At 40.2% G+C, this 141142-nt stretch overlaps 1 long non-coding RNA gene across 1 annotated transcript; it reads right to left on the bottom strand.

The window, feature by feature from the left end:
- Nucleotides 1-28279: 28279 nt before the first annotated feature.
- On the bottom strand, nucleotides 28280-133294 carry LOC134612492 (uncharacterized). Its single transcript, XR_010090931.1, has 3 exons — nucleotides 132903-133294; nucleotides 81032-81097; nucleotides 28280-28354 (listed from the first exon to the last, which is right to left on the bottom strand). It is a non-coding gene; the product is annotated as an uncharacterized LOC134612492 (long non-coding RNA).
- Nucleotides 133295-141142: the final 7848 nt, after the last annotated feature.

Genomic DNA, 141142 nt, shown 5'->3' with positions numbered 1-141142 from the left:
CAGTTTTGATTGAATAGAAAAATAATTATAGAGAACTCAATATACAAGACATTTAAATGTTGGAAGCTAATCATCTGAAAAACACTCATGCTAAGTTCTGATTGGCTTCTGAGATCATATGGTTTTAGCAGACTTGTTGAAAAAAATCTTAAATGATTTTAATCTGACAAAATATGAATTTAAAAGGATTTACGTAAATAAAATAACCCTCCTTAATGTGTTGTCCCTGAGCTATTCTTACTCAAAATTAGTTTGAGACTAATATAGGGCAGTGACTCTTTGCTGATCTATGGAGCCCCTCTGCTAAGCTATCAGCATATTCAGTCAAGTGAAAGGAGAATTTAAGGTGGATTTCCAATTTAAGACCAAAGTAGCTAAACTGGAAGCAAAGCTGACTTAGAGAATGCTTCCGATTCCACTATTTTGACCTTAAATTGAAATATTCACTTTAAATTCTCACTTTAGTGAATTACCCTGTATAGATTGGGGGACATAACCTAGATGCTTTTAAATGCAACCTTGATAGAGGTGATTGTTTTTGCTGCTATGACGCTGAAATATTGCAATATAATGGATCCTCAAAACGTCTGCAAATAATCAAAAACAACATTTGTTTTCTCTTTTTTTTCAATTCTTTTTTAGTTTTTAAATATTGAATACAAGAAAAAATGGCTTTAAAAATAGCCCAATACATACAAAATCCAATAGATACATTCTATGACAAAGTTGACCTTAGATATTGATCCTACCCATTCCACTAGAGTTTAGTAAATATCTTTACATTTACATGAAATTCATGTGACATCCTCAATTACACAAGATCAACATATAGCTATATCTTCATCGGAAAACAATCAGTCAACAACACATTCGTTCTACCTCGGTTTCGGTTAAATTCTATCATCAATTTATGTTAAACAGTAAACAATGGGCAGGATGAAAAACCAAAAAAAGAAAAAAAGACAAAAGAAGAGTAATAAAGCTCACAATACCCTTGCATTAAATTCATATGTTGAAAGGGCCAAACAGTATATCTTAGACTTAGACCATACTTCTATTTTAGCTTGCTTTTGGAACACCTCCTTAGCCATAAGCTAAAATGGGCCCCTTATCACATGTAACCCTTCCACCTAAGTTCTGTCCAATATCATTTACATATAGATCTAGATCTCTCAAAACACTTTAATCTCTTGGATCAGGCTCTGATAAGCGAGAAATTTACGGGAGGCATCAGGGTTATTAAATATCACTCCTTATTCCATCTCAAGTTGTTTTATCAATTGAGTTTTAAGTTGGTTCTTTGTTGGAATGCTGGTTTGTTTCCAGCTCTTTGCAATTAAGATCTTAGAAGTCATAAGGCTGTGAATTATCAGGATCTTGGCTTTTGTACTATACTTATTCCCAAAAAGATGAAATAACGCTATTTCGGGTTTTTGTTCCAATGACAAATCTCCCAGATTATTTATTAATTCAAAGGTTACAACCCATAATGGGTTGATTCTGGGGCAATTCCAACATATGTGAAACATCAAGCCTTCATTATGGAAACATCTCCAGCAATTTGAGGGGTTACTTTGTGAAATCTGACAGCATGCAGCAGTGGGGCGGCACAGCTGTTGTGGAGAATAATGATCTCCTAAATCGTCCAGACCATTCTCCTGCACTGGGGCAAAACCGTCGAGGATATCTTCTTAGCAGGAGTAAAGGCCCTACTAGATCTCCCTCACCAACCCTGCTACTTGTATTGCAGGGGGTGCTGACAGCAACATTTCCTACCAAATTACCAGGGATCAGGATTTCTCCCTACATGGCGCAAAGTAAGCCTCAGGGAGAAATTTCAGTTTGGTTTTTGTTTTCTTTAAATTAAAAATATTTCCCTCCCCCCAATACAGACGTTTAGACAGTATCCACGCCCACTACAGCCACTACCCCCACTATCATTACTATAACCCCACTATCACACATATACCCTACAATAGCCATAATCCCCCCACTATTGCCCCAATCCAGCCACTAAAGCCACTATCAATAATAATCAATAATCAAATGCATGTACTGGTACCCAGAGACAAATTAATTTACTAATTTGGTGCCAGGAGTGTAAGGTCAAGATTTTATGTAATAAGGTTCAGTGAAAATACTGAATAGCATCAATAACTTATATTATCAGTTTTTACAGAAGGAAGACATTCAAGACCTTAAATGGTTCACTTTATTGCCATTTATCGAGAATCTTGAAGGATCTTCCTTAGATTCTTGTTTTTGGACTCTTGTACATGTGTGAGAGGAGAATAATGGCACAGTTCCCGATAGCTGCCAGGATCTACATATAGGATCAACTGGGAGATGGTGCCACTGACAGGATAATTTCCTAAAGTGAGAAATTCAGGTGAACTCAGAGTGAATTTCAAATTTAACGTCAAAATAGCTGAGCCAGAAAAATTCTCTAACTCGGGCAATGTTTCCAATGCTGCAAGTCTAAATTTGAATTAGATCTGGAATTCACTTTGAATTCTCACTTTAATGAATAACCTTGTAAACAATAGGTATAGGAGAGCCTTTATCAAAAAAAGCAAAGACCCCACTAGCGCTGCTTCAAGTTGTTGGAATGCTTTGAACAAAATAATTAAAGAGCATTACTCATCATTAGACTCCTTTTTTAAATTTATTATACATTTTTCCTTTTTTCTCCCCTGGAATTGTACACAAATATGAGCCCATGATTCAATATTAAGAGTTCAGTTGAGATCCAGGAATGAGTGTTTAGAAATGAAAGGGTCGTATAAACAGTGATTCTAAAGGGGGCTATCACCTTTAGAAACCAGTGTTGAATACTCAGCTTTTAGAAGACCATCCCAGAATTCCAAACCCACCTTTATTCACAAAAAAAGCAAATGCATCTGAATTATAAAAACGTTCATCTTCTTACTATGTATGTTGTGCTCAATAATGAATAATATACATTTATATGTGCTTTTGTGATGCAGGACAAAATAAATGTTTCTGCTATCCTGTGAAATAATTAAATCTTATTGATCAATAGTAATATATAAGCATAAACCCTATATTTTACTGTGAATTAAAGTCTTCCATAAAGTTGAATTTATGTGCTAAAATGTAATCAAGGGGCCATTAATCCTACCTCTCTGTTATCTGATTACCACTATACTCACCGTGGAAGGTGTTTATTTACTTATATGGCATATTAATCCTGTTATTTAAAAAGTGAAATACTACCACCATAAAATGATTGTGGCAGAAAAAGGAGCACATTTAATCTCAGCTGCCAACAGAAGGGACATTCACTAGAGATTAAAATGAGCTATTATTCTACACCAGGGACTGTATTTGCTATGTTACATGGTAAATGTTTCATTTTTTGACAGTGTAATTTCTGTGGGACATAAGATTTACCGTTGATAAATTTGTTTCTTGCGAATGAAGAACTATCGAAAAAATAATGAAAAAATAAGAAACAAAGTTATGGCATATAAAGGCATGCAGGTTATATTGCAGAAAATGATGGTACAGTAAGCACAGTAGTTGCACAGTAAATACACAGTTGATTTTTTTAACACTATTAGTACTATGCACCCTAAAATTTCAAATAAGCAAAGAGGGACCCCATAAAGACAGAGGCAATTGTCCAAATTGTGAGCACAAACAAAACCTAGAATTTGCACTGACAAAACCCAGCACCAATGACAACCAGTTTGGGGACTGTTCAGACCCTGGGGGGAGGGGACTCCCTTCCGCAGGCTGGAGCTCTGGAATCACCTTGGCTCTTTAAATGCCTATTTATTATTATTATTATTATTATTATTATTATTATTATGTTATTATTTATATAGCTGACCAAAGTATCCAATGATCTACTTGCTGCAAAATCTTGTGGTCACTACTCTATCCTAATTCTCCTTCACCGTTCTGCGGTTTTTGACACTGTTGATCATCAACAGCTTCTTCTCATCCTCCGCAATATCGGTCTACAAGATATTGCTCTCTCCTGGTGCTCCTCCTACCTCTCCCTGCGCTCTTTCAGTGTTTCTTTTTCTTGCTCTGCTTCTTCTCCCCAACTCCTCTCTGTTGGTGTCCACCAAGGTTCAGTTCTTGGTCCCTTACTGTTCTCCACCTATACCTTGGTAAACTCATTAGCGCCTTTGGCTTCCTATATCATTTCTATGCGGATGACACGCAACTCTATCTGTCCTCTCATGATCTCTCCCCGTCCCTCTTGACTAGTGTCTCTGACTGCCTCTTTGCTATTTCTAACTGGATGGCTGCCCACTTCCTTAACCCCTTAAGGACACATGACGTGTGTGACATGTCATGATTCCCTTTTATTCCAGAAGTTTGGTCCTTAAGGGGTTAAACTCAATTTGACCAAAACTGAAATTCTGGTCTTTCCTCCCTCAAGTGTTGCTACTCCTTTATCTGTCTCCCTCCAAGTCAACCGTGCTACCATCAGCTCCACCACGCAGGCTCGCTGCCTAGGTGCTCTCTTTGACTCCGACCTCTGCTTCAAGTCTCATGTTCATTCTATCGCCAAATCCTGCTGCTTCCATCTCAAAAACATTGCGCGCAACCGATCCTACTTAATGCCAGATACTACTTAATGCCAGATGCGACCAGGTGCTGGCCCATTCCACTGTCCTTTCTCGCTTTGACTACTGTAATCTACCGCTTCTTAGTGGTCCTACGTGCTCTCAACTTGCGCCGTTACAGTCTGTTATGAATCTGGAGGCGAGGCTCATCTTCCTATCTGCCAGCACCGCCCACGCCTCACCCTTCTGTCAGTCCCTACATTGGTTTACTGTAAGATATAGGGCTCAATTTAAAATTCTGGTTCTTGCTTTCAAATATCTACATAATGCTGCTCCCACCTGTCTATCCTCCCTAATACACAAGTATGTCCCGTCTATGCCCTTACGCTCTGCTGAAGATCAGAGAAATACAGACTGGCTTTAGGTAAACAAGTAATTTTGTCCTCCTACTCAAGGAGCTATACATGCTGAGGGTCTGTGGCTTAGCCAGATATTCAGTTTGACAAATATAGAAGTAAATTGCTGTCCTAAAGTGATATAATGATACAATGATTCATGCTGTTTCTTAGCTGCATTTTATATACTCAAACATTTACTCTTCTAATTCGAAATAATGGATTGATGACCCTTTTACATACAATCTGTTCAATAATGACAGCAATAATGTGCAAACCTGTTTTGCAATTAATGCTCTGTCCGCAGTTGGCAAGAGAAAGTATTATTAGAATAACGGTTTTCCTTGTTTTTCTGCTAGTACTGCAGGCGATTTAAGGCAAATGTTCTAGTTAGCACAATTTGGACATCTGCTTACTTATGAAAACACAGGTCAAGGTAACAAACTGCTCTTAATCATCATTCTGAGACAACAAAAATCGAGAAATAAAATGTTCTGATTTAAATGCTGGATATAAAAGGTAAACAAATTAATAAAAAAAAAAACAGCATGAAAACAGCTTAATAAAAACCTAGTAGAATAAAATTGTTTATGTGACACCAATTTCTTCACAACGGAGTATTTTGTGCAGAGTTTAACTGTGCAATGAAGGACATCAAAATTACATATTAAAATGACTGTGTTCTATTTCTCAGTTTGCTAATGTTATGACTTATTTTTCGTTTCATATTTCTAAACTGGATATAGAACACAAGGGTAAAGGGGGAGTGAAATCTCAAATTTGTTGACAAGCAATCATTACAGGCCGGCAAACCTATTTGGTGGTGGCCACCAGGATTACAAATGTCACAATTACAGGCGGTAAAGTTGGTCTGCCTTAAAAAACAGTTGAGATGAACAATGCAAAAGAATGGATGCATAAATTAACCAAACCATTTAGATTCAATTGTTTGTGAAAAGTAAGTCATGAAGAAAAAAAAAAGTGTACATTCGCTTCTATGCCTTATTGTCACTAGTCATTCACCATTCTACATAAAAGAACAGTAACGTAAAAGCCTAACACAGATGAGGGCAAGTATCCGGACAGGTTTAATAATAACCAATGAGTACTGTGATCAGTTTCTCTTATTTAGACATAGTCAAAAATTAAATAAATAAATAAATGCTTTCAGTTACTTTCTGAGTTCATTTATTTTTTAAGCATCATATTTTTAATGTGACAAATATCATATATGTGTTTCAAAGCATCTGTGGAAATGATAAAACAATGTTTTCTCATTTTACAGAAGCAAAAGCTATTTTCTAACACTTCCAAAGTGGCAAGCACATGCAATGCATTGTACTATTTTCAAGTATATTTATTTCAGACAGGGTAGGCATGAACTGTCCATTTAAGATACATACCTACCACTTTCTATGCCTAAAACGTGTATGTTTCAGTCACATACAACACTGCTATTTTAGTCTAGATTTTGCAAGTTCCTCATAACACAGCTCACTGATTATATGATAAACCTTCATGGACCCACAATAACAGAGATTTGTTTTCAATGTTATTGATAGAAAGGGTACTCACTACTAATTCTCTCTCATTGCAATAAAAGTTAGAGATACTCACTAACAGCCAGCGCTTGTACAATTATTGGCAGACGGGGCACATGAAAGGTTAGTCCAAGCTCCATAACCATTTCAGTGTTTTGAAGTGGTCCTAGTGGTTGGGATCTGTATGCGCAGTCTTTTAAATACATAGATATTTGGGCTACAATGTCTGCATCATCATTAGAGCATCGTTATCAAGCCAAGAACAAGATTTCCAGGCTGGCTAATGTCAATTCTGTGCATATTTATGTGCCCAGAGAGGAATTTCTTTCAGCCAATGAAAGTGTTTCAGGATCAGCACAGCGGGTTGTAATGGTTATGATGCTTGGGTTAACCCTTTCATGATTTCAGCACACACTTTTAATTGTTCATAAAGGCATTGTGTAGCACTAACATTTAAAACATATAGACTTGTTGTTGTTTTTTTTACCTAAGGAGCTAAACAGTTAAAACGAACTTAATTCTAATAAGAAATCTTTGTTTTTGAATAATTGTGGAATTTCAATTTAGAAACAGTGCCATGCATCCTCAATGCTTCTTTGTCAGGCATATCTTATTGGGTACTGATCATTATGCTTGAAGATCTCATAATACGCTAAATGTCAGAAGCATGATTAATGTTTTGAAATGGTGGAGTTCTGACTTGAAAATATGCTACTTTATAGAGCAACATGCAAGACACATGTTTTATGATCTGAATTTAAACATTTTGTTGAAGTAATTGATGCAGTACAGTAGAAGCCCTTATGTACAAAATTAAATGGTTCACGTTCCCTTTTTTTTTTTTATAAAATACTCTGTTTTTCTTTTTAATATATATGAAAGATTTAGCAAATGACATCATGATCCATTTCAGACAAAGCAAAGCCTAGTTACATTGTTGCATTCTCCTCTTCTTTATACACTCTCACTATGTATGACTGGCAGATGCAAAGAACAAAGCTTATAAAAATGAGACATTAAGCTGGAGATGGCGGCACCTAGCTGCAGGAAAAAAGGTGTGGATTACCCATCTCACAAAACTACATTTGTTACTGGAGATAATTAAGCATCATAGAAAAAATAAGAATATAAGGGTTTACTTTGGTGAGGTTGTTTAAGCATGCGCGGGATAGGTATAAGGCTTTCCTAGACTTAATAAAAGGCCAGGGACTAATGGAAATTGGGCAGACTAGATGGGCCAAATAGTTTTTATCTGTCATCACATTCTTTGTTTCTATACCTAGCATATTCCAAATCCTACAGTGAACAATTTGAAAATCCAGTCATGGAATGCATAAGATCATGTTTGGTGGTGTGCTTTTTGTATGGAAATATCTTAATTTGGTCCAGTGCCTGCTGAGCGCTCATTGGGAAGTCGATATTCATTATAATACAGACTTGGCTCAGACCAACTGATACAGATTTAAGAGGAATATGCTAATGAAAATGTAGATACAGGCATAAACAATATTTACCAGGTCATACACACAATATTTCTTCAACAAAGTGCTGGATCATTTGGCTAGCCAGCTTGTTAAGTCTTTCTGGCAGAAAATCCTGTTGGCAACAAAGTTTGCGGTGTGGACCTGAACAATTCCCTCATAGCCAACCTGCTCCATCATACCCCCAAATCCCATCCCATAAACAAACAAAAGAAACACACAATAAATAAAAACAAGAAAAAAAAATAAGTGTGTTCCTTTAAAGCATGTTCTCCTTTTGTGACTAATCACTGAATTTATGTCATTTGATATTAACTTAAATACAGGGAAGGTATAATTAAATGCTCTAGATGCAACTAAATTCATTATGACTTGAAGCCATAATGTTCTGAAACATGTAATTATGTTTCATGGAGAAGGAGCTACATCAGCAAATGTAAAGCTTGAGCATATTTAATTTTCAGAACACATTTATCATGGATATCTGTTACCTATGATAGGCTTTATTACCCACTATCCAATAATTGTTTGTTTGTTTGTCTGTCTGTTTGCAAAGGAAACTGACAGCAGCTATTTGTTCTTCATTCCCCTGTTCCCTCTGTCGCCTGCTGAAGACACATTCTTAATGAAGAATTAATAAAAGTTATATGTTTTATATTAGGATCCTGGATTAAAGCTGGGCCGTTTAGCTTGAATAAATGCCAACTATCTGCTTGCTTTACTATGTTGAAGCAACATTGTTTTATAAAGCTCGATTTTTCAGGAATTCCAATAATCTCTTCCCAAAGCCAAAGCAGGAAATTCAGTAGTTGGGTGCACTTACTGTCCTTCTGAGCGGATGATTTTAATATCCCTCACCCAAGTCTTACAGAGATCAAGAACTCTATGGGGTGTATTCACCAAACAATGAATTGTAATGAATTTTTAACTGGATTGCAAAATTTTGTAAAAACGAACTTATTTGGAAAATCACTCCAACTCAATCTACAGTTACAGCTTCATATTCACTTTTTACATCGATCTGCTCGTTAGTGAATAAACCCAAATGTTTCAAAATAATTAAATGGAACATTTTAGTTAAAATGTTTATTTTATTTTTTGAGTAGTCAAAAGGAAGAAATATGCATTTATTAGTTTTTTTTTTTAATTGTTTTCCTAGTTAATCTAAATTTTTAAGTATTTGCCAGTTCTACAACTAAGTAGATCTGCTACATTTTTATAATGCACTAACTGCTGGATCATGCCAGGCAATGTTCAATCAAATGCTTAGATTTTGATGGAATAATTCCCAAAATGTGCTTCTCTTATACCGCTGAAAAATCTACAGGTTTCAATGAATTCTTGGTTCTTCCTGTGAAATTTGGACTTCATCTTTCTTTATCTAGCTACAGCTGACATAAGAGGCTGTTTTGCTCCTGAAGTAATTAACAAACCAGAAACTTAACACTTAACACTAAAGTACTGCTAAGATACAAGAAAAAACCTTCTTCGCCAGAAAGTCAGTAGGGAGGATGTGTGAGTCACAGTCAGGGGTGATGTGGCTAAGGCTACAGACATAATTATTGAACCCCTATATAGCAAAAAACTGACCAGGGAAACTGCAGGGGCATGCTCAATACACCAAAATGATTTAATTAAAGGGAAACTATAGTGCCAGGAAAACAAAGCTGGTGCAGAAGGGGTTAGAAACCCCTTCTGCCATGTACCTGATACCAGAGCCAATGTCACTCGGCGCTGGTTCAGGCTATGCCAACGTCAGCCAGCAGGGGGAAACCTAATGCGCGTGCATATTGGATAATGTTATGCTATGGGGTTTTGGGTGACATTGAATGTCCTCATGCATAGCATGAGGACGTCCAGCGTCAGTTTCGTCGCCTAATCACAGTTAGGCCGCTTATCAACCCGGAAGTCCCTCTAGTGGAAGGCAATTCTTAGCATTGCAGGGTTAAGGGACCTGGGACACTGCACCCAGACCACTTCAGTGAGCTGTTGTGGTATGGGTGCCTATATTGTCCCTTTAAGGAAAATTTGTTTTGGCACTTAAAGTGTCCCTGTAGGAGGCAACAGTCTGCTTAAAAAATAAAAAGCCATATAAAAACTGTGTTTTCGTTTACAAATAGAAATGTAATTTTATATTGCAATATAAAAGATATTTAATTCACAAAATAAACTATTGCTTGTTTTGCAGCTCTCTGAAAATTTGGAAAGGTATCTGCCATAAATTATGGAACAGACCTCTTTTCATATTCAAGTAAAATAATCCTCAAACCTCTGCACAGTCCAAACACTGAATACCTTGGAGGTAAATTGCTACCTGATCTTCCATCTGTTAATTCTTTTACATCAAGAGGGAATGCTACAACATTTTATGAGTTTTGTGTAAAAGAGCTTATAAAGTTTACAGATTTCATGTTCTCTGGCTACTTGCCCCAAACAATTCAGCACGGCTGCCATAAAACATTAAATCTGATTTATGGGTTTTATGACTTTAAGTGAAGACTGTGTTCCACTTCTTACTTAAACAGCGTTATGACACGACCTGGCCTGTCACTAAGATAATCAATGGCTTTTATAATTACCATTACCATTAGATAAAAAAAAGTTGATGAAAATGTCATGAGATTAAGGTTGGATAGCAGTTGTTTTGCTATTTTATGGTTGTTATTTTTATTTTTTATTTTTTTTAATTCTTTATTTTTGAGTGCAGATTTAAATACACGTTTGAGCAATTGGACATTACATAAGATGGATTATCAACATATCGCTTTGAATAATCATGGTATGCTGCACTTTTTTTTTTTTTAAACAAGAGTATAGAAAAATACACGTAGGCTTGTTAACAATCAGAGTATTCCCGTCTAGTCCTAGATGGCATTGCGTGTTTGCAGCTACATACATATATATATATATATATATATATATATATATATCCACATACACGCACAATTAAACAAGAGTATATTCAGGAGTTGTAAAGACAAGTAGAACATTAAATGTCAGGAACCCTGCGTTTGTTATAAGACTATAGTAACTCTGTATAGATGCACAGGTGATAAGTGAATGAAGTAGATTATATGACAAGGTTAATATACAAGCGAAGTATGCCACCCTGGGTGGCTTTAGTGGCAAGTGCTAGCAATAGGGTGTTTGGGACAAATGATGCAAGGTCAGCAGAAAAGTCACACGTGCAACAAAAATGTCAACCATAGTACACAAGTAGGTTAAGAAGGGAGGGTGGCTCCTGGCTGTGCGTGGTGGTAGGATGAGCAAGACAACCCTCCGGGCATTCAGCCTATGCCCATCATGGGCAGGGTGCAGTACCAGGTAATAGAGTGAGTTGGCAGACGTACTGACCCAGACATGCTTGATGCAGCATTCATATGGTTTGGTAGCTTTTTCGGTATCCTCTGCTCTCCTCTCCCTGTTGCATCCCTCTTGACACTCCAGCTGCTGGCTCTATAGGCACCCCTTCCTGGTGCAAGCCTGCACCTCCCGCCTCTCGTGCTCTACCGACCCGGTCGTCTCCGCCATTTTCGCGCTCTCCTTGTACCACGCCGAGTTTGAGGCTGCCGGGGAGCAGGTTTAGATGGGTGATCCTGCGAGGGTTGTAGGGCAGGTGCAGGTGGTCGGAGGGACAGCGTCCCCCAAAAGTCAGCAATAAGTTTGTCCAGGAAGGACAGCGTTCTCAACATCACACCTCCATAGTCAGGCTTGGGGCCTGCAGCATCCGCCATGTTGGATATGCCACGTGGGGTATCCTCGCTGTTTGAGGCAGGATCGCACAGCCCTGGTGATGTGAGTGAGCCTCCAGGGTGGGGACCAGGATCTCCCGCACCGGTCCAAACGGGGGGGGGGGGGGGGGGGGGGGTAGCAGGGCGCCATCAATAGTTGGACAAGGGTCCGCCAGAGCCAGTTAGGGAGAGCGGCCGCCTCTCCCCTCCACACTGCTCGCTAGGCCTCACTCCAGCCCGCCGAGGTCTTAGTCTGGATGGCTGCCAAGGACCACACAAAGCCGGTCAATTTTCACTGGACATTCGAGCTTCACAGCTGACCCAGAAAGAGCGCCGGGAACACGGGCAAGTGGTGTGAAATCAATATTTTGCCCGGAGCTCTCTGAAAAGGCGTCCAGCCGCCATCACAGTCAGGCCCCGCCCCCCTTATGGTTGTTATTTATGTCTTACTTGATTCCCAAGAAACATTTATGACTTTAATGTTGATGGAATGTTTTTTATTTATTTTTTCCTATAGAGTATTTATACCATTGGTTGTATGTGGCATAGCTCTTTTAAAGGGACACTCCACTGCCAAAATACAAAATAAATGAAAATCACTCTTTAGTAGATATAACCCGAATAAAAACTTGTACGCATTTAATTCTGCATTTTTTTCATTGAGGTATATCTAAAAACAGCATGTAAAACCTGCAGATCTGCCTCTGCAAGCCTTTCCCTTCCAACCTCGCGCAGACTTTTCGGTGGCTGTCCAATCACAGACTTCCTAATGCAGCTCAATAAGAGACAGACAATAAGACAGACTTTGCTCTGAACTACTGCTGCCTCATGATTTTAGCTCTACCAAGCTAACCAAACCAGGCAGTAACAGGACTGGTTGTTTGATTGACATTCAATGTGGTGTAACCAGGTTAGGTTATAAAAGGGACAATTTCTACTGAATTCTGCAAATTTTGCAAAATGAAATAAAGAAGGCACACTCTTTACACATAAAGCTTTTAAGCAAGCTAAAGTATTTTAGGGGTCTGGAGTGGCCCTTTGAGTAGGTTTTAACAGAGCCATGGTGTTGTTTGGCTATAATTTCTTTAAAGGATCTTCATTACTCAACATACTTCAGCACGCAGTCCGAGACTAATACCTGTTTATTAATAAAATAATAATATCCTGCAATCTTGTTCGGAGATGCCATGATCCCAAAGCAACCCCCCACCATGTGGGTTAGAAATTGTCCCTAGAAATATTACTGTTTTCAACTGATTGTTTTTTATATTTTCTACTTCAGTTTTGTCTTTTGTTTCTGTCTTTAGCGTTGGTTATTCATACATGTAGTTGTTCATGCATTCTGTTAGATCAGTCATGGCGAACCTATGGCACCAGAACGGCAGGTGCCTAGTCTACTTCCGTGTCGGGAGGACCAGGAAGCAGGGGGAGGGATCTAGGAAACAGCTCTCCTGTCCTCCCGTGAGCAATCTGTGTGGAGCGTTGCTTCCTAGATCCCTCCCCCTGCTTCCTGGCCTGCCCGACACGGAAGCAGAGTAGGTGCCTGCCCCCCCCCCCCCACACACACACACACAGCACCCTACCCCCCCCCCCCCCACACAGCATCCCTACCCCCCCTCCCACACACACAGCACCCCTACCCCTTCCCCCCACAGCACAGCACCCCTACCCCCCACAGCACAGCACAGCACCCCTACCCCCACACACAGCATCCCTCAGCAGTGTGTGTATTCAGCAGGCTGTGTGTGTGTGTGTATATATATTCAGCAGGCTGTGTGTATGTATTCAGCAGTCTGTGTGTATTCAGTGGACTGTGTGTGTATTCAGCGGACTGTCTGTGCGTGTATTTAGCAGTCGTTGTGTGTATTTAGCAGTCGGTGTGTGTATGTATTAAGCAGTCGGTGTGTGAATGTGTTCAGCAGTGTATGTGTATGTATTGCATTTGTTGGAGATACTAATAAATATAAGCTTAATTTTATATATTTATATCATTATTTAAAATTTGTAACACTGAACTCTCTGTTGTTGTGTTCTTCATTTAAAACAAAAGTTGTTAATTAGTTGAAACAACTGTACGAGTTGTTTTTTCTAAACTTAAACCTCAGTATGTGGGTTTAATTGCCGTGTGGAGGAAAAACAAGTTGGCATGTATTGTGGTTTGGGCACTTGGGCTCAAAAAGGTTCGCCATCACTGTGTTAGATGATTGTATAAGATACACATGCTTTTTATTCTGTATTCAATACGGTTTCTATTTTCTTTATTATTAATCTCGGAAATACTGATAGCAAGCTGCCTTAGTCGTGCATCTGCAATAGTCAATGTTTGCCTTGGCTATCTAGTAAAATTTCCCACACTTTGTTCCTTAATGTGACATTGTACCCTTCTAAGGAATTATCAAGTGCAAGATATGTAAAGCCTATTGCTTTGTTTTTCCACCTATGTTCATTCAGAATTACTAGGATATTCATATGTATTGCTTTCCTAGTTCACTGTAGACTCTCAATGATTTATTTTATGTTAAAGGGAACCTACAGTCACAAAAATAAAAAATGGTATTTCAGGACTATAGGTTCCCTTTATCACCAAATAACACGGCAAACAGCCGACTTCTGTATTGGCGTGATGACGTGCTATCGTAACCATGCGTCATCACTTCATGTGACATGATATAAAAAAAAAAACTTTATTGCTACTATCACATACAATCTAGTCCAGTAACAATGTATTGAGCGGAACATAATGAATTAAGTGAAATAATCATTTCAAAATATAATTAAAGGCTGAATTCAAGAATAGATTGTATAACTATTTGTCCTGTTTGGTCATTTGAAAATTGTGTTATTAATCTCTAATATTTATTTTCCCTTTTCTTTTCAATCACATGGCATTAGACATTCTGTGTTCTAAAGTATCAGACATGGAGGATGGAGAGACTGAGATTCTATAGTATTTAGTAGAAGAAAAAAAATCGTTGTCATTCAGCTGTGACATTCTAGGGCATAACCATTTCTCTTGGACTATGTATGGAATAAATGCAGTCTCCATATGGGGTGCGATGCTTCGTGTTTTATACAAAATCCTTTTCATTTGATGTTGCAAGAAAAGCATTGAGAGAGAAAGAGAAATAAAAAAGTCTTTATAGCATATTCCTCCTCAATTTAGCAGCAACATTGTTTATTTAGATATATTTACTGTCTCTGTGTTCACATCTCTAGTTACTTCAAATCATTATGTCCTCACTGCTACAGATTCCGCTAACTACTGTGTATTTTCATGATGATCGCTACAGCTGTCCCATGTGCTAGAAGGAGTGAGCTGCCGAAAGGTCTCCCGTTTCTAGTACTGGATTAGCAACACAGATATGATTTAGAGTTCATTATATAATTTGCCTTGACTACTGCTGGAATTCTAGATTGTATCAACAATGTGATAATTGCAAAGCTTAGGCTCATTTCATAACTATTTCAGTATGCATTACTGGAGAACAAAATTCTTCAAGCCATTCATCTCTGTAAATTACCATACGGTTTGCTAATAGGCATAATCAGATTCTTTTCAGCAGTACATGATGCTCACTGATTTTAGTTCTAAGGAAGTTAAAGGAACAACTATAGCGTTATGAATACAAACATGTAGCAGTTAGAGTAGCAGTTTAGGTCCCCAGCCCCGCTCAGAATCTAGTTAAAAGGCTTTAAACGTACCTCTTCTCCATTGTCACACCAGTGTCGCAACGGATGCCCCCCACCTCCATGTCTGAGATCATTAATCTTGACGATCTCAGCCAATCAGTGCTTTCCCATAGGAAAGCATTGGGAGCCTATTGCTCATGCACGGAAAAATGCCACGCTACCCCAATCAGCATCTCTATAGGCAATGCATCTCTATAGGGAACATTCAGCCTCTCCATGCAGAGCATCGAGACACTGAAATAGGAAGCACCTTTAGTGGCAGTGTGACTGCCACAAACGGTGTTACTGGGCAGCAATGTCAATACCTACTTTTCTCTGAAAAGGCAGTGTCTACATTGAAAAGCCTGCCGGGTTAGACTAAAGACACCAGATACTACATCCACATACTTCTGGTGACTATAGTTTCCCTTTAATATAAGGAAAAATTATTTTAAAAAAAAATCATGGTGAAGTAAAAAAACAAAAACAACAAAAAACACCAAATGTAACATAGATAAATGAAGTTAAAAGATTTAACGTATGATATACAATCCTTGGGGAGGCACACCATCCCTCCTTCTACTCACTCACCTTGGTTTCAGTTTCATTTATAGCCTAAACTTCCTAATTCCGGAATAGTTACAAGTTACCAACTATTCATTGAATCAATTCTTTATTTTCCTGAAATAGCTTTTACATGTTGCCTTTCACATTGTTTTTTTGTTTTTTTATATGTTAGCTTGCATAGCACTTTATGTAAAAGCGTTACAAATGTTAGATTGAAGTCCGCACTCTGCGGTCAACGCTCGTTTTGTTCCAGAATGTCTAATAACACACACATCTGACGGCAACAACACTAGTAATCAGTTGTTAACATTTTGTAAAGTACTTTGGCCATGAAGGCTACATTTTTACATACTTTTAAATACGTGCAATAATCAAGGAAAATCTTTGCCATGACACTGGCATGATAAAATAGGGAAAGGGGCACAGAATAGGATTAGAAATAATTCTAAAAAAATAAATTACAAGGACACAATCTGCAACTCAGATCAAATGATTCTATTTCCTGAACAGTTAGATTGTCCTGTGTTCACTGAACATCAACTAATGGCAGGAGTGCTTGGATAGGATTACAATCTGCTAGTCAGGTAATCAATACATAATTAGACCTATTTTTAGAGCGGAGTGTTGCAAGTAGTAGTTCGAGCTTATTATAAAATGATCTTCCATTGATCTTTCATATCATCCTGTCACTAAGCAGAGAGTAATTTGGACGATCAGCCAGGAGTTAATAATAAATGTTTGAACCTTTACCAAAAGTAACAGTATATAAAGCATCTTATCTCAAACTAGAAATGGATCCCCTGTGCTAAAGTATTAATTACACAGATCTGTGCATCCAGACAGGAGGTGAAAGTAACCAGAACAACTTAAAGCGACATGTAGGGCTCAGTACAGGGGTAATTGTGATCCAAAGCATGGGCAAGGCAAGTGCAATTTAATATCTAAACATCCAATCAAATGCAATCAATTGTCAAAACACAAAAAAAAAAACATTTTATTTAGTGAATATACGTTTAACCCAGGATTGAACTGAACTGTAGCTTCCCACAAATTATTGGACTACCCAGATGCTTAATGCTCCACCCTAATCCCCAGATTCTTTAAAAATAAATGTTCCCTCTCCATTAAGCATGACCCTCATTCCCTGATCCTAAATTGGTTTGCCACCAATTAAAGGAACAGTACAAGCAGCATAGCCACAACAGCATGATGTAGTGATGGTGTCAGGACTGCCCTGGCACTCCCCGTTAAATCAAGTTCATTATGTCCCACACCTCCACTACTATCGGCACAGAGCTGGAGGTTCCTTGGTCTCCTGAAATGTAGTGCTTATCTTACTTGCTCAGAGATTCAGCTGATTGGTCTCAGCCAATGAGCAAAGCCCTGTAGTTCTTGGCTACCCGTGGCTCTTGAATGAGTGGGCGCAGAAAACCCCAGGTAAGTAGTCACAAATTGATGTCTGTTTTATTGTAACAATATGTTATAATAATACAAATATTCCCAATTTTCCTTTCATTTATTAAAAATGTTACCTAGCCTGCTGCTTATGCCGCATACTAGCATAAATAGCAGGATGGTAAACTCACAGCTTGTTACATCAAACTGTAGTAAAGATTAAACTGCAACATTTTATACAACATCAATGTAACAAGCAGGCTCACTGTACTGGAGTCAACGAGGTGACACTAGTCCAAGAAGGTCCACCACTGTGTCAAGACCAGATTGGTATATAAGTACAGAAATACCTCGTTCTATAACCACTATACTCCTTCAACTACATCTTTTTAGTGGTAGACATGCAGTACTAACACCCCAAGAGTCTCTAATTAGGTTGGGAATATTGACCTTGGGAACCTCCATCCCTTCATCCAACTTTTCTATTCTTCTTTTCAAGAAACTCAGGATGCTTCTGTGTTTATGAGAGTATACCAGAGCTCCCTAGCATTAAAAATAATAGAAATGTGTATTTCAATTAACTTAAATACATTTAGAGATTAGTTCAGTAATGACAAAATAGTAGATCTACAGCTTTTGCCCCAGCTTTTATGCATCATGAGAGTAGTTGGAGATCTACATTTTCAACACCGCTGGATTAGTCAGTATTTGTTAAATATGGTGGAGTATGTTTCAATTTTTTTTTATTTTTTAAATATATCAATGACTGTCATAATGTCATAAAGTCACCTGAAAACTTCAAAATAGCCCTGCCCCCTGGATACATTTCCAGGCAAGCCCTCTAACAAAATAGTAACCTGTCTTCCATTCAGGACCTCCCTAAATAAGGAAACAGGCCTCAGTAGGATGGTAAGAATCTTTCCTTCTCTCCCACGATTTGCTTAAAGAAAGTGATGCCGGAATACACTGAAAACCAGGATGTGATGTAAAACACATAATCTCAACTAAGGATATATAAGATATTGCCAGGCAGGAAATCAGTCTGTTGCTTCCTTTCCTTCCTTGGTGGATGTGATGTTGAACTTGCAGCAGTGACCCATTACTAGATGTGAAGGCCTAACCTGTGATCAAACATGTGGGGATGGGGATTACTATATGATATAAATATATATATATAGAGAGAGAGAGAGAGAGAGAAAGAGAGAGATTGAAGGGGTTGCTCTTTGGGGCTGGGCTGTGTGTTTGTGATTAATTTATAATATTGTGTTGTTGCTTTCTAATACATACCTTTTAATGTAGATGAACCTTTTGTAATATATTTATAAATTTGGTAACACACCACATGGTGTGAATAGCCACTTACCCTGAACTGCACCAATTATGCTCTTAAAGGGATTCTATAGTGTTAGGAATACCAATCTGTAATCCTAATACTATAGTACCCTCTGGTCCCTCTCTCACTTTTAACAATCCTCCAGTACAGCGTCACGTAATCATGTGCCAAAATCTGCTGTAATTCTGATATTTGTAATAAAGTTATCAGATTTTTATAATCATTTTGACGGTTAGACAGTTATACAAGCAAGAGCCGGAGTACATTTGTTTTAAATGCTAGCTGGTATAATTATATATTGTTGGAACCAACAACATGACCCACTGGGATAAAACATATGTCTTACACAGAGCTCCTAAGGGGGTCTTTTTTCCATTCACAGAGGCCACGCACACTCATCAAGCAATTTTGAAGCAGGAAACATAAATTAATTGAATAACTATTCTGTATTTTCTTCCAATTAAAAGAAGACCTTGTCCTTTTCTAGATCAATGTTTACAAGCCTATTAATAAGGGCTGCAGGAACTAAATTGACAGCGGGTTAACAGCTGCCAGGGGGCTCATTTTATGTACTGAAACGGTCTTAATGCATGGCTTCTAAAGTATGTAATTGGAAAGATATGCTGGACGGAATTTGGGAAAAACAAGATACATAACAGATGTGTAACAATATAGATTGTCATTATTTAGCATCAAAACCATGGAATAAGCATACAAATTCATGGCTTTAAATATTTTACTTGTCTCCTAAAACAACAGTAGTACACTACTATTAATCAAAACTGCTTTCAGATTTAATGCCAGTCTGTCACTTTTCAGTATTCCACAAATATTCTGTATGAAATACTGATTTATACTGCTTTAGAATTCCATTGAAATTCCAACATAATCCAAAAATACAATAAAACAAAGACTACTTTGTCTTATGGTAAAGCCTGAGGTTGACAAAAGTTGACAACCCCAACAGCCATCACAAATTACGGCTGTGGGATTCAGGATCTATCTATGGAGGATCCCACAGTCTCGGAGGAAGCGCCAGAAGCCAAATAGAAGAGCAGCATGACGATGACACCGGCCACGAGGGACAGCCTGAGTTAAGTAAAACTTACCTCTCGCCCACTGGACCCACATCGGTTCTCTTCATTTTGGGGGGTCTTTGCAGATTTCAAATGGACAGATCCAGATTTATTGTATTTTTCTTTTTGACATTTTTAGTGCAGTTTTGTGACAAAAAAAAATTAACAAATGTGCATTCGTAGTTAATAAGCTTTGGGAAACCTGGATAATATAACATACAGTAATTTGCTGATTTTCTGTAAGATGTTAGTTAACTGGAAAAAAAAAATAATTATACACATTTCAATGCTCAGTTATTATATAAATGCTAAATGTAACCAATTGAGAAACTTAGAGACTAGTTCTAGTTCAGAAATATTCTTAGGTTGTCTGTCTTGATCTGAATCCTTGAGATTAACCCAGAGACTTTGAATAATAATCGTCTATTCCGGAGACGTCAAAGGCCATTCCAAAATATAATGTTATTTTTCTTGAAGTAGATGATTGATTTTGAGATCAATTTATAATCATTGCCTTATGGGAATATCCAAACCCTTTTCAGCTTCAGTTTAGTTACTGACTGTGGGACATTAGCTTCACAGGTTGATACCTTGTACAATGTATTCTTCCCTCTCTACCTTTACAATATTTCCTGTACAGAGGCGGCTCTCTAATTAGGCGATTTAGGTGACCGCCTAAGGCCTCGCGCAGTAAGGAGCCTCGCGGCCGCCTAAATTGCCTGAGGGCAGACTGACATGTCGGGTTCTCGGTCTATGACCGAGGACTCGACACAGGAGGGGGCCCGGTGGCTTGCCCTTTGTGCCGCCGGGTGCGAGGCCCCTCCTCTCAGTCCGCCCGGGGAGAGAGCCAGCCTCAGTCTGCAGCTCCGCCGGGTGTGAGCTGCAGACTGAGGTCTCACGATTTCCAGCCAATCAGAGTGTTGCCGCGGGTTACCACGGCAACGCTCTGAATGGAGATCGCGAGACATTCCCCATGTGGTCTGCAGCTCTGCATCCGGCGGAGCTGCAGACCGGAAAGCCCACTGGACCACCAGGGAGCCATCCAGGAACAGATTGACCCCACTGGACCACCAGGGAAAAAGGTACATTTTGACCCCCCTCACCCTGCCACCCCACCTGTCACCCCCTGCCACTTCACCCTGTCACTTCACCCTGTCACCCCCTCCTCTCCCTGCCACTTCACCCTGTCACCCCCTCCTCTCCCTGCCACTTCACCCTGTCACCCCCTCCTCTCCCTGCCACTTCACCCTGTCACCCCCTCACCCTATCTCACCCTCACCCTATCTCACCCTGTCACCACCCCCTCACCCTATCTCACCCTGTCACCCCCTCCTCATTCTGCCACTTCACCCTGTCACCCCCTCCTCTCCCTGCCACTTCACCCTGTCACCCCCTCACCCTATCTCACCCTGTCACCCCTCACCCTATCACCCCCTAAACCCTATCTCACCCTGTCACCCCCTTCACCCTGTCACCCCCTTCACCCTATCTCACCCTGTCACCCTATCTCACCCTATCTCACCCTGTCACCCCCTTCACCCTATCTCACCCTGTCATCCCCTTCACCCTGTCACCCCCTCACCCTGCCACTTCACCCTGTCACCTCCTCCTTACCCTATCTCACCCTGTCACCCCTCACCCTATCTCACCCTGTCACCCCCTTCACCCTATCTCACCATGTCACCCCCTTCACCCTGTCACCCCCTCACCCTGCCACTTCACCCTGTCACCTCCTCCTCACCCTATCTCACCCTGTCACCCCCTTCACCCTGTCACCCTCTCCTCACCCTACCTCACCCTGTCACCCCCCTCACCCTGCCACTTCACCCTGGCACCTCCTCCTCACCCTATCACCCCCTTCACCCTGTCACCCCCTCCTCACTCTACCTCACCCTGTCACCCCCTTCACCCTGTCAACCCCCTCACCCTGCCACTTCACCCTGTCACCCCCCTTCACACTGCCACTTCACCCTGTCACCCCCTCTCACCATGCCACTTCACCCTGTCACCCCCTCCTCGCCATATCTCACCCTGTCACCCCCTCACCCTGCCACTTCACCCTGTCACCCCCCTCACCCTGTCACCCCCTCCTCACCCTATCTCACCATGCCACCCCATCTGTCACCCCCCCTCACCCTGCCACCCCACTTGTCACCACCATCTCACCCTGCCACCCCACCTGTCACCCCCTCACCCTGCCACCCCCTCATCCTGCCACTTCACCCTGTCACCCCCCTCACCCTGCCACTTCACCCTGTCACCCCTCTCTCACACTGCCACCCCACCTGTCACCCCCTGTCAGCCTGCCACCCCATCTCACCCTGCCACCCCACCTGTCACCCCCCTCTCACCCTGTCACCTTGCCACCCCACCTGTCACCCTGCCACCCCACCTGTCACCCCCTAATACTGTCACACCGTGTCACCCCCTCTCACCCTGCCACCCCACCAGTCACCCCCCTCACCCTGCCTCCCCTCTCACACCACATCTGACCCTGTCACTCACCCTGCCACCCCACCTGTCACCCTGCCACCTCACCTGTCACCCCCTCTCACCCTGCCACCCCCTCTCACCCTGCCACCTCACCTGTCACCCCACCTCTTACTCTGTCACCCACCCTGTGACCCCACACACTATGTCACCCCTTTTACTCTGTCACCTTACCCTGTCACTCCCCACACACCGTCACCCCACCTCACACTGTCACCCCACCTCACACTGTCACCCTCTCTCACTCTGTCACCCTCTCTCACTGTGTCACCTTCTCTCACCCTGTCACCCCCCTCTCACCCTGTCACCCCCCTAACACTAAGTCACCCTCCCTCTCACACTATGTCACCCTCCCTCTCACACTAGGTCTCCCCCCTCACACTAGGTCTCCCCCCTCACACTAGGTCTCCCCCCCTCACACTAGGTCTCCCCCACCCCCCTCACACTAGGTCTCCACCCCTCACACTAGGTTTCCCCCTCACACTAGGTCTCCCCCTTCTCACCCTGTCGCCCCCTCTTACTCTGTCACCCCCTCTTACTCTGTCATCCCCCCTCTCTTTGTCACCCTCCCTCTCATGCTGTCACTCTCCCTCTCACGCTGTCACCCCCTCTCACTCTGTCACCCCCCTCTGTCTCTTCCCTCTTACTCTGTCACACCCCTTACACAAATGTAACCCTCTCACACTAATGTCACCCCCTTACACTAATGTCACCCCCCTCTTACTCTGTCACACCCCTTACACTAATGTAACCCTCTCACACTAATGTCACCCCCTTCTTACTCTGTCACCCCCTCACACTATGCCACCTCCCTACACTATGTCATTTTCCCCACACACTCTGTCACCTCTCTCCGCACACACGGTCACCTACCTCCATACACACTATCTCTCCCTCTAAACAAACAGGCACCACTCTCCGCACTCTGGCACCCCCCTGCTCTTTTACACTCACCCTGCCACAGTTTCTACTTTACTCACCCTGTCACCCCCTAAAGGCAATCATACACACTGTCATAAAACATAGCATCGCCATGAGCTTAATGCCAAAGGCCACAGGCAGTACACAAACATACACATGCTCAGAGAAACATACATACATATACAAATATACTCACTGCCAGACACACACTCTCAGACACACACAGGTAGACAATGCAACGATGTATACAAAGACTAGTTCTCTATATCCAGTACTGCAAGCTTCCCCTTCAATATATCTACAGCTTCTTATACACACACAAGTCAACTGCATTTTTTTTCCAATAATGGTGTTAGTGGGGGCCTCATGTATGAGTTTCGCCTAAGGCCTCGCCAAGTCTAGAGCCGCCACTGTTCCTGTACAACTGACAGCCACACAACCCAACGCATGATCCACCTTCATGCTTAAAGAGATATTCCAGCCAAAAATAGGAAAGAAAGAAATTGTATGTACAGCGTTTCTCAGTAACATGCAGCACATACTGCCTCCAAACACCATGACCACTTCAAATTACTGAAATGATCATGATGCTTGGATTAACCCTTTACTAGTGCAAGTCATGTTTGTACATGAAGCCACCCTTAGAATGGTAGTGAATGGTTACTACGTTACTCAAAACTAAATGGGTGAACACACCAATCAAAGCAGGAGCTAAGTACACAAAACTTAATTACATGAAGCAGCAGTCTACACATAGGAAGTAAACCTCAAACGTATGCACAACATACAATAATAAAATATATACAATTAGACCACACTTCTTAGATTTCTAAATTGTGAAAAACAATGTCCAAATTTTAAACCCCATAGTATAGCAATATAAGTTGGGTTCCCTAGCTTGCAGTCTTATTCAACATATATGCGGACATATGAAAAAAAAAAACATAAAGGGAGGGAGAGGCAAAAGAAATCGCTTGTAGGGTAATATTAAAAACTCTAGAAATGTGTTGATATAAAATAATTTAAATAAACAGTTAGTCACATTTAAATTATGGTAACAACATAAAACATCCTGAGTGGCTCTCTATCAGAGTTCACTAAAATTCAGGGTTCCTCCTGCTTCACTCAATGACGTATAGATACTTTTGCCGGTAGCCCGCAATTGAAACATACGCTTATTAGGTGGGCGTTTTTTCATTATCTGTGTTATTTTTACATCATTTTCACTTTTATTTTCACCTAAATAGAGCAGCTATAGGTAACAATGAAATTAAATGTTCTTTTACAATCTGTAAGTGCTTTATTCATATTCACTGTGTTACCATGTTACAACTCTTAATCGATCCCCAATTTGGATCTTTAAACCTCTCTTAAACTAACAAGTAACAGTGCCAGTTTATAGAGAGAAAAAAATCGAAACCTAAAAAGATTTTTTACAAATCTGCATAATAAATGATGTTTCTCAACCGGTTTCCATGGAAAGTGGCTCCATGTCTGTGCATGCCTCACTGCACAGTGGACAGTGCACAACTACTTCAGTGCCAGCTAAATCTGTCTTTTGTTGTCCTTTTTTGTGATATGAGTGATTTGTTTTGCTTTGCTCACCCTTTTACACACAGTTCTACTGGAGAAATCTCTTTATTTTATTTTGATTTTTTTTTCACCTTCACTGCAAGAGTTCCTCAGCTTTCATTTCCTAATGACATTTTAGACACATGAAGCATTTCGATATTGTTTTATAACCTTCCCCTGCTTTTAAGAGCTGATGATCTGTATTTTCGAACCCACAGTCAGCTGCTTAGAGGATCTCCTGGTAGATTGTTCAAACAACCTCAGGGTTCTAAGAGACAGAGAATTTATCAAGCTCTGAATCGTTCACCACTAGCCTATGATCAAGTACTAACAAATCAATTTTGACAATTAAAGTTCAGAGATCTTACAAAGAAATCACTAGTGGTTCGACTGATTGGGTGCACATGCCACATTTACTATTTTTTTCCATCAGTTGAATTTTGCTAATCAATACTAACTATTCAATTAAGATGACAGAAATGGGTTTACCTTTACATAGTAAAAAGATTATGTTAAAGGAACACATTAACGTTAGGAACACTAACTTGTATTTCTATTGCTCACCCACCACCATAAATAGTAAGATTTATTTATATTTTTCCCCCAGTTGTGCTGCCCGCACCAAGTTTCCCATTACTCCCTAGCTGAGATAACTCTTACTGATGATCTCAGCTTATCCAATTGGGGGCCAGTACGGCAATCACTGCACAAATCAGCATCTCTTCAAAGAGATGCATTGATTCAATCTTTAAGGGTAGAGTTCAGAATCTTAATGCAGAGTGTGGAGATGCCAAACGTCAGTCAAGCAAAGACCACAGGACCTCACCAGGAAGTCCTCTAGTGGCTGTCTTTAGTGACAGCCACTATAGGTGGCATTAGATAGCAATGTAACCACTGCTTTTTCTCAGGAAACGGCAGAGCTTACACGGCAGAGGCAGTTTCTTTGGGCAAAATGGTTGATTTCCAAGTGCAAAGGACAGACTTTGCAAGAAATATAGACAGGGAACAAACATAGAGGTACCCAGTTGCACAATACAGAGATGTGGATTTCTGCATTTCATTTTATTTTTAAAAACTCAAAAAATCCCATTTGTCTGATGTAGGAATATTTAAACATAATATCAAAATCCTGATAAGTGACAGTTCCTTCCTTTCCTAGAATTCATTTGCTGGACAGCACAGTAATGTTTGTCCAAAAGTTCAGATACTAACATTTATCATAGATAAAATGTGGACACACTATTCCATTAACTTATGATCTTATTTTTATTCCGGAAGCCAGTGTATGCACATAGTACATTGCACATAGTACATTGCATAGTACATTACAGCATAAAAAACTCCCATTTGGATTTATGCCAATGCTTAAACACAAAATCCAGATTACGGAACAGTGCACACACAAAAATGCAGTTTTACATTTTACAAGGCTATTTAAAATCACCTATCAACTTAAAATTACTTCTCCAGTCTCAAAATTATTCAACCCCTTCATGGCAAGCATGAGTACTTAAGTACTTAGTAGAGCAACCTCCTGCTGTTATGACCTGAAGCATACGAGATGCATAGCCAGAAACCAGCTTCTGGCAGAATTCCTGAAGAATGACCTCTAGTTCAGTAATATTCTTGGATTTGTGTGCTGCAACTGCCATCTTCAAATCGCTGGGGTTCAAGTCATGTGACTGATGGCCACTGTAGAATTTTCCAGGACTTCTACAACCAAGCATTGGTGGAATTTGAGATATTCTTGGTATCATTGTCTTATTGGAAGTTCTAATGATATCAAAGCTTCAGCTTCCTCACAGACGCATTGACGTTTTCTCGGATTTCTTGAATTTCCTGATACTTCAATGAATCCATCTTGCCTTCCACATGCTTTAGGTTTCCAGTTCCAGAGAAAGCAAAGCAGCCACAAAGGATCACGAGCCACCACCATGCTTATGCTTCATTCTTCCTCCAGACATACTGATCCACTGGGCCAAAAAGTTTCAGTTTTGTTTAATTGGAACAGAATTCCAAAACTGCTGTGGCTTTTTAATATGATTTTGAGCATTTTAAAGCTTTTCTTGTGATTTTGGGTCAGTAGTGGTGAACATCTTGGAGTTTTGGCATGGAATCCTTCTGCGTTTAGTACGCATCTTACTGTGCTTATTAAATTCTCAATGCCTGTTGCCATCATACCTCATACCTCAAAACAGAATGCACCTGTCATGGTTGATTATATATTTCCTACCTGTTGTATTTATTGTGTATTAATATTGTTTTGTATTTTATTGTACCCTAACTGTAACAATGCAATGATTTGTGGACCCAGGACATACTTGAAAATACACTTTAGTTCATTTAGCACTACCACTATTTAATTTGTCTCCTGTTTTACAATTAGTGTAGGGCCCACCAATATTGGGGCACTGTGGTGTAGTTCTGGCCTTAACACAATATGGCTGAGATGGGTGATTCTAAGTAGCCTTGTAAAATTTAAAACTGTATTTTTGTGTGTGCTGTTCCTTGATCTGTATTTTCTATACATTTTTGTCACTACAGCAGCCCCACTGCTGAGAAATGCATGTTTCAGGTGTGCTCCCATTTCCCCTTTTTTCTCAATATACACAATTGACATCAAAGGTTAACCTCTCAAATTAATGACGTAGCTTGTGTTTCATTCATCTCTAGGAATACATTGAAACTGCATTGACATTGATGGGAAAAATCGTGTTATTCTTGTCCATCATACCACATAATACATTGCATCACTGCGTCATCACAGATAGGATGTAAAGAAACACAAATCTCATCCATACACCCCTGACTGTGAATTCAATGTGTCTATAAAATTGCAAGCATACACACACATTACTTGAAGCCTAACAAGCGGTGTACTTAGAAGGGGACATATTGACTATTGAAAAATAAATAGCTTAAACAGGGTAGCAGAATGCATTTTTCCTGTTAAAGTGACACTGGATGCACTGTAATCATTTCACTTCAATGAATTGGTTATGGTGCTTGGAGTCCCCTGGCACTGACCATCTATTCAATGTTAAATCATTTTTGAGCAGTTTCACACTGACAACCTTGCTCCTTCTAGAGGCACGGCTAATGTAGAGATTACACTCTTCATTAGCCATAACAATTCATACCAGCAAAAGGCATCTGTGATAGGCTGAAAGAGTTATAGTGCAATCCACGGGCTTTACAGTGTAAGTGTCCTATTGTCAGGTTTATTGGTGCAAACATCATATAACAGAAAATAAATGCAACGTTTCGGCCTACACGACCTTAGTCATGCATAATGAACATCAAGTGACCAATAGTAAAAAAGGCCTGAAAATTTGGCGCCAAAATAACAATAGGCCCCTCCTCCTTAACAGGTAGACATGCAAGGATTCAGACTAATTGTAGCTATAAAATATAACTGCATATATATTTATTTAAAAATTATGATGGATTTTACACTGTGTAGAAGAGCTTAAAGGAATCTCACATGTCACATAATATTTTGCTGAATCCTGTAATTACATAATTTTTCAAAAATGACATACAGAGTGATATTAACTCATATTCTTACCTTTTAGTTATTCGATCCTAAAAATCCCACGAGAGACTGAGCGTACATTTTTGAAATAAAAGTACATGGGTCTAGAAGACAAAAATAGTTTGAAGGAAATGTTTAATTCTATTGAGACAACTATGTTTTCATTAAAACAATATAAACCACCTAGACTTTTCTTTAACTAACCTTTAAAACGAGAACAGAACAAGCTGTGTGAAATGTTTGTGTATATTTATGAGTTTACAGAGCACGTATTTTTAAACAACTAAAAGGAAATATAAAAATGCCAATTAAAAGACAATTAAAGTGAAAAAACGAATAAACCGTCTAAAAATCTACTTTATTGAAAACAACATAGAAACATAGAAACATAGAATGTGACGGCAGATAAGAACCATTTGGCCCATCTAGTCTGCCCAGTTTTCTAAATACTTTCATTAGTCCCTGGCCTTATCTTATAGTTAGGATAGCCTTATGCCCATCCCACGCATGCTTAAACTCCTTTACTGTGTTAACCTCTACCACTTCAGCTGGAAGGCTATTCCATGCATCCACTACCCTCTCAGTAAAGTAATACTTCCTGATATTATTTTTAAACCTTTGTCCCTCTAATTTAAGACTATGTCCTCTTGTTGTGGTAGTTTTTCTTCTTTTAAATATAGTCTCCTCCTTTACTGTGTTGATTCCCTTTATGTATTTAAATGTTTCTATCATATCCCCCCTGTCTCGTCTTTCCTCCAAGCTATACATGTTAAGATCCTTTAACCTTTCCTGGTAAGTTTTATCCTGCAATCCATGAACCAGTTTAGTAGCCCTTCTCTGAACTTTCTTTAAGGTATCAATATCCTTCTGAAGATAGGGTCTCCAGTACTGTGTACAGTACTCCAAGTGAGGTCTCACCAGTGTTCTGTACAATGGCATGAGCACTTCCCTCTTTCTACTGCTAATACCTCTCCCTATACAACCAAGCATTCTGCTAGCATTTCCTGCTGCTCTATTACATTGTCTGCCTACCTTTAAGTCCTCAGAAATAATCACCCCTAAATCCCTTTCCTCAGATGTTGAGGTTAAGACTCTATCAAATATTCTGTACTCTGCCCTTGGGTTTTTACGTCCAAGATGCATTATCTTGCACTTATCCACATTAAATGTCAGTTGCCACAACTCTGACCATTTTTCTAGTTTACCTAAATCATTTTCCATTTGGCTTATCCATCCTGGAACATCAACCCTGTTACATATCTTAGTATCATCCGCAAAAAGACACACCTTACCATCAAGACCTTCTGCAATATCACTAATAAAAATATTAAAGAGAATGGGTCCAAGTACAGATCCCTGAGGTACCCCACTGGTGACAAGCCCAAGCTTCGAATATACTCCATTGACTACAACCCTCTGTTGCCTGTCACTCAGCCACTGCCTTACCCATTCAACAATATTGGAATCCAAACTCAAAGATTGTAGTTTGTTGATAAGCCTTCTATGTGCAACAGTGTCAAAAGCCTTACTGAAATCGAGGTAAGCAATGTCTACTGCACCACCCTGATCTATAATTTTAGTTACCCAATCAAAAAAATCAATAAGATTAGTTTGGCATGATCTCCCTGAAGTAAACCCATGTTGTCTCTGATCTTGAAATCCATGTGTTTTTAGATGTTCAACAATCCTATCCTTTAACATGGTTTCCATCACTTTCCCCACTACTGAAGTTAGGCTTACTGGCCTATAGTTGCCCGACTCCTCCCTATTACCTTTCTCTATTAGCTTGGCTAATAGAGCTTGGTTGCTTCATCTAAGTGTTGCTTAGTGTGTGTGTGGTTGGAGATATTCTGGAGAGTTTTACAGAAGCTTCAACTGTCTAAGAGTTGTGCTAAGAGTTCTTTTTTACTGTTACAGGTAAGATTCATCTGTAGGAAAAGGTTACTGACTGCACAAGGTTTGATTTCCTGTTGGTAATTATAAGGCATTTGATTGGATTAGGTAGCTACTTGCTATTGATTGCTATTTAAATTAGCTATTGTTTGCTAATAAGCAGAGGCCTACCCAGGTGTTAAACATTCCTAGTGGGAGGTGATTTTAGGAGTATATAAGGGTAGTTGTCATTAGCTTGGCTAATAGAGCTTGGTTGCTTCATCTAAGTGTTGCTTCTAAGTGTGTGTGTGGTTGGAGATATTCTGGAGAGTGTTGCTTCTAAGTGTGTGTGTGGTTGGAGATATTCTGGAGAGTGTTGCTTCTAAGTGTGTGTGTGGTTGGAGATATTCTGGAGATAACCTGGAGGTAATCCGAGGTATTCAGGAGGATAAATAAAAAGTTAAGGTTTGTTTGATTTAAATTAGTCACCTCATTGGAATGGCAGACTTAGTTCAGTGTAATAGTTGCTTTGCATTTGTTTCACGTTCCACTTTTTGGAGGTTTGGTTGTTGTCTAATCTGTAGACAGTTCTCTATCTTGCGGCAGGAGATTGTATTTTTGAAGTCTGAGATTTGTAAATTATCTGGTAAACAAACTCAGGCTGGAACTGCTGCAAAGCCACTGCCGCAGAGACATACTAGGAATGGCAGATGGATTACTGTAGGATCTGGTAGACTTGGAGTTGTGGATAAAAGGCATATTGCACAGTCTGTTGCTCTACATAATTCATTTTCTGCACTTTCAGAGTGTAGTGGTGTCGTGGAGAGAGGCACTGAGGCTAGTGGTGTTGTGCAGAGAGGCACTTAGGCTAGTGGTGTTGTGCAGAGAGGCACTGAGGCTAGTGGTGTTGTGCAGAGAGGCACTGAGGCTAGTGGTGTTGTGCAGAGAGGCACTGAGGCTAGTGGTGTTGTGCAGAGAGGCACTGAGGCTAGTGGTGTTGTGCAGAGAGGCACTGAGGCTAGTGGTGTTGTGCAGAGAGGCACTGAGGCTAGTGGTGTTGTGCAGAGAGGCACTGAGGCTAGTGGTGTTGTGCAGAGAGGCACTGAGGCTAGTGGTGTTGTGCAGAGAGGCACTGAGGCTAGTGGTGTTGTGCAGAGAGGCACTGAGGCTAGTGGTGTTGTGCAGAGAGGCACTGAGGCTAGTGGTGTTGTGCAGAGAGGCACTGAGGCTAGTGGTGTTGTGAAGAGAGGCACTGAGGCTAGTGGTGTTGTGAAGCGAGGCACTGAGGCTAGTGGTGTTGTTAAGAGAGGCACTGAGGCTAGTGGTGTTGTGAAGAGAGGCATTGAGGCTAGTGGTGTTGTGAAGAGAGGCATTGAGGCTAGTGGTGTTGTGCAGAGAGGCACTGAGGCTCGTGGTGTTGTGCAGAGAGGCTTGAAGACTATGGTGAGGCCTAATAGAAAGCAGTTGTTGGTGGGGGATTCCATCATAAGAGGTGTGGAGATGGACAATGGTGGTCTTGTGAGGTGTCTTCCCGGAGCTACTGCTCACAGAGACAGGAGACGTATCTGTAATATTGTTAAGCAAGCAAAGCAGGAAGGGGAATTGGATGTACTTGTCCATTTAGGGACAAATGACTTGGCTTGCAATGAGGTTTCAGAGGTTAAGGAAGTTTTTAGTGTTTTTGCCAATGATATACGGCAGGTTGCTTCCACATTGTCATTCTCTGAAGTTCTGCCTGTGCATAACACTCAGAATGACAGGCGGATGCGTATTAGGGACTTTAACTTGTGGTTTGGTGAATGGTGTCGGGAGCAAGGATTTGGCTTTATTGCTCATGGTAGCTCTGTTTGGAATGGAAATAAACTGTACAAAAAAGATGGTTTGCATCTTTCTCAAAAGGGAACAAATGTTCTCAGTGAGCAGTTCAGAGGTTTTGCTAGGATGTATTTAAACTAGGAGGGGGGGGCAAAAGGGTGATAAAACATCAATCCCATTGTCCCCCAAAACAAGGACAGAAGGTGCCTGTAGCAAGTGTGTTAAAAAATGATAAGCTTAGAGTCATGTCTACAAATGCTCGCAGTTTAGGGAATAAGATCCATGAACTTGTGGCAATAATGGCAACTGATAGTGTAGATTTAGTCGCTGTTACTGAGACATGGTATAATGAGAAAAATGACTGGGACATAGCAATACCAGGGTACTCTTTATATAGAAAAGACAGGGAAGGCAAGAAAGGGGGAGGGGTGGCCCTGTATGTAAAGAATAGCATAAAATCTAGCCTAATAAAGGTTAGTGAGGCGAACATAGAGTCAGTTTGGGTTACGTTAGAATTTGGTAATCACACAGTAACTCGTGTAGGTGTGATTTATAGGCCCCCAGGACAAATTGAAGAGTTAGATAATCTACTAGTTGAAGAAATAGCTAAAATGACAATGAAGGGGGAAGTTATCATCATGGGTGACTTTAATCTTCCTGATGTAAATTGGAAAACAAAAATAGCTACTTGTGCCAGGAGCACACATATTCTAAACTCCCTACTGGGATTGTCTCTAAAACAAGTCGTTGAGGAGCCAACTCGTAAAGAGGCCATACTAGATTTAGTGTTAACAAATGGAGATTTGGTATCAGATATTACTGTAGGTGAAAGTTTAGGATCCAGTGATCATCAGTCAGTGTGGTTTAATATAAGAACAGTGACTGAGTCACACCACACAAAAACAAAAGTTTTAGACTTTAGAAAAACAGACTTTTCCAAAATTAGAATATGTGTAAAGGAGTCATTATCAGACTGGAGCAATTTAAATGGAGTCCAAAAGAAATGGGATTATTTAAAAGTTGCACTACTGAAGGCAACAGAAAATTGCATTAGGCTTGTCAGTAAAAGCAAAAAATTCAAGAAACCACTGTGGTACTCCACAGATGTAGCCAAAATAGTAAAAAACAAAAAGTTAGCATTTAGTAATTATAAAAAAACCCAGAGTGAGGAAGACAGAATGACCTATAAGATTACGCAGAAAGAGGCTAAGCAAGTTATAAGAGCTTCCAAATCACACACAGAAGAGAAAATAGCACAGTCAGTAAAAAAGGGGGACAAAACCTTTTAGATACATAAATGAGAAAAGAAAAGTAAAACAAGGATTAGTTAGATTAAAAACAAAAGAAGGAAGGTATGTAGATGAGGATAAAGGTCTAGCTGACTGCCTCAATTAATATTTTTGTTCGGTATTTACAGATGAAAATGAAGGAAAGGGACCTCAGTTAAGAAAAAGGATAAATGAGTCATTTATTACACGTGAGTTTACAGAGGAAGAGGTTCTATTTCAACTGTCAAAAGTAAAGACAAATAAGTCAATGGGACCTGATGGAATACACCCAAAGCTATTAAAAGAGCTTAGTGGTGTACTAGCAAAACCATTAACAGATTTATTTAACCAATCATTGATAACAGGAGTAGTCCCAGAAGATTGGAAAACAAATAATGCATTAATATATGATGACATTTCTTGCAATTTAACTGAACATATTGACGAGGTCATAGATCTGATTAAAATATGGCACATGATATATTAAGTTGCCTCTTGTAAATTGAAAGAAACCAAAGGAGTTTAAGCTATTTCTAAGCAGATCATTAGGAATTCCATCAGCACAATACATTTAGCACTTACTACTGTTAATATTCAAAAAGCTGCAAAACATGTATTTATACACTGCAAAAATACACTATAATTTAGAAAATGTGACATTTTCAGAGGATTCACATAAGTGCACTCTAGATGCCAAAATAATTTAGATGCATATATTACAGTACTTTATGTTGGGTTTGATTTCCCCCCCCCCCCCCTGATTGAATTATTATTATATTATTTATATAGGCCAGCAAATTCTGTAGCGCTGTACAATGAGTTGAATAACCAAGTCTAACTTGGTTATTGCAGCAGAAGTGCCTCTAGTAGCTGTCATGTCAAATACAACTTTATCTTAAATAATAGAGAATCAAATCGTATCTTTATTTTGTGCTATCAGAACGGCTAGGAAATGTCTAGATTTCATTCAAATTAGAGATTAAAAACGAGCCCTTTCCCACTCCTCTCAGTCAATTCAGTCTGTGCCAATGGGTACAGAGATAAGAAGGCTGTGCTCAGCATTACTGTTAACTGGGAAACTGTCCTAAGGGTCTCTCTCCTGATTTCCTTCAGTATAAGAGAACATATTGCCTGCAAGTGGAAGGAGGGAGAAGGGGCAGACTGCGTGTGAGAGCAGCACCAGCAAATTGGAGAGAAATAGCCAGAAAGATTCATTGCAGCAGCTTTATACAGGCAATCTGAGAATTGAGAGATAGAAGAGATAAGTTATATTTACACTAAGTGTTGGTTGACTTTTATAAAAAAAACAAAGAACAGCTATTTGGGATCTGGCTGTATAAATTGGATAGAGACTAATAAAAGCGCTCTTAGGGTGCCTCCTCGAAGTGGTGGGGGCCCAGAAATCCCTCGTTACACCTCCAAGCGGTAGGTCCGACACAGGACTTCAACAGGTGAGGTTTCAAAAATCAGTAGATTTATTAAATAAAAAAGTGAGCAGTCACCATCAAGCATAGGATACAGAAAACGGCAACAAGGTCCTATGCGTTTCGTTCTAGACGAACTTCCTCAGGGACCGCAGATATTAAAACAAATTACCATGTACATAACATGTAAAACAAACATATGCCTATGTTTGTTTTACATGTTATGTACATGGTAAATTGTCAGGGACCGCAGATATTAAAACAATTGACCATGTTTATAACACGTAAAACAAACATATGCCTGGGACCGCAGATATTAAAACAATTGACCATGTATATAACATGTAAAACAAACATATGCCTATGTTTGTTTTACATGTTATGTACATGGTAAATTGTTTTAATATCTGAGGAAGTTTGTCTAGAAGAAACGCGTAGGACCTTGTTGCCCTTTTCTTTATACTATGCTTGATGGTGACTGCTCACTTTTTTATTTAATAAATCTACAGATTTTTTAAATCTCACCTGTTGAAGTCCTGTGTCGGATCTACCGCTTGGAGGTGTAAAGAGGGATTTCTGACCCCCCACTACTTCGGGGGAGGCACCCTAAAAGCGCTTTTATTCGTCTCTATCCAATTTATACAGCCGTATCCCGAATAGCTGTTCTTTGTTTTTTTTCCATATACTGTAAAGGTCGTCCCTCCCAACGATCTTGGGAGGCTGTCTTTTGCTATTTGCAAGTTAAGTATTATTGTATATATTTTTATTTTTTTACTGTTTCTTTTTCACCCTGTGGTGTCATATTTTGTTTGGTTTTGGTTGACTTGTAACCTGTTATGGGTAAGTATGTGCTTCCCAAACAGGAATATGCAGGAGAGGTGTATCTTACAGTAAGTGAAACACTTACTGTAAGATGCCCTGAACATTCGACAGAAGGCAGGGATAATAAAAATAAAGTATTAAAAGTATTAAAGGAAGAATCATTTAATTGTAAAACATAAGTGAAGCCAGATGCAGAGGTGTAACTAGAAACCACCAGGCCCACGTGCAAAAATTGGGGTCCCCATGTGTCTCATTTCCCCTTCCTCCAGTCCCTTCCTGTGTCTCATTCTTACCCCTTCGCCCTTCCACATGTCTCATTCTCCCCCCAGCCCCTACATCTGTCTCATTTCCCCCCAGCTCCTCCATCTGTTTCATCCCCCCCCCAGCCCATCCATGTGTCTAATCCCCTTCCTAAGCCCCTCCATGTGTCTCATTCCCCCAGACCATGTGTTGCTCCCAACCTTTATGGGTCTCACCCACCCCATCCATGTCTCTCTTCCACCATCCCCAGCCCTTCCATGTGTCCAGCGGCGTACATACCACAGTCGCAGCTGCAACCGGGTACCCGCCTTCGCCTTTGCGGCCCCGGCCTGGGCGGCAAACCACCGGGGCTGCTGTCCAAGGGGTCCATCGGGTGGCCCATGCTTTCAGGGCCACCCGATGAAGACGGATTGTCAGGCAGCCCGGTCACCACTGGGTGCTTTAACAGCGCGACCGGGCCCCCTGTGATGACATCACACAGAGCTGGGAGGAAGTGACTGCACGTCACTCCTCCCAGCTATCAGACAAACCGCGCGGGAGGAAGGAGGAGGGAGTCAGAGTGGGAACTCTGACTCCCATCAACCTGAGCCACCACTGGACCCCAGGGAATGTCACCTCCGGCACCTAAAAGGTAGGAAACAGGAGAGTGACTAAAATATTTTGTGTGTGTGTGTGTGTTTGTTTCTTTGTATGTGTCTTTGTATGTATGTGTCTTTGTATGTATGTCTTGTGTGTCTGTATGTATTTCATGTGTGTATGCATGTGTCTTTGTGAGTGTGTGTGTCTGTATGTATGTGTGCCATGTGTGTGTGTGTCTATGTATGTGTCTGTGTCTTTGTATGTATGTGTGTCTTGTGTATGTGTGTGTGTGTGTGTCTGTTTTTATGTATGTATGTGTCTTTGTACGTATGTGTGTCTTATGTATGTGTCTTTGTATGTATGTGTGTCACTTTGTATGTATGCCTTTTGTGTGTGTCTGTATGTATGTGTGTATGTGTCTTTGTGTGTGTGTGTGTGTCTGTCTGTATGTGTGTATGTTTCTTTGTATGTATGTGTGCCTTATATATGTGTCTTTGTATGTATGTCTTATGTGTGTGTCTGTCTGTATATATGTATGTGTGTATGTGTGTCTTGTGTCTGTCTGTATGTATGTGTGTATGTGTCTTTGTATGTATGTATGTGTTGTGTGTGTCTGTATGTATGTATGTATGTATGTGTTGTGTGTGTCTGTATGTATGTGTGTATGTATGTGTCTTTGTATGTATGTGTGTGTGTATGTCTGTCTTGTATGTATGTATGTATGTGTGTGTGTGTGTGTGTGTGTGTGTGTGTGTGCGCGTGTCTGTATGTGTGTGTCGGTATGTATGTATGAATGTGTCTGTATGTATGAATGTATGTGTGCATGTGTCTGTATGTATCTGTCTGTCTGTATGTGTCTATGTGTGTGTGTTTCTGTCAGGCGGTAGGGGCGGGAGGGAATGGGGGGGGGGGCCACGGATCAGTTTTGCACCGGGGCCCAGTGGATTGTGTGTACGCCACTGCATGTATCTCTTACACTCCCACAGCCCTTCAGCAGACAGCTGAACTAGAACGCCTTGCTGTGTCCATATAGTGCTGCTTATGATAAAAACTCAGCATTGTTGTAAAAGGTATAGTGAGCATCAATTACTTCCTGGTTCAAGGAAAACACATTACTAATCCTGCAGAGGCTCTATGTGTGCAGGAAATTCAGGAACTTAACGCAGCACCGCAATGACTTTAACCGTTTCTTATATTCACAAATGTTAATATTACGAGGAAAAAAAGAGATGCAATCACAATATGGAGGATTTCTTTTTTTTTTTTTTTTATTTAAAGTAAAAGGAAGATCATAATAGCTGCTTAACTGTTTTAGAAAACATGCCATTCTGATAGCGGCATAATACCTGGATGTAAAAACTGTCTTTATTTGAGCTATTACACCTGTAAGAATCTATACGAAAGTGGTATTATATTATATCGACTGCACTGGGTTTTGGGACTGGGACTCACTCTGACATGTCATTCATCTCCATGTCTCCAACATGAGTCAATATTAAGAAACTGGCTCATTATCACTTTGTTTTCATCCTTTTCATTAATAATGTATTAGTTAAAGGGACACTATGTTCACAATAACAACTGCAGCTTATTGCATTTTTTCTGGTGAGTATAATCATTCCATTGAGACTTTTTGCAGTAAACAGTCTTTTCAGAGAAAATGCAATCTTTGCATTACAGCCTATTATTACCTCCACTGGCCACTCCTCAGATGGTTCTTAGAGGTGCGTCCTGGGGCAGTGTTGTGCAATTCAGTGTCTCCACCCTCTGCATGCAGACACTGAACTTTCCTCATAGAGATGCATTGATTCTAAGCATCTCTATGAGGAGATGCTGATTGGCCAGGGCTGTGTTTGGCTTGTAATGGCTCTGCCCCTGATCTGCCTCCTGGACAGTCTCAAGAATACCTTTTGATCAACTTCTGATCATGTCAGCTAATCAAACAGATCAGGGGCAGAGCCAGCACCATAACTACTACAGCTCATTATCAAGGGTTATCGTGCCTTTTCCTTTACCTTTTAATCATCTACATCTGTCTTCAGATATTCCGAGCTGGGCTGTAATTACAATTATATATCGACAACATATTCTGCAGCACTGTACAATAGGTAGACAAGACAATTCCCAAATTAGTTTACAATCTAAAGGACTAACGATAATTTATACAAAGAACAAAGAACACAGAGCATTATTTACTGAAACCTAAACTACAAATTGCCCCTTTAAAAATATGCTTTTAAAAACGTATTATACAGACTATACTGGTTTTTCATTAGAAATCTGATTGATACAAGTTTACTTTGGGTTGGTGACCTGAATGTTATTGCAATAAGAGAACATTTTTTATTTTGTTTATAGTATATTTTATTAATCGCTACTGTATTTTTGATCAGAGGCCTACTGTGTATACTAACCGATATTACTATTATCAAACATTATCTATTAAAATAAACAGGCAAGCCATAGTTATCTAATTTATTTTTCAACATCACACTAGCACCTGCTCAAGAGTCTCTATATTAAACAGACATATTTAGAGTATATTGTGTTGATTGTTGCCCAATTATATTATCTTGTGTTGATAATATTTATGAGAAAATCAAACATCTGCAAAGATTTTAAAGTGTTTTATTTATTTTTTGTGTTTTGGTTTTCCTTTCCTTATGCCACTGGTATCTTAAAGATTATACTGTCCCCATTGCCAATTGTCATTTTTCTTTTGCCATATTTTATCTTTTCTTTCTTATGTCGAATCTCGATATCCAGGTGCAGCCATTTTGTTTTCCTCTACCCATGATGTTTGACCATCTGTGGGATTGATGTTACTGATGGGTTGTGGATAAATTTGATTGGCAACTGTAACAGAACAATGCTTAAGCTTTGCCCATTGTTAATTTTTGTCAACATGGCTGCTATACATAAGGAAAGTAGTCCCTGATTTTCTTTATGTATTTTTTTTTCATGAGTGGTCATGAAAAAAATAAAAAGATTCAGATGCAGAGAGCTTTATAGAAGCAGATCAGATAAAACAAATTTTTGGTGACGGGACCACTATAACTACTTTGAAATTCCAGTGTGCACATTGGGCATTTGTTATCCCAGGACAATTAAAACACTTACAATATTACAATACTTAAACTAATCAGCTTTGGGAATCCATACTATCGTTTGTTGCTGACATCACATATTTGCAACGGATGTTTTATCAATGACAATCCCGGAGGTTTTGAGATTTTTTTTAATAGACTTCCAATGTGGCCTTATTTACACCAAACCTATAGTGAAGTGGTAATGTTTACATTTTTTTAGTTAGAAAGGTTCCATTAAAATGTTAATTTGCTGGTTTGATGAAAATCATACTAATCTTTATTGAATAGTCTCAAATTGTTTTATGTAAAAAAAAAAACACCAACAGGTGACACACTATGATGTTCAATTAAAATGTACAGTGTATGTTGCACACATAATAATTAAATCATAATATTCATTAAAAAGGCTTAAATATTTTAGGAGAACACCTGCAGTGTTTGCACTTGGTAGCCATTAAGACACCATTTTGCCCTTCTGAAGCTACACAATACTTATTCTAGGCTATGATTTGCATTATTAATCCTCCATGAAAATATATTGCATTCATTCATGAAGGCAGCATCTCTTGGATGCTTCATAAGTAAACTCATTTAGACAAGCTGAGACCCTAGGACAAGGGAAGGTGTAATTTTGAATGGTTTTAAACAACACAGCTTGATGTAGTACTCTCAGTGACAGAACTACCTCTAGTTTGTAGAGTTCCAAAGCAACAGAAATAGAGAGACCCATGTTTCGATGGGTTACCTTTGCCCTTCATATCAAGCAAGTTACAGGATCAAGAAGAAAGGTTAACAAATTTAAACCTCTTTAGTTAAGAAAACCGTTGCCTGAGAGGGCATATGATAACATTATACAAATATATTCGGGTCCAATACAAACCATTGTGTGGAAATCTATTTGTAAACCGGACTTTACATAGGACACTAGGTCATGCGATTAGACTGGAAGAAAGAAGATTTCGTCTAAGGCAAAGGAAAGGGTTTTTTTACTGTAAGAACAATAAGGATGTGGAATTCTCTGCCTGAAGAAGTGGTTTTATCAGAGTCCATACAGATGTTCAAACAGCTACTAGCTACTTGCAAAAACATAATATTCTTTTTCAATGTAGGGTAATAGCTGCTTGATCCAAGGATAAATCTGACTGCCATTCTGGGGTTAAGAAGGATTTTTTTTCCTAGCTTATTGCAAAATTGGAAGTGCTTCAAACTGTCTTTTTTGTTGCCTTCTTTTGGATCAACAGCAAAAAGCAAATGTGAGGAAGGCTGAACTTGATGGACGCAAGTCTCTCTTCAGCTATGTAACTATGTAACTATGTAAGAGTGTGTAGAGATCTGTGCTTCTTCCAGTACAAATCTGAATACCTGTGCCTCCTCTAACACAAACATCAATATCTGTCCCCACATATATGATTACTTTGTGCTGGTCTTTCAATATACAGTTTGCTGGAGTACGAGTGGCTGGCAGATATCTGTGCACTGGATTCATCCAATGCAAAATGGTGACGTGGTTTTCAAACCAAGAGATAAACTTTAATTCAATTACTGAGTGAACGATTTTGTGGCTACATACACTACACTTCACGGGGCAAACTACTACTAAATTAGCAGCAATCAGCCCAGAAACCAATAGAATGTGTGTGGACCCTTAAATACAACCATTATTCACTTCAGACAATCACTGCAATAAGGAGAATAAACATGGTTTAATTTCTCATCGTCTCTGTGTGCTTTCTCTATGCTCGCTGCCTGGTGCAAAGGACAGAACTTATAAAACAATGACTAAGAGGGAGCTACGATGGAGGCGCCCAGTTGCAGGATAAAGTGGTGTGGATTGTGGATACATTTCATTTTACTTCTCACATGTCACAAATACAGGCATGCCTCTGTGCTAAATAGAGGCATAGGTAAACATAATATTTAATATCCTGGGAACTTTTGGAAACAGGTCCAAACACATAAACAGATACGTTTTCTAGATTTGTGGCACCTTTATAAGGGAGTTCCATAATATATACTGATTTAATTGCTTTATAATTTAATGATTTATAAGTACATGAAATAGTTATGTATTTCCAAATGGAACAAGTCTTAGCATGAAGAATTGGCAGTAACGTATATATTGTTTTCATTATCTCTCTGTTTATCTATTTATTTATTAATTCTGCTTTGTTAAAATGTTTGAATAAAGTTAAAACAATATTAAATAATAATAACAAATGTAATAAATTCTAAATCACATATAATTTTACTACTGATTAAGCATTATTCTTTAGACCGAAAGGAAAAAATGTACAAGGATTGCTGGAAGCAGTTTCACAACCAAGAGGACCCTGTTGTATCTGCTGCTAATGATTGAGAAGTAAACGTTGACTTTAATTGCCAAATTTGTGTGAAAAACGTGAGTGTAATAAAAAAGGGAGAGTGGATGATGTGTCGGGAGACATCGATAACAGACGTAGTCTAGGAAGAAAAAGGTCCAGGCACTCCAAGGATTTGAAAAGGCAAATTTATTGGACCCAAATGTCCAGCAGCAACGTTTCAACCTCTCTAGGTCAAAACGTTGCTACTGGACATTTGGGTCCAATAAATTTGCCTATTCAAATCCTTGGAATGCCTGGACCTTTTCTTCCATGACTACAAATTATATTTAGGGGCTTGACGCTGGCCCCTGGTTCGGTTGCATCTAAACTTGAATATATGGAAGAGTGCAGTTACTGGATTATTTTTGCAATATTAATAGCAAAAGTGGCCAGCCATAGAACTCTTAACTCTTTTGTCACCAAGCTATGGGAAAGAAAGGGAAAAAAATATGGAGATAAATCACAAATTCAGATAACACATTACCCAGTGAATCTTTCCATCTGTACACACTTGTCCCCCTTGGTGGCACAATTGTGTAGAATTCCCTGTGTTACTTTAAGCAAGGTGCCCTTATGTGGGTTTGACCTCTGAGTAGAATGTCCAGTGGGGTGGAATCCTAAACATTGCTTTCACGGTGATATTATGTAACTACGCGTTGTGCAGTGTATAGAATGGAAGTAAGACTTGCAAAGTCCAGAGAGTCTCAGGGCTGGTGAACATACCTTACTATTCCTTCTTTCATTCTTTTTTCATTCCTAATTATACTCTTGCCTAGATCTCATGAGTTTCGATCTAAGCATATCCTAACAATTTTCCATACAAATCTATTACTTATTACATAACTGTTTCCCAAACACAATGTAAAACCCATCAGACCATGTGGACTAACTCAAACTTTCAAAAACCTTCATCAACTATAAACAATCAATTCCTATTAATTCTCACTTCAATTCTGAGGCTGGTGAGGACCAGTACTGAACCCCTCGGAGACAGCACCAATGTTGCAGAAACCATGTTCCACTAAAGCCAAAATTCAGTCAATGCATCCTGATACCACTAAATGATCTTATGTAGAATGCAGCATTTTATAACAATGTCCAGGTATCTCCTCCAACAAATAAGGCCATCAGAGGTATCACCTAATATCTTGTTATGTTCTGAAAGAGCGCCATCAATGTTTCCCATATTGTGTCCATAAGCAAAAATGTTTGCTTGGGCTCCTGCAGGAAAACTCTAGGAATGTCAAGCCAACGTAGATAAATCTCTGTAGTTTAAAAAAATCTAAACAATATCAAACATCCAAGTTTCAGATAGAAATCAATGCTAGAGACAGAGTGTCTTGGATCACACCATCTGTAAAGTTACATGAAGAGGTGTAAATTCAGTTTAACTAAAATGCTGTGAAAGGAGAACTGGCCTGTGACTCAAATGAGCCCCAGCAATCATTCAAAATGAAAACCACAAAATGAAATTATATCTTGAAGTAAACCAGAATCTACAGGGACTCCATTCCTCCATCTCAATGCAATAAGAACTTCTAATAAAATACATTGCAGGATATAAACTTAACGTGTGGCTTATAAATACAATGAGTGATCTACAAACTCTGGTGATGAAAACAAAATGACACAAGTTTTGATAAAGACCACCAGAAAGTTAAACAGGAGTGGGGAATGGATGTTATATGAGTCACAAGAGAAAAGTGGATGTGAATGAACCACAGTAAGACACAAAACATTCGCAGCCAGATGTAGATGTCAACGTTCTACTCAATTTGCAATCGATCTGACATACACCACTGATTAGAGGAACCACAACATAATCATTAAAACTAACATGGTACTCATGTTTCACAATCTGGATAAATTAATTTAAGATTACAAAAAAAAAAATCAAAAACAGCAAACAGAAAAGAGTTATTATATCTAATTGAAAAATAAGTGCAATGTATAATGATGTGATCTGGCAAAGAAAACTGAAAACCATATGTAGACGCTGCAAGACTTTTCATCCTTTAGCAAAGCTAACATATAAACACCACTGTGAAGATCTCTAACCTAGATCTTTACATAAAAGAATAATGTTGATATTGCTAGATCAATACTAGGTCCCTGAAGACAAAACTCATGGAGCGCAATCAGCTTGCTTTCCAGAGAATGGAGACTGAAATCTATGGTAAAACGACAACAAAACAATCCTACCAATTCCACACAGATTGGATTAGTAACAACGAGAATAATAGCAAGAACAGGTTAAACCACACAATCAAAAAAATAAAAAATACACTGAAAAACATAGAATGAAGACATTTGTGAATGAGTTAAAAATCCACAATTATATTAAATCAAAGCCCAAATATAATTTAGTATACACTGAATTCAAGACACTTTAATAATAAATGTCCATGGGCACGAGGAAGGTAAAGAATAATTTTCTAGAATAATATTACTGTAGTTCTCATTAAACTAATAGGTATTCATTTCTACTGTTTTGGACACTAGTTACCTTGAACCATTGTGTTTCTGTCAATCATCCTAACTCACTAAGGCCTCAATTTAATAAGCTTTCTAAACGATTCAATGCTTTTAGAATAATTTCCACACAAATTATCTACAAAGACTGCCACAGACTTTTTTGGTGAACTCTGTAGATAAATCACTTGGAATCTTGTCTAACAGTATTGAAACATTTGGAAAGCTTATTAAATCAAGGCCTAACACGGTTCAGTCCTAGTATCTACCCATAGTCTTAGCTTTTTTCTAGTTTCTATTTTATACTTGAGCTTCTGTGGTTTGACCTTTTTGCCTATGCTTTCTTTCAGATGATTAGAAATGTTTACATTTTGCCCAAAACATGTCTATAGTGTCTGTAAAGCAGACAGCTACCTGAGCCAATTCCTCCTTAAGATCCTTATATTTGTTTAGGCCTTCATGTTCTGCATTATTACACAAGTGATGAGGCCCAAACACAGCAAATGGCTCTAGGAATTGGATTAAATGCCTCTCAGACAGAAGTGTTGGATTGGTGGATCACGGTAATTACCGATTGTGTGCCATATGCCCAGACAGGTCAGGCTGGAGGTATATTTAATTGCTAATTTAATTAATTACGTTCTGTTTTTTTAAACAAAAGGAGGCCATAAATCGAAATACATAATTATTTTAATTGTTAGAATGTGTCTTTAACCTATGTTCAATGTCGTTTTTCTTGTTCTCTATGTGGCAATATCTATCCAGTTATAGCCATTGCTTAGTTGCACAATTAGCTTTGGAACACTGGTACATTAAGGGTTCATCTTTGTTAAATGAATTAATTCTTTCCAGAAATCCCTAATTTCAGATCTGATTCTTCTACTAACTAGGTGTTCCTGTTTGAAGACCTCCTTAATCTGCATTCCAGACACCCAGCAAAATCTCTGTTTGTCAATGAAGAGTCAGTATGAAGAATCATACAGACAGGTTGTGTGTGCTAAAAACTAGTAGCAGCAACTCTAAGAAAAGGAACAGTAAATATAGATAAGACTAGGCTAAAACACACATTTTATTCTTGCTGGAACTTGCACAAATAAACCCCCTTCACCTAACTTCTTTACAGGTTTCAAAATAACTTTTTTCCCTGCGGGGAATTCACTCATAGTAAACCACAATCTCACAAAGATCTTCCGCAGAATCCAAAAATATATATTTTGTAAAAATCTAAATGTATAATATTTGTAAAGTAAAAGTGTACTTGTATTTAAGAATCGGGAGCGTTCCTTTAGCATATTTAAAATATGTATTATGTATAAGCATTCAGAGGGTCAAGTCAAGATCTCCACGCAGGAGATATGTGCGTCAACACAACATGTGTCATCAGAAACCTTAGGGACAATTTGCAGCCAAATTTCTGTTACATAATTATTTATAAAACTTATGAATAAAAGGCAGCTGCTATTGGTTAGCTGAGAAACTATGCAACACTGGAAACAATTCTGCAGGACTGTAAATGAACACAAATCAACAACAGAACAGTCACATACATTATGAGATGATGACCAAAAGGAGAATGGTTATCCAGCCTAGGAAATTAATACATATAATAATAAACCTCTCTACACACACACACAGACACACACACAAATATAATACATACATTTTTAAGTGCCACATTAAGGGTTAATTATTTTGTATTTAGTTAGAGATTTCACCTTTTGGCTAAAAGCAGCAAAGGAAATTGGTTTGCCTTGAAGCTGGCACGTGTGTTAAATAGAGGATCTCTTACACTAACTATATAAAATTATGGCTAAGATATCTGTATGGCTAGCCCTACTAAGTTCTATGCTTTAAGACGTTATAGTGGTAAATAAGGGAAACGGCCACGGTTACAAGTGAGCTTACACTTTAATATCCATGCTGCTGGCCAAGAGCAGTGGGAGTTTGAGTGTATGGTGTCCCATTGATGTGTTTCATGCTTATTAGAGATTAATCATAGATATCATTATGACGCACCTATTTCTTGTGAGAACCGCCAAGGCAGAAAGTGTAATTTTATAATCTAATTTCTAATTACTGGTACGATTTGTCACAGACAATGTTATTCAGTATGTCAACTTCTAATGTGCTTTTCTTCCTTCCTTTAATACAATAAAGTACACCCTCATGAGAAATGTTAATGTACCCAACAGCTGACAACTATTTATTTGTGCAAAGCATTGAACACTTAAAGGGAAACTATAGTGCCAGGAAAACAAAAGCTGTCAAAGTTGCCTAAATGAATTAATTAAAGCTTCTTTTACACTTTCAAATTCTACAAAATAACAGCTTAGTGAATAACCCTATAATGTTTTGCCAGTACGCGTGTTAATGCTATGTTAGTGTGTGTAATGTCATGTCATTGTATTGTGCAATCTCCCTTATATCTTTATATATTGGAAACATATAAGCATGATATGCAGCATTGCAAGACATGCGGATAACTGAAAGAGAGCTAGGAACATTTCTAGATTTGAAATGTCAGAGGCAAAGGATCTGTGCCAACATCCTTGCATATCCTGATTGTGGGAGGTATAAACTGATTGGAGAGAAAGTCCAAAACATATTCGGGCAGAAACCAGACTCTCTAGCTGCAACATTGCAACATAAGTGGTAAAAGGAAACATATAATGTGGAAAATCTATCTGGTTGAAAGTTAGGATTAAACCTCACAAACATAATTCTCAGAGCAGTCGGAAATAAGCAAAGATAGATGCAAACATAATATAGAAAAGAAAAGAAAGCAGTTAAAAAAAATATAAACTAAATAATATAACGGCAGAAATAGAACACAATCAGTTGCCAATAAAAGTGATAAGAAATCATGTCACCTAATTCCACACTTAAAAGAAAATCCAGGCCTGTAATGTAGAGGGCAAGCTCATTGGAAGTCTTTCTATCCAGACTTGGCCACAAGGTTGACAAAAGTACATAGAAATCATGAATAATCATTTTACCTTCACCTCCCCCTCAGACTAGGGTAGGGGTCTGTCATCAGCTATCTCTATGTGCAGTGTCTGCCTTAGGTGTTGCATTTCCTATTCCTTCTGCCAATGCCTCTTCCCAGAAGGAATCTGACCCTCCGACCATTATAAACTGGGCCCCTGTTCAGGTTGTATAGGTTCATTACACATAGAGGGCAACCCTATTGGGCTTTTAAAAATAACCACCCTGGGTAAGGTTTAGGGAGAGGCAGGAGGAAGTCAAGCACCACTAATAAACACATTAACAGTACTTGAAGAGACAGCTTGTGAGGATTTCTGAAACGTGTAACACGTTCAGTTTGTTGTATTCTGCCTTGTTTGCACGTTATTTTATAAATACTTTTTAAGGTGTCAGTATATGTGAGTATATTCTAAGTCACCTGGGCATGATGGGGAACTAATTAATGTTGCACTTCCTGGGATAGAAAGGATATGCTGGGTGGGGTATGATAATCCCTTGGGGCCAGGGGTTAGGAGAGGGAAGGACCAATGGCACTGCACAAGGAAGATTAAACAGAAGCACGATTTCCACAGGGATAACTCTATCTATACTCTATAAATCTATCTGGTAATCGAGCCACAAATGGATAGTGCAAGACCCAAGTAACGTAGATACAGCAAAAAATAAATAAAAAATAAGGTCCAGATGTGATATACTTGCTAAGAACAGGTAACAGAAAAGCACAGTGTATAGGTCCTACAGGTCCGCTCTTGGTAGAGAAACAAGATGGTGGTTGTGGGGTAGTGACGCCGATATAACACAGAATCTGCAGTTACAAGAGAGAATATGATACCGGAAATTGTCCCCTTAATGTGATAATGGAAAAAAAATGTTTCTTATACAGACAAGAAGTGCTAAATCCTTCTGTGTTTTTTGGTGGGTCGCACAGTATGCATTTGTACCAGAATAGGAAGCTGCTGTGGAACAGGATAAAGCTTGAAAATAAGAGTGAGAAGCTAGAAGCATCACTTTTAAACCTTAACATATATGTTGATTGTGGTGGATGGTGTAGATAAATCCAGTATTCTATTGAAAAAGATGGCCAGGTCCCACCTTCTAGTAATTGTAATTTATAGTGAGATATAATGTCAATGGTGTTAAATTATTAACAGTACTAAAAAAAATAGGCATAGGTAAAATAACAACATAATGTACTCACAAAAATAAAAGTATATTCCACTTCTAATAAAGTTATTAGATAAAAGTTTCTACTATTTTAATGATAAAGGCATTAGAGAGTTGAGCTAGGTGCATTTAATCCCTGGCTCTGTGGTGAGCGAAGTAGGCGCTTTTCCCACTGTTGTCACCATAGTTCTTTGAAGATCATATCAATGTCAGAATTCCAGCACAAAAATCTCGCCAAGGCGAAAAGCTGTCATTACTCTCGAGATTTTTGCTAGAATATCTTTGATACAATGATGTTTTGTGACTATACAGACAAGACAGACGAGCAGGTGTGCGTATAGAAGCAGATTGTGATAAAATGTTAATCCAAACAGGTGAACACTGCCAAATCTTTCAGGGAAATATGCACCCGCAGGGAGTAAACGTAACAATAAGCCACATTTGTTATGGTGCGTAGACTGTCCCTTCCAATATTAAATATCTGATTAGCAGCATCGCTTGAAATGGTTTATTGGGAGATCCAGTTGTAATTACTGTCAGGGTGAGTGGCAGGTCTGCACCTAGAGGTCACTAATGCGTTGATGACATTCAACATCTGTTTTCACCTAGATGACAAGACCCTTTACTTTGTTTCAATGTAGCTTCACAATTACATACAGTGGTAAGTCGATGTAGCAGGTAGATTTATTGTAATAGACTGTTGTCTCAAGCTGTTTCCACAGCTGCCACTCAGAAGAAGCAAAATGTGATCACCTCCAGATGTTTGAGAGAGAATGAAAACGGTCTATACGTGAGATTTGCCACCTAGAAGTGCCTTATAAATCTGAAACGGCTTTACTTGCTTTATTTACAATAAAGAACACCTTGCTTTCAATCAATCAATCACCGGAAGTGACCAGGGTAGGGGAATTTGATAGAACACCGGGAGCAATAGCTTGAGGAGGACAATGCTTGGATGCTTTCAATCTACAGGAAGTGAAATTTAACAATGTTTACATTTCTCCTCTTTATTTGCAAGGTTTGCCTTGTTAGAACTGGATTATGACGCAATTTGTAAATCTTTTAAATATAAACTTAAAGGTAAATAGAGCATCTCATGATACAAAGAGTAACACAAGTTAATGTGATTTCCAATGTTTACTTCAATGATGTAAAAGGTGTAAATCGTTTCCTAATACTTTTGATATAATGTTTACGTATCCCCTATATTTAAAATAAAAAATGTGAGGTCAGAAATATAAAGGTAAATGTGGAACTCCACTCTGCTGTTCTACCCATAACCCGGAACTGAGTGTCTCTGTTTTCTGTAATTTAATAAAATATGTAAAAGTTGGGAAATGAAAACAATAGGAGTTATGTATAAAATGTGTTGTGCTCTGAACAGTGGTCTTAAATACTAAAAGTGAGGCAGTCACCATGGAAACCAGTACAGCCAGCCGGAACATGCCATCAGTGACTTGTCCCGTTTACATCTTTTTCATCACTACTTAGAAAACAACATGTTTTCTATATAACCTTCATTGTTTGTGTCTCTTCATCCAATGCAAAGTGTGCCCCTGGCAGTATCAGCACTGAAGTGATTTGTGATGCCATTTGCTAAAATGTTAACCCTTAAATTCCAAGGCTTTTTTTAAGCCTTAAGTTCATGCCTTTTTGGAGTTTTTGCCATGCATTCATTCTACCACGACCCCCTCCCTTTCTGTTTAAGTGCACCCGTACATGTTATGTATCATTTTTAAAGAAGAATTAGGGTTTTCTTTTGAAATCCTATATGTATACATAATGCAAAGGAAAATAGGAAGAAAAGATTAAAAATGAGAAAAAAAAATCCCTGCAGTTTTAAATGCAATATAAACCAAGTATAAGTAAAGAAAACTAACTCAAAATGAATTCATACATTAGCCCTGATTGTTAAAGTTAATATTTAGAAGTTATAAAACAAAGATAGAAATATGGATTTTTATTGGACTTATTCCACTATCATCCACTCTTTGTTCCCACATACGGATCCCACAAGTTGTTCCCATCCCGCCCCTACATAGAACATTCCTCCCAAAAGACTGTTGGTTGTTCCATTGGCAAGATTTGGATTAGGACTCTTTTTGGCATAATTTGTGGTTTGAGTTTGTGTATTCTTACCACTGTTACTTAACTCTTTTAGATATTTTTCACCCAGTTTTAAGTTTTGTTTTTTTTTCCTTTGGCGCAACCTTCCTCACTTTACCTTCTATTAAACAAATACTGCAAGGAGTGATTTACGGTTTTAAAATTTGGCATCCTAAAAGTACAATTTAAATAGTAGTCAGAGAATACAAAACCACTACACAAAAGTATATATTTGTAGAAAGTACGTCCCCTAGGCTATGTAAGTAGGAGCATTTCATTTCACAATTAATTTAACCATTTTATCACAAACCTAGGTTAAATCAGTTAATTGTTTGTGGGTTTTTTCCCCACACATTATATTTTGGGGAAATGCACATACCACGTGCTTCCAACTACTACAAATACCGTGTACTTGCATTCTGCTATTGATCTTGAGTACAATGATACTTCACATGTATACCTTTTGCCCTAATCCTGCCCTTAATCCAACCCCTAATCCAACCCATAATCTAACTCCTTTGCTTGCCTCTAATCCAACCCTAATCCTACCTATAATCTGACACTAACACGACCCTAATCCAACCCATAACCTAATCCATAGTTTTACTCATAATACTACATATAGTCCAACCCTTTAATCCCATTCCTAATCTACATTTTAATCCCAGTCATAACTCCACCCCTTAAAGGACCACTATAGGCACCCAGACCACTTCAGTTTAAGGTTAATCCAGCCTCTAGTGGCTGTCTCATTGACAGCCGCTAGACGCGCTTGCGTGCTTCTCACTGTGAAAATCAAAGTGAGAAGACACCAGCGTCCATATGAAAGCATTGTAAATGCTTTCCTATGAGACTGGCTGAATGCATGCGCAGCTCTTGCCGCGCATGCGCATTCAGCCGAGGAGGAGGAGAGGAGGAGGAGAGCTCCCCGCCCAGCGCTGGAGAAAGAGGTAAGTTTAACCCCTTCCTCTCCATCCAGCCTGGCGGGAGGGGGACCGTGAGGGTGGGGGCACCCTCAGGGCACTATAGTGCCAGGAAAACATACTCGTTTTCCTGGCACTATAGTGGTCCTTTAATCCCACCTCTAAATGGATTTCCTCTCCTGATGTCAGTGCTGGCATCGGCAGAGGGATTTCCTTTTTCACACAGTACAGTGGGCTCAGTGAGCCCACTGTGTTGTGTGATTGCATCATAAGAGGGAGAGCTCTCTACACAGCACAAAGCTGATTTTTTAAATTAAAGGCTTTTTATGAGCTATATGCAGCTCATAGCTTTCTTTTCTGCCTGGGACCACTAACTGTGGCCCCAACTGACAGAAGGGAGCCCCAGGTATCAAAAGATACCTGGGGATCCCCTTTTTTATCAAGGAGGTTAGGGCAGTGAAAGAAATACTGTTCACTTTGATTGCTGCTCATAGCTCATCCGTCAGTCTCCGTGGTTAATATAGTTAAAAGAAAATGAAGAATCACATAGAAAAGGTTAACTCAAACTATGTTGTTTTTTTTTTTAATATTTTATGTAATGTAGCCTTGAAGCATCCCCAAAACATGGGCCTCTAGTCACCCTAATATAAATATAATGTTGGCTAAGAAGCCCTCTTTGATTCACATAGTATAGGCAGAATGTGTTACTGTAAGTCCTGTCTTGGAATTTAAGAAAATAAAAAGCAATATTTAGTCTTTTTTTATGGCACGAATGCTATGCAGTTTCTCCCGCTGGCTTACCACCCACTTTACGGTTTATGAGATAAGTGAAATTATTATGAGTATATGTTTGTATTACTCACCTTATCAAATAATAGCTGTTCCCTCTGGCTCCTCTCCCAGATTGGCATTGCTCACTGTCAGTTTACATAAATCAGCAAATATATATTAAGTATAGCTTAACACCTTGCCAATAACTGTTCCAGCTGTGGCAGGTGTAAAACCTTTATTATTTAAATACAGTAGATTTTCACAGTTAAAACAAAAGTAAAAAAACATGCAATTAAAAAAGGACTTTAAGTTAATTAATAAATGTGTTTTGAGTGTCCTTTTTATACACATATGCATGTAATAATATTGTAAATATATAGACATCTAGATATAGAAAGTGATTTTTTTTTATTGCATACATACAGTATATGTGTGATTTTATTCAAGACAAGCTGGTCACATATGGTTAATGTTTCAGGCCACACAGTGAACGTAATAAAATAATATATGTAGTTTGCCTGCCATTAAAGGGACACTATAGTCACCCAGACCACTTCAGCTCAATGAAGTGGTCTGGGTGCCAGGTCCCCCAGGTTTTAAACTGCTATGTTTACATTGCATGGTTAATCCAGCTTTTAGTGGCTGTCTTCCTGACAGCCGTTAGAGGCGCTTCTGCGACGCTGGATGCGAGATAGACGCATTACATGCAAAGCAAGATAGTTCAAGCCGTGTTTAGTCATAAGTGCGATGATTATGGCTTACAGCTCATGAAAACCCCAAATCCACAATCTCAGTAAATTAGAATATTACATGCAATCAATAAAACAAGAAGTGTACATAGAACAATATCGGACCTCTGAAAAGTATAAGCATGCATATGGACTCAGTACTTGGTTTGGGCCCCTTTTGCAACAATACTGCCTCAATGCGGAGTGGCATGGAAGCTATCAGCCTTTGGCACTGCCGAGGTGTTATGGAAGACAAGGATGCTTCAATAGCGGCCTTCAGCTCTTCTGCATTGTTCGGTCTCATGTCTCTCATCTTTCTCTTGGCAATGCCCCATACATTCTCTATGGGGTTCAGGTCAGATGAGTTTGATGGCCAATCAAGCACAGTAATCCCACAGTCATTGAACCAGGCTTTGGTGCTTTTGGCAGTGTGGGCACGTGCCAAGTCCTGCTGGAAAATGAAGTCAGCATCCCCATAAAGCTTGTCTGCGGAAGGAAGCATGAAGTGCTCCACAATCTCTTGGTAGACGGCTGCGTTGACCCTGGACTTAATGAAGCACAGTGGACCAACACCAGCAGATGACATGGCTCCCCAAATCAACACAGACTGTGGAAACTTCTCACTGGACTTCAAGCATCTTGCAGTGTGTGCCTCTCCATTCTTCCTCCAGACTCTGGGTCCTTGGTTTCCAAATGAGATGCAAAAGTTGCTCTCATCAGAAAAGAGGATGTTGGACCACTAAGCAACAGACCAGGTCTGTTTTTCTTTAGCCTAGGTAAGACGCTTTTGACGTTGTTTGTTGTTCAGGAGCGGCTTGACAAGAGGAATACGACATCTGAAGCCCGTGTCCAGGATCCGTCTGTGTGTTGTGGATCTTGATGCATTGACTCCAGCCTCAGTCCACTCCTTGTGAAAGTCCCCAACACTTTTGAATGGCCTTTTCCTGACAATCCTCTCCAGGCTGCGGTCATCCCTGCTGCTTGTGCACCTTTTTCTTCCACACTTTTCCCTTCCACATAACTTTTTATTAATGTGCTTTGATACAGCACTTTGGGAACATCCACCTTCCTTCACAATTACCTTTAGAGGCTTTCCCTCCTTATGGAGGGTGTCAATGATGGTTTTCTGCACAACTGTCAGGTCAGCAGTCTTCCCCATGATTGTGATTCCTACTGAACCAGACTGAGAGACCATATAAAGGCTCAGAAACCCTTTGCAGGTGTTATGGCTTACTTAGCTGATTAGAGTGGGACACTGTGAGCCTAGAATATTGCACCTTTTCACAATATTCTAATTTACTGAGATTGTGGATTTGGGGTTTTCATGAGCTGTAAGCCATAATAATAATAATGAACTTTTGCATGATATTCTAATTTTTCGAGTATCACCTGTATATAGAGTGCCGTAAAGAAGGCTGCAAAAAACTCTTTATTGTTTAACTTTTTTGATCTTACACAAAAATACTCTGCTCTCATCAAGTTGCCAATATTAGTAGATTATATATGTATATATACACATACATATGTATTTTTATTAATTTATTACTGGCATTTATAAAGCGCTGACATATTCCACAGCGCTGTACAATCGGGAAAAGGACAATACAATATAAACAGACCCATACAAAAGGTAGAGGGCCTTACTTGTGAGCTTACAACCAAAAAGTACAGTATATATGCTAAATAATTTGTGTTGGATCTTAGTTTTTTTTTTTTTAAATTCTTATATATTTTGGCAAAGTAATGAGTAAAGTATGTGTGGACATCATGTAAAGTAGGTAGATGGAGAGATGGAGCACAGGCTTTTTAAATTGGGCTGAACATGGGAACTCAACCCAGTTGCAGCTGCAATCTTTAATTTAGAGGCTCCTGGCTGTTTACCATACTGCAGATCACTAAACACAAATAATGTAAAAAGAAGTGGTTGAACATGTAGCTCCACGTTAGAGGGTAACAGGGTAGGGAAAGGGTTATAGTGTTAGGAAAAAAATGACTTGGAAGAAAAAGGTGGAATTGAAAAGGAAATGATTTGTGAATTAAGAAAAAAAGACAGGAGGGGAAGAAATGAGTGAGTAAAGACCAGGTTATACAACAACTGTGCGCACAGAGAGAAAACAGAGACAGCATAGCAGGGTTCTGTTTTGGAAATGTTTTTGCAGTATACGCATCTCCTGTAGCAAACGGCCAAGCATTCACAAAAATACCTTATGTCACATATTGGCTTCCTTTATTCCTTTGAGTCAGCCATGACTTGCGCACCTGATTCTGGGTTAAAGAGTGTAAATATTTTAATTTTAATTATACATTAAAAAAAAAAAAAAAAACAGGGCCCTGAGAACCATGAATTTGCTTGGCCCCATTCACCATCCCAATATGAAGAATGAAGGGATTGACCCAAAACTCCAAACCGTAGAGGGCCTTGTGTCATCATAATACTATTCTGTATGCACAGTGCATACATACACAATTCAACACAATTCAAAAATAAAACTGAAAACACAGGCAACACTAAACTTTCAAAGACTATGCAAGAAAGTGTTTTCAGTGGGAGTCTCATCCCAATATACCGAGAGCCGTCATATCTCCTGCTCACATGGTAAAACACTGGCCATGTTTATGAAATCCAACAATCCAAACCGACGGGTCTCTGTTAGTTTGCTAATTTACAAAAGATAAACATTCCACTGAGACTGCAACTAGTGAGCTACATACGGTATATAATTTTATGATTTTTTCTGTTAAGCATTAGCTCATGACTCTGTACCCATCAAACATGGACTGCTATAAAACTTCCCACCACGTTTTAGTTGATTCCCTCCAATAATGTTATTCTATCCTGGCATTTATAGCTTTATAGGATAATAAATAAGCCCTGGATTACATCCATGCATGCTCTAGGCCAAACTCCTAAATTCCATTTGATATTTCACAACATTACCCGTATGCTGCCTGATTAGAGCAGTGGTATCTTCCCTGCCTTAGAACTATGAAACCTGAGTTCGATTCTCAGTCCGACCACCAGTAAGTGTCATTGGCAGGGCCAGATGGAGAGCCCAGTAGGCCTGGGGCTGATAATTATGATGGACCTAATTACAGAATCTTATTGATCAAAAACACTAAAACAATCATATCTCCCAAGTGTCATGTATCTGGTGGTGTTGGAGGGAAACTCAAAGGATGCAGCTATACAAAAACACATACTGGATGCTAATCTCTCTCTAATTTATGCTTTTTATCTCTCTCTCAAGTAAATCCATACCCCCTAACAGCAGTGTCTAGTGAAGCAGGAAGTCAATGGACAAGGTAAAAGGGTGTGCCACTGGTGTGAATCACGTGACCAGACCTGACAAAAGGTGAACATGCCCAAAAAGGGGGCATGTCTGTCCAAAGAATTGGAAGGCCAGCCTGGCATGAATGCATGTCAGGCTGCTTGACATAAATGCATCACATGATGCGCCTGCTCCACGCTTTCTAAGGACTGTCCCCTAGCACTCACATGTCCAGGCAGAAGTTCCTGGTATATAGTCTGGGACAGAGAAAAGGTGTATGTAGTGAGCAGGGCCGGACTGGGGATACAAAGCAGCCCTGGAAAAAAAAAAAATCTATGCCAGCCCCATAGGTCATTGCGCCATGTATTATTGCATGTAATATGTAAGGCTATGTCTTGCCACCCCAGATGACTGAGTAATATATATATATCAAATATATATTGCTTTTTCGAATATAACATATTGGTCCTTTCAGAGTAAAACGTTTAATTTTACAGTAAGCATAATCACATGCAGACACAGACAATCTCACTGACACACACAAGCTCATTGATACACAGCCTCATAGACAAACAATCTCACTGATATACATAAGCTCATTGACATAAAAACACAAGCTCACTCACTAGCAGGCACACACATGCAAGCAAGCTCACTCACTAGCAGGCGCACACACACACACACACAGCTTAATGTAGTGGTTCTGGTGTCTATAGCCTGTCCCTGCAGGCTTTTCAATGTAACACTGACTTTTCAGAGAAATTGCAGTGTTTACATTGCTTCCTAGAGACACCTCTAGTGACAGTCACTCAGACGGTCACTAGAGGTGCTTCCTACATTCAGGGCCTCACGCTCTGGAGGCGCTGAACGTTCACCATAGAGCTACATTTATTCAATGCATCTCTATGAGGAGATGCTGATTGGTGTAGCGTGTTGCAGCCAATCCTATGGCAGAGCATTGGATTGGCTGAGATCATTACGCTTAATGATCTTAGCCATAGAGGCAGGGACAGTCGATGGGAGACCAGCACGGAGTGGAAAAAAAAGAGTAAAAACACTATTTTTAAACACCCACATACACCATGACAGACACCATGACACACACACATACCATGACAGACACACACACACCTTGACACAGACACACACACCGTGACACGGACAGACCATGACAGACAGACAGAGACACACACTCACACTGACAGAATGACACATATTACCTGTGGGCGACCGGCCAGGGGGTCGTGCAGGGCAGACAACTGGGTGTGTCGGTGGCCGCTGGAGAAGCTGTGCTGGCGGCTGCAGGGGGAGCTGAGCTGGCGGCCGCAGGGGGAGCTGTGCGGTCTCTGCTCCCCAGGACGCAGCTTAACCCCTTAAGGACACATGACATGTGTGACATGTCATGATTCCCTTTTATTCCAGAAGTTTGGTCCTTAAGGGGTTAAAGGACCACTACAGTACCAGGAAAACAAACTTGTTTTCCTGGCACTATGTAGTCCTTAGGTCCCCCTCATCCTCATGGCCCCCCTCACGCTGGGCTAGAGGGGTTCAAACCCCTTCAACCACTTACCTTTCTCCAGCGCCGAACTCCCTCGGCGCTCGGGAACTCTCCTCCTCTGCCAATGTCAGCGCCGAATGCGCTTGCTACTCAATGCTTTCCTATGGACGTCAGCGTCTTCTCACTTTGATTTTCACAGTGAGAATCATTGAAGCGGCCTCTAGTGGCTGTCACTATTTGGTTCTCAGCTTTAAGATGCCTATATTTTCAAAATACAATAACTTGTTTTATTTGGAAGGTTATCACAATATGTCTCCATGTAAAAATGATCTCGCGAATTATGAATTTGTTTTAAAAAAATGTATGTCATCTTTTCACTACAGATTCTCAAGATTAGATTCAGAATTTAGGTTATTAGCGCACACATTAGGCCAACAATTGAGTTTTTCAGGAGATGTATGTACTTGGGCAAGGAACAGTAGATTCAGATAATCTTCTTCGGGATTTCTCTGGTACACCATCAAAAAACACACACTTGAGTGACAGGTTCTGTAAAACCTGATCTTACCCAAAAGTGAAAAAAAAAACTTTTTCAACATCTTGTGATAGTGACTTAACCCCTTAAGGACACATGACATGTGTGACATGTCATGATTCCCTTTTATTCCAGAAGGTTGGTCCTTAAGGGGTTCAAGACACAATAAACTGTATTTTATTATAACTTTTTTTGCAGCAAATATTAACGTTAAAGGGTTCTTGAAATTGTGAAACACTACGTTTTTAAATGCATACATTCCTTGCAAAGTTGATATCATTGTCTGGAAATGCTTCTACACAAAACATGGGAACAGACTCGTGTGGTGACATTTACTCTTCTGCTTCCCAGAGTGAGGGACACTGTTTATGTTATTCTGATTTTCTTCACTAATTTGACAGAATGACCTCTGCTGAAAGTTTGAACCCCCACAGCCGCTGTTAAAGGAACACAGCTTTCATAGAGCTGCATAGTGTGTGTGGGGAGGCAGAGGCAGGACAAGGAAAGCATGTTTGTTTACATCTATTTAAAGTGCATTTAGACTACTTTTAAATCAATTAATTTATAATGAACCACAAGATTTTCAAAGTCATGTGTATGTTGCCTTGAGGAAATTCATTTGTAAACTATACTCCTAAAATATTCATCTGCAGTTTTTATTAATCCATTCCTTCCCAACTCTTTGTAAAAGTAACATTAAAAATCACAAGCACAATACAAATACCATAACCACGACAGCACATTTTGTCAAATGGTCTTAGAATGGCTTGAATTTGGCTTGAATTTTTGTAATAGCTGAATTACCATTAGTTGTTTATTATGTTGCAGCATATATTGATATAGACTACACAGCCATATTAACCCCTTAAGGACCAAACTTCTGGAATAAAAGGGAATTATGACATGTCATACATGTCATGTGTCCTTGAGGGGTTAAAGGAACACTATAGTCACCTAAATTACTTTAGCTAAATAAAGCAGTTTTAGTGTATAGATCATTCCCCTGCCATTTCACTGCTCAATTCACTGTCATTTAGGAGTTAAATCACTTTGATTCTGTTTATGCAGCCCTAGCCACACCTCCCCTGTCTATGATTGACAGAGCCTGCATGAAAAAAAAAACTGGTTTCACTTTCAAACAGATGTAATTTACCTTAAATAATTGTATCTCAATCTCTGAATTGAACTTTAATCACATACAGGAGGCTCTTGCAGGGTCTAGCAAGCTATTAACATAGCAGGGGATAAGAAAATCGTAATTAAACAGAACTTGCAATAAAGAAAGCCTAAATAGGGCTCTCTTTACAGGAAGTGTTTATGGAAGGCTGTGCAAGTCACATGAAGGGAGGTGTGACTAGGGTTCATAAACAAAGGGATTTAACTCCTAAATGGCAGAGGCTTGAGCAGTAAGGCTGCAGGGGCATGTTCTATACACCAAAACTGCTTCATTAAGCTAAAGTTGTTCAGGTGACTATAGTGTCCCTTTAATATGGCTGTGTAGTCTATATCAATATATGCTGCAACATAATAAACAATTAATGGTAATTCAGTTATTACAAAAAAATATATCATATAAGCCGTGTTTTTTGTGCTGGTTTTTTTTTGTAAATATTTAATAAATTTTTTTTTAATATTACAAATGTTATCTAAGGCTAATTTATTACAATGGTTTTATTGATATATATATATATATATATATTATTTTTTTCCCAATTGTTGTTATATCAAGGATTTATATATTTTGTGCCTAGTGTTTTTCCTTTATTCTTTGGTAATTTTCCGTGTCTATATTGTGCACTCAGATTACAAGTTGCCGGGGTAACAAAGGAAGAGAAGTTGCTGTCTCCACTTTAGCATTTGTGACTGTCCGTGGTCTGTTCTCTCTCACTCAGGCGGTCTTCAGCGCATGCAGGGTATATCTTACTAGGAGGTAACATAGCATATCCTAGAAAACATTAAACTACAAAGTGCAAACATTCCTCCTGGTGAATTTAAATGAATCAGTCTTGACTGAGTTATGGAAAATATCATGCTAAGAAATATATTTCCAGGATATTTTACTCCATGTAAGCGTTTGTCCAGAATTTGAAAGTGTCACTGTGGGGCTGACTCGTTCTCTTAACAGGACTGATCAAAGTATCATTAAAGTTTAGAGACCTGGAAGGTTCTTGTTGCTAAGGATATGTACAGAGTGGATATAGATGAGTCGCAGTAGACACACAAGAAACCAGGAACTCACCAGTAAAGAAAAGACTGATACATTCTGCTACTGGAATATAAAGGTCCTTTCTTCACGTTTGAGTTCCTCATCCTCTCTGTACCTGTGGCATCCATCCATGTCTACCTAGAATTAGCTGTTATCTCAATGAAAAAGTAGTAAAATTGACGTGTAATGATTTGGTGAATGTGTAATAGGTTTCTGCAGCATAAGTGTTTGCTGAATTTATGAACGCAACCAAATTATAAAAATATATCAACTATTATAAACACTACATTCATAGGAAATAATGTAAAATCGCATTAGAACCTTATGCTCTCTCACTGGATACATTGCTATTCACCCTTGCCTTGGTTAATTAAGATACTTGTCAGTTTGCCCTAAAAATATAGATGTTCATATTTCCAAGAATGTATGTTCCATGAAATGGTAGGACAAAAATTGTGCAAACGATCATCCAAATGTTTCTTTGTTATAATGAAATGGAAGACAGACATGACCTTATGTAACCCAAGGTAAAATTAGATAGTACAAACGCGTGCTACTACATTGGGTATCATTTGGGGTCAGACCATTTACAAATGGGAGTTTATGCCAGACAGAATGAATGTTTTCATTAGAACTTGAGACGGAACAAACTAAAACAACTACATGATTAATAGTATATTTAGTCATAACTACATTCTTGTCAAGTGAGTAGGAAATTAAAATTTGCCCCACTGCAGTGCCAAATGTTGGACTAGCGGTACAAATGCACTGGCACACAGAAGAATGTTCTCTATCACTTTCTGGATTTAAGTCATAAGAACTTACAAAGCATTTTCCAGAATACAGACATTCAATGCAGGGTATCCGTGATATTAACTCCTTCTCTCCTGTTACTATGTATACATGAGTTAACTTTCATTTGAGATCGCAAAACAAAGCAAAGGGAAAGTGACCCATGAAGCCCTAGTTATGCTCGTTTATGATCCAGAATTGAATTCCACGCTGTAGAGATATCTAAACCACTTTGACAAGGTTCCATTCTGTCCCTCTGTATTAGATGGCAGCTCTTCCCTCCTCTCGCAAAGTAAGCAAGTTTCAAAGGAGGGATGTTATGGCTACATCTATAGTCATTAAGGAAGGAGGAGGTACAGAGGGCTCAGCTTAAACCATTCACAGCACAGTAGGAATTATATTCAAATTGCAAAGTCCTGTATAGAACACATTAAGTGAAACTGTATGTTGTATTATGTGTAGACATTATGCACAAATTAACACATTATTATTAAAGGGTTACTATAACCTTTTTAACAAATCTGTCTGGGGTTTTTTTTAAGTCAGGACTGCCCCACTGAAAATTCCTACCTAGGTCCCCTTGGCAATTATGAGATTATGGGACCAGGTCAGGTTATATTGTAGCTTCGTTCAGGTGGACCAGGTTAACATTACGTTCAACCTCACCCAAACTTTCCCCTTTTTGAATGCCCTTTGTATTTTTTCCTATCTGCTTGCTATTTGTTTACTTTAAACAAAACATACAAACATAGAAACATAGAATGTGACGGCAGATAAGAACCATTCGGCCCATCTAGTCTGCCAAATTTTTTAAATACTTTTAATTAGTCCCTGGCCTTATCTTATAGTTAGGATAGCCTTATGCCTATTCCATGGATGCTTAAACTCCCTCACTGTGTTAATCTCTACCACTTTAGCTTAAAAAGGCTATTCCATGCATCCATTACCCTCTCAGTAAAGTAATACTTACTGGTATCATTTTTAAACTTTGCCCCTCTAATGTAATACTATGTCCTCTTGTTGTGGTAGGTTCTCTTCTTTTAAATACACCCTTCCTCTTTACTGTGTTGATTCCCTTTATTTCAATGAAAATAAATATTTTCATTGGAGTATATATAAAACCATCTTGAAAAAGCTGGATCTCTCTTGTCTGAAGCCTTTGCAAGACCTCCCCTCTCCCCTACAAAACCCTCCCCAGACTTTCTGTGGCTTCCCAATCACAGACTTCCCAATGCAGTTCAATGAAAAGTCTTTTCCAGGCAGGTGCTGCCTCATGAGTTTAGCTCCATGGAGCTCAACAACCAGCAAGTGACATGCATGACCTACTCATTTACCATAAAGAGTGATCTAATGTTTAAAATTCCTTTACTGCACGGTGTGTTTAATTTATCTCCCGCTATGTTAATAGCCCGCTAGAGCCTACATGAGTCTTATATGTATGATTAGAGTTTAATTTACAGAACAGGAGATAAAACCTTCTAAAGTAAACACACTGTGTTGTCACATATGATTGATACTAAAACCCTTTTTTTTGTGTAGGTTGTGCAAGTCACAACACGCATGATCTATATACCAAAACGGCTTCATGAAACTAAAGTTATTTTGGTGCCTATAGTCAGGGCCGTCTTTAGCGCGGGGCAAACGGGGCAGCTGCCCCGGGCCCAGTTGCTCCTGGGGGGCCCCTGAGCAGCTGCCCCGTGGGCCCCGCGATTTGAGCAGCCCCCATGTACCCGGCGGTGCGGCTGCACAGAGCCGCACCGGCCCGCCAACTAAAGATCCCCCCTGGGTGGCCCATGCACCCGGGCCACCCGGTAAGCATGTGTGTGCAGGGGCCCGGTCGGGCGCTGTGACGCTTAAACAGGGCCGGGCCCTGTGACGCTTAAATAGGGGCGACCGGGCCCCTTCCTGTACCGGCTGGGAGGAAGTGAGTGGCGCGCGTCACTTCCTCCCACCGGAGATAAGAGCTGCGCGGGAGGAGAAAGGCAGGAGGAGGGGAGTTCCAGAGGAGAACTCCCATCTGCCTCAGCCTGCCACTGGACCCCAGGGAAACCACCTCCAGGAAAAGGTAAGAACCTGGAGGGTGGCTAAATGTGTGTGTGTGTGTCAGTAGTATGTCTGTGTGTGTCAGTAGTATGTCTGTGTGTGTCAGTATGTCTGTGTGTGTGTGTATGTCAGTGTCTGTGTGTCAGTATGTTTGTGTGTGTGTGTGTGTGTGTGTCAGTATGTCTGTGTATGTCAGTGTCTGTGTGTGTGTCAGTATGTTTGTGTGTGTGTCAGTATGTCTGTGTGTGTATGTCAGTGTATGTCAGTATATCTGTGTGTGTATGTCAGTGTCTGAGTGTGTGTGTGTCAGTATGTCTGTGTGTGTGTGTGTGTGTGTATGTCAGTATGTCTGTGTGTGTATGTCTGTGTGTGTGTGTGTATGTCTGTGTGTGTGTGTGTGTCAGTGTGTGTATGTCTGTGTGTGTGTCAGTGTGTGTATGTCAGTATGTGTGTGTGTGTCAGTATGTGTGTGTGTGTGTGTCAGTATGTGTGTCAGTATGTTTGTGTGTGTGTATGTCAGTGTGTGTGTGCCAGCATGCCTGTCGGTGTGTATGTTAGTATGCCTTGTGTGTCAGTATCCCTGTGTGTGTCAGTATCCCTGTGTGTCTCAGTATCCCTGTGTGTGTGTGTCAGAATGTCTGTGTGTGTGTTTCAGTATATCTGTCTGTGTGTGTTTCAGTATATCTGTCTGTGTGTGTTTCAGTATATCTGTCAGTGTATGTGTATGTGTGTGTCAGTATGTCTGAATGTATATTAGTATATATTTGTGTGTCAGTGTATGTGTGTCAGTATGTATCTGCGAATGTTTTAATATATCTGTCTGTGTGTGTTTCAGTATATCTGTCAGTGTATGTGTATGTGTGTGTCAGTATGTCTGAATGTTTATAAGTATATATTTGTGTGTCAGTGTATGTGTGTCAGTATGTATCTGCGAATGTTTTAATATATCTGTCTGTGTGTGTGTATGTGTCAGAAGGTCTGTCAGTGTGATTGGGGGTTGGGCGTAATTGGGGGGGGAGGGGCAGGGCCTAGGGGGCCCAAGAAAATGCTTTGCCCAGGGTCCTATTCATATTATAGACAGCCCTGCCTATAGTATCCCTTTAAGGTCACTGAACAGATTTTCTATGCTAATACATCGCTACCTATTGGTGGTTAAACTGTTCAGCAACAGACAAAATGTGTGTGAAAGACAGAAATGGCTACCTCTTCTGCTGCTAAAGTAATGACATTAATCAAGGTTGAAATATTACTCAAGCTTAATATGTTCAAACTTTTATGCATTTTCCCTGCACATCTGCCCACTTACACTGATTGGTTGCAGGTTCAAAACCTGGCAGTGTTTCCTCATCTTTCATCCTTCCAAGGTAGATACAAGGAGTACCATTAAATTGGGTAATAGTAACATCCCCTGGATGTTGGGCTAAGGTAACATCTCCAGAATGCACTTGGAAACCAGAGTAATCTTTGTTATTATCCATGATTGAATTTCATAACACTGGGGAGGCACTACACAAACACTGGTTAATGGGTACTACATAATCCCTGTTCTAGCACTTATATATATATATATATATATATATATATATAAACATAGCAAGCAGAACAAAAATAAGAAACCAAAGACTGTGTGTGTGCGAGTAGCCTCTTTCAGCTTGTGAGTATACAGTATCATAAATCTTTTCAAAAGGATTCCTCACTTTGCTGGCATAGTAACCAGAGATACAGATGTGATTAATAGCTGTGAACAGACAACCAGAAATGTCATGCTCTGGAAGATGTACATGTCATATCAATTTAGTTTATATCATTTTAAGTAAATCGCCTGCCTGTGATTTGAAGATTGCTTCTAAAATAGTCTGGCCTGAGATTTGCTAGTTACCTACCTACAGCACAATCTTAAAACAAATATATACATGGGTGTTAGATGACGTAATAAATATTACAGCTCCATAACCTAAAAGGATTATTCACTTATTATTCACAACAGTGAACCAAGAGTTGGACTGCAACATTTACACCAAAACAGCTGAGCTGGCAAAATAATCAAATTATGCGGTTTTGCCATACTGGTTACTTTGGCTTATATTTTGCAATTCGGTTTTAATTTTACAACCAAAGAAATTGAGTTTATTTAGTTGCTCCAATGGGAGGGGATGCCCACCTGCCAAGGCAAAGATGAATGGAACTGGTTTCACCAATGAGGCAGTAGAGACTTCTGCTTTAGTGATATCTGAACAGGAGGCTGGACCTCGGGCACCTGGGAGACCCAGATAACTGTCAGGCTATTTGAAAATGGTTTAAATACTTGCTGTAGTGGTTTTGGTGCTTAAAGAACCCTTAAAAAAAAGACATAGCTAATTCATTTGTCCTCTTCTTTATGGTAAATTTGTATCTGTATGGGATCCAACGTGTTACACATAAATTCAATAACACAAAATTAACTTTATTTAAAAAAATATAAATAAATAAATAAATAACTTGATTTTTATTGTCACAAAAGAATGTTCTTTTTTAAGAATAGTCTGCAAGTTGTCTTATGTAGAAGAGGGACATACCGATGTACTTTAGGAATTATTCACTAATAAAAATGACAATTTGTGAAAACAATATATTTTTCAACTAAGAAGGAATGAACTGAGAATTGCAAAAAAGTTATAACAAAATAGCTTATTTGGAAAAATTCTAAAATTCACAGTTACAATTTGTCTAGTTTAGGGTCACTTTTTCTGTTTTGGTTATTTGCCACAGGTAATAATGAACTGTCTTATGTTTGATGGCCCACGGTGGGTAGAATACCCTGTAATTTTGTATTTGGAGTTTAAATGCAAACTTTTCAGCTGAAAAAAACAAAAACAAATCAAATTGCTTTTAATCTACACCTGAACAAAGCAATCTGTCCAGGATTTATCTAACAAAATCACTCTACAAGTAAATCCCCAATGAATTGGTTAGTGTGGGTGTAGATTAAAAGGAATTGTACAGTTTGATTCGTCCATACCAGCTGAAAACAATGTGTGAGTCTAATTCACGAAGTGTAAAAGAAAAACTAATTGAAATCATAAGAAACTAACTATTCAACCTTTTACGAGAGACACTAAATAGTATTTCCCCTTATGCCGCCAGACTACAGTTATGGCAATAGTACATAAATCAGGCTGACTCTGTAGATTGCTAGTTCAATGAATACAACCATTACCAAGTAATCTGATTCTTACTGCTTGGAATACATAAGAAGGACAGCACAGAGACAGAGATCTAATAAGATCTCCGAAAGACAGGCTGCCATCTATGTTTAGCTAAATGACAATATGCAGTGACATAAATATAAATTATTACAAACATGTGAAACATAACCTATTTGTATGTCATGTGCAATAAGGAGTGTGAATTCACTGGTAATTTAACATGTGCCAATGGTTGCTTTTAATGAGTGCATCCATTAAACAGTTATATTTATAGACTGACATGCCAGATTTGAATACATTTCAGCTGAATTGGCTAGATTTTTGAAACGATGTTGGCTAAATTTAGCAATTCACTGCTTAGCTGTTCAGAGGTTTTGAGTCAATATATCAGGCAGGGCTATCTACTAAAGTGAGAATTCTAAGTGAATTTCAAATTTAAGGCCACAGTGATTGGATTGAAAGCACAGCTGCCTTCCAGAATTTTTCCAGTTTGGCTATTTTGGCCATTAATTTGAAATTCACTTTGAATTCTCATTTTAGAGAATAACCCGAAGAGTTATTACAAAAAAAAATTAAAAAAAAAAAAAATTAAATCGCATGATAAAAACAGAGGCAAACAAAGCTGATCTGGAAATTGTCTCCAACTTATCCATAGTTACAGTTGGTCTATTTGTGCCTTTGTTTTTTTCATTAAATTGAATTTTTTAAAACGAGCAGTTTGGTAAATAACCCTGTTAGATTTCCTGTCCACGACACACAGTGAGCAGAACAGTTCCTCCACCTACTACCGTGACGCAGTATACCGCAGGGCACTCAGAGGAATAAAGGCTGTTCTGACATCTTTACTTCTTCAAATCCCATATACACAGTAATGAGGTTTCCAGTGGAGAATTACCCATGTACTGATGCCATATGCAGCTCCATTCTCTTTTAATTTCATCCCTCTAAATTGTGATCTTCAAACGTATTGGAAATCTCAAACGTCAGACAGTTGTCAAAACGTGTTTGCAACCTCCACCATATCTGCAGACAGCCCAATGTGTGCCAATGTTTCATGTACATACAAGTCTCCAACAAGTCAGTGAACCCGATGGTCTACCTCAATCACAAGTTATTTTCTGGACATGCATTTAAAAGGCGGCTCCAAGATTTATCACAACATACTAATTGGAGATTAAAATGCTGGTGACAAACGCGATAATCTTCCACTTGAAGGCAGAGTGCCTACAAGGGGAATATAGCTGCCCCATCCCTCCCACCGTGTAGGTGCCCCCTCTCGCCTCCCTCTGTTAGTTGTATAGTAATTTTTTGAATGAAATCCCCCTCCCAGTCACCCAGTTCCTCCCTCACTTCTCTCGCCGGCTCAGAATACATGCATGCTAACTGAAGTTTGTAAAAGGTGCAGTCCCAGGCTTCATTATGGAACAGCTTGTGATTGGACCAGGAAAGAGCTCTGTGATGTTAGGAAGGGCATGGAAGTAAGTGCTGGGAGTTTCACTGTAAATGGAGGGGGACCTTAGTCATAGTGCCCTGTTGGGCAATTTACACAGGAAAAGTCAAGGCCCACTTTCTCAAAATTAAGCAATAGACCATGCGAGATCTTTAATCGTTAGTTTCCAGTATATTTTAGATATAAGCTAAATTATTGACACATCTACATTTATTATGCCTAAAATTATATGACCTAATTTATTTCTTTTTTACTGAAAGTTTTTAATTAGCCATACATTGTTCTTTAACATATTTTAACATTGAGTGTCGGGGGATTAGCACACACAAAGAAATAAAAAAAATTGTCTCTGAGTATCTCATTGTATGCATCCTCATTGTGTGAGGACATGGTCTGTGCTGGCTGTGTGTAATGGTTGTGGTCAGGTGATTAGCCTACACACATGAAAAAAATCAGTTTTTTTTCTTTTTAATTTGTCACCTTGAGCTTCCTGAAATTATTACAATAAAAATGCATTTATTTTCAAGAAATGTCTTAAATCCCTTTATGAATAGTAGGTTATTAGTCACCAGACTAGATTTTGAAGGTTTATCATGCATTAGGTAAAACTGTCTGTAACAGGAATATTAGTTAAGGACATGTCTGGTTTTATCTTCTGTAAGCTTTCGAAGCCATGCTTTTCATATATATGATGCCATGGCTCTTTGAACTGTTCCCTACACAACATGATATAATTACAGCTGAGTTAACATATACAGGTGTGGCTCCTTTTGGAGGTAAAGCAGGATTTGCAGAAAAAAATAAAATAAAAAGTAGATTTTATAGATAATGGAAAGTTGAAGGTTAACTGTTGATCCAGAGATTCCGTATTTGGAATAATAGTCATAAAACTCCCCATTGTTTTAAGTATACTCTCAATTATACTTTAAAGGAATATTCACATACAAGGATTAACAAAAATGCAAACGCAAAATCCCACCTAATACACAGCAACTCATAAAAAAATAGTTATCAAACTTTTAAAAATCTGCCACACATAATATGCAAATGAGCACACGGGATATCACTTTTCACATTTTCAAGCCACCTCACATTTCTCATTTTAGGCCCTAGTTCGGAATACTTTCTAATTTCTTAATAACCTTTTTTAGGGCCAATGAATGTATAGGACATCTGGGTCATTTATTTCAGTCTTATAGGTTCATCAGATACATAATGTATATAATATAGAAATTGGAGTTTGAACGCAAGGCTTCATTTTGTATGTTTGTATTTGCTTGTGTATCACAGAGCCATGTTACAATGCTGCCGCCCACCCCATGTGTTCCCTATTAAGGGTTAATAAGTGTGTTGCGGTTTAGAAAAATTCCCCTCTCTGTCTCATTAGAGATTTTACCTTTCAGCTTAAAGAAGCAAGGTGAATTGTTAGTATAGGACTCACCTAAGAGGTTTACATTGACGTGGCAGCTGAGCTTACACTTTATTTGCCATTGGAGTGATACTAAAAAAAACTCTCGTTATTTAGATATACATAGAGATATGGGTTAGTTCGTAAAACTCTTTTCTTTGATTTTGACTGCATGTATTGGGGCTGATATGTACATAGTCATAGCTGCTGCCCAGGATTAGTGGGAGTTGGAGCGAAGGGCTTAATTTTGTATGTTTGTATTTGCTTTGTATTACACAGCCATTTTACAGTGCTGCCTTGATACTAAAAATCCTTCAGTTGGACTCAGACATATTGAGTAGTCTACTGTATAATTTGTTTGCCTAACTTGTTGCAAACGCCATAAAATCTTTAACTAAAGACTGTAAAAAAACAAAAACAAACATCCTTCAGTTATTTAAATGTACATAGGGATTTGGGATAGTGTGCACGTAACTTTTTCCTTAAGCTTGGTTCAAACGGGAACCATAACTTTTCTGTAGATTACAGCTTATTGAAAAAACTTGAGTATCTCACCCACTGTGTGTAAACGTGGTCTGTGCTGGCTGTGTGTAATGTGTGTGGATATGGTGTGCGCTTACTGTGTCTAATGTATGTGTACATGGATCCCGATCACATCTACAGATACAGCCTCATCACTACCTGGAACTATCGTCCACACATTAATGAAGACCTCCTACGAAGGATCCTTAACAACTCATTGATTCTGGACAGCAAACTACCACTACAACAAGGACTCACACCCACATTCACAATCTTGCTACTTCATTTTTTGGCTGGTGAGATCTGACCATTATTTATCTTTTTTTTTTTTTTTGTCCCTTTTGAGTACTCCTACAGATTGACTTTATTTTTGTTGTTTTCTGGTTTTCAAGGCTGCAATATATTTTGTTTGTGTTTTCCCATTTTTTATTTCTCGTTATTTTTTTTTCAAAATAACTTTTGTCTTTTTTTAAGAGGCCTCTGAGTAGCTTAAGAGATTTAGCCCAAAGTGGGGCAAGAAGAACAATTTAAAAAAAATCTTTGGTCTTGAAAGAAATATATGTTGTTGTGGGAGGAACCCCTAAGTATTTTAACTCACAATATTTGAAATGCATATTACAGTATCCATCTACGATATGGTCAGGATTTAGGATATTGTTTGTCCTTTATATATAATCCTTCTGGTATGAAAGGATGCACTATAGATTGCTTTTTGATTTATGTACATAATATGAACTATGCCTTTGATCTTGAACATAATTTGAATTAAGGTTTCTTCCATTGCACAGTCTTTATGGTATGAAATGATGCACTATAGATTGTCTCTGATCTTGTATATCATATGAATTAAAACACCCCTTTTTTGGAGTGCGGTATCATTAATTAGATTTTGTATTTATATTTTGAGGTTGTTTATAGGTGGGTAACCTCGATATCTGCACCCGCTTATAGGTCTGAGTGCCAGCATACGTTTATGCTTTTTATCTTGACCTTATGAGTGGTTTTGAAATCTGATGTATAACCTTTAAAAGAAACCCCTAAGCAAGACCTTCTTCAGGTTTATTTATCCTTGAATCCAACAGGGTTATTTACTAAAGTCACAAATGTCAGGAATTCAACATGAATTTCAAATGTAAAGACAAACGTAGCTTAACTGGAAGAATAGCCGTCTAGCGGAGTTGGCCATTTTGGCCTTTTAGTGGCTCTGTCACTAGGACTCTGTGACTTTGCCGCTTGCAGTGAGATGACCGTGGGGTGCAGGGAAAGATGAGTTTACTTAGCTGAACCTTTCCCTCAATTGTCTTCTTGCTGGTTCACTTCACCTCCTGGTGCTTCATCTGCCAGGAGCCAACGTCCGTTCTGGACTCTCGCAAATAGTAGAGTAGAACACTGATATGTATGGACGATCCCACCAGTCCGCGGGATTCTGCATAACCGCGACAGCTGACTGCTTGACAACGCTTTACAGCGGTAGCTCCACCTTTTCGTCAAGTGTCGAAAAAAAAGATAAGACAAAGTAGTGTTTTGTGATATCTTTTAACTGGGTTGGAATTTCAGAAAAGAAATTCTAAAACAGTCTTTATGAGCATTTTATAAAAGATGTTATCCTTATGAAATCCTTTAGATTGTAAGCTTGTTTGGGCAGGGTCCTCTTCACCTACTGTTCCCATTTATCGTACATGTTAGAATTAAATGTGTATCTATTGTACTGCACTGTGGAATATGTTAGTGCTATAAAAATACTTGTGATTGTAAATGTTATTTTCTTTGGTGGTCAGGGGGTGACAGAGCCGCTCTAAATTTAAAATTCACTTTGAATTCCTAACAATTCTTATTTTAGTGAATAACTGTGTGAGATTCTATGAACAAATTACATATGAGGGATCAAAGCTTAGTCTGTCTATATGTTAAGGCAGGGTCACAACAAAAAATACACTGGGCTTTTATTTGTTGGAGCTGAGACTTTCCTGTTAAAAGAACCAGCTTCCTACTTGTGTTTCCTAAACATTTTTTTTCCACAAACACATTATAAAAACAGTTGGCTTTAGTTGTATGTTTGCTAAATGGCTATACAGATAAAAAAAAGTACAAAGTCCTGCCGACAGCACAGAAAGTACAGCGGCTGGAGGAAATATTCGCAGCCAAGCAAATGTGTCAGATTACATTGTGTTCTCAACAGGCAGAATCCCTGATGTTTTTGCTGATTGCAAAACCGAGTGAAAACAGCACGTTTAAAAATGTATAAAAATTCAGATAAAAGACGTAAAAACTGAATTGTTTGTTCTGATAAAACATTTCAATATTTCAAAGTTCAATTTTCCCCCTCAACTCTAACCATTTTAAAGCACTGCAAGAAGGGACCACAATTTTTTTCAAATTAGAATATACAGATAATGCATTAAAATAATAACAAACACTCTTTGAGCAGTAATAATCGTTCCCAGCTAAATTTATTTCTGTGTCCCCCTTATTCAATACAGACATTTTTCCATAATATGTTTTTTTTTATTGATTTGTACGGATTTTTTTAAATCCCTTTTTTAGTTTAATCTTCTTATTTAGATGTAAGTAAAGTGAAGAACTGATTCAGTTTTCAGTCTATTGTCTAGATACATTCTGATTGTTATCTAGGGACCCCCCATATCTGGAAGCATCCTTTCTCGGTCTTTGGGATCACCTTTGTTCCTCCATTTATCCCACTTTGCACCATAACCTCAGTCTTGGCTCCAAGCTTGTAGATACACTAAACATGGTATCAGCTCAGAGTCACTATGGGACCTACCATGACCTCACAGTAATTTCACATTTCCCATATCTGTCAGTTTGTAGTGTTCACACAAGGCTGCAAGAAATGAGGGCACATATAAAATACATAGATAGGTTAAATATGTCAGAGGTGGGCCACTGCCTTTTTGCCAAGTCTTAATGACAGCTCTGGTGTCTTCAGTCTTTTTAATGTAAACACTGCCTTTTCAGAGAAAAAAAAAAAAGTGCTTACATTCCTGCATAGTAACACCTCTAGTGACAGCCACTCTGACAGCCACTATAGGTGCTTCCTGTGTAAGAAGTGTATAATGCACAGCACCTACAATCAGCGTCTCCATGTTGCACTTAACGCTCCCCATAGAGATGCACTGATTCAAGATGCTAGAGATGCTGATTTTGCTATGAATGCATTTTGCTGTGAATGCACAATAGCATCCCAATGCTTTCATATGGGAAAGCATTGGATTGGCCAAGATCATCAAACCAGGTGGGCCAGCCGGGGTTTTGTGAAAAAAGGTGAATAAACCCACCTTCTAAAAGTTAATCTGAGAGGGGCAGGGGGCCTAATGCTGCATAACATGACTATTGTATCAGGAATACATTTTTATATTCCTGACACTATAGTGTTCCTTTAACCAGGTGATTCTCATACTGCTCAGTGCAGTCTACCCAGCAGAGGTTTTTGGGATATGCAATTCTGCACTTTTCCAATTTTCTCAAAGGGTGTATAGAATGGATGCCTAAGTTGATGTGAGCTGGACTTACCGATAGCTCAGTTCACAGTATAGTGAATGGGGCTGCAATGTGATTGCACTCTATCATACAAATTGTTATGAGAGGTAGGGATTTGATTAGCATGTCAGGTCAGCATGCAGACTCCATACACACATTTGGATGTGTAGAAGAGGAAGAATAGTTTGTAGCTTGAATAGTTTGGAGTCTTAAAAACCCATTTTAGGAGAGACAGATGGTCTCCTGCAAGGAGATACATTGTTATTGTGCTTGTAGTGTCTGTATGTCATGCTAAGGACCTGTTTATATATAGCTTACAAAACAGATGAGCTGGTACATACTCAAACTTCAGCACCTGCGTAATCCTCAGGTTGTTATAATAGGCACCAGCGAGTTGGGTGACATTGAACACTTATTTTTAGCGATGAGTGCCAATCCAGTTCACTTTGCTACTGTTTGTTACAAGGGTGTATTGATGCAAAGTGCTTTCGTGCCACTTGAAAGAGAAAGTGTGTTTTTATTCAACACTCAGTTCTCTATAAACTGATGCCAACACAATTACATCACTCGTATGTGCTTCTAAACAAGTACTGCATTTGCAGTATGCTTTTAAAGGTGAAATGAACAATCCAGCTGTCCAATTCGACAGCTTTTAAACTGGTCTACCACTGGGGTTGCATTAAGAGTTTAGCCACAAGGGGACATTCTTCTACCTATAATTACCCATGGAGAAGCAGTTGAGATGATCCATTTAACTCCTTAAAGATCAGGGATAATTTACACCACATTTTTGCCATGTGTGTGAACAATACTTTTTTTTCTTTTACATTTTGCAATATCCAACATCCAGGTCCAACATTTGATGTTTAGATGGACCCTAAAGGAACCCAGACCACTTCAGCTCTCTCACGTCCTATTGCCCTTAGTTCTGCAATGTAAAGCACTGCAGTTTTAGAGAAACTACAATTTTTACATTGCAGCACTAAGTTAGCCTCTAGTAGCTGTCTACCAAACATCCACTAGAGGTGCTTCCTGCTTGGTAGGCAACTTTTGGTTTCCTAACTGATGCTGGACATCCTCACACTCTCATGAAAACACCCAGTATTAGTGAAATTCCCATAGGAAAGCATTGATTCAAAGCTTTCCTTTGGAGGGGGCCTAATGTGCTTGCCTTGCATGTGTATTGGTGTTATAGGTAGGCAAGGTAGGCTTCTACCACATTAGGTCCTCCTGTCGGAATGAAGGTGGAGGAGAAGGAGTGCCAACCCAGCGCAAAGGGACATAAGCAATGGAATTTGGTATGTAAATAAAGGATTTTTAACCCTTTATTGGCAGGGGGGCAGGGGGCGCAAGAAATGGGGAGGTAGAGGGAGCTATAGTGTTAGGAATACAAGTTAGCATTCCTAACACTATAGTATCTCTTTAAAGCATTGGTCACTAGTATGGGACATAGTCAAATCTTAATTCAATCTAAAATGTTTTAAGAGATCTATCGCAATATACCTCAATACAGAATGCACCTGTCAAGGTTGACTATATTTATTACCTATTATGTGTTAAATTTATATAGGTGTGTAAGTATATATATATATATATATATATATATATATATATACACACATTATTTGTATATTGTATTTTTTGTAATATTGTATCAATGCAATGTTTTGTGGACCCAGGACATACTTGAAAACGAGAGAAATCTCAATGTATCCTTTCTGGTAAAATAAAAATAAATGTATAAAGATCATATTTTGTTTCTATTACTTTCTATAGGCTTATTAACATCTTCCTCAGTAATCTTAGTAACTCTGCACACCTGTATGTTATCAATGTGCGTATGAGCTCAGCTGACATTGAGGGAGACTTGGTTTTCATTAGACAACTGAATGAAAAGCAGAGGCTTTCCGAGTGATACATCTGAACAACATACGTATTAAGGGTGAATCAGGAGTACCCCCCCCCCCTCCCCCCAAGTAGGAATTTGGTCCTACAATACATTTCCAAGAGCAGTAACAGGCATCAATAAAGGAGACAGCATATAAAGGGTAAAATGGCAGCCACTCTGTCATAAACATCAGCACATAAATCCATGTATATTAAAAAACATTCTCCTTTGAAGAACTGTATAAGTTACAGTTGCAGATCTCACTCCCAACATACATATTTAACCCTTTCTAGTAATTACAAATATTAGAAACACATGAATGAATACATTGTTTTTCTCAAAATGACTTCCTTATTGACGTCACCTTCAATTCATTCTGCCTGTCAGTGGCTCTCTGTAATTACGACCACTCCCATTGGTCATGGCTATGTATGCTGAACTGTGTACAATTGTAAGCAGTAATGCAGCTAAACCGTCTTCACAGTTTCTTAAAGGGACACTTTAAACACTATAACCACTGCAGCTTATTATATATAATATATGGTTATAGTGCAAGGTGTCCTTGGGTTTTTGTTAAGCCAATGTCACCCTCTTAGTCAATTAAGAAGTGTCACATCTGCATTATTTGTATAAATAGATCCTGATTTTTTTTTTTTTATATAGTGAGCTACAGGGCAGAATGCACAAAATAACGTAATTCTTTATTGTGTGTGAGTGTCTCACATACATTGAAAGTGCTAAAATACCTACCAAGTGTCCCTATTTAGGAGGGACAGTCCCTGTTTTGGACCCAAATCCCTCAATCCCTGTTTTATCATAATGTCTTCCTTTATGCGACTGTATAAAAAAGGGCCATGGCAAAAATATTCACAGTAATGTCTGTTTAAACAGCAACAAATGTAGAGGGAGATATAACTCTGCGTAAAATAAGGTACATGGTTTTTGTTTTTAAATTAAATTTCACTTTGCATACATTGGTATTATTAAGCCACCTAATACCTCTCAGAACAGCACCGCCCCTGGTCACACTCCTACTCACATCACTGAAATGTAAGTGTCCCTATTTTTTTTCGTTTGAAATATTGGAAGGAAATGTTCAACAGTCTGAATAATCAAAGATTTTGTATTAGTACATCTGCTCTTAAAGGGAATCTCCAGTGCCAGGAAAACAATCAGTTTTCCTGGCACTGCAGGATTCTTTTCCCTCCCACCCCCCAATCCCCAGTTGCTGAAGGGGTGAAAACACCTTCAGTGACTTACCTGAGACAGCGACATGTCCCACGTCGCTGCCTGCTCCTCGCCCGCCGCTCCACCTTCTGCCTCCGTCGGCCGGTGGGTGATCCCGCCCACCGGCGGAGGAGACCTAATGCGCATGCGGGGCAATGCCGCGCATGCGCATTAGCGCACCCCATAGGAAAGCATTGAAAGCGATTTTCAATGCTTTCCTATGGGGAATTGAGCGACGCTGGAGGTCCTCACACAGCATGAGGACGTCCAGCGACGCTCTAGCACAGAAAACCTGTGCTATGGAGCAGGAAGTTCCCTCTAGTGGCTGTCTAATAGACAGCCACTAGGGGAGGACTTAACCCTGCAAGGTAATTATTGCAGTTTTAAAAAAACTGCAATAATTACACTTGCAGGGTTAAGGGTAGTGGGAGTTGGCACCCAGACCACTCCAATGGGCAGAAGGGCCTACAGTGTCCCTTTAAGTGTTTATATTAATAGCCATTCCCATAATTAATTTGATTTAAAAAAATCATATTTACCAAAACATTAATAGGATTAAATAAACAGAATTTGCCAAAACAAAAATTCTAAAAAAGTAAGGGGTCATCAGAGTCTCCCCTAACTCCTTCCCACACTGATTGCAGCCCTCGCTATGCTACCCGATTTTAATTTGTACTCCTCTTTCCTCCTTTCCTTCCATCTCTTTCTCTTGTCCCTTGCTGGCTCAGAGCAAGTGCAAGGACTGGATTTAGATAAGTAAAACTTAATTGATTACGTTATTTCAGCGTCTAACCAAAAGACTACTGCTAAATAGTGCAGTATTAAACAACAAAGATAGTGTTGGAGAATCCCTTTAAGTGCCTCAAATATCTCACAATGTGCACAGTAATTAATTCCTGAACAATTCCAGAGTTGTTTCTCAATATCCAAATAGTTCAAAACAGATAAAAAAGAAGAATAAAAGAAAGAGTTCTCATCCAGCCCCCCTATTAACCAGAAGCAGATTACACCCTACATTACATCCCTTGAACTACTGATGTTCTGACGGGAGTTAACATTCATGAATATGAACCCATTTACCTTGAGCATGTTAAGGAAATTTCTGAAAGCGTCCCAAACTGTTCTAATTTGGAAGTAAATCAGTAAATCGATGTTTCATGAATATCCAAATGTCATGCAAAGTATAGCATTTGGACCTCATTTTACTATAAACTTGTTAACAGACACTGTTTTGCATAGGGCTGTACCCATTCACTGCATTCTGAAATAGTTACCAAATTGTTTCAAAACGGTGTCTATTCAGGGTTTGTTTAATTATCTTTATATTCACTAAACAGTGTGTTAGTAACCGACTTTTTAAAATTGACCCCTAAAAAGGAAATTTAAACAAAAAATTAACTTGCCTATTTCAATCTATATTTTGCAACTTGACTGTCATTTCACCATTACTTATATTAAGCCACTAATTATTGTAAAATGTCTACATTTTTGTTCGTGCAGGAATTTCATCACAATTAATTAAGTGTTCTTTTACGGTCAATATGGAATCATGCAGCCCAAAGTGGGAGGGAAGGAGCCAATTGTGATAATGGCATCCGATTTGTTCAATTAACCAAAGAAATTACCGTATAACTTTCAATTTTCGAAATCACAGAACAAAACCACTATAGGAGATCGAAAGAAAATAAGTACAATTTAATTGTTCTGCTTCAGTGACTCCATTGAAATCATGGGTCCAGGCAGAGTGCAAAGCAAACCATAACTAACAAACGCTTGGCAAGTTTACTCAGGCATAATGCATTGGTGGAATGTTGTGCTGGTGGCATGATTATTTACTTCACATTAATCAAATAATGTAACAATAACCTGAATAATTATGATTATTAATGTATGCTTGTCTTTAAAAACCTGAAAGTAACACTCCAAGCATATTTACCATTACAGTGTGCTGCAGTGGTTATGGTGCAAGAAGTGCCCTTGCACCCCCACTGTAAGTAGTCAAACCAATTTAGAACTATTTGATGCCTTACCTTGGGTCCTCTGGACACTGATTCCCACTTCCACTCAGAGACTCTGTGGCTGACAGTCATTGAGCTTCCTTCTCTCTGAATGGGGTCGTGGAAGTGGAGAGAGGAACCTGATGGGTCCCAGGTAAGAAAAAAAAAAATCCTTAAATGGTTTGATATTTTACAATGGGTGAGGGGACTACATTACTGGTACTATAACCACTATGACACCCTATAGTAGTTATCATTCCTTTAACCCCTTAAGGACCAAACTTCTGGAATAAAAGGGAATCATGACGTGTCAGACACGTCATGTGTCCTTAAGGGGTTAAAGTGGCTTTGTCACCGCAATATGGATATTTCATAAACTACAATCTTTATGAAATACTCATATTAACTTAATTGGAATTTTAGTTAAGTTCCAACTTATTAGACAACAGAAGTTTTTTTTTTTTTTTTCAATTCCCACTAACATGCCAGAGACAGGGACGTCACCTTTGGAGGTAGTTGAAAAAATAATCAAAGACCACCGAAGTTGACAGAGTCACTTTAACCAATACGTTTTTTGATCATTTTTGGCCAAATTGGTAGTAAATGAAAACTGCGAGTTAATAAGTAAATTGCCTAAAGGTATTTTCTTGTTTTGTTTAGTGATGGGAGGTGGAATCGCCCATAGCAAATGGTCCCACGGCTATGTTATGATACTCTTGTTTTTATTTTTTAGAAACGACAATGTACACAATAACATTAATAAGAATACTAATACTTAAAATGATCTACTTGTTCAAACAAATCCTGGGCGTCAAATGAAAATGCATTGGTAGCTTTACATCTCTTAGTGTTTTATTTAATCTATGCATTGTGAAGTAGCTTATAATTTATTTCTTTACAGCATGATGAAGAATTGTCTAGCTCATTGATGTCCTATTATTTTTACAGGGTGGGCTGTGTTTAAGAGGCATAAGCCGCTGTGTGGAATCATTGAAAAATGATGTCATGTAGTAAAATGCTCAAGCAGACTGTGCATTCTACTGAGACTCTTGGGAGTAATGTCATGCAGCTTCAATATAGCATGACAATTCTGTCTCTGCAAGATTAAAACCAGTGCTAAATCTATCCAGTTGCTAGCAGTGGCTAGATTAGAGCATTGCACTGCATTAAAACCCACTAGCTCTAAGGCTAAAGGCAGCTAGAAGCAGACTGGATTAACACCAATTAGCTCTCATCATTAGGGGCACCTGGGAAATGACACTGGAATAAAACCAACTACGGTAGTTATAGTGCTAGGGGTCGATGAATAATGGATCATGTTAGCTAACGTACCACACTGCAAACCTACTGAGGCAATGTCTTATTAATTCATTTAATAGTCTTTGTTTTGTTTGATTCACAGACAACTGCATCTTGGACACAGAGAATACATGACCAAAATTTTTTTAATGCCTGTGGCTACTTCCAAAGCAGTTTCCTTTTAGTTCTGTGTTCCTTTAAATTCACTTCAGCCAATAGAAAACTAAAATTATCAACTGATCCCTCCACCTTAATACATGGATTTCACGTCAAAGTTCACAAAAACTAACAGCAGAGGAGGAAGGGTTGGATCCTTTTCCCTTCACCACACAATGAAGACATCAACAAACTTGTTCATGTAGAATACAGGACAAACAGCGGGTGAGACACGGGGAGAGCAAGCCATTCGCTCACATTCTCAAACATACTCATTCTTAACCAAGTGTAAAACACTTTTGCATATTGTGCCATACATAGTCTACTACTATATTTTGAAGAAGAATGGTCATATTTAATATTTTGACAGATTTATAACGCAATTATTCCAGAAATCAATATTAATATATACAATTTTGTCAAATAGAAGCATACCATCAAACCAACTATTCTGATATCTATGCCAGCAATTTAAATCAGTAAAGGGACACTATATTCACCAGAACAACTTTAGCTTAATGAATCAGTTTTGGTGTTCAGATCATGCCCATCCCGTCTTACAGCTCAATGCCCTGCCATGTAGGAGTCAATTGACTTTGTTTATGTTATGTATTTGTTTATAAACAAACACAGGGCATTTTTCCTATGCAAGACTTCAGAGATCTTTGGTTTACCCTGGAGGGGCCTCAGACTTACATTTCCACTTTGGGAAGTCATACTTTGGTATCAGGATTCTCTATCCTATCATTATACGATTCAGTATGTAATCCAATTATTTGTAGGTTTCTTTATTGCTATATACGTTATGCTTCATTTGAATTATTGATAGGTATGGTGATTACCAGTTTGGTATATTTTGCTAATGTAATATACTACTTGTGAATATATTCTGGTTTTGAGCAGATTAATTGTTGTTAGGAATCTTCTAATAAAGAGTGTTTTTTTTATGTAGTGTGCTGTATAACTGTATTATATTAGCATGTAGTGTATTAACTAAGCCCCGAAGGAGAACAGGGTATTTAAAGTGAGCACCTCTTTGCATTGCAATCCATACATGTCAATATCTGAGTGCCCTCTGTTGTACTGTTTGTAATCAACTCACTGAACATTGTACAACGTTTAAAGCTATGACTGTTCTGCAATTTACACAGTATAAGGTCAATACTTACAGTGAACAGACGTGTTACAGATACTTCTTGCTGTCATTTACATGACTTGTTCAGCACTGCCTGGATCTGTAAAACAGGATTTTCTGGAGTTATTTTGCATACTTAGCATACTGCAGAAGCTTGCTTAGTGGAAAGAAAATATATATATATTGTTAACACATTTTACTGTATATACAACTAAGTGTAATGTAAAACAAACACAGCTATTACATCATTAAACCTATTCAAGGTGACCTCTCGCTTTTGCAATTGGTTTAATGCATTTATGAACTTGGAGCAAAATAAGCATTTTACAAAAAAAAAAAGTAATTCAGTTGATGTTAGTCAAAAATATCCCAAGCACCAACCTGTTACCCATCACAACTGGTTTGTATGTTTTGTAGGGTCTGTTGGTAGCTTCTGTGAGGGGTTTGTGTATGTACAAATGATTGTATTTAGGTAGGAGGCAAGTGATGTGCAGCGATGGGTGCGGATTGGGTGATGCCCAGCTGGTGTGGATTGTATGGAGTGGGTCTATTATTATTATTAGCAGTTATATAGCGCCATATGTTCCATAGTGTTTTGGGATATTTATAGGTGAAGGCGCTTACAATCTAGGAGGACCTGAGATAGGTGGATAACTTGTCTCTTCCCAACATGTTTCATAACGCTTACCATTACCTTCGCCCCCACCCACTAAGTAACTGTAAACTGCTATCAGTATAACCCAATAGCGCTTCACTGCCTAAATAAAAAAATAAAAAATAATTCTGTTTATTAGAGATACACCCAATGAAAACATGTATGCATTTAAAGGACCACTATAGTGCCAGGAAAACAAACTCGTTTTCCTGGCACTATAGTGTTAATAGGTGTCCCCCCCCCCCCCCCCCCCCCACCCTCAGGGTCCCACTCCTGCCGGGCTGAAGGGGGAGGAAGGGGTTAAACACTTACCTTTCTCCGGCGCTGGGGACTCTCCTCCTCCTTCCGTCATCGGCTGAATGCGCATGCACTGCAAGAGCCGCGGTCGCATTCAGTCAGTCCATAGGAAAGCATTCTCAATGCTTTCCTATGGACGCTGGCGTCTTCTCACTGTGAAAAATCACAGTGAGAAGCGCGGAAGCGCCTGTAGCGGCTTTCAATGAGACAGCCACTAGAGGCTGGATTAACCCATAGGTAAACATGGCAGTTTCTCTGAAACTGCTATGTTTACAGCAGGCAGAGTTAAACCTAGATGGACCTGGCACCCAGACCACTTCATTGAGCTGAAGTCGTCTGGGTGCCTATAGTGGTCCTTTATATGTGCTTTTTTTTTATTTGGGGCTATCTAAAAACAGCTGGCAAAAGTTGCAGATCTATTTTTTTGAAGCCTTTGCAAGCCCTACCTTTCTAACCCCGCCCAGACTTTCTGTGGCTGTCCAATCAGAGACATCCCAGTGCAGCTCAATGAGAAGTCAAGGCAGGTTCTCTGGGCAACTACTGCCTTGAGTTTAGCTCCATTGAGTTATACAACCAGGAAGTAACTAGAACTGTTGTCTGATTAACAGCCAGGAAGTGTAACCAGGTTAATTTATAAAAGTGCCAATTTCTATTGAAATCTCCAATTTTATTTTAAATAAAAAAAGAAGACACACTCATCACACACAAAGCATTTCAGCAAGTTAAAGTGCTTAAATGGTCTGGAATGTCCCTTTAGCCTACATGACAACTGAACAAAGACTGGATCCTACTTCATAGCATTCCTAAAGTAGTACATTCTCAGCTATTCATATAGTAAAACCAAAATACATTACTATAGCAAATAAAAAAAGTAACCACAAAAGACCGAAATGGAGTAAAGGAACTTAGAATGCGTGATTAAAGCAAAATAGTTACACCCCCTAATGCATTTGTTTCGGCTTGCACATGATTAAGCCCATGACAAATGCATTGCATTTGCTGAGAACAAAACAGTTAAAACAGAATTTATTTTCGGATCTTTATAATATAGTTGTTACCAGCCATTAGGTCACACTCCCACCTTTAACAGCCAATGAACTTGGCAAAATAACACGATTATGGGATTCGTTTGAAAGGAATAAAACGTGTCATACAGATATGACAGTACTGTTACATCGGTATGACAGTATCCATTTTTATACATTTAAAGATCATTTGCAATGGCTATGTGTATGATATAGAGATTTTAGTTTTTAACAAAGAAATCAGCACACTTATCTAAATGCAGTGAGTAACCGGTACAATGGTAATAAAAGAATATGAAACAGTGGGTGATTTTAACCCGTGAATAAGACCTAGCTTAGAATGAGCATATTTGCTGCCTTGTCTTCCTACATTAAATAATCAGGAAAAATGCATTTGTTTTAATTAAATAAAGTATATATAGATATATATAGTATTGTAATCCCCAGTTGTAGTATCATAATCTCATTGCACTGGAAAACTGCTGAGCATCATAATGTCAAAGTCTACTTCTTATCACCACCAAATATTTACACACGTTGCAATGTTTGTATCTTGCAATCACTCTATTGCAGGTAAAATTCTACTTACTGTGAATAATGTAACTCTGCTATAGAGAAATGAAAAATGCGCTGTAACTCTTACGTTTAAATACAACTCCTGATCCAAAATAATAAAGACAAATAAAATCGTAGATTAAGCACACGATCATCTTAGAAGTATTGATTTCAAATACTAACAACCAAAAAGGGGAAGGTGTACTAAACACCAGCAAAACCTGTGGAGTGTCAAAGGTGTATTACAAAACACCTACCCTTGGTCAGGGACAAGGAAATATCAATGAGATAAACAGGGAATTAAAACAAAGGCTAATAGTGTAAAATCGTAGGAAACTAGGATACACAAATAAAGTGCAATGGTCCAACTCACGTGGAACAGAGCCTTCCAAGATAGGCACAGGTCATATGGGCAGGAATGTACTCAGTGACACAATCCTCTCGCTCAAATGGCATATGTAAAGTAAACACGTGAAAGAAACCCATAGATCTGTGGTGCAGTATGTTTGTATCAAAATATGGCAAACAATGTGATAAATATTGCTCACCTTGTATAGAGCCCTCTGAACCTGGCTCTAGGTAGTAACACTCAGTGCCTATTAGTGGGCACAACCCTTCACTGCAAGAAAGCAGGCAGGAATGGCTAGTTGGACTAAAAACTAAAACTAAAAAAATCAATCGGCACACTACACTGGTTTGGGTGGTGTTTAGTACACCTTCCCCTTTTTAGTTGTTGGTTTTTACAATAGGGTAGACTAGGGAGATATCCACCTAAGTGTAGAAGTGTGTGGATTTACTATATTTACGTTCACAGAGCACTGTATGATTCCTTTTGGATTGATATCAAATACTGCCTAATTTATTTAAGTAGACAGCCAAGTTCATATGCTAAAAAGACAGATGGAGAGGTAGAGAGTTAGATATACAGATAATGACCATTGGGCCATGTGGTTACTCTACTCAGCTGTGAAGCAATCCAATGTATGGCCTGTTCTGCATGTACAATATGATGAGATATAACGTATAAAGTATAAAAGTTGTAATAAAGGAAGAGAGTTGAAAAAAAGGAAACATAACTGAAATGAAGGAAAGGAGATGGAATACAGGGAACAAAAGGGACAGACGAATTATATGGGGAGCGGACAAAAAATAAGAAAAAAGAAAACGTGATTAAAGAGCAAGAAGAGTGTTTGAATTTAATGGGAGAGCTGGGGGGAGGAAAGGAGAAAGTTGGATGAAGAAGAGGTGAAGAGAACGGCAATAAAGGGTGAAAGAAAACTGGAAAAAAAAAAAGAGGACGTGTTGGATAAGAGAAGAGGGAACCCGGAATAATCTCACGTTCATTGCAGTTTATAAAATTTCTCCAGAACGTCACTGTGAGTATGTGAGCTTTATGTCCCTGCATCTCTGTTTGGTTCATGTGTACTCCATGGCAGCCTAAAAAGCAGTGTTACTCAATGAGAAGCCTCTGGTTGGAAATTTCTCCGGCACAAACTGATAAACTGAAATTCTGTGCCATAGTAAAGGGGGAAGGCTTCCAAGGCTCGCAGGCAAAAGATCTGCAGATTTTACAAGCTTGTTTTAGATACATCCCAATAAGAATTAGAGACTTAAAGTAATGCGTGTTTTCATTGGAGGTAAATCTACTAAATAATGGTTTGTATATTTTTTCCCAGTGGAGTGTCCCTTTAAAATTAAGAGGTAAGCGAAGGGAGCTAAAATAAAGATGACATAAACACACAGCATAACTTAAGGGAAGACACACATTTATTTGTAATTATTTGGCGGTGGGAGTCTGGATGGGATATTATTTGGCTGGGATGTCAAGTCAATGAGGCATGAAACAGGAGAAGTTACTATATAGCAAGAAATGAGTACTAACATGTGTGAATGTTATGTGCATTTAGATGACTTGGTTAAAGTAATGACAAGTACTGATTAAAACAGCAAAGTAGCATCTAAGTTTTGCTAAAAGATTTAAAAAATGGTGAATATTTTGTTAATGTCCTATCAGACGCCAAAGCTCACTGTGGGTCCTTGTCTGGACAGACAGACAGACAGGCAGGCAGACAGATCACTACTGCAGTCAGTCTGTACTATTTGTCTTTCACAACCTTGACTATCCATGCCAAAGAGCAGCCCCGTATAATGCTGTACTCAGCTATCACAGGAAAAATGTGCAGTGCAGTTTGAGAATTCTATATTCTCATCATGAGGCTGAAACAAATGTACAACACAACACACAAATAAGCACAATACTGTTCTAAGTGATTGGTTGTTTGGTGTGTTTGTTTTACCAGAACTGAATATTTCTGAATTAAGAAAAAATATCCCCAGGGGTCACCTATCAATTGCGCAAAGCCAATGGACTCCCATAGGTTTATTAATTTAAGTGAGAATTCAAAGTTAAAGGGATTCTATAGTGTAAGAAATACAAACTTGTATTCCTTGCCATTCCTTATAGTCTCCTCACTCCTCTCACGCCCCTCTCCCCCAGCATGGAAAGGCTTAAAAGATATTTTGCTTACTCACCCGATTCCAGCAGCGCTTTTCCTCGGCACTGGCTCACCGTCATCCGACGGGGGCTGATGCGCATGCACATTAAGTTCCGTGACCACGTTAGACCCTCTCCATAGGAAAACATTGCTTCAATGCTTTACTATGGGGATTTAACTGATGCTGGATGTCCTTATCGAAAGCTGCAAACGTATGAAGCAGGGTGCCTATAATGTTCCTTTAATTCAAAGTGCATTTCAAATATAAAGGGTTACTCCAACCACCATGACCACTTCAGTGATTTAAAGCGGTCATGGTGGTAAAACTCTCTATGATTAGCATTTCCGCTATAAATGCAGCTCATATAAAATGTCTTACTACCTCCCTCCCTCCCCTTGCTGGCCAAGAGGGCGTACATGCACACTGCGCCAGCAAAACCGTTAAATCACAGGCTTCTCTATGTGATTGGATTGTGTGAGGCCCCTGCTGACATCAGATGGAGGAGGGAGATCAGCACAGGGAGATTCGTCTAGTGCTCGATTACAAGTCAAGTTTTTTTTTTAAATATCAACAGGCAGGAAGGAGAGGGGACTTAAAGCGGCACTGTCATGCCAAATCCCGTTTTTTTTTTTAACCCCCCTCCCGCCTCCACTACATCCAATTGACTCCTTAGTCAACCCCAAATGCCCCTATGCCCCCCAGATTACCTACTTATTAATCTGTATTTTTTGCCCCGATCTATATTCGGGGCGCCGCCATCTTTGTGTGGGTAGGTGAAGTCCCTGTGGGACACGTCATCTGCCCACACTAGATAGCCTGTGAGATTCCCGCACATGCCCAGTGAAACACCTGGACATGCGAACGGGAATTTCATCTATTCATTCATTCATCAGACAGACGAATGAATGAATAGAAAAATCAGACGAACAAACAAAACTGAGTATCAGTGTTCGTTTGTTCGTTCAGTTTATTACAAGGAGGGAGCTACCGGCGTGCAACTCCCTCCTTGTAATATGTAAAAATAGAAGCGACAGGGAGCAGTGCTCCCCACCACTTCATAAGCCCCCCCAGGTCCCCCTCACTCTAGGGGGGTCAATATGACCCCGATAATAGTATAAAGGAGATTAAAATCTCCCCAATGCTCCTACTCGCTATACCGCGAGTAGGGGCATGTCCACTAAACAGTGAGCAGCCTGTGGCTGCTCACTGTAGAAAAAAACACCTACTGTCCTCCCCCCAGCCCTATATAAGAATAAGAACCCTGAAAAGTGGGTGGGGGCCCTATATAAGAATGGTGGGGGGGAACTACTGACCTCCCCCCCGGCCCCCACCCCTTCGCGGTGGGTGGGGGCCCTAAAAAACAATAAGGGGGGGACCTACTGCCCTCCCCCTGGCCCCCACCCCTGACTGGTGGGTGGGGGCCCTATATAAAAACAATAAGGGGGGGGACCTACTGTCCTCCCCCCCAGACCCCCACCCCTGAGTGGTGGGTGGGGGCCCTATATAAAAACAATAAGGGGGGGGACCTACTGTCCTCCCCCCCAACCCCCACCCCTGAGCAGTGGGTGGGGGCCCTAAAAAAACAATAAGGGGGGGACCTACTGTCCTCCCCCCCTGGCCCCCACCCCTGAGCGGTGGGTGGGAGCCCTAAAAAATCAATAGGGGTGGGGGAGGACCTACTGTCCTCCCCCTCAGGCCCCCACCCCTGAGCTGTGGGTGGGGGCCCTAAAAAAACAATAAGGGGGGGGACGACCTACTGTCCTCCCCCCCGGGCGCCCACCCCTGAGCGGTGGGTGGGGGCCCTAAAAAAACAAGAGGGGGGGACCTACTGTCCTCCCCCCCGGCCCCCACCCCTTTGCGGTGGGTGGGGGCCCTAAAAAAAACAATAAGGGGGGGACCTACTGTCCCCCCCGGCCCCCATCCCCTACCTACCCCCCTCACCCTAAAAATAGTGAGGGGGGAATAAAATAACTAACCTGTAATCAAAAATTAAACTTATTATTTTTTCTAAAATCTTCATTTTTCAGCCCCAAAAAAGGCCAAATAAAAAGCCATTATACCAGTCGAAAACCTGACCCCTAGTCACCTTGATTGGGGGGGGGGGGTTAGGGCCCCCACCCGCCACTCAGGGGTGGGGGCCAGGGGGGGAGGACAGTAGGTCCCCCCCCTTATTGTTTTTAGGGCCCCCACCCACCGCTCAGGGGTTGTGGCCGGGGGGGGAGGACAGTAGGCCCCCCCTTATTGTTTTTTAGGGCCCCCACCCACTGCTCAGGGGTGGGGGCCGGGGGGGGAGGACAGTAGGTTCCCCCCTTATTGTTTTTTTAGGGCCCCCACCCACCGCTCAGGGGTGGGGGCTAGGGGGGAGGACAGTAGGTCCCCCCCACCATTCTTATATAGGGCCCCCACCCACCGCTCAGAGGTGGGGCCAGGGGGGAGGACAGTAGGTCCCCTACCTTATCCTTATGTAGGGCCCCCACCCGTCGCACAGGGGTGGGGGGGGAAGGACAGCAGGTCCCCCCCATTGTGATTTATAGCCCCCACCCACCGCGCAGGGGTGGGGGCCGGGTGAGGGAAGGACAGTAGCCCCCCCCCTCATTGTCATTTAGGGTCCCCACCCGTCGCCCATGGGTGGGGGCCGGGGGAGGACAATAGGTCCCCCCCCACCTATTTGTTATTTAGGAGGCCCCCACCCGCCCGCGCAGAAGAAGGGGGGCGGTTAGTAGTTTTTTTTTTGTTTTTTTTTACTGTGAGCAGCCACAGGCTGCTCACTGTTTAATAGACATGCCCCTACTCGCAGTATAGCGAGTAGGGGCATAATTTACTAATACTAAGTAATCTTTACTTAGTATTAGTAAATTTGGCTGAAAGAGCAATTTAGGTCTTTCAGCCTTTTAGTAGATAGCTCCCTAATACCGTGGGAATTAAGGAGTTATCTACTAAGCGGCTGCAAGATGCAGCCACAGCAATGAATAGGATCGGAGTTTCATTCATTCGAATGAAATTCCGATCCGAACAAAGTCCCGAATTGCGTTCTAACACGAATGGAGAAACTGTTAGAACGCAATTCGGCAGTTTCTAAGTGACAGGAAGCATCGTGGGAACAGGGAGGAAAGCTAAGGATCATGGGAAAATTGCTGTGACCACCGGAAACGAAGCACACTTTGCTCCTCCGCTGGTCACTGCTGGTCACTGCGCAGGAAACCTCCAGAAGATAAATAGTCCCTACGTTTTCTTACGTTTTAAAGAAAACTATAGCAGATAGGAAGAAAAGAAAAACAGATCCTGAGAGAGGGAGAGAAGATGAATCGATTGGGAAAAGGTAAGTTCGGCATGACAGTGCCGCTTTAATAGTAATACCCAATATGGCATTTTAACATAAAAAAAACCAAAAAAACATATTATTGAAGAAGTGTTAAAGTCACCAATTAAAGAAAAAATTGCAGAACTATAAGTCACCTATGCTCTCATTTTGGCTATTATGACCTTAAATCTGAACTTCGTTTTGAAATCACTTTGAATTCTCACTTTACTAAATCTACCTATATGCATATGATAAAAGAGGTACTGTTGCATTATTCATATTAAGGAGAGGAGGAGTGGAATTGTGGCTACTTAAAAGAACACTCCACTTCCCAAATAACAAAAAATACCCTAAAAATCACTATTTAGTAGATATACCCCCACTAAATACATGCATGCATTCATTGGGGGTAAATCTGTAAAAGATCCCCCCTTTTTCCCCAGAAGAGGCTTTCAGGTATGTTTCTTTACAAGCCATTTTTATGAATGGGGAGTCACTGATTGGCTGAGAGAATAACTGCTGCCGTATTCTGCAAAAGCCCTCCGGTTTCCCGAGAGGTGGGGAGATTCAGCGCTGGAACACAGACTTTGGGGTTAAACCATTCAACGGTTTATCCTCTAAAGGTAAGCCAGAACCAGGCACTTCATATTGATGAAGTTGTTATGGTTTCCGGAGTGGTCCTTTAAGGACAGTAAATAATGTGTATTTAAGTAAGCAGAACAAATGTTTAGTATCTGAAGGTAGATTGAATGCTGTCTCAGTGTAAAATGACTGAATCACCTTTGTCTTTGAGGAAAGTGAATCTGTAATGGACATCGAACAAGTAACAGTGTGTGCATACCTGTGAAGTGTAAATATATGTTTAAGCTGTGCCAGCAATAGGAATTCTTGTTTTCTGTTAAAATCTAGTAACGTTCCCCTAATAGAATAAAATGTACACACTTTTACAAATGTCTATGTTAGTCGTTTTGAAACTTACCCCCCAGCAATCTGGTAATAAAATACAATGTTCGACGGGTGATATTGCCTAATAGGAAGCAACCTTAAAGTATTTATATCACATGTAATATTATAGATCATACCATTTCATGAGTACTAAGTCAGATCTATTTAGGGACATTGCCCATTGTACACAAGATACAACAATCTCAAATTATATTTGGACCCCCACAGGTTTCGTAATTGAGGTATTGATCTGCTTTAAACACAGTGAGTAGACTTTCCAAAACTCTACATGTTGTGGGAGACATTATTTCTACTTTCTATTACGCTATAAAATCATCTAACAGATCACAACCTTGCCTAGCATGTTTTAACTCGGGCGATTCTGCTAATATTACACCAGAAGCATATGAATCCTATATACTACCAGGCAGCACTTTCATCCCTAGCCCTAAAATGCAGAATAAAAAACAAACAAACAAAAAAAACACGTCTCCAACTGTTTTGATTTAGTTGGAACAGTCATAATTTCTGTCCCTCTCTCCTAATTCTATTCCATGGTGTATTGCATTTGAGGACACCAGGGAACTGACCCCAGCCAGCACAGCACACAACATATCATTATATGTCTTATGCAGTATTGAAGTTGGTAGAATAATGCATTGAGCACTTCAGGAGTACTCTCTGTATGGTCTGCCCAGATTGGGGCCAGCCGGGAGGCTGTCAGTCAGCGTGATGTGGGGATCGCCAATGACGCAAGTTGCATCACTGGTATGCCCCTCTAGGCCCATCCACCCTCTGTCCCAATTTCAAAAATGAAATACTATCCAAATTTACAGCAATCTAACCACTTTCAAAAATGAAATACTATCCAAATTTACAGCAATCTAACCACTTTCAAAAATGAAATACTATCCAAAATGACAGCAATCTAGCAACCCTAACTTTAAATAATGTCTGGATCACACTATACTAACATAATACCCTGCACATTTCTCTTTACATGTGCTGTGAATGCGTTTAAAATGGCCCTATGAAAAATATGGGTCACTTCATTGTACAATCAATTGAGAATGAACCATTTTCACTTTCTTCATCTTCTACAGTTTTTTTGCTTATTTGAGTGAGAGTTTGTTTAATCAAACAGCTTGAGGAAATAGCAGATGTCTAAAAATAACCAAAGGATATATAAATTAATGTAATAAAACCATGATCACCAGTAAACATTATCATTACTAGTAATGATGTAAGCTACAAGAGATCTTGGTGATTATTTGACACAGCAACGAGCGCGTACTGCTTCTAGCAGAGGAGAGAGTCTGATGATGTATCCGTCCAAGGGCCTTTCTTTGCCACGTTTTGCTATTCCAGCTTAATCATTATATCAATTCAGTTTGTATTAATAAATGTAATGATGCAATTATCGTTGGTTAGAGACATTTAAAGAAAGGCCGCAAGAATTATTATTATTTTTAATATCTTCTTGGGAATCTGAGAACAAAAACAAGATAATGAAAGTAAAAACATTTATGACTCACTCTGTTGCGTTTTTCATAATATCTGGTGAAAACATAAACTCTCTTTGTGCTGGAACAGGAAAAAGATAAAGTAACACTCTACATTTGTCCTTGGACGTTAAAGCAACACTATCATCGTGCAAATTTTATTTTTAACATAACCTTTTTCATTGTTCTATTTAACCTTGTTTTTGTTTATTTATATTTAAAATTCACCTTAGCTTTTTTTTTTAACTATATGTAAGAAAAAGTAGGGACCAGCATGGAGAGTGTGATCTTTGGCAATTTTTTTTGCAAGGGGCGTGGCTTAAGCATAGTTGCTCAGGTAATTTACCCACAAACTGCAGACATTATAGGCAGAGGAGAACAAAATGGGGGCACCCAGATACTGGTACAGAGATCTGCCACAAGGAATAAAATAAAATAAATATAAATGAGGGCAATGGGGGGGGTGTTGATTATAATCATTGAGATAAAAGAGACATAAGGAAAGGAAAACTGAAAGAATAAAAAAAAAAAAAACATGGCGGTGCGGTTTTGAGTTTTAGACAGCGGATTTGCAAGTGCAGGAACATGAATTAAACAGCATTTATTCAGCATTTATTCAGGGTCACTCAAAATTGAATGACTGCAGATAATTGGAAAAATCTTACTCTGATAGATGTGGATTAATATAACTGGGGTTAGCTTTTGTACGTAAGTAATGCATTTCTCAGTTGAAATTTGATATATGTGTTTCTCAAACATATTTAGCAGAATGTATTTATAAAGCTTAATTAAAGTATTAATTTACTTCAATAAAATTTAAAAAAAGACTCCAGTGCCATATTTTAAAATAGATTTGCTTTTCACAATTTAATAACTATGCATTTTTTTTTCTGCGTGTTTTCTGTGAGGGTATATAAAAAAAAAACAGCTTGCAAATACTGCAGACCTGTTGTCTGTATCCTTTGCAAACCCTCCCCTTTTTCCCCAACTTTTTTTTATTTTTTATTATTATATTTCAGATATATACCTGGCTTATGTGGTACGCCTAGTATTTATTGCTTTTAGCCTCTCAACATAGACTTTCAGGCTGTACCGAGGAATACTCCAATTAGAGGCTTCTCACTGAGAAGAGTCTGTGCTGGAGCCGCAACACACCCTCGATAGAGCTTGTTCTTCTCAATGAGCTGTAAATTAAAATAGAATTTTGCCTCTTTGTAAATCTAATGATAAGACCACACCTTGAATACGCAGTGTAATTTTGGGTACCTGTTCTAAAGAAGTGTGTTATGGCACTAGAAAAAGTGAAGAGGCTCAAAATAAAACCAACACGTTTCACCAGTAGAGGCTTGTCAGGGTACCTGAGGTCTCTACCTCTAAGGGAGGTAGAGACTTGGTGGTTTATCCGTCCAGGCGAGCTGTTTCCTCCGTTCCTCGCGGTTCATCCAATCACTTAAACACCGGCCGCGAGGAATCCACGTCCTTTTCTAGCAGGACGCTCAATACGTGACGTCATGACGCTATCACGAGCGACCTGTCACTCAAGTGTCCGATATCCAATCGGTACTTGTCAGAGGCGTGATTATCATCCAGAGCCAGGGTATTTAAGCTTACTTCTCACTTCAGCTCATTGCCCTGTCGTGGTTCTAGCTTGTCTAGTCACTCAGTGCTCTGGTATTCTAGTTTGCTCTATTGGTTTTGACTCGGCTCGTTGTACTACCCTGCTTCTCTGTTATCCCTTGACCCGGCTTGTCTCTCGCTTATCTGTCTTCTCGTTCCCTCGACCTCGGCTTGTCTCTGACTATTCTCTATTACTCTCGGTACGTTAGTCCGGCCATTCTAAGGCCCGGTATACGTACCTTTCCTCTCTTTGTACTCTGCGTGTTGGATCCCTGTCCCGATCCTGACATTACGACAGGGCCAATGGATCCTGCAGGTACAAACAGTCAGCTTGGTTCTTCGGATCCCAGGTTTGACGCCATGGAGCATAGGATGGATCAGATGGCTTTGGCACTACAGGCACTTTTGTCTCGTGCTAGTAATCCACCTGAGGAGACACGTACTCCTTCTATTTCTCCTGCAGTCTCAGGTCTAGAGGTAGCCACTGTAGGTGCTTCTTCCCGTATTACCCCACCAGTACGTTATGGCGGGTCACCGGAGAAGTGTCGTGGCTTTCTAAACCAGATTAGCATCCATTTCGAATTACAACCCCGCTCTTATCCTACTGATAGAGCGAAGGTTGGATTTATTATCACTCTACTCATTGAAAAAGCTTTGAGATGGGCCAATCCTTTATGGGAGAATGATAACCCACTAGTCTATAATTATAATGCCTTTGTAGCTGCGTTTAGAAGAACTTTTGACCCCCCTGGTAGGAAGGTCAATGCAGCTAGATTACTGTTGCGCCTTAGACAGGACAATCGAACTCTTGTGGATTATGCACTAGAGTTCAGGTCCTTGGCGGCAGAAGTTAAGTGGAACGAACAGGCTTATATAGATGTGTTTCTGAATGGGTTATCAGATGTAATTCTTGACGAGGTCGCTACTAGAGAACTCCCTGAAAATTTGGAGGATTTAATTTCTTTTATATCTCGTATTGATGAACGCTTAAGAGAGAGGCTGAACACTCGAGATAGGACCCGTAGACCCTCCTTTAAACTAGCGCCTACTTTTCAAATTTCTGAGTTCGAGGACTTACGTATTCCTGAACCTATGCAGATAGGCAGTACTCATCTCACAGAGAGTGAGAGACAGTACAGGAGAAGGGAGGGCTTATGTATGTATTGTGGAGTCAGGGGTCATTTACGCCTAAACTGTCCCAATCGTTCGGGAAACGCTCGCACCTAAGTTCCTCTAGAGGACAGGCCTTGGGTGTTTCTACTTTGTCCTCTATTCACAACTACAAAGAGCTCAGGCTTCTGTTACCCGTTTCTTTAAAGTGGGAGAAGGGAGTAGTTAAGACTATGGCACTAATCGATTCTGGAGCTGCTGAGAGCTTTATAGATCAGGGTTTTGCTGCCAAGCATGCTATTCCATCCCAGTTAAAAGAGACACCACTGGCTGTTGAGGCCATCGATGGTAGACCGTTACTTGAGCCTGTTATTTTCCATGAGACCATACCGATTAACTTAACTGTTGGCATCCTACATAGAGAAGACATATCCTTACTGCTCATTTCTTCCCCTTCTATTCCCATAGTTCTGGGGTACTCCTGGTTGAGGAGACATAACCCTATTATTAATTGGGAGTCAGGGGAGATAGTTTCGTGGGGACAGAATTGTCAAGAGAAATGCTTGCGGAAAGTCTCACCCCTCGGCTTAACCAACACATCGGCTAACTCTGACAATCCTACAGAGACACAAATTCCGTCTCAGTATCTAGATTTAAAGGCTGTATTTGACAAAAAGAAAGCCGATACCTTACCCCCACACAGATCCTTTGATTGCAAAATTAACCTACTCCCTGGTACCATGCCGCCCAGAGGTCATGTATACCCGTTATCTACGAAAGAGAACTCAGTTCTAGAGGAGTATATTCACGAAAATTTAGACAAGGGATTCATTAGAAGGTCCTCCTCCCCTGCCGGGGCTGGATTTTTTTTTGTTAAAAAGAAGGATGGTTCTTTGAGACCTTGTATTGATTATCGAGGCCTAAATAAGATAACCATTAAAAATGCCTACCCGATTCCCTTGATTACTGAACTCTTCGATCGTTTGAAGGGCTCTACAATTTTCACCAAGTTAGACCTCAGAGGGGCATATAACTTGGTGAGAATCCAGCAGGGACATGAGTGGATGACGGCATTCAATACTCGATATGGTCACTATGAATATACTGTTATGCCTTTTGGGTTATGCAATGCACCAGCTGTATTCCAGGATCTGATAAATGAGGTTCTTAGGGAATTTCAGCAAGATTGCGTCATTGTATACCTAGATGATATACTCATTCATTCTAGTGACATTGAGAGTCATCACAAGCAAGTCAGGAGGGTTTTGCACAAGCTTCTCCAGCATGGCTTGTACTGCAAGTTGGAGAAATGTAGCTTTGATCAGACCCAGGTAACTTTTCTCGGCTATGTGATCTCTGGGGAGGGATTTAAGATGGATCCGGATAAGCTCCAATCCATTCTAGAGTGGCCTTTACCCAAAGGTCTTAAAGCCGTACAGAGATTTATTGGTTTTTCTAATTATTATAGGCGCTTTATTAAGGGCTATTCTTCCATTATCGCACCTATCACTAACATGACCAAACAGGGGGCTGATACTAAGAATTGGACTACTGAAGCTCTCCTGGCGTTCAAAACTCTCAAGGAGCTTTTCGCTTCCGCTCCAATTTTAGTTCACCCCGACACTTCTCTGCCTTTTTTACTTGAGGTAGACGCATCAGAGACTGGTTTAGGTGCTGTCCTATCTCAAAGGTTGGGTGTTGATAAACCATTACATCCATGTGGATTTTTCTCTAAAAAATTGACCGGTACTGAAAGCAGGTATGACATTGGTGACAGAGAATTACTAGCGGTTATCAAGGCTTTGAAAGAGTGGAGACATTTATTGGAAGGTACATTACATCCTGTTACCATTCTGACAGACCACAAAAACTTGTCTTATATCGGAGAGGCCAAGCGTCTCTCCTCCAGGCAGGCTCGTTGGTCGTTATTTCTTACCCATTTCAATTACGTTCTGACTTACAGACCTGGGTCAAAGAATTCTAAAGCCGATGCGCTATCTCGCCAATATGAGCCCTCTGCCTCAGTTGAACCACTTTTGTCCTCCATTGTACCCAAATGCAATATTATTGCTAATACCAGTCTCAAAATTCATTCTCCACTACTTGACCAGATCTTGAAGTCACAACATCTAGCTCCCGGAAACACTCCTGAGGGAAGAAACTTTGTTCCTCCTGAACTTCAACTGGAACTCTTACAATGTTTTCACGAAAGTAAAATAGCTGGTCATCCTGGTATTCGCAAGACATACTCTCTGATATCCAAGGATTTCTGGTGGCCTTCACTTCGAAAAGATATTGAGGAGTTCGTCGCAGCTTGTGAGACTTGTGCCAAGACTAAACTACCTCATGCATCTCCATGTGGCCTGTTACACCCCTTGGACATTCCTGAGAAACCTTGGTCCTGTTTGTCCATAGACTTTATTGTTGATTTGCCTGCTTCCAAGAGACAGACTGTTATTCTCACGGTGGTGGATAGATTTACTAAGATGGCTCATTTCGTGCCATTACCTAAACTTCCGACTTCCCCTGAATTGGCGGAGATTTTTGCGAGGGAGGTTTTTCGCCTACATGGGATTCCTTCGGAGATTGTTTCTGATAGAGGTTCTCAATTTGTCTCACGTTTCTGGAGATCCTTTTGTTCTCAAATGGGCATTAAATTGAACTTCTCCTCTGCCTATCACCCTCAGTCTAACGGAGCTGCTGAACGTACTAATCAAAAGATCGAACAGTATCTGCGTTGCTTTGTTTCCGAACACCAGGACGATTGGGTCGGTCTGATTCCTTGGGCGGAGTTCGCACACAATAACCTTGTTTGCGATTCAACTCGCTCTAGCCCTTTCTTCATGAATTATGGCTTTCATCCTTCGATTTTTCCTTCGGTTTCCTCTTCTCAGGGGATACCGTCGGTTGATGATCATGTCGCCAACCTGAAGAAATTATGGGATCAGACTCGGCAAATTCTATTACATAGTTCCTCGCTGTTCAAGAAACACGCTGACAAGCATAGAAGAGCGGCTCCTGTTTTTGTTCCTGGGGATAGGGTATGGTTGAGTACTAAGAATATTCGCCTAAAAGTTCCATCTATGAAATTTGCTCCTCGCTACATAGGTCCTTACAGGGTTCTCACTCGTATCAATCCGGTTGCGTATCGCCTTGCTCTGCCACCTGCCTTACGCATTCCTAACTCTTTTCATGTCTCCTTGTTGAAACCTCTTATTTGCAACAAATTCTCCTCTAAGGTCTCCTCGCCTCGTCCTGTTCAGGTGGAGGGTCGGGAGGAGTACGAGGTCAGCTCCATCATTGACTCCAGAATTTCAAGGGGAAAATTGCAATATCTGGTCAACTGGAGGGGATATGGTCCTGAGGAGAGGAGTTGGGTACCTCAGGAGGACGTTCATGCTTCTCGCCTTCGCAGAGCATTTCACCTCCGCTTCCCATCTCGCCCCGGTTCATTCCGCCCGGTGGGCGTATCTGAGAGGGGGGGTACTGTCAGGGTACCTGAGGTCTCTACCTCTAAGGGAGGTAGAGACTTGGTGGTTTATCCGTCCAGGCGAGCTGTTTCCTCCGTTCCTCGCGGTTCATCCAATCACTTAAACACCGGCCGCGAGGAATCCACGTCCTTTTCTAGCAGGACGCTCAATACGTGACGTCATGACGCTATCACGAGCGACCTGTCACTCAAGTGTCCGATATCCAATCGGTACTTGTCAGAGGCGTGATTATCATCCAGAGCCAGGGTATTTAAGCTTACTTCTCACTTCAGCTCATTGCCCTGTCGTGGTTCTAGCTTGTCTAGTCACTCAGTGCTCTGGTATTCTAGTTTGCTCTATTGGTTTTGACTCGGCTCGTTGTACTACCCTGCTTCTCTGTTATCCCTTGACCCGGCTTGTCTCTCGCTTATCTGTCTTCTCGTTCCCTCGACCTCGGCTTGTCTCTGACTATTCTCTATTACTCTCGGTACGTTAGTCCGGCCATTCTAAGGCCCGGTATACGTACCTTTCCTCTCTTTGTACTCTGCGTGTTGGATCCCTGTCCCGATCCTGACAAGGCTTTATCAAGTAAAGCCTCTATTGGTTTTATTGTTTTATGCATATTATTTTATATTTATAATAAAGCCTTTGTGGATTGTACCTTCCTGGTCCTGTATTATCAAATCTCATATTATCTGGCTACACTGAAGATACCCTGGCATCATATCTCCTGGATTTACCTCCATATATCCCAGGTGGGTAATATACCACTTACGCCGTTATTAGAGAGCAAATAAGCTGCTCCAAAATGTGAGTATGCTTCCTTCTACCAACTATATATTTACTTAAGCAGAGAGCACTATATGTTTTTCTTGTGTTTATACCCTATATCCGATTAACAGTTTCAGATTGAACTCTCACAGATATATCCTACATTATACCTCTGCATGATGATTTCTCTGAGCTGATTGAAAGCTCCACATTTGTAAGTGTGTTTTTGGCTTATTACACAGAGACCACTTTTTATTGGAATACTACACTACTAGTATCTCCTCTGTATATTTTCATATTATCCAAATGACGTTCTATCAGCCTATGGTCAAGATCACATTTCCGAAGCTGCATGCTCTGCATGTGTATACATTTACGTTCACCTAATATTCCAAATCGAGGAACATATTGCTACATGTTGTTCTTGAGCTAGTTGGTAGCTTGTGAGTGAATTTCTACTTTTGAAAAACTGATCACAGAACAAGAGCAACTTGTTCATTGCCCGAATTTTACCACAGCTAATCTGATTTCGTTTGTACACTTTCTGCCTCTAGCTGTGAAACAGTACACAATACTGACTATCTTCTTCTAACCTCAGAATAAAGTTTATTTTGATTATACTCTGTCTGCCTCTAACCTTCAGAGAAAACCTGATCCTGATTATACACTGCCTGCCTCTAACATGCAGTTACAACCTGACTCTGATTATACACTGCCTGCCTGTAACCTGCAGTTACAACCTGACTCTGATTATACACTGCCTGCCTCTAACATCCTGACCCCGATTATACACTGGCTGCCTATAACCTTCAGAAACAACCTGACTCTGATTATACACTGTTTACCTCTAACCTGCAGCGAAAACCTGACTCTGATTATACACTGCCTGCCTGTAACCTGCAGTTACAACCTGACTCTGATTATACACTGCCTGCCTCTAACATCCTGACCCCGATTATACACTGGCTGCCTATAACCTTCAGAAACAACCTGACTCTGATTATATTTATTTATTTATTTATTATTGCCATTTATATAGCGCCAACAGATTCCGTAGCGCTTTACAATATTATGAGAGGGGGATTTAACTATAAATAGGACAATTACAAATAAACTTACAGGAACAATAGGTTGAAGAGGACCCTGCTCAAACGAGCTTACATTCTATAGGAGGTGGGGTGTAAAACACATTAGGACAGGAATTTACAATCAAATAAGGTGGGCTGCCCTTTAGGAGAGGGCAAGAGACAGGTATGTGAGGTAAGGGTTAGTCTTGGAGGCCATAAGCTTTCCTAAAGAGGTGGGTTTTAAGGCACTTCTTAAAAGATGCAAGACTAGGGGAGAGTCTGATGGCGGTAGGCAGGCTATTCCATAGGAAGGGAGCCGCCCGCGAGAAGTCCTGCAAGCGCGAGTTGGCCGTACGAGTGCGGACAACGGACAGGAGGTGGTCACGGGCAGAACGGAGAGACCGAGAAGGGACATACCTATGGATCTGTGAGGAGATATAAGAGGGGCTAGAGTTGTTCAGTGCTTTATAGGTGTGAGTTAGTACCTTGAATTGACTCCTATAGCATACAGGAAGCCAATGTAAGGACTGGCAGAGGGGTGAGGTGTGAGAGAAACGACTAGAGAGGAAAATCAATCTAGCAGCAGCATTCATTACGGACTGTAAGGGTGCAGTACGGCTATTGGGGAGACCAATCAGGAGAGGGTTACAATAATCCATGCGGGAAATTACTAGAGCACACTGTTTACCTCTAACCTGCAGCGACAACCTGACTCTGATTATACACTGCCTGCCTGTAACCTGCAGTTACAACCTGACTCTGATTATACTCTGCCTGCCACTAACATCCTGACCCCGATTATACACTGCCTGCCTATAACCTTCAGAAACAACCTGACCCTGATTATACACTGCCTGCCTCTAACCTGCAGTTACAACCTGAACCTGATTATACACTGCCTGCCTCTAACATCCTGACCCCGATTATACACTGCCTGCCTATAACCTTCAGAAACAACCTGACTCTGATTATACACTGTTGACCTCTAACCTGCAGAGACAACCTGACCCTGATTATACACTGCCTGCCTCTGACCTGCAGACAACTTTACTCTGATTACAATATATGCTGCCTGCTTCTGACCTCTAAACACAACCCAGCTGCATTGTACACTCCTGACCACTGAACATAACTGGATCACATTGTATCCAACCTACTCACTCCTCAGAACACAGTGTGCTTCTGACCTTAAAAGAGGATCTCGTTTCTCAGTGTACGGCACGTTCTTATTTGAACTCCACCTGTTGTGGCCCAAAAGGATGCATACAGTTCTAAAGTTTGTCTTTTGGGATTTTATTTTTTAAAGCAGTGCAGGCAGTCTCATATCTAATTATAATTGATAATTTTTGCAAAACAGTATTGGTAAGTGATATTACCAAACCAATTGCAAATTTCAGATTTGTTTCTTTCTCCATGCTTTTCAATGGATTCCTTAGTTCTGTGCCTCCTGCTGTTAAATCTTTTTGTAGTTTAATTTCTTATTTTCTGTTGTATGGTGAGGCTTTGTCCCTGATTTAGCTATGCCTGTTTATCTCGTTGGTGTAAAGTCCCTTCAATAAATCCATCTACATTGATGACAAATTTCTGTCCTAAGTATTGTTGCATCAATGGATTAGCAAGTATTCATGGCAATCTTATTCCTGTCAGTTCTATAATACTACCTCACTCCAGGCCCCTAAATCTGCACTAAGAATGAATTACCCAATCTCTGCTGTGAGATGAGAGATGTAGGAAAGTATCGGAATGTCATTCTCCTGGAAGCCCGGTCTTTAAACGTTGGATAACCACATACCAATCGGCTACGTTTTAGACAAGCATTAAAGGGACACTGCAGGCACCCAGACCACTTCTGCTCATTGGAGTGGTCTGGGTGCCAACTGCCACCACCTTTAACCCTGCAAGTGTAATTATGGCAGCTTTTATAAACTGCAATAATTACCTTGCAGGGTTAAGGCCTCCTCTAGTGGCTGTCTCTCAGACAGCCACTAGAGGGACTTCTATTTTCTTAGAACACAGAAAGTGTTTTAAACGACGCTGGACGTCCTCACGCTATGCATGAGGTCCTCCAGCGTCGCTGGAATCCCTACAGGAAAGCATTGAATAATGCTTTCCTATGGGGAAGTCTAATGCGCGCGCGTGGCCATTGCGCGGAGCCTGACCCAGAACTGAAGGCATCAGCGCTGGATTCAGATAAGTCACGGAAGGGGTTTTAACCCCTTCAGCAACATGGGATGGGAGCTGGGAGGAAGAGGGGCACAGCAGGATCCTGCGGTGCCAGGAAAACGGATATAATTTCCTGGCAGTGGAGAGTCTCTTTAACCCCTTAAGGACACATGACATGTGTGACATGTCATGATTCCCTTTTATTCCAGAAGTTTGGTCCTTAAGGGGTTAAGCCAAAGATCTGACCAGAAAGGCTGACCAATGATTATATAATGATATTTGCTTCAACCATGTGTTACCACAAATATAAACTTTGTATTCACACCAAAAGGCAGTGTGTACTTTAAATTCAGTAGGTGTATTTTGACTTATTTCCCTTCAGCCTTGCAGTGATAAGATTTAAGGCAGCCGTTTTTCTGAGACTTTGGGGAGATGTAGAAATAACAGTGTTATTTAGAACACTTAGCATGATCCCTTTAGTATTATTTATATAGCTGTGTTTGTTAGGTACGTATAAGGCTATAAGACATTGAAAAAATAAGGATGGCTTAATTCACAGTGGAATTTTAAACAAAACATTATCAGGAAAAAACAGCACAAATTATGCGCATTTTTATTGTCGGGCAACTAAGTGATACAAATGTGTGGCGTATTCATTTATACATCTATAGTATTATATGCACTTAGAGCACTTAATGCAAATAACTACACATATGTAAATTAAATGACTACATATTAATATTAAATATTACAGTGTGTATACATACAATTTTTATGAGCAATACTGTATTAGGGCAAACAAATAATAAACAAATGGTTTTCTCTTAAAGAGAGAACTCATTATACCAATTTTTTTTTTTACTCCTTAATGAAATATCAGATGAGATTTAATTTAAAGAAATTAGTCTAACCACAGGTCTATTGTGATGTAAAAAAATTACACTTTCAAGAATTCATGATAGTTTGTAATAAAACAAGGCTCTTATTTTATATTGCCTATACAATTAATATCTTTTATATTATATTCCCTAAAGAGTGGGTTTTTGTTTTTGACAAAGTAACAAATTGTACGTTTAAGACAGAAATACATGAGTTGCAAAAATAGTCAAATTGGAAACAATTTTCAACTTGCAGTTTTGACTGAAAGGAACATTCGAACATAAAATAAATGAAAAATACAAAAACCTGTCAATTAAAAACTTCTCATAGAGAAGCACTGGTTTCAATGCTTCTCTGTAGTCAAAAAGTTAACCCAAGACTATGAGCCCAAAAATTAGCTTGAATCTAGCACTGATCGAAAACTGTTCACAAGGCGATCCCCATCTACTTGTTTTGTTACACAGCAGAATAATTTCCTGTATGGAGAGCAGCACAGAAGGAGGGCTCAAGTTAGAACATTAAGAGAAGGGAAAGTAAAAAGGGCTACACAGTTAAAGTGTTGCACGGAGGAAGGGAACAAAGTTTTAACAGTAAAACATCTGCCTGATTGACAGCCGGGAGGATGTAACCAAGCACTTTTATAAAAGTGCAGCTTACTTTTGAAATTTACACTTTTATAAAACAAAACAAAGGATGGCACCTTTATGATTCAATTCCACTGGCCCGGAAATGTGTTCTTAAAATACAGTAATAGTCCTTGCCAACAAATTAGCAATACCTGATCCATCTAGCTACCTGCACGTCACTATGTATGTTTTGTTTTTAATATTTATTCTTAATAATAATAAATTATATTTAAACCAATGAACCATAAGTGATAAACTGTACAAACCCCTTAGGATCTCTAGAGCATGGCTCTAGATTTGGTTCACAATTTTGATTAGTTTTATAACTTTTTTCCTAAATAGCAAACCTTTATTAATAGGTTTTGAAGAAAAAAACATGTTATTCAGCATTCTGTATCTTAAAGAGACACTATAGTCATCAGAACAACTACAGCTTATTGAATATGTTCTGGTGAGTAGAATCATTACCTTCAGGCTTTTTGCTGTAAGCACTGTCTTTTCAGAGAAAATGCAGTGTTTACATTACAGCCTAGTGATAACTTCACTGGCCACTCCTCAGATGGCTGTTAGAGATCCTTCCTGGGCAATAGCTGCCTAAAATGTATCCAAACATTCAGTATATCCTCCCTCTGCATGCAGACACTGAACTTCCCTCATAGAGATTTATTGATTCTATTCATCTCTATGAGGAGATGCTGATTGGCCAGGGCTGAGTTTGAATCATGCTGGCTCTGCCCCTGATCTGCCTCGTTGTCAGCCAATCCTATGGGGAAGCACTGTGATTGGATCAGGCTACCACGTCTCATGATGTCAGCAGACTGCTTGTTTTTTGAGGCAAACAGCATGCAGATCTACAGCTTCGGGCTTGAATACAGTGATATTTTGCTATATTTATGGAGGCATGAGGGGCCCAGGGGGGCTAGATGGTGGTTTTAACACTATAGGGTCAGGAATACATATTTGTGTTCCTGACCCTATAGTGATCCTTTAATTCTGCTTTATTTGACCGACCCCCTCCCATTTAAAAAATATTGACTTCTAGTTGGTTACAGAAAATATGTACAGGTTCCCTTCAGTCCATTCTTCTTGACATAAAGTGTTCAATAATACATTTGGACATGTAATCAGTAAGCACAGCAAAGCTTCCTGGAAGGTGTAAAGTCAGGTAACAGTTCCATACATAGAATGCATGCATACAAATGTATCAATGTCTTCCATACGAAGAAAGCAGAGACCTCTACTCTTTTGCACAGAGACCCTTGCCCGAGAAGGAGGAAAGCACTGAGGGATAGATACAAATTAGTGAAACAGAGAACAAATAGGAATGGAGAGAATAGGTGAGTTAAAAGTTAGGGTAGGAATGAAACTTCCCACAAATACAAACTTATCTTCACACACACACTGACACTGCTAATATACAAAACCGCATCCACATAAAAATACATACTTTGCATAATGACACCACAAGACGAAACTCACCCACCTACAGTCTCACACACACTGACACTGCATATAAATACACCTATGCATTCACAAACCCTGACACTGCACATACTTTCTGTGGCGAAACCAGCTTCGCCACTGTGAACTGGAGAGGCCTGGTTGCTAGCCTCCTGCCCTGCGACTATGGCCCCTGGACATATTGCACTGTAAAAACTATATTTGGGCATGTAATAGTTTATATTACTGCTACTGGGCCTTTAAGGGCCATCCGTGGACCTATTGGGACTTGTGGGATACTGTACCTTTAAGACTGTAGAGCATATTACAGTAATCCTGCCTTTAGTCCTTTAATATCATGTATGCATTTATGTGTTCAGTTAACCTGGGTTATATGTATGCAGCATTCACTGATTGTTCGGTAGAATCACTCCATTCAGTATATTGAGTGAAACTACCGAACAACCAGACCACCCAGGAATAAGTGTGCCTCCAATTACCGTTTGCAACAATGTTGCAAACAGGTAATTGGCAATCCATGTAATGTATTCTTTGTCCTCTGGGTGGCCGCCATTCGGGAAACAAACACGTGGCGGCGGCCATCTTAAACTACCGAACAGCGGTGTTTTGCCGTCGAGTGTCTGGAACTGAAATCGGACACTCGACTAGGCAAACACCGCTGAGACCTCCAGACTTCCAGGATTTCGTGGGGAAACTACCGAACGGCCCGCCGTTCGGTAGAAAGAAACTCACGAACTAGGGGATTCATGCGAATCCCCCTTAGTCTCTATAACACCAGTAATTCGTCTGTTTCATTCACTTGTTTGTGACCGACCGCAGGGCCAAAATGCATGGAACTGTTTTCGGATACTTTACCCATGCGGTCGGTCAAATCTTTGGAACCTCATATGTCCCGAACCATTCATCCGAATGACCTGATTCTTGAATATGTTGTCCCCCTGAATAAGGGCTATCAGGGGATACCTGTTTTGGAGGTGTAGCATATGTATTTGGGGTACATCCAGGAATTGGGGAAAAGGGTGTACGGTATAATTATGTTAAGTGCTAATCTAAGGGGAGGAAATGTGTGGGAGGTACATCCATGTGATTGGTTAAATTCATCCTCCCCCTGGGAGTGTCCTGTATGTACTTGTTTGTAATAAAAGCCAGACTGGGTGTCCCAGTCCAGAGGTCCTGTTTTACCCTCAAAGTGATGTGTCGTCTCATTATTGGGGGGAAGTATTTATTGCATGCTGTTCCAGTTGACTGCTATGAGTACAAGCCTATTCGTATGGTTCCTATTCAATGGTCTACAGCATTCAGAGGCTTGAGAAGATTAATATGCTTCTCCGATACAGTGATTGTGGTGTCTGTCAGAGTGCTTGGAGTCCTCAGGAAGCTCTAGGAGCATCCATTAACGGAGGTACTCAGTCGGGGTGCCAGGCGATCCGTTACATTGGTGGCAGCGGTGGGATCGTTCCTACAACCAGAGGGACAGCTACAGACAACACCATTCCTGGATTACAAAGTGAGGGCAACGCCAGTACCCGTACAGCGACCCTATCTACGAAGGATTTTGGGAAAATGGGCAACACGCACACCTGGGCAACACACACACCTGAGGAAGAGAGTGAATTAGAATGGAGAGATAATGCCCGGATAGAATTATGGTATGATGCCCTGGAAGAAGTCCAGTATCAACGGCAGCAGCGCTTTCCTAGTGACGCATACCAGTTGGAGGAACAAATGGCCTGGCGGATGCCGCTTCTGGGGGACCAACCCGGAGGGGAGCGGGTAAGACAACTTGAGTACCTCGTGGAAAGGGAACTGAGCCTGGACGTCTCATACCGGGCACTGTGGTGGTGCACTGTCCAGCCAGAGACGTGGAGGGCAGAGGGCATCCAGCCGGAGGGGGAACACTACACTAGCCCTGGCCTGTTGTGGAAGGCCCTAACAGAAGACGTCGACTTCGGCAGTCCAGCAGAGTCACGGTACTGGGCTATCGTGCATTACCGGAGTGAAACGTTACAGGGCCCGAGATCTATTGGACTGGGACAAGACCTCCGCCGTTTCGCTGCCATGGAACAAGGGCTGGAGATGGACTATGTAGAACTATTAAATTCCGGCCAGCCGCAGAGCAGGGACGCAGACCGGGAAAACTGGGTGGCAGACCCAGACCTGCTAGCCTACAGCTGGGAAAACGGGGCCGAGGTACCTCCTGCTTCACTACCAGCTGCAGAAGTGGGGGACCTCATGGACTGGCCCTGGAGAGACCCACAGATGGCCAGGGGAGATGGGACCGAGATCTCTCTACCAGCCCTACAGGGATGCTGGGCAGTCGGCCCAGATCCCCAGCGGCAGTGTGTGTCCCAGGGAGCAGAAGGTGCAGTCCTTCCTCCCCAGCGGCCAGGGCCGGCCTTAGGCATTTAGACGCCCTGTGCGAAAAATCTTCACAGCGCCCCCCCCCCCGTCATCCATGTATGCTGTAATGTTTGTGTTGTCTGTGTATGTGATAGTAGGTGTGATGACTGTGTGTGATATGTATGCTATGTGTGATATTTGTAATCGGTGTATTAACAGTGTGTGATATGCTTGTATTGGTTGTATGTGACACACACACACACAGAGTCAGACGGCCATACACACACACAGGGAGACATATACACACACACACACAGGCAGACAGTCATACACACACACACACACACACACACACAGACACACAAAGGCAGACAGTCTCACACACACACACACAGACACACACAGGCAGACAGTCAGTCATACACACAGACACAGACAGTAATACACACAGACACACACAGAGGCAGTCAGTCATACAGACAGTAATACACACAGACACACACAGAGGCAGACAGTAATACACACAGACACACACACAGTCATACACACAGACACACACAGAGGCAGACAGTCATACACACAGACACACACAGGCAGACAGTCATACACACAGACACACACAGGCAGACAGTCATACACACAGAGGCAGACAGTCATACACACACACACAGACAGTAATACACACACAGAGGCAGACAGTCATACACACACACACAGACAGTAATACACACACAGAGGCAGACAGTCATACACACAGACACACAGAGGCAGACAGTCATACACACACACACAGACAGTAATACACACACAGAGGCAGACAGTCATACACACACACACAGACAGTAATACACACACAGAGGCAGACAGTCATACACACAGACACACACAGGCAGACAGTCATACACACACACACACACAGACAGTAATACACACACAGAGGCAGACAGTCATACACACAGACACACACAGGCAGACAGTCATACACACAGACACACACAGGCAGACAGTCATACACACAGACACACACAGGCAGACAGTCATACACACACACAGACAGTAATACACACACAGAGGCAGACAGTCATACACACACACACAGACAGTAATACACACAGGCAGAGAGTCACACTCACCTGACAATCACAGTTACCTGTGGAGTTCATTGTGGAGGCAGTGCAGCTCCTGGTGACTGTTTGTGGGGAAGCAGGGACTCCTTCCTGCTTCCCCTGCATCAGTTTTCCGGCGCTTTTAGCTCCGCCCCCGCCGCACGGTAAGCTCCGCCCCCGCTGCAAATTAAAAAAAAAAAAAAAAAACATTTTTTTTTTTTTTTTTTCAATCCCGGCCGGCTGTGCGGCCCACGGCGCCCCCTGCTACATGGCGCCCTGTGCGGCCGCACAGCTCGCACACCCCTAAGGCCGGCCCTGCCAGCGGCAGTGTGTACCCCAGGGAGCTGATGGTGTCGTCCATCCTCCCCAGCGGCAGTGTGTGTCCCAGGGAGCAGAAGGTGCCGTCCTTCCTCCCCAGCGGCAGTGTGTAACCCAGGGAGCTGATGGTGTCGTCCATCCTCCCCAGCGGCAGTATGTGCCCCAGGGAGCAGAAGGTGCAGTCCTTCCTCCCCAGCGGCAGTGTGTACCCCAGGGAGCTGATGGTGTCGTCCATCCTCCCCAGCGGCAGTGTGTAACCCAGGGAGCGGATGGTGTCGTCCATCCTCCCCAGCGGCAGGCTGAGTTACAGGGGGCAGAGGTTGTTGTTCCTGCCCCCCAGCAGCAAAGTGATGTGCCAGGAAGGCAGTGTGAAGTGAAGGGAGAGGAGAGCAGCGTCCTCCCTCCCCAGCGGCAGTGTGTATCCCAGGGAGCTGACGGTGTCGTCCTTCCTCCCCAGCGGCAGTGTGTTCTGCAGGGAGCAGAGACAGTCAGTCTCGCACCCCAGCCGCAGGACAAGGGAATGAAAGGGGAAACAGCTGGTCTCCCTTTCCCCCAGCAGAGAGAGTGGCAGGGAGAGGAGCCTGCTAACCCCTCTCCCCAGCGGCAGTTCACCGTCGAGAGAGAGGAGCTTGCTATACCCTCTCTCCCACGGCAGCCTAACCCACCACGGGGAGATGTTAAGCCCCACAACTGTGCAGATGGGACCGTAGTCTCTGCACTTACAGCACAAGGAGTAGGGACGGTCGGTCCTGTTCCACAGCCTCAGAGTGGGGTATCCAAAGGGGAGACAGTCGGTCTCTCCCTCCGACAGCCGAGATGTGCACCTAAAGGGGAGACAGTCAGTCTCCAGCCACCCGGCGCCCACCAGACTACTCCCGTGGTAGTGCTGGCAACAGGACAGAGTACCGCTGGTCTCTGCCCCCTCAGCAACCCACCAAGACGGCCTACCAGTCTCCCACACAGCAGTGGTGAGACACCAGAACCTGGACAAAATTCTTCCTCACCCAGATGTAGTAACCGGTTAGTGTGGGTGGGCTGCTCTGTTATTTCTGTTTTGTGGGTGGGTTGCTGGACTAACCAGGGCACTGACCGGCAGAAAGTCTAATTGGCAAAGGGGAGAAATGTGGCGAAACCAGCTTCGCCACTGTGAACTGGAGAGGCCTGGTTGCTAGCCTCCTGCCCTGCGACTATGGCCCCTGGACATATTGCACTGTAAAAACTATATTTGGGCATGTAATAGTTTATATTACTGCTACTGGGCCTTTAAGGGCCATCCGTGGACCTATTGGGACTTGTGGGATACTGTACCTTTAAGACTGTAGAGCATATTACAGTAATCCTGCCTTTAGTCCTTTAATATCATGTATGCATTTATGTGTTCAGTTAACCTGGGTTATATGTATGCAGCATTCACTGATTGTTCGGTAGAATCACTCCATTCAGTATATTGAGTGAAACTACCGAACAACCAGACCACCCAGGAATAAGTGTGCCTCCAATTACCGTTTGCAAGAATGTTGCAAACAGGTAATTGGCAATCCATGTAATGTATTCTTTGTCCTCTGGGTGGCCGCCATTCGGGAAACAAACACGTGGCGGCGGCCATCTTAAACTACCGAACAGCGGTGTTTTGCTGTCGAGTGTCTGGAACTGAAATCGGACACTCGACTAGGCAAACACCGCTGAGACCTCCAGACTTCCAGGATTTTGTGGGGAAACTACCAAACGGCCCGCCGTTCGGTATAAAGAAACTCACGAACTAGGGGATTCATGCGAATCCCCCTTAGTCTCTATAACACCAGTAATTCGTCTGTTTCATTCACTTGTTTGTGACCGACCGCAGGGCCAAAATGCATGGAACTGTTTTCGGATACTTTACCCATGCGGTCGGTCAAATCTTTGGAACCTCATATCTCCCGAACCATTCATCCGAATGACCTGATTCTTGAATATGTTGTCCCCCTGAATAAGGGCTATCAGGGGATACCTGTTTTGGAGGTGTAGCATATGTATTTGGGGTACATCCAGGAATTGGGGAAAAGGGTGTACGGTATAATTATGTTAAGTGCTAATCTAAGGGGAGGAAATGTGTGGGAGGTACATCCATGTGATTGGTTAAATTCATCCTCCCCCTGGGAGTGTCCTGTATGTACTTGTTTGTAATAAAAGCCAGACTGGGTGTCCCAGTCCAGAGGTCCTGTTTTACCCTCAAAGTGATGTGTCGTCTCATTATTGGGGGGAAGTATTTATTGCATGCTGTTCCAGTTGACTGCTAGGAGTACAAGCCTATTCGTATGGTTCCTATTCAATGGTCTACAGCATTCAGAGGCTTGAGAAGATTCATATGCGTCTCCGATACGGTGATTGTGGTGTCTGTCAGAGTGCTTGGAGTCCTCAGGAAGCTCTAGGAGCATCCATTAACGGAGGTACTCAGTCGGGGTGCCAGGCGATCCGTTACACTTTCATTCCTGTATTCACACACACACATGTACTGCTTAAAATTAGGACTCTGGATTCCCACAAATACACGTGTACCACTCATACGTAGAACTGTGGCACATTCACCAAACAGACTGAAAGGCACAATCTAGGCCACAAAGACTGCATTCTTTTCAGCTGTTCATCTATCGTTGCTATTTTAATATAGCGTTTGCACTATTTGGTGTATAAACCTTTCTAAAACTAAACACAAAAGGAATAATGAAGGAAATATAGGCTTCCGTGTGTGCCTGTAGATCTCAGGTCACTTTAGAAGACAGAAGTACATTTGTGAGAAGAATGGCATGCATTTATGTGTATATGAAAGAGTGAACATATATGCCTGCATATACATTTGAGAAAGTGTGGGAATGTTGAATGTGTGGGAGGATGTACATATGCCTTCATGTATATAATTTTGTATATTTCTAATGCATCATCTATGCAAAGAGTGAGTGGGTCAGATGCATCCCTAAATGACCCTTTACTTAGCTGTTTGAGAAGTATGAAGGAAAGTCCCAGTGATTTAAAGGGACACTATAGTCACCGGAACCACTACAGCTTACTGCAGTGGTTCTGGTGTCTATGGCATGTCAGGTAGTGTTTAGATTGCTGCCTAGAGACACCTCTAATGGCAGTAACTCAGATGGCCACTAGAGGTGCTTCCTATTTCAGTGCTGCATTGTGTGGAGACGCTGAACACTCCCCATAAAGATTCATTGATACAATACACCTCTATGAGCAGATACTGACTTTTGTTACGTTTTGTCACCCATGTGCATTGGATTCCCAATGCTTGGATTGGCTGAGATCATCAAGGCTGATGATCTCAGCCATGGAGATGTGACCCGTCTTTTTACTCGAAGAGGGGACTGGACACCTAAATATGTATTCTAGCACTATAGTGCCTAACACTACAGTATTCCTTTAACCCCTTAAGGACACATGACATGTCTGACACGTCATGATTCCCTTTTATTCCAGAAGTTTGGTCCTTAAGGGGTTAAAGGATCACTATAGTGTCAGGAAAACAAATCGGTTTTCCTGAAACTGCTATGTTTGCATCTGAAGGGTTAAAACCTGAGGGACCTGGCACCCAGACCACTTCATTGAGCCGAAGTGGTCTGAGTGACTATAGTGTCCCTTTAAGCAATGTAAACATCCTCATTATCTTTACAATTTGCATGCAAGAAAAAAAAACCCCACATCTTTCCCTTTAGACTTTTCATGAAGCCAGGTCAGTATGAATAGACATTGCAGCTGGGACTGGACTGGAAATGTTTAGAAAAATTCCCATCAAATGCTTACCACACCAGCTAGTTTATGTAAAGTTCTATAAAGTGTATAAAGAAATAGAACTGATTTGACATGACCAAATTTGGGCCTCACATAACCCTGAGTATCTAACTGGTCTATTTATCTTCTCTTCCTAACAATTTAGGATTTCCATTATTACTGTTGAAATAAGCAATCTCTATTATAAATGTTAAAAGTAATGCACTTTGCACCAAACTCTGCTTCAGAAAAAGTTGTTCTCTCTAGCATTTGCATAAAGAATATGTAGCAACTGTAAGCCAGTTATTGTAAGGATGTGAATACCTCATGCGAGATAATGTTCCAACTAGGTGTCAGGCACCCGCTTAGATGGTTATGTTAAATCTAGGGCTTTTATTTTTTATGGAAATACATTTTTACAAACTCTTCTCTCATTTCCACAAGACTGACCTAGAGAGATTTTATATCCTCTGGCACTCTAACAGCCAATCTAACATATGGTTTAAATTCTTCCTTCATTATGGAGGGTATCCCATTTCACTCACCAAGGGAACCCTAATACAAAGAAAACTGTATGTATACTGGCAAAAATCTAGTAAACATGAAACAAACAACACTGGTTAGCGTTCATCTTAATTTAAAGATGTCTGTGTACGTCTGTTTTGACAAATGAGTGACAACTGCATGTGTGTACATTATACATAAAATATTTTACTGAACACTGCACGCAAGCTAATGTTAAGTCCCTGCAAGACAACAACAAAAATTTGCAAAAAATTGAAAAAGAAAAATTGAGACTTGCACATCTCACATGTTACTTATATGTTCACAGAACCTGCGTGTTCCACAGTTTCACTTCTAATTGACGCAGACCTGCGAATCTCGCACTACACTGTGATATGCGAATCTCTTTACAAAGTTAACAAATGGGCTCTCCTATCTAAATAAAAAGAAATTAAACAAACAAAAAAAATATTTTACTGAACAAAGTTCAGCTTGCAATCCTTGGGCCCTAAGATCCACCTATAAATTAACTACACTGCAACTATAACAACATATTAAATAAACAACTTGTAAGTGCCTAACTAAATGCCCTTCTCAAGATTCTCTATTATCCATCCACCAGTTTTGGTTGTAGAGTGTACATATGTGTGTGTTCATCTAAATTTTCAAACCAGGTGTGTGTATGTGTTGTGTGTGTGTGTGTGTGTGTGTTTGTGTACTTTTGGCCTCAAATGCCACCAAATAGAAGTAGTTCTTTAAGAAGGAAAGGACTATATTTCTTTCAACACAATGTCAGGAAACAAAAGTAACAAACAAGATTTATGGATATTGACAATTTGTTTGATTGCGGCATAATATATGTTAAGATGACAAATATGGTTGTACATGATTTGTTTAGGAAGACTATTGCACGTGTTGCCATTTTTTATTGTGTGGCAGAAAGACCCTGTGATATCAGACGGAGCAATATTGTAAGTGTTCCCCTCGTATTTACATGAAAAATGGAAGATGCAAAAAAAATAAAAAATTGCAGCACACTTCAATGAGGGAGAATCAAAATTACTAATTTCAGCTTTTCATAGCAAAGCTTCAGTTCTGGAGAACCTTTGTTAAACTCGGTGTACTATAGCGCTTAGAAATCAAAATCCCTGGGCAGTAAAGCAAATTGTGATTTGCATCACTGGTCATATGGCTGAAACAAATACATTTTACTGCCACTTTCATTATTCTGAAGATAAAGTAACCATTCTTTAATTGCAGCTTTAGCTGAACTCCTGCCAGACTCATATTTTCACTCTTATACAAATTCCTGCAAATAATATCAATATTTAACTTCTTAAATGATATTTTGCTATGAATGAGTGGTTGACTGTATTAAACTCAGGAGGATCTGTGGCAGGGCTGAACTGGAAAAAAAATACTGCTCTGGCATTTTTTAATCGCAGCGGACCACTAAGAAGGGGGCAGGGCAGAGAGGGTGTGTTTTGTCATCACCAATGACAAGCACACCCCCTCTCAAAGTGAGCATGTTGGTTCAATGCTCTTCCAGGGCAGACCATGCACAGAGCTCTGCTTTAGATCTCTAGCATGAGAAAAAGGCCATGTATTTGTTCTGCACAGTGCCATCAAATTTAATAACATATATATATTTTCAATAACTTGCACCATTCTCTTCTCTTTCTATGTTTGAAATGCTATATTCCAATAAACCTTTAAATTCAAAATTTTGAGCAAATGCTTTTGCATTTGATTAGATTAATCTTATAAACACTATCATTTTAAGGAGCATATTCTGCATTGTAATGTACTCTGCTGCTGCTCAATAATATGTAATACAAATATATATAAACCTCAGTCTTAATGGAGTTAAAGGGGCTCTATACTCACCAGAACCAGTACAGCTTAACGTAGTGGTTCTGGTGTCTATAGGCTGTCCTTGCAGGCATTTCAATGTAAATGCTGCCGTTTTAGAGAAATGTTGGTATTCCTGACACTTTAGTGTTCCTCTAAGGTTTGCTTGGTTCACACAGACTTAGCTTGCTGTTTACTGGACACCAAAATATACTTCATCATCATTACAAAAGGCATTGATACACTGTGCCAGCTGAAATGATCGGAAATATTAACATTAATTAAATTAAAGGTGTTATGCTGCCAAGAGGTCTATGGCACTTTCTTACCTTAAGGGGCTAAACCGTTCACGGTTTCCCAGTTACAACTGCCATGACTTCCTACACACTTCTTGAAAAAGAGCCAATTTCTTTACGCTTCCATTGTTTGCTTTTGTTTAACTTAATATTTATTGTCTTCAGTTCTTAGCAGAGAAACACTGAGAATTGAGTGACAGAAGACAGCAGGAGAACCCTTGTAAAGCAGAGTAATCATGTAAGGTACAAAGGAATGTAGGAAATGAATGACAAATGTCATTGGCAAAAAAGCCAGCATGTCGGAGGTGTGTACTCATTAGAGAAGTGCTTCTAAGCAGGGCCAGCCGAGAATATACATTGTTGGAACAGCATAGGAAGTAAGTAATGCAATAATACCCACTAAAGTAAAAAAAATACATAAATTATGAGTAGGAAAAAAGTTATACATTTATTGCTTGAGAAGATGTTATGTGTTAAAATTAACATGTTGTGTCAGGTTCACTTAAAAAAAAAAAAAGACGACAGCTCTTCTTTAGACTGCACTGTGTTCAAATATGACATTGTGTAAATACAAAAATGCTAATACTCAGTTACTCAAATACTCAATTACAAAAACAGCTGCCATTAGGTCATGAGGTTCCCTAGAATTTCTCAGTAAAGTCGCACACAGCCTTGCTCCCAGTTACTCCCCCTAAAACAAACATGTCCTTCGTTGACCATTTAAACTTTTAGAAAGAGTGTATATCCTCTCACTGCAACTGAAATTTGGTTGGTAAGTGATAATCTGCACTGTTCATTCATGACTTCCCAGGGCCAAATTCTGATTTTCCTATACTTTTGTTTCTCTCTACGCAATTTTAGGCACACCTCCCCTGGCTGTGACTCACACAGCCTCCATAAGATTTTCAATCTATAAATTAAACCATTTTGTGTGGAATTGTGGCATTGAGTTTGACACTGCAGGGAGGTGATATATACACCAAAACCACTTAACTAAATTCAAGTTGTTTTTATGCTTAGAGTGTCACTTTAAGTACAAGTTTTATTTCTTGAGGACATTGTCCAACTTATCTCTCAGCTTAGGTTGACTTTAGGCCAAGGCTTTTGTGGATAGCTAGGGTTCCAGTGGCGCCAAACTGGTGTTACATAGATGTTTCTGGTTTTACTATAGATCTTTCACATCAGTGGAGTTCTGTGTTCAGCAAAATAATCTGCTTCCATGAAAAGTATATCTTATTTTAATTTCATCCTATTATGTTATGGGATGATTTACGTCAGCCACCGAACACATCACAAGAAATGTAGGAAACGTGGGGCCCACAGTTGTTAACTTTAAGGGGTCGAATACATCAAAATTATTCAATTGACAATCAAAATAACTGCGCATGATGGGCCAACAATCCACAGTTATGCTCAAAACAGTATGGTATTCTTCCTTCTTATTTAAAGGACCACTCTAGTGCCAGGAAAGCATACTCGTTTTCCTGGCACTAGAGTGCCCTGAGGGTGCCCCCACCCTCAGGGACCCCCTCCCGCCCGGCTCTGGAAAGGGGAAAAGGGGTAAAACTTACCTTTTTCCAGCGCTGGGCGGGGAGCTCTCCTCCTCCTCTCCGCCTCCGTTCCTCCCCATCGGCTGAATGCGCACGCGCGGCAAGAGCTGCGCGCGCATTCAGCCGGTCACATAGGAAAGCATTCATAATGCTTTCCTATGGACGCTTGCGTGCTCTCACTGTGATTTTCACAGTGAGAATCACGCAAGCGCCTCTAGCGGCTGTCAGTGAGACAGCCACTAGAGGAAATAGGGGAAGGCTTAACTAATTGATAAACATAGCAGTTTCTCTGAAACTGCTATGTTTATAAAAAAATTAGTTAACCCTAGCTGGACCTGGCACCCAGACCACTTCATTAAGCTGAAGTGGTCTGGGTGCCTAGAGTGGTCCTTTAATTCCATGTAATTTACAAAGCACATGCACACATAATGGCTATCAGACACACTCTTTTGTTTTCGGGGGGCTGCCCATCATTTATATAGTGGGGCATATCCAAATCAGTGTGAGCTCAAGCTCTAGCCCAGAATTAATGGGACAAGATAGGCACTACAAACATGTCATGTCATTATTATTGTGAGTGGAGTCCATAGGCACTATCGCTCCATTCAGTGTTAAACCATGTTCAAAGCAGTTGGACACTGAATGAGGTCCCTCGTCATGCACAGATCTGGCTCTCAATAAATTGCTGGTGGAGTTATGTGCACCCTAAAGCACAAACACACGCCACGTGTATATGTATATACATATATAACACACAAACATACACTGCTGTGTGTGCTGTTAGTGTGCTGTGTGTGTGTAAGGGTGCTGTGTGTGAGGGTGCTGTTACTGTGATGTATGTGTGAGGGTGCTGGTAGTGTGCTATGTGGGTGAGGGTGTTTGTGTGTTTGTGAAGGTGTTGTGTTCTGTTATTCCCCTTTCAGTCAGAAAAGGGGTTTATTCATAAAAGAAGCATGGTCTCTTTTCGAATGCTAACACTTACTATATTGCTTATCTCACATTACTGGTGTGAGGGGCACTGTGGAACGACATATAAAACACTTACCTTCCCAGAACATTTGAGTGATAGGAAGCAGTATTTTGTTAACATACTCTGCATATACATTCACACTGGGTAACATTTCCAATGACTCCCTGTAAGTACAGAATCAATCATCAGTCTTGTGCAGAGCATCATGGGCGATTTAGACTTAGATGAGTAAAATGCAACTAAAACTAAAATGGCTTTTTTTAGTCAAAAGGCTATGACTAAATTGAAATTTACTGCCAAAATTGACACTGTCGGGTAAATCACATGAAGGAGGGAGTAGAGAAAATTAGACACATGGGAAACTGAGGTAATAAGACACATTGGGGGCTGGGGGATTGAGACATAAAGGGGGACTGGTATATTGAGACACATGTGGAGGCTGGGGGAAAGAGACACATGGGGGGCTGGGGGAATGAGATACATGGGGGGGCTGGGATAATGAGACACATGAGGGGCTGGCGGAATGAGACATAAAAGGGGATAGACTGGATGGAGGGAATGAGACATAAAAGGGGACTAGGGGACTGAGGAAATGAGACGTGGGGGAGATGAGATGCATTGAGGGACTGGGGGGAGGAGGACATACAAAGCACCATAGAGGGGCAGTGGAAGAAAGAGAAAAAGTGCTGGGTGGAAGAGACACACAAACAGAGCTGTGGAGAGGGACGGGTACAGGGAAGCAGCGCCTTCTGGGTGTCCTCAAACTCAGATGGTGATGAGTAAGTATGGAAAATATGAAGACAGAAAACAGAATATTGTGTAATATATTCTATAGATTGTGAGGTAAAATAAGAGAAATGCCACCTACAATTTTCTGGAGCTAATGTCCAGCTCCAGATATATGCTCTTGGGTGGTATGATCCCCACCTGTGGATGGAAGGTCATGATTAAGGGCCAGTTAAAGTGTTGAGCGTTCACGGGTATTTCCCTCCAAATTGCAGTGTCACAGATATTCACCAATTACATAAAATGTAAATTGTGATGGAACCCCGGTTGTTTGTGTATTCCCCCTGTCTTTATTATGTGTACTACCCTGTGTTTTTGTGCAAATTGCCTGCTCCCTGTTTGGGAGTGCCTTCACGAAGGGAATCCATTCGCCTACCGAACAAGGACCACCCCAGTAATCCATTTAGAACGCTCATTAGAACGTTCTCACCTTGGCCTGATGCCAAAACCGCAAGGGAAGCCTTGGCGCGTTGGGTGGCCGCCAGTTCGTATAGACGAACACCATCCACCGGGAGCATTCGTAAACTGCTTCCCACCCCATTCGGTTCCCGAACGGGAACCTCCCCAGTACCCAATGAAATGTTTGCACCAATCAATTAGAACAACTCACAACATAACTGTGAAACCGCAAGGGAAGTAGTTAATGAATGTACTTGAGTGACGAGAACAGGGGACAAAGGGAATCCTATGAAGAAGACACCGGAAGTGAGAAAACCTGTACTTGGGTGGTGGGAAAAGGGGACAAAGGGACTGGAACTCCTGTGTCACGCTAAGACCTCTGGGAGGGGGGGGGGGCACTGTGATTGTGTGGTGTACACCCCTTGCATGGGGTTTTGCTTAAAAAGCAGAGTGTGGTAAATAAAGTATTGTTGTACCTCCAGAACTCGGTCTCGTCCAGTTACTGGGTGGAAGAAATAGGTCTCTGTACATTTTAAGTGGTTCCTAACTGGCTGAAGGAAGGGAACTAGCAGATGTAACCGGTCGGGTTACCCATGGTCTGCTACATGAATAAAAACAGAAAAATAGTGCTCTCTGTATTGTTGTTGTAAAAGCAAAATAAAAGGAGGTATACTCACCTAACAAGATAAAAAAAAAAAAACGTTTTTTTTGCTCAATCCTGTGTAGCGTAGGTGGTTTCCTCCCCACCAAGGAGGTAAAAAGTGTGGCTCCTCTGGATAAAATCTTCATGGATAAAATCAAGAAGATCCAGGTAAGGTAAAAAAAATGTTTTATTTCAAACAAAGATAATAAAACCAATGACATAAAAACACCAACACGTTTCAAACAAAGGGGCTTTTTTAAAGTGTTCAAGTGCTTCCCTGTACCCTTTCCTGACCTATACCACGTACCCTTTCCTGACCTATACCACATAGAAGACACTATGGTTTGGGAAGTACCAGCTGCCATACCCGGATATAACAAGCGCTAGGAACCTCACCATCACACATATTAGGGCTGAGGAGAGAAAGAGACCCATAGAGGACCTGAGAGGGGGGCAGAGAGCCACAAAGGGGCAAAAGAGACAGACAGGGGCTTGGGGATGAGACACCCAGAGGGGCTGGGGACATACAAAAAGACACAGAAATGCTGGGTAAGGGCTAAATTAGACAGATAGAGAGTCTAACTAAAATTTAGTTGCCTAACTTAAACTAAACTTAAACAATTCAGATGACTAAAATACGAATAAAACTAGATTAAAATTTGCCATCAAAATTAACACTGCCAATAACAAATTTTTAGTCAGCTATTACAATGTGCATTCCCCTCTATATTGACAACTTAGCTTAGCTATAATCGTTTTTCTTTGTTTAAATAGTCCGCTTCCGTGTTGTGTACATTACAACCATTGGTAAATCTGCAAAAGGCGAAATGCGTTTGGCTTAACAGACTTATTGGCACCCATAGGGAGCAGTTGTTGGATATACCGGGACCTCATCTCTCAACTATTTCTGCACGCTACCGGAGCTGGAACAAGCCAGGAATCCTGCTTTGGACCGTACTATGTACAAGTTAATACCATTATATTCACAGTGTTTATACACTGTATTCCTTTATATTGATATTAGACTCTCTGGACCTATTGGCTACTATTTTATTTTTGTTTGCTTCTAATTTCTGTGCTGCACTTTAGACTAATTGCCTGCTGTTTACTATTCTACTGATGTGCTGCTAATTATTTGATGGACTTATGCTGCTATTTTTTGCTGGTTCATGAATGCTGTCCTAAATGCATTTTATGTGTCTATAACTATCTATGTTACTTTACTGGGTATTTTTATGTATGTATTGTGCTTGTGATTTTATGTTAATAAACAGGTTTGTTTTAAACAAAAATTTACAAGTCACACTCTTTACAGCACATTCTATATACATAGCAAGTAGAAATCCCTTTATGTGGTAATCCACTTAATATTTTATTTGCTGTTCTTTTAGCACTATTTTTCTTTCCTGTAATTTTTTTTATTTTTTTTATCTTCCTCCCCCCCCCCCATTGTTCCATGTGAACATGTTTAAGAGACACAATTGTCACCAAAACAATTTTAGCTTAATTAAGCAGTTTTGGTGTATAGAGTGTGCCCCTGCAGTCTCACTGCTCAATTCACTGCCATTTTGGAGTTAAATCACATTGTTTATACAGCCCTTGTCACACCTCCCTGTATGTGACTTGCACAGCCTTCCTAAACATGTCCTGTAAAGAGTCATCTAATGTTTACACTTCCTTTATTGCACAACCTGGTAAAGGTTAACATAGTGAAGGAGTTTAAGAATGTGTGGGATAGGCATAAGGTTATCCTAGATTTAAGATAAGGCCAGAGACTAATGAAAGTATTTACAACATTGGGCAGACTAGAAGGGACAAATTCTTCTTATCTGCTGTCACATTCTATGTTTCTAATCGGTTTAATTTAGAATGTTTTATCTCCTGCACTGTGAATAGCTTGCTAGATCCTACAGGAGCCTCCTATATGTAATTAAAGTTCAATTTACAGGGCAGGAGATAAAACATTTTAAATTATGTAACATCTGTTTAAAAATTAAACAATTTTCTTTGTTCATGAAGGATTTGTCAGTCACAGCTAGGGAGGTGTGACTAGGGCGGCATCTGCATAAACAAAATTGATGTATCTTCTAATGGTAGAGAATTGAGCAGTGAGACTTCAGAGGAATGATCAATACACAAAAACTGATTCATTAAGCTAAAGTTGTTTTGGTGACCATAGTGTCCCTTTAAGCCCTAAATGTAACGAAGAGGAGGAGGTAGCGGCCATCTGTGTCCCTGCACACCAAGTTTTTGAAAATAGTCCCTGAATCCTGGAAGAAGGCAATCAAGCATGGTCCCTTGTCCAAGTACAGCTAGGGGAAGAATTAGAGTCCCAAGAGTGGGCTAAGATCCAGCAGCTGCTAGTGGCAAAACAGGCTATCTTCTCTAACTTTTTGGGGTACACCACCATGGCTCATCATAGGGTAGAAACCCCTAGGGAAGCTGCTTTTAAGCCAACCTTCCTGCAGCATCCCCGGAGACCATTAGGGATGAAATGAGGATGGAGATCCAGTATATGCTCCAGATGGGAGTTATTGAAGCCTCAGACAGTCCTTGGGTTTCCCTGGTAGTTCTGGTGCAGAAGTGGGACAGGACCACCTGCATCGACTAGCAGAAGTTGAATGAGAAGATGGTGACCTATGCATATGCGACAAGCCAAGCTTAACTGGGGTCTCTGCGGTCACTTCCACCGGACTAAGCTGCAGTGTTTATAGCTTTACTACAGCCTTTTTAACCCCCTACATTCAGGTTCATCTAATGTGTGGAGGGAAGGCTATAGCAAAGCTATAATCACTGCTCTACAGGAGAGAGAATCTAAAGACCTATATTCACTGCAGCCTGATCCAGCGGAAGAGGTTCTCAGAGACCCCAGTCAAGATTTGGTGACTGGGTCTGAAGCACTCCAGGTTCTTTGGTAGCAGAGATAAAGCTTGCGTGACGGAGGTACTCAGACAGAGTACAGGAACCCCCTCACAGATAGCTGTTTAATTTTCCGTTTAATGTAATTCAATGTTTAGTGAATAAATGTCACTGTTTGCAAAAAACCCTCCAGGTTATTTTTCCATGACCGCAGGGGAACTTAGAAGTAAATATCAGCTCCATATTCCCACTGATTTGAACTTGTTGAAGTCAGAGGTGCTGACAGATTAAGGGGGATAAAATCCAGCTGTAAGTGACTATTGTCAGTTCAGGCTTACCTAAGGCATAGGTTAAACTGTCTTCATTCCACAGAGCAACGCTTGGTAACACACTGGGCTAGATTTTTTTTCACAGACTCACTGTCAGTACTTTCAGAGACTATTTAATAAATGGTAATAATTTACTTTTTAATGTCAGGCTTAGTGCTTTGCCAAGCACTTTCAACGGCCGTCATTTTATAGCCCTTATGCAGAAAAATAGCCATCGCTGGGTTTAAAATGATGATGGACAACTGCGCTTGTAAAATGACATAATACTTAATAATAATTACTATTTTTCTACCACTGGGATATTTTCCATATGTTAAAGACATTGACAAATATCCGAGAGCATTGAGCACACCAGTTGGGTATCAGAGTACATGGCTAGACACTGCTGTTTATAGAAAGGATTCCACATAGCACGATGACCTTCCAATGGGAAAAGGAGGCTGTAAACAAATCTCTGTGGAAATGAAAGGATCAGGCTGGTTTGCTTCTTCTTTTAGGAAATAAATTATGCAAAATGTATTACTAAAATATTATATTAATGAACTGTCGCGCCTCAATTATATGTATTAAACAAAACCTACAGCGTAATAACATTTAGGGGGCTTATTCACTAAATTTACAAATTTGGGCTCCTTTGAAAAAGTAGAAGTAGTAGAAAAGTAGTGAAATGCTTTCTCTAATGCAGAAGTTTTGGACTTTGAAAGTCAGTTTTCAGTTTACCACAATTCTTTATTTGATTGTGAATATACTTCCTAGTTTAAGAACCAAAACAACTTTAGCTCAAATGAATGCTTTTGGTGTACATATCATACCTTGCAGTCTCATTGCTCAAACCTCTGCCATACCTTGTTTAAGCAACCTTAGCCACATTTCCCTGGCCTCTCTACAAACTTATTTAATAAGAGGTTTGATTTTTAAACCTTCCTTGTTGCACGGTTTGTTTAATTGCGTGCTAGATACTGCAGTAGCCTCCAATGTGTAATTACTGTTCAAATAACAAAGCAGGAGATAAAAACGTCTTAAGTAAACACACTGTGCTGTAAGAACTGATTGCAAATGAAACAATTTGTTCATGAAGGATAAGTGAGTCACAGCCGGGGAGGTATGGATAGGTGTGCATAAACAGAAACAAAATAAATTTAACTCCTTAAAGGACACTATAGGCACACAAACAACCTTAGCTTAATGAAGCAGTTTTGGTATATAAATAATACCCCTGCAGCCTCACTGCTCATGTCTCTGCCATTTAGGAGTTAAATTGCTTTGTTAATAGAGCTTAGTCACACCTCCCTGCATGTAAAAAAAATGGAGGGTATGGGACACCTGGAGGGGAGGGAGAAGAGAGGGAGAAATGGAACACATGGAGGGGAGGGGGAGAAAGGGAGAAATGGGACACATGGAGAGGAGAGAGGGAAGGAATGGGACACAGGGAGGGGGGAAATGGAGGGTATGGGACACAGGGAGGGGAAGGGTAGAGAGGAAGAAATGGGACACATGGAGGGGAGAGAGGAAGGGTATGGGCACAGGGAGGGGAGGGGGAGAGAGGCAGGAATGATACACAGGGAGGGAAGGGGGGAAAGATGGAGGGTACGGGACACAGAGAGGGGAGGGGAGGGAGAGAGATGGGTGTGGGACACAGGGAGGGGAGTGGTGGAGATGGGGGTATGGGACACAGGGAGTGGAGGGGGAGAGAGGGATAAATGGGACACATGGAGGGGAGAGGGAGAGAGGGAGGTTATGGGACACATGGAAGGGAGGGGGTGAGAGGGCAGAATGGGACACATGGGGGAGAGAGGGAGGGTATGGGACACAGGGAGAATGAGAAATTGGACACATGAAGGGGCTGGGAAGGAAGAGGGTATAAGAAACATGGAGGGGCTAAGGGGAGAGGGAATGGGATACATGAAGGGACTGGAAGGGGAGGAACCTATGGGACACATTGAGTCGATGCAGACTGAAGGGGGAGAGGGAATGGGACACATGGAAGGGCTGTGGGGCAGAGGGAATGAGGCACATGGGGGGGGGGGGAGGCAGGCCAGGGGATGAAACACATGGGAGGAGGGCCCCAGAGCAATTTTCGCACCGGGGCCCAGTGGATTGTAGTTACGGCTCTGATTGAAACTATTTTTTTAATGCAGGGTGTGTCAGTCAAAGCTAAGGTAGGTATGGCTAGGACTGGATGCACAGATACAAAAGTGATAATCCTAAACGGCAGAGAATTGAGCTGTGAGGTTGCAGGGGCATGATCTATAGACATCAACTGCTTCATTAAAGGGACACTATAGTCACCTGAACAACTTTAGCTTAATGAAGCAGTTTTGGTGTATAGGACATGCCCCTGCAGCCTCACTGCTCAATCCTCTGCCATTTAGGAGTTAAATCCCTTTGTTTATGAACCCTAGTCACACCTCCCTGCATGTGACTTGCACAGCCTTCCATAAACACTTCCTGTAAAGAGAGCCCTATTTAGGCTCTCTTTAATTTTGTTTTTTTTCTTTGTTTAATTAAGATTTTCTTATCCCCTGCTATGTTAATAGCTTGCTAGACACTGCAAGAGCCTCCTGTATGTGATTAAAGTTCAATTCAGAGATTGAGATAAAATTATTTAAGGTAAATTACATCTGTTTGAAAGTGAAACCAGTTTTTTATTTCATGCAGGCTCAGTCAACCATAGCCAGGGGAGGTGTGGCTACGGCTGCATAAACAGAAACAAAGTGATTTAACTCCTAAATGACAGTGAATTGAGCAGTGAAATTGCAAGGGAATGATCTATACACTAAAACTGCTTTATTTAGCTAAAGTAATTTAGGTGACTATAGTGTTCCTTTAAGCTAAAGTTGTTTTGGCGCATAGCGGATACTTCTAAGGAAAATAAAATCTGTTGATTCTGCCATATCCGTTTATTCACTAAACTGGGCACTGAAGAGTACATTGTAAATTCTAGGTCTAAATATCATGAATGGAAACATTATCCAACTCAACTATATTCCCGGTTCAATTATTTCCTCCTAAAACATTAAATTCTCCACAGTTCTTTATAATCAAAAAGAAACATCACGGAGTTATCATACTGGAGGTCTCTAGATACCAGGAACCATCTTTTTGGTTGCCTTGGTAGAGACACTTCTCACATTGCATTTTCCCTTATGGTTTCTGGCAGAATTGTAATGTCTAGCCAGCCCCAACCATAGATTATAGTCTTTATCTGTGCACATAACATGTCACCTGATTTACTTTGAGCAAAGCCATGGCGTTATTTAAGTAGCTGCAAAGCCAGACAAATGTTGAGACTGTGGAGTCCAACCAAATCATGTCCCTATCATACTTGATCCCTATGCAGAACTCATCTGGTTTTAAGTTCCAACTGTGTGTCTTTAGAAGCTGTGGTAAATAGATGAGGGGGCTGATCCCTCACAACCCTATGGCTGTTCTCCAACATGTTGTTGGCTATACTAATATTTGTCATGCTGTAAATGACCAAAGGGTTGTAAATACAGCTTCAAAATGCATGGCATAGCCAAGCCAAATAGCAAACATGTATGTTTTTATCTGAAAAGTCACCTGAAAAACTATTACATGAGGCTTAAAATAAAACGAAGTATCTTAAAAACACTTAAAGGGTATTACCAACCAAAATATATTTTAATAAAACACTGTTTTTGCTAGAGTAACCATTCCTGGACCACAGTCCTCCTTCAAAACTAAAATAAAGAAATAAAGCTAATGAAAAATAAAAATAAAAACCTGTAATCCCACATTGAGGCCAAGTTCCCTCTCAGCCTGATCGTCATTCAGAGATATCACTCCCCTTCACTGCATGGGGAGCAATGTCATGGAGTACAGACTGGGGTGAAGACTGGGGGCAACGATTGGGGTTCATGCCGCTGTTGGTCAATTATTGCCAGCCTACCATGCATGCTAACAAAAAAAATGCCAAATATGAACAGAATGGACATTACTCAGCCTGGATCTCTCGTTTCCTGCTGGCTAATGAAGCTGTTATTGGTGGAATTAGAGCTCCTGCAGCAAAGGGCTTTTTCTCTGTTTGTGCAGAATTTCAAAAGCTGCACATATAGACTCCAAGGATTCCAAAAAAACTGACGTTGTCTTGGTGCTTGGGAAAACCCTTTAACTATCTGAGTGATTAAAGGGTAAACAACAAACATAACGACAAGAAAGAGCATTGATAAATTGTTGTGATCTCTATTATATAGCTCAGCCCTCTGGCTCTCGGAGAGTTAAGGTGCATTGTGTTCCTTTAATTCATTGATTTGATGATTGATCACCTTGTAATGAGAGCCTGCCTGTTTTGAAACATATTAGCATTACATAAAACCCCGTTAGCAAGCACTTATTATTAATAAGAGGATGGAGGTAATATATTCCCAGTTAAATTCATTATTTATTTCCCATATCTTTTATTTATTGATTCATCGTCTGTGCTTTAGTTAAAATAAATAATAATGGTAGGTATTGTAACCACTAAACACCAAACTGCAGTGAATTGAAAACCAAACTGCAAAATTATGGCATAAATATGGTGATCATGAAAAAAAAATTCAACTCTCGAACAGCCAGAGTCACCGTACAGTATAGCTAGGTTTGCCTGAGTTTTGTTATTCTGTTTGAATTTGCGATGAGTTTATGTTTACTTAATAAATAATTTTTATCCATTAAACTGGAAATTGTAGAGATTTTACCCGGAAGATAACCTGCAAAATAGCTGAACTGAAAGTTTTATTTGACTTTTTCTTTTGGCCTTAGAGAATATGTGTGAACTAAAACAATTTAGTAAGATGTGCAGCAAAATCAAGACCTCTTTTATAAACATATTCTGTCATGACTGAAAGCCATATGTAAAAAGTAAGAGATACTGGGGATTTATTCCATAAACAGTGACTTTTGGTGACTAATAAAAGACTTAATTAAGACCAATGTAGTATGAATTGCATTTGTTAACTCTACTTACTTAAAATTTGCAACTCAGACACTGGTGTACGTAGAACGGTTGCAGAGGTCGCAGCTTTGATAGGGCCAATCCAGGGGGCCCGCTGCCCTGTCGACCCCGCGGCTGGCAAAAATTCAGGGCCAGTGTACAGCTGCACCGGTAGACAGCCACTAGAGGCTATCTTAGTACTATTTTTTCTAAAACTGCAATTTTTTAATATATCAGGACTAAGGAGGGCAGGGAAGCTGGACCCAAACCACTTCAATGAGCTGAAGTGGTATGTGTGACTATAGTGTCCCTTTGAAATTCTTAAGCCTGTTTTCAATTTAGTACAATTTGATGTTTAATGAATAAACTACTTAGGGATATTCACTAAACTGTGTTCTGCAAGACATTTCATCACATTGCCAATTTTAGAGCACAGTAGGTGAACGTTTTCAGCTAAGCAGTCTTGTTGTAATATTTACAGTTCCCTAGTGTAGGGATAGGCAACCAGGGGCACCCCAGATGTTGTGGACTACAACTCCCTTGATGCTTTGACAGCATTATGGCTGCAAGAGCATGACGGTGCTTATGATGTCGTCCAAAACATCTGGAGTGCCAAAGGTTGCCTACCCCTGCCCTAGTAGTGCATCCAGGATCATCCACAGATAAAATAATTTTTCCAAGTCTATTTAAAAGTCTGCATGCACATTTTTATTAGCAAAATGTAAAAATCTGCATATTTACACCAGACTATAAATAAGATCCTTACTAGACAGATATCTGAATTACATTTAATTAATTATTTCATTGCAAACTCTCTAAGCAACCACCTTTTTCCATGTATGAAATACATCCTGCCTTTACTTTTGCTGTAATTACATCCTACTCTCCTCAGACTATAAACTCGTTTGTGCAGGGTCCTTACTACCTTTTCTTTCTGCACCCTTCCAACCTGTCTTATTTTTTTTAGTCTGCAGAATAATTAGTCATTTTATAAATAATAATAATGATCCTACATTACAATGAATATGCCCATCTGCATAAGAACTGCTTTTAATCTGGTGTTTAGCAACAAAATCAGCAGATATATGGATTCCCTACAAGCTATAGGATTCTGATATTCATCAAACACTTAAAAAATGACAGAATTCACTCTGTTGCAGTAGAAGGCACATTTGAAAAATAAAATAACCTTTTTTCAGACAGCCACAGGCTGACTATTGATTCAGAGGAAATTGCTCAGGAATCGGCCAATTTTGAGCGATTCATCAGCTAATACTGCTAGCACTTCTTTAACCAGTGAAACAGTTTCGGATGCGTTCCAAAATTGTACAAATCTTGATCAATTCTGAGCAGTTTGGTAAATTGCAGAACATAGTTAATCTAGAGAACTACCTCCACATTTAATCAGCCAAAGTCTCCGAAAATCTATGGTTTTCAAAAATCAGAGTTTAGCGAATAACCCTAAATAAGTTTACATTAATGTACACATAGAAATTCACTTTTTCTGTAAAGACTTCTTGCCTGAAGCAACATATTTTGCCTTTTAAAAGAATAATATTTTCTATAATTGACCCCAATTTTTATTTATAAAGTGCCTATGTTTTCACAGTGGGATTGTAAACAGTCTGCCGTGCAACAAAACATTACAGAAAATATATAAGAAACTTGTATACATTTCCAATTAAACAAAAAACCCTGTATCAGATTGTTTAGGGGGATTATTCACTAAACAGTGTGTTGGGACTAGCTATCAAAATGGACAAACTGAAAAAATATGTGTGGCATCACATTAATATATGCTCTGACATTATGCCAACATTTCCCAAAGGTCTAAAGCAACAGACATACTAACAGGCAAAACAGATTTCCATGGCTAATTGTTGAAAATCATTGTTTTAATGGCTTGGTAAAGATTGACCAGGAGAAGCAAAAATTATTCGGCTGCCTAGTACACATTTGATGTGGATATGGCTTTAAAGCAGTTCTTTTGCTAAATTCCCTATTATGCTTAGAGAGTCCTTACAAATGTGTCATTGGCTGGCTGCCTACAACGACAGTTATAATTTAACAATTAGATGGTCAGAGTTGGTAAAAGCCCGTCTTTAAAGCTTGTTTGTTAAAGTTTAAAACATGACTGTAACAGGCAATACAACGAAATATCACTCATCTTTGTACCATACCTAATTCATATAGTAGCATTGTATATTTGCTCCCTAGAATGTTGTATGTGGGGCTGGGAAGATTAGAATTGAAAGCTTGAAACAGAGGTAATAGTTTGCAATAAAATATTTATGTCAATATATTCTTCATACAATTTTGGTTTAAAATTTAGCAGTGGGGTTATTCACTAAAACAAGGGTGGCCAAAAGATCACCAACAGATGTAGAGCTACAACATTGACGATGTTTTGCTAGTCTTTTGACCACTCAAGAACTATTATCTTCATTGGATGAGTGAACCATGTTTATTAACATTTTGAGGTAAAACAACTGAAAACGGTTCCCTAACTATTCATTTAAAACATTTTGAGCCTAGCGTTGGATAATTCAGGTGGTCCCTTGGTGGAGATAAAACTGGCCAGTCAAGTTGTGTTGACAGCACTTTTAACGAGGCACTCAAAGCACCAAAACCCTTTCATCGTAATGAAGTAGTTTTGGCGCAATGACCCTTTCTCTTTTCATCACACAATGTAAAACATTGCCGTATCAGTAAAACAGCAATGATTACATTTATCTAAAACCATTCCGCTGTCAAACAGACAGCCTATAGAGGTCCTTCACATTATACATTATCACGCCAAGCACGTTAAATCCGAACAATCTTAAAGGACTATTATAGCATTAGGATTGTAAATACAAACCTGTATTCCTGGTGTCTTAGGGCTTATCTTTAAATTTAGCACCACCCCATCACCCGTGAAAATAAAGAAAGAAGTGTCACTTGCAATTTTTACAGTTGCTGCCCGCTCTACGTCCCACATCGTCATCATGGAGGCTTCCACAATGAATGTCCAATCAGACGCATCTCCCAGGAAAGCACTGAATCCAATACTTTCCTAGGAACTGCCTTAAGTCACATGACCGAGTTTTACTCGGTTGTTCCAGAGGAAGTGCCATTTTATAGCAATTTTTTTAATATAAAAAAACAACAAAAAAACAGGGGGTGGGGGCCATGAATCTAAACACTAACGGGAACACTGTATTGGTAAATATAAACATATTTATTTTTTGGGCTAAAGTATTCCTTTAAGTAACTCTACATGCAACATGGGAGCAGTGAGCCTCCCTTTTTGAGTTGAATTACCCAATAGAACACTGAAAACAATAGGTACCTGGTTCAAGCAGGCGCAGTAGGCCAACTCGCCTAGCGCTTTGGTGAGTACAGAAGACAAGTTAACCGCAGTCCTGTTTCCAGTGATCTCACAACCCCGTAAGTAAGGTGGAAGTTTTCTACCAGTGTGTTTTCACTGACTTTTTAAGTCTTAATAAGCTTAAACATAAAGCTGTAAAACAGCCAATAGTGTTAAATGTCATATTAAATAGGGCAATGGTCAACTTTAATTATGGAATTGTTCTAGGTTTTACATAGACTTCGAAATAAAAATAAAAATAAATAAGTGGTGGGTGTTGCTAAAGTGCCAATACAATCAGGAAGCCCAAACAGCTACCTACTGGTGGAACCATAACACCATAACCAGTGTAATTTCACAGTTACGGGACTCATCAAACTACTAGTTAACATGGTCAACCAACTAACTGGTGGATGATCCACACTAGCTTCTACCTTCAACTATGGCGAGTGACCACAGATGGGACTAGTAGACATTGATACCAAGAATGACATCATGCACGTGTATGGGAATAGTACAAGCGTTCGTAAAAAAAAAAAAAAAAATATGCTGAACACGATGTGTTAATTTTACATGCCAAAGTAGCAAAAAAACATCAAGATAAGCATGTTCTACTTGTTCAGTCCTGTTGTATACACTTTCAGCAGAACTAAGCAAAGAAAAGTCTATTCTTCACTCTAATCAAAGAGGTAGTGTAAAAACAAAATTAAAAAAATAAAACTATAAAGCATTGATTGGTGAAGTTTTAGCTCAATGTTACATGTATTCATCACTATATAAAAATATAAAAGAGGGGAACGTACAATAAAAAATAAATCTCTCCTGTCTTGCCACAAAAATGCACATAAAAGGCACTGTGACATATCAGGTGTTCAGATCACCTAGCACAGGAGCCAAGAACTGACTGCAAAATGCACAAGTCACTAACTGTCAAGGCTGCACACACATCCAGCATATCTCAGTGAACATGAGTCCCACTAAATCACTGCTACACAGATTTATCTGACACCAACAAGGGAGCAAGCCAAAACTTTCTATACACTTCATTTCCTAGTACCTACTCCCTGCACACGGATAAGTCATATTTACTGCAAATTCATAAATAAAATAAAAATATTGTCAATATTAATAAACATAATAACATAGCTTTTATCAATTAAAATATATATATATATCTGTGGGAAAAGCAAGTCTTATGGCTTGACTGGTGTGCAGATTGTTGTTTAAGATTGTATTAACTATATATATATATATATACACACACAAAAATATTAATAAATAATAGTATATATATATATTTTTTATTTTATTTTTTTTAAATGTATTTATTTTTCAAAATAATAGTTTATAGGGCACGTATCAGGATGGCGCAGCTGCTTCTACAGAGGGATACAGTTAAATAAATGCAAATAATAAAACGCTTAGGAAAAGTTAAAGACTGTATCATTTGTAGCTCATTCAAGACACATTCCTTAATATCTGAGTCATGGATTTGGTCGTGATACAGTTAAATAAAACCCATTAACCATGTGCGCGTAGGAGTAGAGAAAAAAAAATGCTTTTGCTTTCTCTTCTGGGATTTGCAGAGTTAATGAAAACACAGAAGCCATTATTTTGTGGGTGTAGAACCCCTTAAACCCTGCCTTGCTCTCAGCTCTGGCACTCAAAGTGTTAAATGAGCCCCAATCCTGCTCTAGTGCACTCACTCACCACGCAGAAAGTATCTGTAGAACTGTGACAGCACTTAGAAACTTTGTATCACTCCAATACCTTTCACTTTAGAGGCAGAGGGAGTTGGAACTCTGGGGCGGATACAGTATATAGGGGACACCAAGAAAGTAGAGAGGAAATGGTTAAAGTGAGTGCTGAGGGTTTCAGACTCCTACCCCCTGATACACTAACATTCTCCAATATGAGACCCCCAAGCCCTTATAATGGGGCGAATAGCAGGATAGGGCAGGCTGGGGGGAACATACCTTCTGTATAAGGAAAGCTGCAGCAGCCCTGATGTTGGAAACCAGGTCCTGTATGTCCCAGGCAGGTCCACTGATCAACAAGCCCCTCTTTCCTCCTCCCCTGTCAGCTGTCACCAGGGATCCCTGCTCAGCTCTCTCTGGCTGCTTCCTCTGCTGAGCTGCCTTGGATCTCAGCCCTTGGATAAGCCTGCTGCTTTGCACTCCTGCTGGCTCTGTGAGTGAGGTTTGGGCTAGAAGCCTCTGCTCCCTGTTGCCAGTCCTGGCTGCTCGCTGCCCTTTAGCTAGTGGGGAAGCTGGAGCCTGGTGCGTGTCACTTCGCTAGGAAAAAAAAAAAAAAAAAAAACTTCAATGCTCCCTCTAGAGGCACATATTGCTCACTGCAGAGTGGTCAGAAGCTGGCTTTGGAACTTTGTTAATATCACCCAGTCAGTACCCCGATGGCTAAATAGAGAAGTATTTATTACGTTTACTCTAGGTTCATTCTCTCCCTCCAAGATTGCTTACAGTTAAATATTAACTCAACCTATGTATAAAGTCAGTGTCAGGAGTATTCACTAAACAGGGGATTGCCTGAATTGCACCAGGAAAAGTTACTATGGTATGCAAAATTACGGAGTGTGACAGATAGGGGAGTTTGAGGATTTCTCCAATTTGGCGATATTGTGTTTAGATTCTAAGGTTACGCAGATCTCGGTGTAGTGAATAACCTGAAATGATGCTAAAGCTGTTCGTCCACCTATTGTACAGCGCTGCAGAATATGTTGGCGCTTTAAAAATAATACTGTTATTATTAATAATAATAATAAAAAAAGCATCCACGGGGTATTTCGAGTGCTGTGAAATATAATGCAAATCATTTTGCTGTAACTCTTATGGTTAACTAGAGATTTCTATTTTTCTGTCAAACATATCGTTTTTCTTCATTAAAATACATATTTAGCTGCATCATTTCTTTACATTCTAAATTCATAATTAAAAGGAATAGTTGGAAAAATACTATTTAGATATGTTCAACATTTCTGCTCCAGTACAGCAATCTCCCAAGATAATCAAGAAAATTAATTGAAGCTTAATGATTAGCAAAATTAACCAAAGCACTAGATATGCCTATTAGGGCATTGGTACCTTTTTTTTTTTTTTTTTTACAAAACTTAAAATTTCATACATACATGTTGACTCAATTAAGGGCCGCACTGCTCTTAATATAAGTTACACTCCGAAATGAGTTTAAAGAGTTGTCATATACACTATTGCACATAGCAGGTAAATAGCGGTACACCCCTCACATTTTTGGAAATATTTTATTATATCTTTTCATGTGACAACACTGAAGAAATGACACTCTGCTACAATGTCAAGTAGTAAGTGTACAGCCTGTATAACAGTGTAAATTTGCTGTCCCCTCAAAGTAACTCAACACACAGCCATTAATGTCTAAACCGTTGGCAACAAAAGTGAGTGCACCCCTAAGTGGAAATGTCCAAACTGGACCCAAAGTATCAATATTTTGTGTGGCCACCATTATTTTCCAGCATTGCCTTAACCCTTCTGGGCATGGAGTTCACCAGTCCTCTTCCACTCCTCCATGAAGACATCACAGAGCTGGTGGATTTTAGAGACCTTGCACTCCCCCACCTTCCGTTTGAGGATGCCCCACAGATGTTCAATAGATACCCAGATATATCTCTCCTCCCCGGACCTCTATCCTGCCGTCCTGCAACGTGTCAGAACTTGCCTTTCTTCCATCTTTCTTCCATCTCTGAAACTCAATCTCTCTAAAACTGAGCTCCTTGTCTTTCCTCCTCCTAATACTGAGCCTCCTCTTTCACTCTCCCTTCAAGTTAGTGGTATACACATAAGTCCATCCTTGCAAGCTCACTGTCTTGGTGTCATACTTGATTCTGGCCTCACCTTTGTGCCTCACATACAGTATGTTGCCAAATCCTGTAGATTCAATCTTAAAAACATAGCCCGCATCTGCCCCTTTCTTACACAAGATGATACCAAGGAGCTTGTCCATGCTCTAGTAATTTCCCGCATGGATTATTGTAATTGGTCTTCCCAAAAGCCGTATTGCACCGCTATAGTCTGTGATGAATGCCGCCGCTAGACTTATTTTCCTCTCTAGTCGGATCTCTCACACCTCACCCCTCTGTCAGTCCTTACATTGGCTTCCTGTATCCTATAGGAGTCAATTCAAGGTACTAATTCACACCTATAAAGCACTGAACAATTCTAGCCCCTCTTATATCTCTTCACAGATCCATAGGTATGCCCTTTCTCGGTCTCTCCTCTCTGCCCTTCTCCTGTCCGTTGTTCGCACCCGTACGGCCAACTCACACTTGCAGGACTTCTCACGGACAGTTCCCTTCCTATGGAATAGCCTGCTTACCGCAGGTGGTCGTCTTGGAGGTGTGTTTGGGGTCGTTATCATGTTGGAACAGTGCCCTGTGACCCAGTCTCTGAAGGGAGGGGATCATGCTCTGCTTCAGTATATCACAGTACATGTTGGCATTCATGGTTCCCTCAATGAACTGTAGCTCCCCAGTGCTGGCAGCACTCATGCAGGCCCAGACCATGACACTCCCACGACCATGCTTGACAGTAGGCAAGACACACTTGTCTTTGTACTCCTCACCTGGTTGCCGCCACACACGCTTGACACCATCTGAACCAAATAAGTTTATCTTGGTCTCATCAGACCACAGAACATGGTTCCAGTAATCCATGTCCTTAGTTTGCTTGTCTTCAGCAAACTGTTTGCAGGCTTTCTTGTGCATCATCTTTAGAAGAGGCTTCCTTCTGGGACGACAGCCATGCAGACCAATTTGATGCAGTGTGCAGCGTATGGTCTAAGCACTGACAGGCTGACCCCGAACCCTTTCAACCTCTGTAGCAATGCTGACAGCACTCATACATCTATTTCCCAAAGACAACCTCTGGATATGATGCTGAGTACGTGCACTAAACTTGTTTGGTCGACCATGGCGAGTGGAACCTGTCCTGTGAAACCGCTGTATGGTCTTGCCCACCGTGCTGCAGCTTAGTTTCAGGGTCTTGGCAATCTTCTTATAGCCTAGGCCATCTTTTTTTTTTTTTCTTTTTTTTTTTTTTAATTTTCAAATTTTTTATTGATTTTCAAAGTATTTAAGAAGTAATACATTGTTGAATTATGATTAAACAAAAACGATGATATACAATATGTGATATACAAGGTATCGAGTGGTAATACAAATCACATCAAGTTAAACATCCCCCCCCCTTTTTTTAGAGAACTCCAACAGACACTTAATTCCAAGTACTACAGGGATACGATGTGACCCTTCGACCATATGACACGATGCCTCTACAGGTATCTATCCTCCACCAGGACCGCGCTAGGTAACCTTTAGTATGCGTACATACGCACAGGTCTATACGACTCTACAATGACCAGTACTCAGAATAGTATGCAGTCATTATTGTAACCGCTATCTTTACCAGTGCATGATATAACGAGCCTAGGCCATCTTTATGTAGAGCAACAATTCTTTTTTTTCAGATCCTCACAGAGTTCTTTGCCATGAGGTGCCATGTTAAACTTCCAGTGACTAGTATGAGAGAGTGTGAGAGCGATAACACCAAATTTAACACGCCTGCTCCCCTTATTCACACCTGAGCCCTTCTAACACTAACGTGCCACATGACACTGGGGAGGGAAAATAGCTAATTGGGCCCAATTTGGACATTTCCACTTAGGGGTGTGCTCGCTTTTGTTGGCAATGGTTTAGACATTAATGGCTGTGTGTTGAGCTATTTTGAGGGGACAGCAAATTTACACTGTTATCTTTGGTTGTCTTTGGGAAATAGATGTATATTGTTTATATAGCACCAGCAAATTCCATAGCACTGTACAATGGGGGGACTAACAGACACGTAACTAACCAGACAAATGGACGCACAGGAACAGAGGGGTTGAGGACCTTGCTCAATGAGCTTAAATGCTAGAGTCATATCAGCTGTACACTTACTACTTTACATTGTAGTAGAGTGTCATTTCTTCAGTGTTGTCACATAAAAAGATATAATAAAATATTTACAAAAATGTGAGGGGTGCACTCACTTGTGGGAGACACTGTATATATATATATATATTAGTATTCAAAAGTTTGGCTGCACTCATGGTCTTTCCATAAAAGGTATAGCTTTATTCCAAAATCATAAACTCCAGATAGATCGATGTCCACGCAGGGACTTTCATCGAGATCGATCTATCTGGAGTTTACGATTTTGGAATAAAGCTATACCTTTTATGGAAAGACCGTGAGTGCAGCCAAACTTGTGATTACTATTGTATCACAGAAGCCTTTTGGACTGACACCCAGCAAATTAAAAAAATTAGCCTGAGTGCAAGGATCTTTCATTGTATATATATATTATTTTTTGGGGGGACTACAAAATTAACAAGATCATAGTTACATAGAGCCTATATGTCCAGACTAATGAGATTGGTTGACTTCTTAGCATTAACTAATTACCTATCATCTCATATTTGAAAAAAGCCCAGGAGACTGATCATCCCCTTGGCCCTATATACTATTACTCTTCACCTCACTGACCATGGAATCATAGAGAAATAAAGTCTATTGACCAGGCCTTTATTATTTTTGGTGGATCCTGTTGGATAGCATTTTTTTATTTATAGCGATCTATACACTCTTACTACATTCTGAGCATATAAATTACATGCTCAGCGTATAACTTTACTTTACTTTCAATGATCAGTAGATCATGCTGTTCTCTGCTACAGCACTGAAAGGGTTAATATATTATGCCCGGAGTCTATAGGCATAACAATTATCCCAGTAAAAGGCTTTTTGTTTTTGTAGTCCATGAACAGCCATACCATTTGCATTGCAGTTTCTATGGTTTCCTATAGAGTACTGAATATTATTTTGAGTGTAACTTTGATGTAAGCACCACTATTAGCACCAAAACAACTTAAGCTTAATGGAGTGTTTTTGGTGTATATATTATTTCTGTACAGTCTAACTGCTAAATCTGCTGCCATTTAGTAGTTAAATCAAAGTAACATAGGCTGTGTTTGGGTTTGTTGCCCTCTGTTGGATCAACAGCAGTCTGAAAAGCATCCAATTTTGCAACAAACTAGGAAAAAAATTCCTTCTTGACCCCAGGATCAAGAAGCTATTACCCCCCTAATTAAAAATGATATCCCTGTATATTATGTTTTTGCAAGTATTTAACCAATTGCTGTTTAAACATATGTATAAACTGATTAAACCACCTCTTCGGGCAGAGCATGCCAAATCCTTATTGTTCTTACTTTGAAAAAAACCTTTTTGCATAAGACTAAATATCCTTTCTTCCAGTCTAAATGATTTGCCTCATGTCCTATTTATGTAATTTTTATGAACAGATTTGCACACAATGGTTTGTATTGGCCCCGAATATAACCCCGAATATAATTGTATAATGCTATTATATAGGCGCTGAGCCACCATTTTTTTAAAATTACAGAGTTTTAAATATGTTAACATCTCATCCCGAGTATTAATGCCCTTATCTATACAAGACATTACATTACTGGCCTTTGCAATTGTCGATTGACATTGCATATTGTTGCCTTGTTTGTTGTCTATAACAATTCCTAAATACTTCTTGTGTGTTGTTTTCCCTAATTTACTACCATTCATTAAATTTAATCTGCCATTTTAGTGCCCAGTCTCCTAATGTATCTAAATCCCTCTGCACCAAAGCAATATCCTGCTCTCATTTTATTACTTTCCAGAATTTTGTGTCATCTGCAAACATTGAAATATAACTTTTCATGCCTATTTTAAAATAATTTATAAATATGTCAAATTAAAACAGACCCAGAGCAGAACCCTGAATGACACCACTTACCACTTTTGTCCAGCTTGAAAATTTACCACTGATGACAACTTGTTGTACTCTATCTTTAAGACAATGTTCTACCTAAGAAGGTAGAAGAAGTAATTTTTTTTCATCTAGACCAATTTCTTTACATTTTTAAAACACTAACCTATTGTGAGGAGCCGTATCAAATGCCTTGGCAAAATCCAAGTAGATCACATGCACTGCAATACCCTTATCTGTACTTCTACTTACTTCTGAGTAGAATGCAATTAGGCTAGTTGGCATGACCTTTGTTTCATAAAACCATGCTGATTATTGCTAGTAACAATCAATGAATTCATGAATATTATCCCTTCAAATACTTTCCCAGTCAAAGAAGTTAAACTCACAGGTATATCATTTTTAGGCAAATATTTTGAACCCTTTTTAAATATAGGAACCACATCTGCATTCCTCCAATCCTCTTGTACAATTTCTGAAAGAAAAGAATCTTGAAAGATTAAAGGGACACTCCAGGCACCCAGACCACTTCTGCCTATTGAAATGGTCTGGGTGCCAACTCCCACTCCCCTTAACCCTGCAAGTGTAGTTATTGCAGTTCTTATAAACTGCAATAATTACCTAGCAGGGTTAAGTCCTCCTCTAGTGACTGTCTATCAGACAGCCACTAGAGGGACTTCCGTGTTTTTAGAACACAAATGTTTTTAAAACAACGCTGGACATCCTCACGCTATGTGAGGACCTCCAGCGCTGCTGAAATCCCCATAGGAAAGCATTAAATAATGCTTTCCTATGGAAGGTCTAATGTTCGTGCGCGGCCATTGCGTGCATGCACATTAGGTCTCCCCCGCTGACTGATGTCGGTGGGGGAGGAGAACAGGTGGAGCCTGACTCAGCGCCAAGGGACATCGGCGCTGGACTCCGGTAAGTCACTGAAGGGGTTTTAACTTGGGATGGAGGGTGGGAGGGATGGAGAGGGGCACTGCAGGGTCCTGCAGTGCCAGGAAAACTAATATGTTTTCCTGGCACTGGAGAGTCCCTTTAACCCCTTAAGGACCAAACTTCTGGAATAAAAGGGAATCACGACGTGTCAGACATGTCATGTGTCCTTAAGGGGTTAAATACAGAGTTTTACTTTTTTCCACACTTGACACCTTAAGTACCCATGGGTGAATACTGTCAGGCCCCGGAGCTTTATTTAAAGTGGTCCATTACATCTTTTCTTGATTCATTCAATTACAATTTTTCTGAATATTTTTACAGCAATCATTTACATATAAGAACAGGGGGGAAGAGTCAAAGCTAAATAACAAAATGAAGGGCAGCAACCCAAAAAAGGGAATCCCTCAAGACCCTTATAAAAACAAGGCATATCTCCCGTATTCCCGGCCTGAATACCCTCGCCTGATACCCTCGCCTGCTACCCCGACCCATATCCCTATGACGAAGATTAGTTCCCAGACCCAGCCACCCCCTCGTATACCCAACCTTTGACTCACCTGACAGCTATAGACGCGCCTGTAATACATTTTACACCCGAGGAAGGTGCCCCACATCGCCAACCACAACCCGCTTAGGCGGACACGCTGTACATTGATTGTGACAATGTCATTGGTGAAACATTATACTCGACTATGTATCAATGCTGGGCTCGATATACTGAGCCGATGTATGTCATTCTTTGCAATTTGATGTTTGTTTCCCCCGCCCCTCCCCTCCCTTTCCTTTTTTCTGTACCCCTTCCTTACTTGAAAAATCTCTCATAAATAAAGAATGTCTAAAAAAAAAACAAAAAAAACAAGGCATATCTCATACCATTTTGAAGAAGCCTTGTAAGGTGAAACGCGTTAATGGTTTTAAATTGTGTATTTTAACAATAAAAGTTTTTTGGTTACTCTTTTTCTGTACCAATTCTCTTTTTATTGTATTTTATATGCACTTTTTATTATTATTACTCTCCCTGGCATTTTTACTGTATCCTGTACTCAAGCAATCCGAGGTGGGGATTATTCCACCAATGCTGTGTTAATAGAGCAGTACTTTCTGCTCTATATTTGTGAATATATTTTATGTATATACCGTATATACTCGAGTATAAGTCGACCCGACTATAAGTCAAGACCCCTAATTTTACCCCCAAAAACTGGGAAAACTTATTGACTCGAGTATAAGACTAGGGTGGGAAATGCAGCAGCTACTGGTAAATTTCTATATAAAATTAGATCCCCAAAAATGTACATGAATTGAATATTTATTTTGTGTATATAATGAATGCAGTGTGTGTGTATATATAATGCAGTGTGTGTGTGTGTATGAATGCTGTGTGTGTGTATGAATGCAGTGTGTGTGTGTGCATGAATGCA

The sequence above is a fragment of the Pelobates fuscus genome, chromosome 5 (assembly GCF_036172605.1).
Source record: "Pelobates fuscus isolate aPelFus1 chromosome 5, aPelFus1.pri, whole genome shotgun sequence".
NCBI lineage: Eukaryota > Metazoa > Chordata > Amphibia > Anura > Pelobatidae > Pelobates > Pelobates fuscus.
This window is presented reverse-complemented; position numbering and strand designations above follow the sequence as displayed.